The sequence below is a fragment of the Erythrolamprus reginae genome, chromosome 6, assembly GCF_031021105.1.
Source record: "Erythrolamprus reginae isolate rEryReg1 chromosome 6, rEryReg1.hap1, whole genome shotgun sequence".
In the NCBI taxonomy this organism is placed as follows: Eukaryota; Metazoa; Chordata; class Lepidosauria; order Squamata; family Dipsadidae; genus Erythrolamprus; species Erythrolamprus reginae.
The window spans coordinates 26740427-26884605 of NC_091955.1; the positions used below are offsets into that span (position 1 = coordinate 26740427).

The 144179-nt window shown below is 40.3% G+C and overlaps 1 protein-coding gene across 2 annotated transcripts; it reads left to right on the forward strand.

Moving 5' to 3' along the window:
* Positions 1–30768: 30768 nt before the first annotated feature.
* Positions 30769–116402, forward strand: POT1 (protection of telomeres 1). Of its 2 annotated transcripts, none has more exons than XM_070755424.1 (19): positions 30769–31100; positions 37111–37183; positions 37695–37786; positions 44717–44821; positions 48489–48539; positions 51160–51274; positions 58586–58716; positions 63059–63349; positions 65509–65664; positions 73862–74019; positions 77475–77554; positions 79652–79693; positions 80481–80637; positions 85895–86100; positions 90212–90347; positions 92870–92964; positions 101664–101755; positions 102772–102877; positions 116169–116402. In XM_070755424.1, the coding sequence occupies exons 1-19, from the start codon at positions 30978–30980 to the stop codon at positions 116273–116275; spliced, it is 2316 nt and encodes a 771-aa protein (XP_070611525.1). In that variant the 5' UTR covers positions 30769–30977; the 3' UTR covers positions 116276–116402. The 2 variants fall into 2 exon arrangements, with proteins under 2 accessions (XP_070611525.1, XP_070611526.1); XM_070755425.1 differs by having other exon boundaries at positions 30859–31100; positions 79655–79693.
* Positions 116403–144179: the final 27777 nt, after the last annotated feature.

Sequence of the window (144179 nt, forward strand, 5' to 3'; positions counted from 1 at the left end):
TTCGCCCGGACCTCAGCAGCGAGCAGACACCCACCCGCCCTCCCTATTTTGCAGTGTGCTATTGTGGGTCGCCCTAGGGGGCCGAATGGGAATTTTTAGCCAGGCCGTTTTTTCGCCCATTCCACACTGGGGAGATGGATGTGCAGTTAGGGGGTGCTTGCACCTGTTAGGCTAATTGGCTTACCTTTGGTCATTTGGGTAGGCAGGTTAGGGGCGGAAAACTGGGATGGTGGTTTAGCAACTGCGTGTTCTCCATTGGGCATCTTTGGGGATGATTGACAGGTTCTCTCCAAGCTTGTGATTTTGGCGACCTGAGCAGCTGGGGGGAACCTGTCTTTGGGTCCCGCCCATTTAATTCCCCTTTTAGGGGTTAGCCGGCGGGACCCCCCTCATGCAAGTTCATGGCAGGGTCTCAGGTGAGGGAGGGGTCCCTCACCTGGACTAGCATGGAGCTACGCCCATAAGTTGCCCAGGAAGTTTATCTGACATCATTTTCCGCCCCGGAAGCAATTGTTTGACCCTGCAGGTCCATTGTTTGGGTCATAGTTAGGTATGTTAAGTTATGCTAATTTAATTGAATAAATTATGCTAATTTATTATTAATAAAACTGACCCAGTTTAAATCCAGCTCTTGTGTCCGTGTCGTTACTCCCTCTCTTCTGCAATATAATAACAAATATGTTATATTTAGTCATCAAGGTAAAATAAAGAGTGTAAATAATGTGGAGTGAGAAAATGAAAGAAAAGACAAAAGGATAGAGAGGAGAATAGGGAAAGGGATGGAAAATAAAGAAAGAAGGGAGGGAGGGGTGTCTGCAATATAGCAGACACTTTAGAGTTGTACGACTTTATAGTGCAAAGGAGTGGTAGGTGTAAATAGGCATATACAGTACTGTATCTTGAGTGTAAAAAGAATTCATGAGTATATGTATCAATGAGTTTCAAATGCTATAGACGTTTTGACTGTTCAAAATAGACTAAAAATTTAAATTGCAGAACTTGATATCTATCTTCAAGTTATCATGATTGATACTGTTAGTAGCAAATTATTGAAATGCATTCATGTAGTGTCGTGTTGAAGAAGAGAGGTGTTGTGGGGGTTTTCTTCTTTGAAAAGGATTTTTTAATATCCAGAAGGCACCACTTCTCCCAGGCCTTGTAGCATTATTAGTTTAGTGGACCTGGGAAAATATCATACACAGAGTATATCTGGATTCAGCAAAACCTTCAAAAGTATCTTCATGATGCCATCCTTTTTCAGCACTAAAACGTAAGATACTGTACATGAAACTGTAGTTAGATTGGTTCCCAAATGACTCAATCACTAAATCGCACTAATCTCAGGGGATCCTAGAGCTCTGCCATCTATCCAGTGGTGGGCTCCTATGGGTACGGTCAGGTACGCAATACCGATAGCAAAATTTTGATATTTTTTTTTCTTTTTTAAAAATTAGATTTGTTTGCCGCCCCTCTCCGTAGACTCGGGGTGGCTAACAACAGTAAAAAACAGCATGTAACAAATCTAATGTTTAAAATAATTAAAGAACCCTTATTAAAACCAAACATACACACAAACATACCATGCATAAATTGTATAGGCCTAGGGGGGAAAGGGTAGTTCAGTTTCCCCAAGCCTGACAACAGAGGTGAGTTTTAAGGAGCTTACAAAAGGGAAGGAGGGTGGGGGCAATTCTGATCTCCGGGGGGAGCTGGTTCCAGAGGGTCGGGGCCGCCACAGAGAAGGGTCCCACCAGACAACATTTTTTAGTTGACGGGACCCGGGTTCTGGGTATGTTTTTCCTATCACTGTGAATGAGGTTGAACGTGTATAATTTTAGAAGAGCTGTGCGTGCATATGTGTACATACACTTTATATAGTAGATAATCAGGAGTGGGCTACTGCCCGGATGGGGGGGGAGCACCGTGGGATAGCGAAAATGGAGCTCCACCCCAGAACACCCAATTTGCACTGAAAGATGTTGAAACAAAATGCATAAGCCACACCCACAGTGTGGTAATGAACATTTTGATAGCCCATTACTGCATCTATCATATCAGCCCGCAGAGATTTATCTGGCCCCAACTTTGACATCCTTTAGGAAAGTCTAAAAACCTAGATTTTGAAACAAATCTGGCACCAGAGTGGGTTTTGATCTTGTCTGGTGAAGGATGATGTTTTATGGTATTTTTCTTCTCAATGCACTATATTTGTATAGTGCATATAACATGCTATGGATGCTTCATAAAATCTTCAGAGGTGGTGGTGCATAAATTTAAAATAACTGCTACTCAAAGTCTGCTTGTTAAAGGCACCATTTCAGCTAGTAGGGAAATATTGAGTGCCGTGTCACATGGCTGTGCGGATCTGTGCATATCAATATTTTTATTAACTGCCCAGATGAAGGATTCAGTGGATGTTTATCAAGTTTTCAAATGGCACAACACTAATAATAATTTAGATGACAGGATTTGTTTACAATCATGGGTTGTTGTTGTTTTTATTCATTCATCACCAAGATCAGGGGTAGGCAAAGATGGCTCTTCTATGACATGTGGACTTCAACTCCCAGAATTCCTGAGCTAGCATGATTGGCTCAGGAATTCTGGGAGTTGAAGTCCACAAGTCATAGAAGAGCCAACTTTGCCAATCCCTGACCTAGATGAATGTGATGGCGAACCTTTTTTGGTTCACGCGCCAAAAGAGTGTGTGGGTGTGATAGCATGCGTGCACATGCATGGGGGGAGAGGTGTGGGCATGCGTGCACATGCCCAAACCCCTCCCTCCATGCATGTGCACCCTTCCTGTGCTGTCCCCATGCACCCACACAATCCCCTCTCTCTGACGGATGTACACAAACCTCACTGAAGCCTGAGACATGAAAAAATTGGCCAAATGGGCAAACCAGAAGTTTGGAAAAACAGACTTCCGATTTGCAGTTTTTCACACTCCACAGTGCAAAAAACAGCAAAATGGGAAAACCAGAAGTTAGGAAAATGCACTTCTAGTTTGCCCATTGTACTGTTTTTTGCACTCCGGGGTTACAAGAATCTTCCCTGAACCCTCTGGAGTGCGAAAAACAGCACAACAGGCAAACTGGAAGTGCATTTTCCAAACTTACGGTTTGTCTGTTGGGTGGTTTTCTTGCACTCCGGGGCTTCATGGAAGCTTCCCTGAAGTGCCCAGAGGGCAGAACAGCCTTTCCCAAGGCCCAAAGTTAGTTGGCCAGCATGCACACATGCACAAGAGATAACATAGAGCAACATCTCACGTGCCCTCTGATATGGCTCCATGTTCCACCTGTGGCACACGTGCCATAGGTTCGCCATCACAGACCTAGACAGTTTCAGTAGAATGATGGCTATATTTAACATGGAAATATATTGAGGTTGGCTATCAGACCATAGAATGAGCTGCTTCATCCAACACCTGCAGGTTGGGTGGCCATTCATCAGCGACCCTAATCGAGCAGTGGTTGGACTACAGACCTGAAAGATCTCCTTCAGCTCCATTATTCTTCCATTTATATTCACTCCTTTACTATGTATAAGCCTGAATAGGCTTAAGCTTAAACTACATATTCAAAACATATTTTTCTAAGCAACTGCTCACCGTAATCACTCTTATTTATTTGTTGGAGATTACATATTCTCTTTCTGTTCCCAAGAATTTGCTAGCCCTTCTAGAAGATGCCTGACATGCTAAACACTCTGACAAACATTTTAGAAATGCATTATTCATGGACAAAAAACCTTATTTTATTTTCCTTGGATATTAGGAAACAACAGGCTTAAAATCTGTATGTGCACGCTACGTTTACGTTACTTCTCAAAGCAGATCTGTACATTTTATACTCCCCAGGCCACTTCTGGTCCTTTCTGGCCTGCAAGAGGTCAGTCAGAAATTAGAAATGACATGTATGTATGTACAGTGGTACCTCATCTTACGAATGCCTCTTCTAACGAACTTTTCAAGATACGAACCCGGTGTTTAAGATTTTTTTGCCTTTTCTTCCGAACTATTTTCACCTTACGAACCCAAGCAGCTGCTGCTGGGATGAAGGGGTTTCTTTTCCCCCCCTTTTTTGAAGAAAGAAAAGGGAGGGGCTGCTTGGAGTAGGAAACATTTTTCAGAGAACAAAGTGCTTGCAAAGGAACTGAAAGGGTGTCTTTTTAAGAAAGAAAAGGGAGGAGGGAGGGGCAGCTTGGGAGAGGAAAAATTTTGCAGAGAACAACGTGCTTGCAAAGGAACTGAAAGGGTGTCTTTTTAAGAAAGAAAAGGGAGGAGGGAGGGGCAGCTTGGGGGAGGAAAAATTTTGCAGATAACAACGTGCTTGCACAGGCACTGAAACCGTGTCTTTTGAAGAAAGAAAAGGGAGGGGCGCCCTCCTTGCCTTTCTTCCTTCCGCTCACCCTTTAGCATAGCCTTGCTTCTTCCACCCGCCCCATTTAGCTGCTCCTCCCTGCCCTCTGTTCGCCTCCCTTCTAAAGTTTGGGATTTTCCTGAAGGATTTGCACGCATTATTTGCTTTTACATTGATTCCTATGGGAAACATTGTTTCATCTTACGAACCTTTCACCTTACGAACTTCCTCCTGGAACCAATTAAGTTCGTATGATGAGGTACCACTGTATTTATGTGTGTATGTATGTATGTATGCATGTATGTGTGTTCCCTCCCATATTTGGGTATACCAGGGTGATTCGACAGGAAAAAAAATATGGCTCTTCCCTGGTACAAAGCTGAGTGGAGAAGATCCTGTGGTCTAGAGATTAAAGCTGCTGCCTTGCAAGGCAGACCCACAGGTTCAAATTCCGGTAAGGGTATATCTCACTGAAGAGAGCAAAACAGCTCAAAATAGATCTATGCTAGTCTCCCTTCCTTTTCATTATCAGCAAAAAATATGTTACTTACACACACACACACACACACACACACACACACACATGAGATGTCACTGAAAACTGCTTTAGGAAAAGAAACAAAGTGTCAATTATTATTTTTATACACCTTCTGCACTATAAATCTCACTGAGGACATAGGGAACTCCTAGGGAAAAGGAAATACATGTTCATACCTGTCAAAGAACCAGGCAGTCACCTAATATCTATAGTATGAAGAAAATAGCTCTTGATTACAATCTTTTGCATCTAAACTGAGAGTGATTCAAAAATTGCCATTAGTGACCAGATAAATTATTGTGCAGCATGACTGAAAACATTCCTGGAACCTTAAGCAATTATTTCCTCACTAAATGCAGGAGACCTTCTATATTAACCTTTTAGTTTATTCACACAATAAACTGTACTTTATGTTATTTGACAAACTACTTGACTTCTCAAAAGCTCAATTCAGAGGAACACATGATGAGGCAGATTATGGCTTCTAGATCATGATGACTGCAAAAATTCAGATTGGTGCTTGTCAACTTTTAAGATGTCAAGACTTCAACTCTCAGAACTGTTGAATGCGGGCTAGAGAATTTTGAGAATTGAAATCGACACAATTTAAAATCAACTGGTAAACACTGTTCTAGAAAATAGCAAAGAATTTGAGCATTTTGTAGGCTTGTTGTCATCTTGTAATCTGGATTTTTGCAGGCTGAATCTGTTAGAACTACCTATCCATTTCTGAAAGTATAATTATAATTAAAATTAAGCATTGCATGTTCCTTCATATGTGTATGCAAGCACACACACAAATACACAAGCTATAATAACCAAATGGCAAATATATGAGGTTATCAGTGCACTCTTTTATCAATCATAACTTCTCTGCTGCATGTTTGTCTATCTATCTGTCTCTCCCCCCCACACACACTTCCTTTCCTTTCTGTGTATGAGGTGGAGGGGAAGAGAAAGATTTATTTATTTTATTCTTTGTCCAATATACAATACATATGGAAGAGAATAGACATTAAGTAATATATATGACTATAGAAAGTAAAAAGAAGAGAAGTAGATGGGAGGGAGAGAGTATATATGACATAAGAGATAAGGAGAGAATATATATGATATATATATATAATAGATAGATAGATAGATAGATAGATAGATAGATAGATAGATAGATAGATAGATGATAGATAGATAGATAGATAGATAGATAGATAGATAGATAGATAGATAGATAGATAAGGAGAGAATATATATGACATATGAGATAAGGAAAGACAATTGGACAGGGGACGATAGGCACATCAGTGCACTTATATACGCCCCTTACTGGCCTCTTAGGAACCTGGAGAGGTCAATCGTGGAGAGTCTAAGGGAGAAGTGTTGGGGGTTGGGAGTTGACACTATTGAGTCCGGTAATGAGTTCCACGCTTCGACAACTCGATTGTTAAAGTCATATTTTTTACAGTCAAGTTTGGAGCGGTTAATATTAAGTTTGAATCTGTTGTGTGCTCTTGTGTTGTTGCGGTTGAAGCTGAAGTAGTCGTTGACCAGAAGGATGTTGCAGCATATGATCTTGTGGGCAATACTTAAATCGTGTTTTAGGTGCCGCAGTTCTAAGCTTTCAAGACCCAGGATAGATAGTCTATTTTCATAGGGTATTCTGTTTCGAGTGGAGGAGTGAAGGGCTCTTCTGGTGAAATATCTTTGGATATATGGTCCTGACTAGTGAATGAATGAAAGATGAATGAATGAATGAATTTTTGAGCAACCTAAATCCAGCAATTATTTATTAAATAGTTACAGAACAACAAACTTTTTATTCTTCATCCACCCCCTCCAAAAAAATACTGTGTATGTAATTAAAAGTAAGCCATTTTCTTATCTCTTCCACTTGTTTCATAGCTAGAGCTGATGTCGTTTTCTTCTCTTTGCTGGAGGATGTTTTAAATGTAATTAAGGACGATTTAATTAGTTTAAAATTGATTTAAAGGAAAATATTATCTTAGTCAGACTTCTAGGCTAGTTCCTATGTCTCACAAAGCCCACCAGCTGTTAACATTTCTTAGCTTTTCTGCCAGGTTTATAAAATATTAAACATTACTGTGGGGTTTCTGCTTCTTAAATGATCAATGTCCCTAATTCCTTACTGTTAATTTCTTTTTTGTTGACGTTATAAATAATCAAAATTTATGTTTTTTTGTTTCATTTTTAGCATGTGTGAATATTATATAAAGAGAGAGAGAGAGAAATGTTATAAAGTATCATTTGTTTTGCATTTTTAAACAAAGAAACCAAATTGCACTGCCTATACCAACATGCTATTTAGAATGTACATTGCTGAGATGGAATACATTTAACTTTACAATAAGGTTACATATGAAAAAACTGTACAATACACCTATCTCTGAACCATTAAATTAGCCACATTTTTCCCAAATCAAATTTAAAGTACAGTGGTACCTCGGTACTTGAACGCTTTGGTTCTCGTACATTTCGGATAACGAACAAAATTTTCGGCAAAATTTTGCTTCGGTATCTGAACAAAAATTCGGATATCGAACAGCCAGAGAAAATTTTGTTCATTATCCGAAATGTTACCGCCGGGGGCTGCTGCAATCCCAGCAGCTTCAGTGGGCTGAGGAGCTCTCTAAGAGCTCCAAGCTGCAGGAAGGGTGGGGGCTGCTGCAATCCCGGCAGCTTTGGGGGGCTCCTTTCTTCATTGCTTCCTCTTATTACCTGTAAGCAGCTGCAAAAACTTTCTCCTTCCCACCAGCGGCTTCCCTTCGAGTAGCAACAGCGCTGGGAATGTCATGTGATGAAGGGAAGCCGCCGGAGCCATCTCAGCAGTTGCCGCCGCTCCAGAAGCTTCCCTTCATTACGTGACGTTCCCGGCGCTGTTGCTACTCGAAGGGAAGCACCCACTGGGAAGGAGAAAGTTTTTGCAGCTGCTTACAGATAATAAGAGGAAGCAATGAAGAAAGGAGCCCCCCGAAGCTGCCGGGATTGCAGCAGCCCCCACCCTTCCTGCAGCTTGGAGCTCTTATAGAGCTCCTCAGCCCCCTGAAGCTGCTGGGATTGCAGCAGCCCCCACCCTTTCTGCAGCTTGGAGCACCAAATTTATTTATCCCATTGGAAATAAAGAAAATAGATTTAATTGGTTCCCAGCGAGTTAACAGGGGCTGGGAACCAATCAAATCCATTTCCATTATTTCCTATGGGATAAATAAATTCGGTACTCGACCAAATCGGTTCTCAACCACACTTCTGGAACGAATTGTGGTTGAGTACCGAGGTACCACTGTACTTCACAGCCTTAAAAGCTAATATGTCTCTCCCTTTTTGATTCCTGGTGATTATCTGGAAGAGTCACTGTTTGCGGCAGAGACCGGATAATTACCCAGACACCAGACTAGGTTTAAAATTGGGTCACTTTATTATTATTTAAATTGCATTAGACCTGCAGAGGTAAACCTAAAAAGGGGTGGAATCCGTATCATAACATTTCTAAGCAGCTATGGGCGAAGCTCCTTGCTGAGCAAGGGAAGGTACTATGGGCCTTCCCCTTGCTCTCCGCCATACCACCTGGCATGTGGGGAGGCTCAGCCCCAGTTCCCCATTCAGAGGCCCTGATGTAGGTGAGCCCCAAGGGCACCCCCTCTCCATCACTCAGGCCCCACATGCCTGAAGCTTCTGGCAAGGGGCACCTTCCAAAAGGTGCTCTAAAGGAGAACATGCAGCTGCTACTAGTATCCATTTCCGCCCCTACCTGCCTCCCCTGGTGTTCTACGCTTGGTCTTGGTGGACAAGGATCACCCACAATACTCATTGATCAAAGGGAATTAATTCAATGAAAAGCCAATAACCAAAAATGCTAAGTGAAACACCCCTTACCTGTCCCCTTGCTCAAATTCTGGTGTAGAGTAGGTGAGAAAACTGCTGTCATTAAGGTGACTAAGCCACAAAAAATTCCTAACCTAAGGTGACCCTTATCACACTGAAAAGTAGAGAGAGGGAGGGCGGGTTATTCATTGATGATCCCAAAAGGAAAGGGATCACAGCTCTGTTGGGGTGGCCTTTTATCTTCAGCCCTCCAGCTGAATGAATGCTGCAAGGCATTTCGGGAGCGGCATCTGCCCCTCCCATGTGGTCGGCCCCACTGCAAATACGGCCAACAGGTAAGCCTGCTGGCCTTCAAATTTCTTGGCTAGGTTTTTTTAGAAGTGGCTCATCTTTGGCATCTTCCTAAATCTGAGAGAAAGCTTGCTTCCCAAGGTACTCACCCAGCTGTATGTCTAAATTGAGACTAGAATTTGTAATACTTTGTTTTTTAGTCTAATAGCTACACCAAACTGGATATCTTAATATACCTTTAGAGCTTGATGATTTTAATACAGAATGATGTGGAAGTTTAATCTTAAAATTTTATTTTATTTTATTTCATTTCATTTCAATTCAATTTATTTTATTTTATTATTTTATTTTAAATTTATTTATTTATTTACTTACTTACTTACTTACTTACTTACTTACTTACTTACTTACTTACTTACTTACTTATTAGATGTGTATGCCGCCCCTCTCCGTAGACTCTTCCTGTAATGTGTTGTGCTTTTTCACTTTATAATAGGAAATCAATCTTATGGTACTAGTTAATTTATGCACAATCTTAGTTTAATGGCTCATCACCATGACATGGTGATGACCCCCATTCTTATCATGCTTACAGTACCTTTATCTTTGTATATAGCTTCAGTTCACTATTTTTGAAAAGGCTGTATAATTCTACAATAATAATGTAGCATTATTATATACACATTATGCAAAATTCATGTTGAGAGAAAGCATTCTTTCACTATCCTTGGTAGCTAGTTGGTAGGTGGTCAATAGTATGTACACAACCTAAACAACACAGTGAAGGAGGAACCATGCAAATTCCCATCAATAAGACTATCAAGCCATGTGGAAGAGTAGTTTTCAAATTTATATGTAATAATTTGGCAGGTCCTAGATTTAATTTAATTTAATTTAATTGATTGGTTGTTTTCAAGCAGGTTGTTGAAGACTAAACATTTAGAAAGGTCTTGTATTTGTATTTGCATTTGTATTTATTAGATTTCTATGCCGCCCCTCTCCGAAGACTCAGGGTGGCTAACAACAATATAAAAAGACCATGTAAACAAATCTAATATGAAACATGTATTAAGTTTGAACCAGTAAAGATATCATAATTGCCAAGGTAAATCTAAGTTAATGAGCACTCCTCAATAAGACTTCATTTGCATAACATGAAGTCATAGCCAACATATCCTCCAGTTAATTCTTAATGGAACAATCCTCTCTTACAAAATGATGAAGGTCTTAAATAATGAGGCACAGATGTTTGTCAAAATTCAAGAAGACTGAAGTAGTTGGAGAGTCTCCCAGTTTTGATCTTTGGGATGAAGGGATTTTTAAAAAATATCAGAATTATATCTCTATGCATGGCTTAAACATTAAGCAAAAGTAATTCATGCTTAAGGCACCAAAGAAGTGGGGTGGACAAAGTATTTTGTCCTATTATCATGCTTTTAACTATTTCACTGCCAACACTCAAATTTAGCTTTCAGCACTTATTCAATCTAAATGTTTTTGTCAGTTAAGCAATGAAAGGAGCACCATAATTTGTCTGTACTTAGTACATTAATTGGCCTTAATCTGGTTTCGTACATCTACTCTAAAGAAGCTAGTTGCAAGGTTTACAGAAACATCATGGTATATTTATTGTTTCCTGTACTAAATGGGTCTGATGATACCTGAATACATGTGATCTTTTTCCACTGGTGAAATTAACTTTTATCATGCAATGCCCTGAGTTTGCCAATAAGCAATAGGTGCATTGTTGCATTTGATGTTGCATGGTTTTTTTATGTTGTAAGTCGCCCCGAGTCCTCGGAAAGGGGTGGCATATAAATCCAAGATAGATGGATGGATGGATGGATAGATAGTTAGATAGTTAGATAGATAGATAGATAGATAGATAGATAGATAGATAGATAGATAGATAGGTAGGTAGGTAGGTAGGTAGGTAGGCAGGCAGGCAGGCAGGCAGGCAGGCAGGCAGGCAGGCAGGCAGGCAGGCAGGCAGGCAGGCAGGCAGGCAGGCAGGCAGGCAGGCAGGCAGAGTTAGTGGCTTTATAAACATCACCTCACACAGGTGATAGAAGAGTCCCAGTTATTTCATTATAAAGAACTTCACCCTTTATTATGTATATATTTGTTTGTGGAAATCTTGCAGAGCTTTCCATTAAAAACATTTACAATTCAGAAGATAATAAAAATCCAAAAATAAAAGGAATAATTATTAGTAAGGAATAGCCAAAAAGAAATGGAGGAAATGAAGGTTTTTTAAAAAAAAAATTAATAAATTTTACAAAGGAAAGGATTACTACAGGAGGCCTTGAATATAATCACTGTGTGACATTAGGTCACAGCAGTGAACAGTACCATGGCATCCCAGCAAAGTGAATGTAATCAATCTCTAACAGGATCAACCGAGCATTCTCTACAGAAGTTGAAGATCAGCCAGGCCTCTATGGAAGCAAGCAGCTCCTCAGATAACATGGCCTTTAGTTGTTTAGGGCCTAGAGCAATAATCTAAAAATGATTGCCACCTCACGCAGAGCTTGCAATGCAAGAAATGACAGATATGCTGTAAGAAGTCCTGGTAAATAACTTAATAGTAGCTGCACCAGCAGAATCATTTTCAGGCAAGCCCTTACATAAAGCATCTTACAGTAATCCAATGTAATTAATCTGAGTATCAAGGCAAAATATTTCAGAATGATCCCTGAATTACTCAGGAGGTTTAATGATTGAAATAAACAAGCAAGATTTAAGATAGTCATTTGGCTGCTTGCAATAATCCCAAGCCTCAATAATACAACCTACCCACACAGCCTCAAAAATCCAGTTTCTAGTTCTAGTAGTCACAAAACAACCTCGTACATGCCATTTCCAGGTGACATTTTTATAGCTTTTTTCTAGGCAAATGTTGTACAGTCAGAACATGAACACAGAGATCGGGGTTTGTTTGTTTTTTTTAAAAAAATCAACTTTATTACATTTCAATAAGATATAAAACACACAAAAAAGGAGAAGCATTTGGGCAGAAGAGGATAAATATGGAAAATAAGATAAATAGTATCAAGAAAAAACAAACACGGGAAGGGTTTCAGACTTTCTTCTGTTTAGGCTCAATGGTAGAGATGAATCCTAATGCTGACTATCTTTGTACTAATTTGTACATTTGTTGATATAACAACAACAATAACAACAAATTTGGAAGTGACCTTTGAGGTCTTCTAGTCTAACCCCCTGCTTAGGCAGGAAACCCTACACGACTTCAGGCAGATGGTTATCTAACATCTTCTTAAAAACCTCCAGTGTTGGAGCATTCACAACTTTTGGAAGCGTCTGTTCCACTTGTTCTAATGTCAGGAAATTTCTCCTTAGTTCTAAATTGCTTAGTTCTAAGTTTATCTATTAAAATTCTTATTGTTAATTTCATCAAAGAGTACCAATATTTATGGAACTTCCTTCAGTTTTACTCAGCCACGGGGTAGTTTGAGACTTTTTCCCTTGGCAAATTTTTTAAAAAGAGATAAAACTGTAAATTTTCAACCAGGGACCCTCTCTGAAATTCTGCAAAGCTGCATGAGATCAACTGTGTTTTTCTTTTGCCCTTCATCAAAATACCTTTTATATATCACAGCCTTGATTCATGTTCTTGTCCATCATATTAACTTGCTTGGTTTGTTCCTTAAAAGCAATTAAGATAGTTAATTATAATCTCTATCCAAAACCAAAATAAACTTCATGCACAATGTAAAAACATATTATGTTCTATTGATCTCAACAGGAGAGTTAAGGCCATGTTCAGCAGTACCTGGATTTCTTAAATTTGACTGGATTTCTGTGCTCTTCCACATTAGAACTATCATCCCCAGGAGTCTTTTTTTTTTTTTTGCATTTTTGATTGAAGGAAAAAATCTCTATATCAAAACTTAACTAGAACCTTAGTTATGAAAAGAATATAAACATGGTTTATAGTGATTCTATACCAAACAAGCAAATAAACTACCGGTATATCGTTTAGGCGGTTAAAATTGGAAGTCACTACTAATTTATTGCATTTTCATATTAGAATGTTTTTACTTTCCAAACAGTGCATATGTGGCACTGTTTTGATCTTCATTATGTTGGACACAGCAAAAATACATTTTAATTCTGAATCTGTTAAGGGATTAAAAAATTCATTCCTTCTAAATTGTTTTAATTGAATTTCCAGGATATGCATCATCCTGGAATATTTGTGCAATTACAAATTGTTTGAATAGATTCTTTTCCTTCCTTCCTTCCTTCCTCCTTCCTTCCTTCCTTCTACTAAGGGCTATTTTATTTTAGTGAAGAGTTTGAACATTTTTTTCATTGTTGAAACAGCTGAAGCTTTAGAATAGAACAGAATAGAATTTTATTGGCCAAGTGTGATTGGACACACAAGGAATTTGTCTTGGTGCATATGCTCTCAGCGTACATAAAATAAAATATACATTTGTTAAGAATCATGTGGTACAACACTTAATGATTGTCATAGGGGTCAAATAAGCAATGAAGAAACAATATTAATAAAAATCTTAGGATATAAGCAACAAGTTACAGTCATACAGTCAACATGGGAGGAAATGGGTGAAAGGAATGAGGAGAGAAAAACTAGTAGAATAGAAGTGCAGATTTAGTAGAAAGTCTGACAGTGTTGAGGGAATTATTTGTTTAGTAGAGTGATGGCATTCAGAAAAAAACTGTTCTTGTGTCTAGTTGTCTTGGTGTGCGGTGCTCTGTAGCGACGTTTTGAGGGTAGGAGTTGAAACCATTTGTTTCCAGGATATGAGGGGTCAGTAAATATTTTCCTCGCCCTCTTTTTGACTCATGCAGTATACAGGTCCTCAATGGAAGGCAGGTTGGCAGCAATTGATTTTTCTGCAGTTCTGATTATCCTTTGAAGTCTGTGTCGGTCCTGTTGGGTTGCAGCACCAAACCAGACAGTTATAGAGGTGCAGATGACAGACTCAATGATTCCTCTATAGAACTGTATCAGCAGCTCCTTGGGCAGTTTGAGCTTCCTGAGCTGGCGCAGAAGTATAAAAAGTATAAAAAGATATACATAAATATTTTAATAAGAAAAAATTACAAGATAATGCAGTTATTATACCCAAAGATAGATGTACACAAATGCTGGGCCATTGTTCATTTTAGCATAAGGCTATTGGGAAGACAAGATAAGATTAATTGAATCATTTGCAAGTTGACAATAGGATGACACAGCTAAACTAATTAGGCAAATACTGAGCAGCAACTAGAAGATAATTAGCAAGAGTATTAATTTAGCAAAGGAGAGATCTCATTTAAACACAGAAAGGGCAGCATATAGCTGGAAACACTTCTTTACGTTTTAAATGAATTATTCCTTACATTGCTGGTGGACTTGATCCCAGATCTAATGGACACTGTAACACATCCAAAATGCATTTGGCATGTTCATCCAACCAATATTAAGCATCTTCAGATTCCACTGATTCAATTAAAGATGTTGAAACACATGTCCAATTCCTGTTAAATTAAATAGGATTTGATAGTTCTTAACTGGATGATATATACTGGTAGGTTTTTTTAGGTAGACCTTTGCATGTGTTATGGATGTATAAAACAAAATGCTTTTGCAAACTGGCTATATTCCATGCATATAATACAAAACCAGTGTACCTGAAATACACAAAGAAAATTAAGACATAATAAACTAAAATGCAAGTTTGATTATCCGCTACCTGTGTCCAACATTTAATATAATCATTGTCATTTCATATGTAGAGTGATGTTCAACAAAATTACTCCAGTAGTTGTCCTACAAATATTGTCATACCGATTTATAGAGTGGCCATTCTCAAGAAATTACCACCCATAACATTCATCTATAATTTAACCCTGCTGTTCTGTTCGAAAAAAGTTCCTAATGTTATGTTCCCGGGTCACCCTGACCCGGACCGAAAACTCTTCATTTGCAGTACTTATGTTTGGTCTTTTTGAAAGCTTTTTTCACCTGGAAACATGTTTGAACATTTCTGCACACAATGGAATGAAAATTGAACTGAAAAAATTAATCCTTATTGGTTTATTTTGCACATAAATGTGCCTCCCCCCCCCGTTTTTGTGAAAGTTTTTTCAATTTATGGATAGTTTTGCTTGCAAAATCCATTCTATTTTACTAAAGTTGGTGTGGGATTGGTAGCTTGAACATTTCTGCACACAATGATATGAAAATTGAACTGAGAAAATTAATCCTTATTGGTTTATTTTGCTCATAAATGGGCCCCCATGCTTATACTCAAATAGGCTTATACTCGAGTAGGCTTATACTCGAGTATAAAATGATATGGTCTTATATTCAAAAATAAACCAATAAGAATCATTTTTTTTCAGTTCATTTCTATTTTTCTTATGTTTAGGATTGTTCAATTTAGTATATCAAAACTTTTGAGTTTATTGATAATTTTGCCTGCAAAATGCATTCTATTTTACTATTCTATTTTGGTGTGGGATTGGTAGCTTGAACCTTTCTGAACATAATGATATGAAAATTAAACTGAAAAAATGATCCTTATTGGTTTATTTTGCTCATAAATGGGCCCCCATGCTTATACTCAAATAGGCTTATACTCGAGTAGGCTTATACTCGAGTATAAAACAATAAACCAATAAGAGTCATTTTTTTCAGTTCATTTATATTTTTCTTATGTTCAGGATTGTTCAATTTAGTATATCAAACCTTTTGGGGGAAAATTCCTTAGGGATTTGTAGCCTTAAAAAATATAAATTGACACGAAATTCAAAAAGGATGGGGGGAGGGGCTTTTTGATCAAAATAAAAATATAAGTCTCAATTTTTCCAGTTCAATTTTCATATCATTATGTTCATAAATGTTCAAACTAGTTTTCCAGTGGAAAAAGTTTTCAAAAAGACCAAATTCAAGTACCTAAAAAAAATCATTTTGATCCGGGTCTATATGACCCGAACAGAGTAAATGTGACTTTTTTTTTGCCAAGAAAAAAATTTTTCCCCCACCCCCACAAATATTTTTTTGATGATCAGCATTGTTAAATTGAGTAAATGAATGCGTAAGATTTTAAAGAATATTTCGGATTTGGAGCATAAAAAAATAAAAAGTGAAAATTGTTGCAAGCAGCCAGGGGGGGGGAGGCCTTATTTCTGATGTTAAAAAAACAGTAAGAATCATTTTTTTCAGTTCCTTTATATTTTTCTTATATTCAGAAATGTTCAAGGTACCATTCCCACACCAACTCCAGTAAAATAGACTGCATTTTGCAAGCAAAACTATCCATAAATTGAAAAAACTTTCACAAAAACGGGGGGGGAGGCACATTTATGGGCAAAATAAACCAATAAGGATTAATTTTTTCAGTTCAATTTTCATTCCATTGTGTGAAGAAATGTTCAGACTACTTTCCAAGTGAAAAAAGCTTTCAAAAAGACCAAACATAAGCACTGCAAATGAAGAGTTTTCGGTCCGGGTCAGGGTGACCCGGGAACATAACATTAGGGAGTTTTTTTTTTCAGCAAGAAAGAAACCTCCCACCCCCCAAAAAAAATTCTCATAGAGAGAACCCCTGAAATGATGAAAAGTCATGAAATTTCAAGTTTCAGATATGCAGGGAAAATTTTTTACAGGGTCTCAAACCTTGATTTCGGGTCTCACAGACCCGAACAGAACAGCAGGGTTAAATCTGAACTAACTAGTTTATTCCATCACTAGTTATTGAACATTCACACAGTTTGGCTAAGCTTGCTAAGCTAAAAACTTACTGTTTATAGTTCAATATGTTGTAGGTTCACACCCATTCTTTTAGAACCTTGTTAAAATGTCATGTCATAACCAGATACTACCATGTAATATAGCCAATGTATTATCAACTTGGATTATTGCGGATGCCACAAAGTCCCTGTGGGGAACAGGGTCTTCAGAGGGACTTAGGGCAACCCAGACGCATGGGGTCACTCACAAATTCAAATCCTAGAAAGAAAACTTGGACACATTTCTCTCCAGGTGAAATGACACAGTTTTGGGTTGTGCACTTCCTTTTATTGGGGGGAATATGCAAATTGGGTAAGGTTATACGTATATGTCAAGTGGTATACAAACATCCAATAACATGACTCTAAGATATGACACAACTTCCGAGTCCTTCCTATCTACATATGGCACGTAACTAGTTTCTACTGAACAAATGTCTCTTATGGCCAATTACCTGGGACCCTTGTTGTGAATATGGTTATCTCCTGTTTACCACAAAGCAAGGTCTTTTATTGCTGCTTTCATCCTGTGTACCCCAGGATATGTAAATATGCATCCTTTTATCACACAGTTCTCATCCTGCTGACACATTCTTGTTATTCAAGGGGAGCTGCCATGAACTGCTTTATGGCCAGTCACTTCCTCAAGCAGAGTTCACCAGAAATGCAGACTTGTCCTTATGTGGTTTTTATGTTCAGTCCTATTCTGGCTAATGGAATAAAAGTGTGTAAGACAGTTATGTTAAAATTCCAGATATTAAATCCTATCCTAACATTATATGGCAGCCACAGATTATTCTAAGTATTTGTGTTGCTTTGCACTCAAATACATATAATATGTATTTGTGCACAGCCCTCCCTTTTTTACCTTCAAGAGGAATACCATATGAGCTAGCCGCAGCAAACAAAAAACTAAATCTTGTGGCACCTTAAAGACTAACCAGTTTATAATTGCAAATGTTTTCATGGCTCACAATGCACTACACCTGAAGAAGATGTGTGCATTGGTCCACAAAAGCTCACACTGGTAATATGGTTAAAGACCCATATGTTTTTCTGGTTGGTCCTTTAAGGAATTAAGCATGAATTATATGTATAAATCATCTGCAATGAATATTTTTCTATCAGGTACATTTAAATCCAATTTCAGCAGAGAAAATACAGATGAAAGTAGATTTTAAAAAATACGTATATCAAAGTTATGTATTTTCAAGGACTTTCTAGGCCGAAAGTTACTAGCTTACAAATATCAGATAAATCTCTCTCTCTCATTACTACTCAGGATGAACGGCATAAAACAGTATTTATTCACTTAACAAATAAATATCACTCACTCTCAACAGTTCTGCTTGGCTTAATGTCAGTGAATGTTTGAAACAGTGTATAGAGCAAACAACAATATAAGTATGCAACCTTTTAAAAACTAGCAGCATAAAGTTTTTAAAAATTCTACAAAGGCATCGGTAAAAATGTCAAGAAATAACTAACTTTTGTATAATTTAACATACATTTTAATTTTTTATTTAAATATAATAAAAATGATTATTCATATACTTTTCCTTTCTGATGCATTTATAAAATAATCAATTGTTCAGTTATTCACTCTAAACCAAAGCCATTAAAATTCATGATTCTCTTTAATGTTCCATAGGTAGTGGTAACATGAGAAATCAGCATAATATTTTAATTGTTGTTGATTTGGGGACATTATGCTTTCAAGAGGAAGGTCTACATTGACACTAAGTGGCATGGTTCACTCATTGCATTAAACTCTGATTTCATTAACCTACTTTATTGCATAAGACACAATTGGCTCTTTAAATGCCTAGTGAAACCATAAAATATAGTTTTATGTGGATATAAGCAGATGTGAAAAGACAAACTACTTCCAAGAAAGCTCTTATCCTCATTCTGCACTTTGGAGCATATTTAAAGAAGTCTTTTTTTCCTCTGAACCTACATTGTAGTCATATGGTCCTAGGAAAAGTCTAGGTGATTATTGTAATCATGTGACTGCAGAAATGTTGAGCATGGCCAGAATTTCAAGGACCAGTCATAAGAACCACTTGTTCAAGATCATAGAAACATAGAAGATTGACAACAGAAAAAGACTTCATGGTCCATCTAGTCTGTCCTTATACTATTTCCTATATTTTATCTTGGGATAGATATATGTTTATTCCAGGCATGTTTAAATTCAGTTACTGTGGATTTACCAACCGTGTCTGCTGGAAGTTCGTTCCAAGCATCTATACTCTTTCAGTAAAATAATATTTTCTCACGTTGCTTCTGATCTTTCACCCAACTAACCTCAGATTGTGCCCCCTTGTTCTTGTGTTCACTTTCCTATTGAAAACACTTCCCTCCTGAACCTTATTTAACCCTTTAACATATATAAAAGTTTCAATCATGTCCCCCCTTTCCCTTCTGTCCTCCAGACTATACAGATTGAGTTCATTAAGTCTTTCCTGATACGTTTTATGCTTAAGACCTTCCACCATTTTTGTAGCCCATCTTTGGACCCGTTCAATTTTATCAATATTTTTTTGTAGGTGTGGTCTCCAGAACTGTACACAGTATTCAAAATGTGGTATCACCAGCGCTCTATACAGCGGGATCACAGTCTCCCTCTTCCTGCTTGTTACACCTCTAACTATGCAGCCAAGTATTTCCCTACTGCCTGACCGCACTGTTCACCCATTTTGAGACATCACAGAAATCACTACCCCTAAATCCTTCTCTTCTGAAGTTTTTGCTAACACAGAACTGCCAATACAATACAGTCATCATAACTTTAAACCATAACGGTCCTTTGCCATTACCTGAGGACCACTTGTATCCCAATCTGCAGTTAAAAGAAATCAGAGAACCTGCTATGTACCAGTGTAGTAATAATTGTACATGTATGCAGACAAGATGGATAACTAAATGACTAGATAATATTTATATTGGCAAACAGTGAGTATACTGCATAGATCCTGTTAATAGTGGAAAAAGCTTGATATAGGGCAATGAGAGAGCGTTGTGTTTTTATAAACACACTATATTTTATCCACGTTATTTCATGAACATACTGTATTTTATTGATTGAACCTTTCAGAATGTGGCTATTTATATTTTGCTTCATATAATTACTGAATACCTAAAGGGTTTGTTTAGCAATAGCATTTAGACTTATATACCACTTCATAGTGCTTTTACAGCCCTCTCTAAGTGGTTTAGAGAATCAGCATATTGCCCCCAACAATCTGGGTTCTCATTTTACCCATCTCGGAAGGATGGAAGGCTGAGTCAACCTTGAGCCGGTGGTGAAATTTGAACTGCTGAACTACAGCTAGCAGTTAGCTGAAGTAGCCTGCAGTGCTGCATTCTAACCACTGCGCCACCTCGGCTCTACATACCATTTATTATACAAGATTGCAAACTAAGATGTAGTTGATTGTTATGTGATTTACTTATTTACTTAAATGAGCACATGATACCCAATCCTATCCTTATCTGCTGAGAAATAAAACTTTTGGAATTCGATGGAATAGGTTTCAGTGTGGAGACCTAGTTCTTTAAATACCATGTCTTTAGGCTCTTTTCCCATTTTCTCAAGGCTTCAGTAACTGCAGTGCTGTTTTACATAATCAATCTGACAAGACCCAATTTCGATTTAATGTCTAAAATATTTAAGTAGCCAAACTGCAGGACGTTTATTGCAATGTTAATGCTACACTTTTTTATTTTAGTTCCTTGTTTTTCTTACCTTCCTTTTGGTCCATTTTTGCATCAGTTTGAAATTTTTCTATAGGAAAGCATAATGAATATTGTGAATATTTGAATGCAAGTTTGGATTCTCTATATACAGTAATTATCTTTTTTTACCACTAAGATACATTTTACCACTAAGATATATTATTCCCTCAATATATGTATCTTTAAGGCTTGTATTCCAAAATGTTGAAAAGACAACTTAAATTGTAAAATGTGAAAAAAGAACTTTGTTTCACTATATATAGTTAGGTGGGAAATAAAAATTTGGTAAATTCCAAAATTTTACTATGCCACATTATTAAGTATTTTTAAGTTGAAGTATTTTATATGATTTTTGTCTTCAAAAAGGAAATTCCAGTTTTATAATTCTGCTTCTCTGCCATAGCCATTCATCTTAGAAAACACAGGTGGTTCTTGATTTTAATAGCAAAACAAGTCTAGCACGTCTCCTATTATTGTCCCCAATAGACTAACTTGTAATAATTTAAGTGTAAAAGGCCCATATTCCATATTATAAAATATTCCACAGGATAATTTCCATCATGCAAAAAAATTCTAGAGGATAACCAATACTTAATTAAAATAATCTTTGCAGTGGGCTTTTTTATCCCCCCATAATGGAATAAATAAAGGATTAATTTTTCTACTAGTCCTAGAATAATTCTTTCAATTTTGAATAAATCATTCCAATGCAGTTATGCAGGAGGAATTTGAGCTTGAATAAGTGGAGAAAGTCCATGGTCCTATAGGTCTGACCATCTGTGTTCTAGACCCATGCTAATGCCTTCCAGTGGATTTAAATCAGAGATGGGTTCCTACCAGTTCTAATCAGAGATGGGTTCCTACCAGTTCTAACCGGTTTTTTAGAACTGTTAATAAACTGGCGATGACATCACAAAGCAGTTCTGTTGGTACCAGTCCGTGCATGTCACCATCTTGTTTTGGGGTTCTGCGCATGCTAATTTTTGCTTTTGTGCATGTGCAGAAGCTGAGTTCTTGACACTGCGCATGTGTCTGGCCATGCGGTGCAGGAGGAAGCGAACTCGCAGTGAAGTAAATTAGAACCCACCCCTGATTTAAATGGTGGTAAATGGGTCTTAGGAAAAGTGGATGATTCTACCCTTCCTAACAAGTCAATGGATCAAACAGGACATTTTACATTTATACATCTAGTATCCATTTGACGGCAAGAGAAAGCAGTAAATTGTAGTTTCAAAATATTGTAGAAATATGAGATAATCTGGAGACCTTTCAGTTGAGTTTTAGGTTGGACATAGTATCAAGATGGCATTAGTTATGTTTTCTGGTGGGCTATGTGGAATCTTGATTGTAGAAGTACATTCCTCCTGACCCTCTTTGATCTTTCAGTAGCCTTCACAACCATCTACCATGATATGTTTGTTTCTGGACCAGCTCAGGTGATTTGACTTTTCTCAGTGGTTTTGGTGGGAGCAAAATATTTGCTTATTTTTTATAAGTGTACAGTGCCCAGAGTCATAAATTGTGAGGGGGAAGCTTTATACATTTAAAAAACAAACAAACACATTAAAAATATTATTTTCAGCTTGCATCTCGTGTCACCACTAATTATGAATCATTCTGTTATGCAGTCAGGATGGATAGCATGCCTGCTTGCATATTTGTGAACTACGTTATATAACATTCACACATTTGTTCAAATTGCTCAGAAACTAAAGAGCACTGAATTGGCTTTAGATTCTGCTTGTGGGCTTCCTGAAGGTAACTGCTTGGGTACTGAAAGAAAGAATGCTAGAGAAAATTACTTTGACCAAATTCAATAGTGCTTTTCTTACACCAAAAGTCAATAATATAAATGGGATATAAGAAAAGAAGCCTTCCTCATCAAAAGTCACATAAAGAAGTCAAAACTGTTCCTATAGAATAATAAACGTAATAAACAATAGGCAAGCATAATGTCTATTTTCCCACAAGTCTGAACTCTGGTAAGTATTCTTTGTAATTTTTCTAATTTTTTCCAATTTACACATCAATAAACATTTTTAACAGTACTATGTCATATGTTTCATACGGTTATTTCTATACATCTTTATTTCTCTGTTCTAACCAATTATACCACTTATTCCACACTTCATAAAATTCTGTTTCTTCGTTGCCTTTCATTGCTAATATGAGCTTATACATCTTTGCACATTCCAGTATCTTGTGTATAATCCTTTCATTGCTTGGTATGTTTTCAAGTTTACAACATTGAACATATACAATTCTTGCTGTGGTTACTATGTGTAAAATGATGTATTGGAATTGTCCCTTTATCTTTTGGTTAATTATTACTAATAAGAATAGTTCAGGTTTAAATTTTATTTGTTCTCCTATTATCTCCTGTAGCCATCTCCTTATATGGTCCCAATATTTCTTCGCTTTGGGGCATTGCAACCACATATGGTAAAAAGTTCCACCCTTACTTTTCCATTTCCAGAAATCTGGTTTCTTGTTTGTATACATTTTTGCCAAACTCACTGGCATTAAATGCCACCTATAAAGCATTTTATATCGGTTTTCTTTAAATGTGGTTGATAATGTCAATTTGCAATTCTTGTTCTATATTGTTTCCCATTCCTCTAAATTTACATTACAACCTGTATTTTATGCCCATGCAACCATCAAACCTTTCACAATTTCCTCTTTTATTCCTACTTCCAGTAAGTGTCTATATGCTTTTATTATAATTTTTTCTTCATTCCACATCATTATTACATCTAATTGTTGTGATATCCTTTGAAATTCCATATTCTTCCATATATTTTCTATATCTTGATTGTGTAGCCACCAATCTATGATCATACCCCCTTCTTTTAGTTCTTGATTTGATTTAAGATTCCCCTGGCCAACTAATAATTCTTTGTATCTTATCATCTTTTTAAAAATCTAATGTATTTGGACATATCATTGCCTCCATTGGCAAAACCCAATTTGGCAATTTTGTATAATATTTCTTTTTAACTTTTCCCTATGTCCATATTAATGCTTCTCTGGTAAGTATTCTATGCCAATTGCTTTATAAAAAAAACCTTGAGTCTAAATGATGCTTATGAATGAGTTATCTAAAATGAAAAACAGATTTTATTATCCAGGTGTCTATACATAAATGTGTGCACCTGCTTTTTTGATATGTGTCACTCGAGATCATAGAACAAACTGACATCAATATCAAAGCAGAAATTATTTTTCTCTTTTTCAAGGAGGGGGAAAGCTGTTCTATCTTCTCAATTTGTGTTTCAAGAATACTTTAAATAGAATGAAAATGTTTGCATATCAGACAGAGAGAGAGAGAGAGAGAGAGATAAAGCAATCAATCAATCATCATCAAATGTCTTTTATAGTCAGGGACAAGCAATGGATCTCTTGTTAGTTTCAAAATCTACATTACAGAATTTAAAAATATAATGATCTAAAAAACTAATAAACTTTCTGGAACAAAATTAATATGAGGCGTAACTTCTGTTCAACTAGGCCATTATTGTATTTGACTACTACAGGTATTCATTGTTCCTTGGCCTGAAACATTCCTCTTTGAAGAGCTAATTAGCTATGATCTCTGAAAGATTTGATGCCAGATCAATGCTTATTTTTCATTAAGAGCATACGTGTACTCTAAAGAATGGATACCTTCACTATTTAACATTTTCTGCCATGTACTCTTGCAGTGCTTCTCAAATAGCGGGGTGGGGCCCCGTGGGAAGGCGCAGAGTGATGTCGGGGGGGGGGGGTTGACCCCAGGGAATTTGGTAATGGGTTTTGCCACAGGGAATAGGGGTTTTTTGCACTGAACAATAGCACACAGCACAGAGCAGGAGATATGTACAGATAACAAACCCTTAAGAGACAATATAGAAAAATATTTAACAGGGATAAAAAGAAAGGAGGATAGAGATGGAGATAATGAGACAAACATAAGTCTCCTGAAAGCTAAGACAAGGAAATATGATAAAGCTTATGTAGCGTTTGGCTTCACTGTGACTACAGTGGGAGATGAGGAAAGACTAGTATGTTTATTGTGTCTAAAAATGTTGGCAATGGACAGCATGGAGTGAAATAAATTAAGACTTAAACACATTACACTTGCGTTTGTCACTTAAACACATTACACTTGCGTTTGTGAAAAAACTTGAGTTTTTTCAGTGAAAATGTGCCAAATATAGCAAACAATTGTCCCGGCAGAGAATGGCGGGGGTGGGTAGAGGAGTGAAATGTTTACTTCTTCCTGGGGGGAGGTGTAACAGAAAATAATTGAGAAGCACTGTCTTAGAGGAAGGAAGACAGTGAATAGGCTGAAGATATTCTGGAATGAAGTTGTCCCGAAGTTGCTTTTCCAAAAGGCAAATGAACATTTTTTTTCTTGAAGATGTTTCACTTCTCATCCAAGAAGCTTCTTCAATCCAAACTGAATAAACTTCCTGGATAAGAAGCAAAATATCTTCAAGGAAAAAATGAAGTCCAGTTACCTTTTGAAAAAAGCACCTTTAAGAAAACCATGACTTCGATGACTGGGAAAATCCATAGACACTCCCTACTAATTCTAACTAATAGAATCTTTTTTTAATATCAAAATCGTTTCAGTTATCTTTTATCAGTTATTCGTTATCTACGGAGAGAGGCGGCATACAAATCTAATAAATTATTATTATTATTATTATTATTATTATTATTATTATTATGTATAAAAATAAATGCAGTGGCAGTGGGCTTGTTTGACTATAGATACTTAGATAGATACAGTATATTCTATAGATATATTCTACTTTTCCAAATGTTAATTCTTCTAAAAATATGGATTGTGTTTATATATTAGGTGAGCACTTCATAATTTCCCACCATAGCCTAAATGTATTAATTCCTTTTCCGAAAGTTAAATACAACATTTTGATATATTCTATGTAGAAAATGTCATACTTTGCTCTATAAAACTTTGCAGTTAACTTCAACAATGAATCATTTGGTTTTGTGTCTTCAGTGTTCACTCTATTTCTAGCATAATTATACAAGATATAAATAAAGAGTTCTTAAAGCATAATCCTATGCTTATCTTCCCAGTTGGAAATCTTGTTTTGTTCAGTGATAACTGTAATAAATATGCTAACGCTTGTACCCATCATTGCCATTTTCATAATACAAGATTCAGAATCTCCATGCTGTTACAGAAAATATCATTTATAAAATTGAGATTCTGCAGAACACCTGTGGGAAATTTGTTGATAAAGATGAGTACTTTTCCTTGGGTGCCGAAAGAGCATGTGTGCGTCCTATTGTGCATGTGTGAGTGCCCACCTCCATAATTCAATGCCTGGGGATCCCCCACCTCCCAGGGGCCCTCTGGTGGCCATAAACAGCCTGTTTCCCAACTTCTGGTGGGCCCAGTATGCTCATGTTTCACCCTCCCCAAGTTCCAAATGCTTCCCTGGACCTGGGGGAGGGTAAAAATGCCCTCCTCCATCCTCCAGAGGCTCTCTGGAAGCCAAAAACCCCTCTGTGGAAGCCAAAAATCAATTGACCAGCACACACATGCAGGTTGGAGCTGAGCTAGGGCAATGGCCAGCAGATAAGGCTCCATGTGCCACCTATGGCACCCATGCCGTAGGTTCGCCATCACTGTCCTCGAACATCAAAAAAAGGGAACATTCTATTTACCAAGCAGTTTACTTAAAAAATTATTTAAACAAAGCATTTGAAAATTAAAAACCATGTCATTAATTGCTTAGAATTATGCCCTGCCATTTCAAGATAGCATATCTCTAGATGTTTTTGAGAATCTCCCAGAAGTTAAAGATGGCATCTTTGTCATACTTTACCATTCCAACAACAAACTATGAAATGGGCTGGACTGAGAGATAGTCACCCATATAATGGTGATATACTTCTCAGTCCATATAAAGATGCTCTGTGAGATATATCACCATGTAATATTGAATTGGGACTTTCTTGGTCCCAATTCAATATCAAAGCCCCTATGCCATAGTGATTTGATATCATTTCTGATGGCAACCCACAGATTTTCTGTTTTATCATACTTTTGGGTTAAGTGGAACTTATGTGGGAATAAATGTAAGACTTGGAATAATATACATTTTATATCCGAACACACACACATGACAAGAGAAAACTATTACAAACCTCTAATAAGGAACTTGTTGATAATGTTGAAATTCATAAAGTCCCAACTTTTGGTCAGAGTTTGCAGCTGTAGAGATCTTGTGTCCTCTTGTTTTTTCTGCTAGGGAAAAAAACACTTGGCATTAAGGATTGTTCTAAGGACTCCAGAAATTAATCCTTCAGAATATTCCATATTATGAACATTGTAATGCAAGAGCTAAGTCAAATTGATTGTGCATGTGTACCTACCTATATTTTTATTTTATTGAAGATTTTTATTTTATTGGCGTGAGTAACCAATTCTATCTCACAAGAAAGCAGGAGAAACAGGGATCTAGAAAAGTGATCCATACTAAAAATGTAAAGGACTGCAGAGGCATCTTAGCTAAACTATTTCTAGATTTACACCACTGCTTTCTTTTGCTAATCTGAGCATCGTTTTTACTTCCTGGAAAAAATAGCCCAGTTTTGAAATATTTCTAATTTCAAAATAAATCAGCTAATTGTAATACAATCTGGGGACCCAAATTATTCTTTGTTCTTCAAATATTGGCATCTATGTTTCATAATATCTTTTTAATATTAAGTCAGCCACCTGTAAGTTAATCAAGGATCAAAACCTCTCTAAGATTTTCTTATTGCCAAAGAACCAGAATTTCTTCCTTTCTCTACTCTATCCTAAGCATAGTTTCCATAATCCTTGTTTTGAAAATACTGGTTAAAGTATCTTTGCCTTTTTATATCAAATATATATTTCTTTTTACTTGGACATTCAGTTTTTTAAAAAGACATTTATCCAGTTCTACGAAGAAATTATTGGGTCTGTCATTTGCACCTCTGTAACTATCTGGTTTGGCACTGCAGCCAAACAAGATAGACAGAGACTTCAATGGGTAATTAAAACTGCAGGGAAAAAAATTGCTGCCAGCCTGCCTTCCATTGAGGACCTCTATACTGCAAAGCCAGAAAGAGGGATGTGAAAATATTTAGAGACCAGAAATGGGTTCCAACTTACTTCACCACCGGTTTGGTTCCTCCCGCACCACAGGGTCATGTTACATGGGCATGTGTATGCTTTTTTTCATGAACAGTGCCAAAAATCACCAACAAATTCCCAATTTTAAAAAAAAATATTTAAAAAATCAAACCAAAAACAAGATGTGGCACATGCGCAGTGCCAAAAACTCAGCTTCTGTGCATGTGCAGAAGAAAAAACAAGCAAAAATCCCTGCCCCATTTCCCCCCCATCCAAAAAAACAGATGGTGGTGTCCATGGACCAGCACCAACAGAAGCAGCTCTGTGATGTCACCAGTGGTTTGCTATCAATTCTATAGAACTGATGCGAACTGGGAGGAACTCTCCTCTGCTACCGATTCCTCACATCCTGGATATAAATTGTTTGAACATCTTCCCTCAAGACAATGCTATAGGGCAGTGGTCACCAACTGGTGATCCGTGAGCCACTGGTGATCCACAAGAAAGTTTTGGTGGTCCATAGAAAATTATTTGAATTTTTTTTAATGGCACTAAATCAAGGGTCTTCAAACTATAGCCATAATTTCTGATGAATGTCTCTTATGATGATTATGATCACGATTTATGACTTGTTGCTTGTATGTACATTGTACACCGATATCCATGTCAAGATAGTGGTGTATTTGTGTCAACCTTGTGCCCAAACTCCTCGAGCACAGAAGTCCATGTAGTTTTTTCTTCTTCTTTTTCAGAGTTAGTTTGCCCTTCCCTTCTTCTTCTTCTGGTGGAAAGTGTGCCAAATTCATCCAACTGGCTTTATACCTGAAGCAAGACTAGAACTCATAGTCTCCTTATTTACAGCCTGTTGCCTTAATCACTACACCAAACTGGCTTGTCCCTGTTTCCCTGCTTCTCTTTCAAGTAAAAACAAAACCTCAACTTTATATGACACTGCTTTTTGTCTGAAATGAGACTTAAAAATGTTTGTTGAAAGCCTGACGATCCCATTGCTTATGGAAAGATACACTGGCAAGAATAAGTGAGCCTATTTTTATAACATTTTGATGAACATCTTGGATTGGATCTAACTTGCCTTTTCCACTTGTTTTAGTGGGTGTAGTGTAACCATGAGTGCACTATCACTAAACAAACAGCCCATAAATAGCTGCCTTAAAAGCTGAAAGAAACCTTTGCTGGGTGCAGGGTTCCCTTAACTCTTATTACCCTAAATTGATTTGCTGCAATTAATAAAATATTAAGATAAAATGGTGGCCCAAAGTCAAGTGCTACTCTGAAATCAAGACACAATTTTAAATAATAAATTAAATTGAGATTCTTCTTAATGCTGAATAAATTATAACAAAGGTTTGTAACATTAAAACCTAATTCTAAAATCACTAATTATTTCTGCTACTTTTAATGGGATGTTTTTCTTCATCCTTTTATTACTCATGACATTCTTCTTTCTTTACCAATATCACCATCTACTGTTCATCATAGTAGTCGCATATGAAACTGAATTCAATTGCAAGAATTTTTGCTACCTAGCCTTATTGCCTGTTTTAAATAACATAAACTGAACAACATGAAATTTTAATTAATAACATAAACGTTGTTTATTTGATGTAATTTGATAAGAAGGTAATGTGATAATATCAGGATTAGTTGCAATATTCTCATTTGAAAAAAAACTATCTTGAACCTTATATAAATTATTTGGATGTACAGTATACATACATACATACATACATACATACATACATACATACACACACATACATACATACTTACAGTACATACACACACACACACACACACACATAATCTCTCTATCTCTATCTCTATATACATGTGATCGCAATGGGTTGAACATGACTTAGCAACTAACAAGAACAAGAATAGCCAGCTCTTTAAATGCCATCCACTTCAGGATTAACTTCTGGATCATTTCATAAAAGACTAAACCTCTAAATATATGAAATCCAGCCGGAGCAAACAGAGTTAAGAAATAGTAAAAATGTTAAAGCTGCTTTAATATCCAGAAATAAGGAAATTAATTAAGAACTTCAGGAACTGGAAAAATCCATGCAGGTGTTGCAGAGGTACAGATTAAGGGAAGTAATAGTGGCTGTAGGAACAGAGGTGGGTTCCTCCCAGTTCGGACTGATTTGCCCGAACTGGTAGTCACCAGTAGTGAACTGGTGATGTCACCATGACATCACTGAACTGGATTGGTAGGCACCAGTCCGTGGATGCCACCATCTCTTTTTTAAAAAAAAATATCAAATTTTTATTCTGATGTTTTTTAATTTTGTTTTTTCCCCCTGTACATGCGTAGAAGCCAAGTTTTTGGCCCTGCACAGGGGCAGCATACAAATCCAGTAAATGGATGGATGGATGGATGGATGGATGGATAGAAAGATAGATAGATAGATAGATAGATAGATAGAAAGATAGATAGATAGATAGATAGATAGATAGATAGATAGATAGATAGATAGATAGATAGATAGATAGTCCTGGTGTTCATTGTCCACCTACTTCTCACAAGTAAACTTCTGCTACCATCAGACACTAATAGTCCAATAAAGAATTAAAGACAGGGGAATAAAATGGACTTTGCAGCCTTTCTGAAAAAGCTAAATATGCACCTTGATGTAAAAAATTCCAATGGGAAAGCAAGAGTTAATGGCCAGAAATAAATTTTAACTAGTTTATGTATAAGGAACAGATGTTGCACCTGTAATGTATTAATATCTGTAATAATAATTAGGCTGTGATCCTCTAGTCTAGACATTTCTTCTGAGACAGAATATAAACCAGTGTTCCTCTGTTTTGCATAAACCATAGTTTATGTCAAACTATAGTTGGAATATTGTACCCACTTAGGAAAGATATAGATAACTTTAAACGTGTCGAGAAGAGCAACCAAAGAAGAAGATATAGACAAAGAAAGATATGAGAAATATGCAAGTTTAGAAGAAAACAGTGGTGAGATACAATAATTGCTGCGCTGAGAGGTTATAAATCTCTAGCATTGACAAGCGAAGCGAAGGAAGCCCGCGCTCTAAACGTTCTTCATTAGCTCGCACAATAGCGAAAAGAACGGATTACATCGTTCGCAGAACTTCACTTTGCCAAGAGCGCATGCGCATCTTTCCCGTTCTGTAATTTCCGGCTTACAAATGAAAGAGTGAGAATGGCTAGAACGGCTTGGTAGGAGAAAGGCAGAGGATTTCTCGGTCCTGGGAAGAACCGTTTCTTCCCGCCTCTTTTAGGCATCTTTCCCGCTAAATGTGGGTCCGGATCCAGCGCCATGCCTCTGGAAGTATTGAGTGGGTCCCTTAGGGTGGTAAAAAATCATCTGCCCAACCACCTACAGAAAATCGGTCTCGAGCATTTACAGCTGGGGCGCGATTATGCGAACCAATACATCCAGGTAAAAACAGTTCATGCATTTCAAATGCCAGCCTTGAAATACGGGGGGACTTAACGGGCTGCAGAAAAGTTGCCCTGCCTCTACTTTTTCGACATAAGACGTGCTCGAGGAGGATGGGGTATATTTAATGTTTAGTTTTTTTTTTAAAGGGTTTATTTAATCCAGTGTATCCCAATCTTCGCAACTTGAAAATGTATGGACTTCAACTCCCAGAATTACCCAGCTATCATTTGCTGGCTAGGGAATTCTGGGAGTTGAACTCCAGACATCTTCAAATTGCCAAGATTGGGAAACACTGATAATTGGGACGGATTCCCAAATAAATGGATGCAATTTGTCTTCCTAAAACAGCCCACTTGCTAGGGAGGATTGTCCTTTGAGCGTTGCCCCAGATGTCAGGCAGATAAATATATACTGTATTTGGAATTCCAAAGCTCTAAACATAATAGTAATAGAATAGATAGAATAGAATTCTTTATTGGCCAAGTGTGATTGGAAACACAATGAATTTGTGTTGGTGCATATGCTCTCAGTATAGATAAAATAAAAGATACATTTGTCAAAAATCACGGGGTACAACACTTAATGATTGTCCGGGTTCAAATAAGCAATGAGGAAACAATCAATATTAATAAATATCTGAAGGATACAAGCAACAAGTTACAGTTATACAGTCACAAGTGGGAGGAAATGGGTAATAGGAATGATGAGGAAAAACTAGTAGCAATAGTCGTGCAGAGCTAATACATAGTTTGACAGTGTTGAGGGAATTAGTTTAGCAGAGTGATGGTGTTTGGGAAAAAACCTTGTGTCTAGTTGTCTTGGTGTGCAGTGCTCTGTAGCGACATTTTGAGGATAATAGTAGTAGTAATAATAATAATAATGCATAGTGATCTCTTGCTGTGTTGTATTGTTAATATAATAATAATATTAATATTACAAAACAATAGCTACGGTATCTTTCTCAGAATTTATCATAGATAAACAAAAATCTAGTCTGAACATCTGACTAAATTTACATACAACTGTAGTATACAGTGGTACGTCTACTTAAGAACTTAATTTGTTCCGTGACCAGGTTCTTAAGTAGAAGCAATTTTTCCCATAGGAATCAATGTAAAAGCAAATAATGCGTGCAAACCCATTAGGAAAGAAATAAAAGCTTGGAATTTGGGTGGGAGGAGGAGGAAGAAGAATAGTAGGACAGTCGCTGCCGAAGGAAGAAGGTGAGGTGAGCGCCCACTTTTGCCTTTCCGCTCCCAGATGCTCCAGGAGACAACTTCGCACTGGGTGTATGGGAGGCAGCACGAGGGAGACACCACAGCAAAGTGGTTTATTCCCTCTCCAAGCGCCCAGAGAAAGGAAAACGTTCCGTTCGCTCTGGATTGCCAAATCCTCCTTAAGCGCCACTGAAAGGCTCCTCTGGAAACCCAGAAAAGCCCGAGATGGTCAGGGTTAAAGGGGGAATGGCAGGAAATTGGCCAGGCCTTCGTGCCGCTCTAAAATTTCCTGGGAAATTTTTCCAGGCTCGGGTTCTTAAGTAGAAAATGGTTCTTAGGTAGAGGCAAAAAAATCTTCAGCACCTGGTTCTTATCTAGAAAAGTCCTTAAGTAGAGGCGTTGTTAAGTAGAGGTATCACTGTACAGTGATCCCCCGGTTATTGCGTCCCCGACCATTGTGAACAGGGTAATTTGCGATTTTTCAACCCGGAAGTCAAAACACCATCTGCGCATGCGTGCCCTTTTTTTCTATGGGCACGCATGCGTAGATGGCACCCGGCAGATCAGCTGCTGGGCGGTTTCCCTGGGTCTTCCCCCTCTTGCTGGCGGGAGGGCGAGCAGCGGGCATCAGCAAGGAGTTTCCCCACCGCCCACGCAAACTCCTCGCTGCCGCCCGCCCTTCGCCCGCCCACGCCGTTCATTCTCGCCGCTTTCGAGCTGAGTCCTGAAGCGAATTCGCTTCAGGACTCAGCTCGAAAGCCGCGAGAGCGAGCGCGGACAAGCCGTTCGCTGGCGCTGGCTCTCGCCGCTTTCGAGCTGAGTCCTGAAGCGAATTCGCTTCAGGACTCAGCTCGAAAGCGGCGAGAGCGAGCGCGGACAAGCCGTTCGCTGGCGCTGGCTCTCGCCGCTTTTGAGCTGAGTCCTGAAGCGAATTCGCTTCAGGACTCAGCTCGAAAGCGGCGAGAGCGAGCGCGGACAAGCCGTTCGCTGGCGCTGGCTCTCGCCGCTTTCGAGCTGAGTCCTGAAGCGAATTCGCTTCAGGACTCAGCTGGAAAGCGGCGAGAGCGAGCGCGGACAAGCCGTTCGCTGGCGCTGGCTCTCGCCGCTTTCAAGCTGAGTCCTGAAGCGAATTCGCTTCAGGACTCAGCTCGAAAGCTGCGAGAGCGAGCGCCAGCGAACGGCTTGTCCGCCGCCTGCCCGCCCGCTAGCGAGGAGCCGAAGATTGGGGGCGGCGCGGCTGTTTTTAAACGTCGCCGCCGGCATGGGGGGCTTGCCAGCACCCCCCGGACCCCCAACCCGGGTTTGGGGGGCTGCTAGGAAGCCCCCCATGCCGGCGGCGACGTTTTAAAACAGCCGCGCCGCCCCCAATCTTCGGCTCCTCGCTAGCGCTACGGGAGTAAAAACACCATCTGCACATGTGCAGATGGTGTTTTTACTTCCGCAGCGCTACTTCGCGAAAACCCGCTCATTGCGGGGGGTCCTGGAACGGAACCCTCGCAACGAGCGGGGGATCACTGTATTACATTATATGCCACCTGATTTCCAGTATCTCTGGGTGGTCATACCCTTCCTCTCATGTAACTAGATAGCCTACCCCCTGTTGTAATAACCATTAGGTTAAATCTCTTGTATGATTTAGTCCTACAAACCTGAAGATTTCTTTACACGGTGTCTATCCTGCAGTGCTTCAGTTTAAATCTAATTATTTCTTTTCCTGATCTTGAATAATACCAATTCCTGTAGGGGGGCGGGCAAACCCAGACTATTTTACACAAGCAATTTAGTAATTCTAAATTGGATCTTTGACATACAAACAGGGATTTTTAAGTGAACCTTTTCCATATGGGAATCCATATGATCCATTCATGTCTTTTATTTTTTTTCTAAAGAGACAAGGCTGCCTGCTTAGGGCACAATCCTAGACAATTATACTCTATATAATATACAACTTTGTTTTATTGATACAAACGTACAGCTGGAGAAATCTTTAGTATATAAAGCTAACATTGCTGGAATAAAAACCTATCTAGTGAATTATTAGAATTTTTTTTTACTTTTCTTTTAAATAGTTTGTAAAGTCTCCTAGCCATTTTTTAAATTGGTTAAACCATATCAGAATTTCCCCCCCTTTGTATTCAATATAGAATGAATTCTATGTCTGTCAGCAATTTTCTATTGTGCCATAGTTATTCCAATATAAAGAGTAGGTGTGTTATGTTATATCCCCTATGCTTTGGAACATACGCTTTGTGATTTAAGGTACAATAATAGATTAAGCCTGTTGTTGACATTTTTATATACAGATTCCAATCTTAGAGATCTTTGCTTTTCCTTGATGTTGAACAAGTATTTCAGTTTCTGTTTACATACTACTTATGTTTATTCTGAGGAAAACCTGCAGAAAAATCATGCAATCAGACTTCATTGGTATTCATATATACAGCGTGCATGACATTAAGCCAAATATGATGTGTTTTTTATTGCTGATAATGGGTGAACTGAGAACTACAAAGTAAAAAGGAACATTAGGAAGAGCCACAGTTTTGTAAGAAAAATATTTTAACTCAATTTTGTCAGTTTTACAAAATGCTTTCAAAATGGCCAGCAACATAGTTCTATGTCTGCTCAGAAATAAGTTCCACTAAATTCACTGATGCCTATTACAAGGTTAGTGAAGTTAAGATTGTAGACTGAATTGTTGTCATCATCCCAATCATAACACTTATTGTCAACGGTTCACTGTTGGCTTTGAAAGGAAATGAAAATTATTTTATCTAATTGTATTGAGTTCCTCTGAAAGTTGCTTGTGGCAGAGAAGTGATGATGTTGTCTTGCCAGGTTGGAATTGCCTTATATTTATATCTTAATTCCTTTTTTTAAAAAAAAATATTTTTTATTATTTTCAAAAAAGGACAAACAAACACATACAACATCAAACATTTAAGGAGCTGCCATTGCTCCGCTTGTCGTAGAAGTCTAACTACCGTGTTTCCCCGATAGTAAGACCCCCCCGATTGTAAGACATATGGGGGGTTTCAGGGGGGTCGGCTTATATAAGCCATACCCCGAAAGTAAGACATATGTCTTACTTTCAGGGAAACACGGTACTAAAAGCGAGGGAGCAGTTCGCAGCGCCCTGGCGGCGGTTCCCTCCGCTTTGACGGCGCTGGTCCGCTCGCTCGTCCCCGCAACCGACCCGTTTCCCCGACGCGTCTGGAGGGGAGGAGCCGCTCTGCGCAGTTGGGCAGCCCCACCTGCCTGCCGGAAAGGAGGCGGGCGAAGGAGGGCGCAGCTCCGGCCGCCCGCTCGCTTCTACAACTTCGGACCAGCGCCGTCCTTCGCCTCGCATTTCCGGGTTGGCGAGCCTGGATTGTTTTTCCTGCGAGCGCTGGTCCCCGCTAAGCCTTCTGCGCCTGACTCTGCGAGGCGAGAGGGAAGAAGGAGAAACGCTTCTCCTTCTTCCCTCTCGCCTCGCAGAGTCAGGCGCAGAAGGCTTAGCGGGGACCAGCGCTCTCAGGAAAAACAATCCAGGCTCGCCAACCCGGAAATGCGAGGCGAAGGACGGCGCTGGTCCGAAGCCTCACTCGGCGAGGCGAGAGGGAAGAAGGAGAAGCGCTTCTCCTTCTTCCCTCTCGCCTCGCAGAGTCAGGCGCAGAAGGCTTAGCGGGGACCAGCGCTCGCAGGAAAAACAATCCAGGCTCGCCAACCCGGAAATGCGAGGCGAAGGACGGCGCTGGTCCGAAGTTGTAGAAGCGAGCCGAGCGGGCGGCCGGAGCTGCGCCCTCCTTCGCCCGCCTCCTTTCCGGCAGGCAGGTGGGGCTGCCCAACTGCGCAGAGCGGCTCCTCCCCTCCAGACGCGTGTCGGGGAAGCGGGTCGGTTGCGGGAACGAGCGAGCGGACCAGCGCCGTCAAAGCGGAGGGAACCGAGCAGATCAGCTGCTGGGCGGCCTCCCTGGGTCTTCCCGACTTCACCCTGTCAATTTGGTTAGTGGAGGCGGGAAACGGCAGGGGGGGGTATGTAAGACATACCCCGAAAGTAAGACCTAGTGGGGCTTTTGCGGGTAAAAAGATAGTAAGACACTGTCTTACTATCGGGGAAACACGGTAATACAGAATATAAAAAACCCTAACTGTTACCAGATCTATGCAGAAGTACCACACTTGTGAATTACATTCTTGTTGAATTTAATTCTATATTTTTAATATTAAACTTGTTAATTGAATTTCTTTGTATTTTAAAAAGTTATATACTTGTATATGTATATTTATATAAAAAGAGAAGTAAACAAATTATTAGTAATACAGAAAAAAGAAAAAAGAAACACTTCTAAGTTAGTTATAATATAAACTATTTCATTCTATCTTATAATTCTTCAAATAGTCATTTATTCTTATATATTTAATTTTTAATGCTATTTTTAAAATTCCACCAATCATATACTTTATCCCATACTGTATTTTATAAAATTCTGTTTCGGTTTGATTATTCAGACGTTTAGTCATGATGTCTAATTCTGCACATTCTATAATTTTTTTGAATACCTCAATATCTTTTGGTATCGTCTTTTCTTTCCATTTCTGTGCAAATACTATTCGTGCCGCCACCAATATATGTATTATTAAATAATAAATTTATCTTAATTCCTATGCCTCTATAAAATCCTCTGAATCTCTTTAGTATGCTAGAAATATTTCAAAGGGATGTGGGAGATAATATAGTTTGAAGTTCTGAATATGATTTATTTATACAGTTTTAAAATGCATTAATTAGGGTATTTTTTCTGTTTTAGGGATCATTTGTTACATCCTATCAATTGATTAATCTTGGAAATGAGAAACCTTTCTTCAAGATAGTACTTCAAGGTATTTCAGCATAATGAGTACAGTACTCTATTCTAATGATTATATTCTTGTTTAGGTTTATCAAACAAGGTGTGTATTCAACATGGATAATGCGGGTGAGATATACAGAATACAACAGCAGTGAATGATCACAGAATGAGTGCAAATTCTATTGTGCAGTGTAAATAATGTAAATATTGTTAGATATGATTTGAGAACAAAAGTTTTCCAAGGTATGAATCTTACTTTTTAGTATTTGTTCACCATGCCGACCAGTAAAGTGAAACAAGATGATCAAAATTTTGCTTGTAGAATGACTTGGGGGCAGTAAATTGTTTAATCATCCTTCCCTACCATATTAAAAATGTTCTGGGATCTACTGCACATAAAGAAGTGTTTTCTTCCTAACGGTCCAGGGTTTCCTTCTCACTTAATCTGGTATTCTTAGTTGTAATATTGGCACATGCGGGAGCAGGAGCTGTTCTTGTATTTAGACATATGCATATACTGAGTCTGATATTTATCTTTTCAGAATCAGAAAACTCATCTTCCAGGAATAGCAGCATTTATATTTTAATATTTGGGAAGCTGGCAGAAGATTGTGCCAAAGTTGTCCAACAAGGAGTAAGAAATTTTATTTTTCTTGTTTGTAATATTAATATGGATTGTACAGTGTTCCCTCGATTTTCGCGGGTTCGAACTTCGTGGATAGCCTATACCACGGTTTTTAAAAAAATATTAATTAAAAAATACTTTGCTGTTTTTTCCCTATACCACGGTTTTTCCCACCCAAGGACATCATATGTCATCGCCAAACTAATAATTTTTGCAAATAAATAACAAAAAAAATAATTATTGTTAATAAATAATTATGTTTATAAATATCAGGATCACTAAGTGTCTTATTCAATGGTGAGTACCAGTAATAATGGTGAGTAAATGGTTGTTAAGGGAATGGGAAATGGTAATTTAGGGGTTTAAAGTGTTAAGGGAAGGCTTGTGATAGCCAAAAATGGTGTATTTACTTCCGCATCTCTACTTCGTGGAAATTCGACTTTCGCGGGCAGTCTCGAAACGCATCCCCCGTGGAAATCGAGGGAACACTGTATATCTATTTTACCCAATTGGTACATGTGATGTTGCAGTACCAACCTATGTATCCTTATTTTAATTAATGCTCATTGTCATTTCCTATAGATTTCTTGCTGGTTTTCTTCTTTTTGCTTCATATCTTTTTAAAAAAATTGCATGGTACTGTAGTATGATGAATATTAACATTTTTTCTTACTCTTTCAATTGGCTTCTTAATGGTCTTACAACTATTTACATTTATGATTTTTGCAGATATGTTTTTTTAGACAGACCATTGTAATCCCGTACCATTCCTGTTTGCTCTAACTGAGCAGCTGGATGTCTTAAAATGAATATGTTAGATCTAATGAAGCTATTCTATTCCAAAATCAGAAAATATTCTTCTGTTACTTCTAAGACAAGATTTAAGGCTTTATGTCAACCTGAGCAACGGCATCATTATCTCAATATCCTGAAATTCAACCGTATGTTGCTTTAGTAGAACAGACAGTTGACAGAATAACTTCTATTGTTCAGGTGCATTTTTATAAAAGTTACAGGATCAATAAGGCCCTCATCGATTTCCTCATCTACTACCTAAGCGGATATGAAATTGTATGGAATTAGAAGTATACTATTGAAAAACCAGGATGTATAACAATTGTAATAAAAAGAATACAGTGGTACCTCTTGATACGAACCCCTCGTGATACGAACCCCTCGTGATAGGAACCCGGGGTTCAGAAATTTTTTGCCTCTTCTTACGAACTTTTTTTGGCTTACGAACCCACCGCAGATCGCAAAATGGCGCTCCGCTGGGCGCCGCTGCCTGGCTGTCACATTTTTAAAACTTTTCGGGTTCAGGAGGCCGCCGAGAAGCACCACCGCCCGGCTGTCACCTTCTGAAACAGCCGGGGGGCTTCTCGGTGTTCTCCCGAACGCCAAGAAGCCCCCTGGCTGTTTCAGAAGGTGACAGCCGGGCGGTGGCGCTTCTCGGCGGCCTCCCAAACCTGAACCCGAAAAGTTTGGGTTCAGGTTCGGGAGAACGCCGAGAAGCCCCACGGTTGTTTAAAAGGTGACAGCCGGGCGGTGGTGCCCAGCGGAGCGCTATTTTGCGATTTTTTTTTCTTTTTGCATGGATTAATTGCTTTTACATTGTTTCCTATGGGAAACAATGTTTCGTCTTACGAACATTTCCCCTTACGAACCTACTTCCGGAACCAATTAGGTTCGTAAGACGAGGTAGTACTGTATATAACTTTGTTAATGTATAACAAAGGTATAAAAAGGAAGAAGAGGGAGATTGTGATCCCGCTGTATAGAGCGCTGGTGAGACCACATTTGGAATACTGTGTTCAGTTCTGGAGACCTCACCTACAAAAAAGATATTGATAAAATTGAACGGGTCCAAAGACGGGCTACAAAAATGGTGGAAGGTCTTAAGCATAAAACTTATCAGAAAAGACTTCATGAACTCAATCTGTATAGTCTAGAGGACAGAAAGGAAAGGGGGGACATGATCAAAACATTTAAATATGTTAAAGGGTTAAATAAGGTTCAGGACAAAAGTGTTTTTAATAGGAAAGTGAACACAAGAACAAGGGGGCATGATCTGAGGTTATTTGGGGGAAAGATCAGTAAAACATGAGAAAATATACTTTGCCAACTCTAATTCAATCTATCTTCTATAAGTATCCCAGAATGTGTGAAAAAGATTAAAACTAACAAAAACCAAGTTGACATCAATAAAGCAGCTTAAGAAACAGCAGAGACAGATACTCATTTGGAAAAACATTGATAAATATAGAATGGAATGGAGTGCTAATACTAAGAAAGTATGAATAGAAAGTCACTAACCGTTTAATTAACAACAGCTATTCTGAAAGGCTGCAATAGCTGATTTTTAAAATCAGCTGTTGGTTATGACCTATAAAGCCCTTCATAGCATCGGACCAGAATATCTCTGGGACCGCCTTCTGCCGCACGAATCCCAGCGACCAGTTAGGTCCCACAGAGTTGGCCTTCTCCGGGTCCCGTCGACTAAACAATGTCGTTTGGCGGGGCCCAGGGGAAGAGTCTTCTCTGTGGTGGCCCCGACCCTCTGGAACCAACTCCCCCCAGAGATCAGAATTGCCCCCACCCTCCTCACCTTTCGTAAGCTTCTTAAAACCCACCTTTGTCGTCAGGCATGGGGGAACTGAGATATTCCCTTCCCCCTAGGCCTATACAATTTATGCATGGTATGTTTGCGTGTATGTTTGGGTTTTTTTTTAAAAAAATAAGGGTTTTTAAAATTATTTTAAATATTAGATTTGTTACATGTTGTTTCATTATTGTTGTTAGCCACCCTGAGTCTACGGAGAGGGGCGGCATACAAATCTAATAAATAAATAAATAAAGGTTGCACAGATTCATATGAATAGAAGGAATTGCAGACTCTTAAGAAAACTTGTCAAAAGCCATTAAGAGCTTTAAAACCTATAGCAAGAGTCCTGATTTTTTTAAAGAAAAAATGTGAGTGGCCAAGTCCATTGATAAAATAAAGAGATTAATGTGATCCTAGTAATGCGCCTGTTTTAAAATTGTAGCAGCTGCTTCTGCACTTGTTGACGTCTAGTAGCACTCATTGGCAATTCAACAGAGATCGTGTATGGATTTATGGTCAAATAGAATTTGCTTATAAATATCTTTTTTCTAATTGTTAAAAGTCCTCATTTTTTTCCAGGCCTACTTTAGCTTTGGAAACTGCAAAACAATTCTCTAAAATGATGTGTTCCTTCATCTTCCAAGCACTTCTTTTCAAAGAATCAATAGATCCCTGTTATTCATTTTGTTTAGTTTTTATTTATTTATTTAATTTGCTGCAGTACTCTTGAAGACTGTTTGTAACTTACCCATAATAATTTTTAAAACTTGCATGAAAGTTCTGTGGAACAGCTTTGCTTTTTTATTGCTTTCCTAAATTCCATCAGGAAGGTTACATCTGGACCTTTGGGGCAGGCTTTGTTAATAAGCACTATTAACCCTCCTTATCTATATTTAATTTCATATCCATTTACAGTGGATTCCACTTTTGGATTCAGAATTTCCACTAGTGCCTCTATAATAAAGGGGAAAATGATAAAAGTGAGTTGGACAGCAAATTGATAAAAAATCTCTACAAAACTTTATGCATTCCATATTTATAAAGAGAGCTGGTTTCGACAAGGCAGCAGGCTAGAAACCAGCACAAAACCAACTAGATGACCTTGGGTCATTTAATCTCCATAAGAACTAGGAAGAACTATCCTTGAAACACCTTGTCAAGAAAGCCTCTGAGATCACTACAGAAGTTGCCAGAAGCCAAGTCTGACTCAAAAGCACAAACACATTCACACACATACTGATACACACTTTTTTGTGTGTGTAACGCATAAATGATTTGCCAGTTCCTTTTCCTGGCTTGGGCCCATCTTGAGAAAATAAAATGTAATTGAATAATATTAAAATCAGTGGCACTTCAGATCGTCCAAAATGCAGCCGCAAAAGCGGTTTGGGGCCTTTCAAGACATGCCCATATCTCATCATCACTCTGCAGACTGCATTGGCTGCCGATTTGTTTCCGGACACAATTCAAAGTGTTAGTTATGACCTATAAAGCCCTGCATGGCATAGGACCAGACTATCTCCGAGACCGCCTTCTGCCGCACGAATCCCAGCAACCGGTGAGATCCCACAGAGTTGGTCTCCTTAGGGTCCCGTCGACCAAACAATGTCAGCTGGCGGGACCTGGAGAAGAGCCTTCTCTGTAGGGGCCCTGGCCCTCTGGAATCAGCTCCCCCTGGAGATTCACACTGCCCCTACCCTCCTTGCCTTCCAAAAGAGTCTAAAAACGCATCTTTATCGCCAGGCCTGGGGTTATTAGATCTTTCCCTTGACCAATGAATGTTTTTAGTGTGATTTATTGAATGAATGTTACTGAAATTTTTTTGAAGTTAGAATTTTTAAAGATTTTTTATGTATATTAATTGGATTAATTGTACTATTGTGTGTTTGTATATGCTTTGAGCCACCCCGAGTCCTCGGAAATGGGCGGCATACAAATCCAATTAAAATAAACTAAACTAAACAAGTCCATCACTTCCATTGGCATGTGCATATACAATTTGGTGAAAAGATATTTGCCCCTTTGTATTTTCTAAACATTTGCATTTCTTTTTCTTTGAAAGCTACCAGGGCTTTACGTTCTCTCAGTATTAGAAATCAGTCTGAATGAACGAATAGCAGCAAAGTGCAGTTCATTGGTTTTCATAAACAAAGTCATCTGCAAGCAATATAACATTGTGAAAATGGAATTGACCCTTTAAATTCAGCATCTGGTTGCACCAACTTTGGCTTCAAGAATTACAAAACACTTCTTTTCTCATCAGATTTAAATGGCAGAGGCACACAAAAAACCTGAAAGGGAGTAAATACTTTTTCACAGAATTGTTTCCAAGTCCATCAGACCTACAACCTCTTTTAATGTCAGACATCAAAAATGATTTATACTGTACTAGCACTGGAATAAGTTCTGTCACTACCCTGGAGATATTAGAACACATTTTTTTATTTTTCTGCCTCTGTGTTTGTATGTAGATACATAAGAGAATTTTTCAGAAATTTCTAGGTTATTTATTCTGACATGTGAATATGGTTTGGCTTGGATTGGCTTAATTTCATCACCACTGCAAGTATTATTGTATTATTTCTCCAGTGCAGCTTTCAGGTTATTGACATTTAAAATACTGTTTAGAAAGCATGTAATGGAAAGCTTCATTACAAAAGTCACTCTTCATAAAGTGACATTTTTGACTTTATAACTATTTGGCTTTGAGTTAATACCATCTAGGCTGAAAAATATATGTACAGCATATACTGTATTTGTATTTATATTAATATTCTGATTTTTAAAACATAATTTATTATGAATTAACTTTTTCAAAAAACATTTTTATTTATACTTTTTCTTTTTCAGGCATTCTATTAATCTTTTTATTATAAAATATTTTTCCAGAAATGTAATGTTTTTATAATCTTATTTAAGTGACCCATTACTTTCATACTTGCACATTTTGACATCTGATTTTTTTTAAGCTTAGTCTTGTTTTGCCTTACTTCATGATTGATTTAAATTGTTACTTTGCTTACCAAATATGTGAAATAAACATTTAAACTTTTTTCCTAATGAAATAATTATATGTATTTCTTGCTTAAAGTGGGTTTTGTTTTAAAATATATAATGCCTCTACTTACAAGCTATTCTAGATAAGAATTGGGTGTTCAAGATTTTTTTGCCTCTTCTCAAGAACCACTTATAAACCCAAGCCTCCGAAACTGTAACCGGAAAAGGCAGGGAGAAGCCTCTGTGGGGCCTTTCTAGGAATCTCCTGGGAGGAAACAGGGCTGGAAAAGGCGGGGAGAAGCCTCTGTGGAGCCTCTCTAGGAATCTCCTGGGAGGAAACAGGGCTGGAAAAGGCAGGGAGAAGCATCTGTGGAGCCTCTCTAGGAATATCTTGGGAGGAAACAGGGCCTCCACCCTCCCTGTGGTTTCCCCAATTGCACGTATTATTTGCTTTTACATTGATTCCAATGGGAAAATTGCTTCTTACAAACTTTTCTACTTAAGAACCTGGTCAGGGAATGAATTAGGTTTGTAAGTAGAAGTACCACTGTATAGATATCATTCAGGCTGATATTTGTATTTTACATCTCTGCTGTTGGGTTTTTCTGTTATCTAATTTTACCCGGTTACTACTACATCAAGATTTCTTAACCAACGATAATCTCCAAACCTTTATTCTATGCAATCCATTCGCCTTCATTTGTATTGGGTTTTTTGTTGTTGTTATTGCATTTATCTAAAGGCTTCCCTGTTTTTTAACATCATTTCCCTTTGTTTAATATTGTAATATATGGAGACACTATTCATCTTAAAGTGGGAAGTTAGGTTCTGTCTCATTTTATTCATTTTAGTGTTTTCAAAATTATAGCAATAGCACTAGTATTTAGACTGCTTCATAGCACTTTACAGCACTCTCTAAGCCAGAGCTGTCAAACTCCCAACCCAGGAGCCAGATGTGTCACATGCTGGCCAAGCCCATGCCTGGTTTATCAAAGGGGAAAACACTCCCGATACATCATGTGATGTCACCATGATGACTTTAGTTTGACACCCTTGCTCTAAGCGGTTTACAGAGGCATCATATTGTCTCCAACAATCTGAGTTCTCATTTTACCTTGAAAGGATGGGAGGCTGAGTCAAGCTTGAGCCGGTTAGGATTGAACTGGCAGTGAGCAGACTTTGCCTGCAATATACATTCTAACCACTGTGCCATTACATCTCTTATTATCAGCATCTCCTTATAATTTTTAAAAGGTAGGGATGAAAGATATGTAAATAGTATAATAGTGACAGATATAACAGCATGCTAATTGACTATATATTTTTTTTGTTTTCAATAGGATATCATCATGGTGACTGGATTCAGTTTGTCAATGTCCACGAATGATCCCAGTAGGCATACATGTCAGGTGGAAGTGTCTGAAGAAGCCGGCTCAACAATCTATGTACATTGAGCAAGTTTTTTTCCCCTTCATTCTTTCCATTTACATTCAATCCGTAGTTGACTTAGGCCAGACGTCTTCAAACTTGGCAATGTTAAGGCTTGTGAACTTCAACTCCCAGAATTCTCCAGCCAGCTATGCTGGGAGTTAAAGATGTTTCCAAATGTAAAATAAAGCACTTGGGGAAAAGGAATCCTCAATCTGAGTATTGTATTGGCAGTTCTGTGTTGGCAAATACTTCAGAAGAGAAGGATTTAGGGGTAGTGATTTCTGACAGTCTCAAAATGGGTGAACAGTGCAGTCAGGCGGTAGGGAAAGCAAGTAGGATGCTTGGCTGCACAGCTAGAGGTATAACAAGCAGGAAGAAGGAGATTATGATCCCGCTATATAGAATGCTGGTGAGACCACATTTGGAATACTGTGTTCAGTTCTGGAGACCTCACCTACAAAAAGATATTGACAAAATTGAACGGGTCCAAAGACGGGCTACAAGAATGGTGGAAGGTCTTAAGCATAAAACGTATCAGGAAAGACTTAATGAACTCAATCTGTATAGTCTGGAGGACAGAAGGAAAAGGGGGGACATGATCGAAACATTTAAATATGTTAAAGGGTTAAATAAGGTCCAGGAGGGAATTGTTTTTAATAGGAAAGTGAACAAAAGAACAAGGGGACACAATCTGAAGTTAGTTGGGGGAAAGATCAAAAGCAACATGAGAAAATATTATTTCACTGAAAGAGTAGTAGATCCTTGGAACAAACTTCCAGCAGACGTGGTAGATAAATCCACAGTAACTGAATTTAAACATGCCTGGGATAAACATATATCCATCCTAAGATAAAATACAGAAAATAGTATAAGGGCAGACTAGATGGACCAGGAGGTCTTTTTCTGCAGTCAGACTTCTATGTTTCTAAGATCACAAGTCTTAAAGTTGCCAAGTTAGGGATTCCTGACTTAGGCAGTGATTTTAAAAGATGATTTTGGCTATTAAAATTAATTAAAATCTAGAACTTTTACTGTGATACATAAACTTGTCCCTTTTGTACATTAGAAATTGCCAGATAGAAACTAGTTACGATGCTTAGCAGCATTTCAAAGTTACCTCTCTCTCTTATATTTTTCCTTTCTAGTAAATAGGAGCACTAATGGTCATTATCAATAGATAACACAAAAATGGAGAAAGAATAATTTTAATTTATACATTATGCTTGCTTTATATTGTTTTTATGATGGCTCCTGGGAGTTTTTGAAACAGAATGCAAATAAATATGGAGCTAAACAAAAAGTTAAAAATACTAAAACCAATATAAATTTTATAGTTGCTTTAAAAGGAGTATTACTGTATACTATTATACAGAGAAAGTTGTCTCTGATATAGATATCTTAGTTATAATATCAAATAATGCTATATTTCTGGATCTTTAAATTAAATATTTAAGTTATAAAAATCTGAATTTCTCATTGTCCATTATTGATGTAATTAAGTTTTAAAGCAATAGCACTTAGACTTATATACCACTTCACAGTGCCTTACAGCCCTCTCTAAGTGGTTTACAGAGGCGGCATATTGCCCTCAATAATTGGGGTCCTCATTTTACCCACCTCTGAAGAGTGGAAGGCTTTTAACCTTGAGCCTGGTGAGGTTTGAACTGCCAAATTGCAGGCAGCTGGCAGTCAGCAGAAGTAGCCTGCAGTGCTGCACTCTAATGACTGCGCCACTGTGGCTCAAAGGAGCTCACCATGGTTATAGGAGAAATAATATCCCTAGATAGGATCACAGTGAAGATGTTCCTAATTGGTAGAATACACCATATTTTTGGAGTATAAGACGCACCGGAGTATAAGACGCACCTTAGTTTTTGAGAAGAAAAGTAAGGAAAAGTATCTGCTTACCAGGTATTCATCTGGCTGGCGTCCTTAGTCTGATCAGCTTCAGCACATTACTTTCTCCCTTGGTTAAGGGCTTTAAAAAAAAACCTTTATTCTGAGACAATAACAATGAAAGAGCTTCCAAGCCAATAAGAGCTGGGAACATGTTTATGTTTATGTTTATTTAGATTTGTATGCCGCCCCTCTCCGCACACTCGGGGCGGCTCACAACAAAGTGAAAAAAACAATTTACAACAAATCTAAATTTCTACTAAAAACATTTTAAAAACCCCATTTTATAAACACACATACATACACACATACCATTCATAAATTGTATATGCCCGGGGGAGATGTCTCAGTTCCCCCATGCCTGACGACACAGGTGGGTCTTAAGGAGCCTACGAAAGGCAAGGAGAGTAGGGGCAGTTCTAATCTCCGGGGGGAGTTGGTTCCAGAGGGCCGGGGCCGCCACAGAGAAGGCTCTTCCCCTGGGGCCCGCCAACCGACATTGTTTAGTTGACGGGACCCGGAGAAGGCCCACTCTGTGGGACCTAATCGGTCGCTGGGAATCGTGCGGCAGCAGGCGGTCTCGGAGATATTCTGGTCCAGTGCCATGAAGGGCTTTAAAGGTCATAACCAACACTTTGAATTGTGACCGGAAGTTGATCGGCAACCAATGCAGACTGCGGAGTCTTTAGCACCTGGAAAGAAACAGTCAGAACAAGTAGAGCAATGGAAAAATATCCTGCAAAGACTTAGGGCTTGGGAAACCTTCTTAGCAGAAAATAACAGTGAAAGAGCTTGCAAGCCGGTAAGAGCTGGGAACATTGTTAGCATCTGGTTAGAGCTGGAGCAGGTAAAGCATTGGGAAAAAACCCCTACCAGGACAGGGTTTAGAAATCATTCCTCACCGAGAGTAACAATGAAAGAGCTTGTAAAAAGGTAATAGCTGGAAACATCATTAGCACTGGTTAGGGCTGGAAAGAAACATTTAGAGCAAGTTAGACCAATGGTAAAAAAACCTAAAACTTAGGGCTTGGAAAACATTCCTTACAGAGAGTAACAATGAAATAGCTTGGGAACATTAATAGCACCTGGTTAGGGCTGGAAATAAACATCTGGAGCAAGTAAAGCAATGAAAAAACAACCCTACAAAGACAGGGTTTGGAAAACATTATTCACAGAGAGAAACAATGAAATAGCTTGCAAGCCAGTAAAAGCTGGGGACATTGTTAGCACCTGGCTAGGGCTGGAAAGAAACTTCTTTGGAGCAAGTTAGAGTAATGGAAAAAATCCTGCAAAGATTTAGGGCTTGGAAAACATTCTTCACAGAGAGAAACAATGAAAGAGCCTGCAACGTAAGAGCTGGGAAGATCCTTAGTAGCTAGTTTGGGCTGGAAAAAAGGTACATTCAGAGTACAGTATAAGGCGCATCCTAATTATCAGCCTTTTTTAGGGAGGAAAAAAGGTGTGTCTTATACACCTAAAAATACGGTACTTAATGTTTTGTTTTCAAAATAGTAAATTGACAGGGAATCTATTGGCAAAATAATGGTTTGGTTTAGAGAATGAACAATGATGAAAAAGAAAATAACACCCTATTCATGAGATCATTTTCATTCTAACTTTCTATACCACCTGAAATAAATCTCCATTTCTGTTATAATACTGTACTCAATTTGGTGTTTAATCTTAATAAATGTTTAATGAAAATCTTGTTGAAATTTTGGCATGAAGAGTCTGGAAATTCTTTTTACGTTTTTTATAGTGCTTAGAATCATTTTATCCCCCCAGGTTTGTACTCGATCATTACAAAATGAGACTGAGGCAGAAACAGCATCCTTGGTAAGTTTGAATCAATTAAGTTTTGTGGGATGAATACAGTAATCCCTCACCTATCGCGGGAGTTACGTTCCAGACCTTGCCGCGATAGGTGAAATCCGCGATGGGGAATTTATCCTCCTTCCCACCAGCTCCGGATGCCTGGAGGCGAGCAACGGCCGGCTAACCTTTCCCCCCCCACTACTACTTACTCTGTTCTTTGCAGCAGTTCGGCCTAATGTTGTGTTTTTTGCCTTGCCCCGGCTGTAAAGTCCCTGGTGAGCTGCCCCGGCTGTTTCTTTTTTTCTCTCTCTCTCTTCCGCCCTCGAGCACTTCCTCTTCCGCCCTCGAGCCCAGTCTGGAAATCCCCGCCGCGTCGCGTTCCTTTCTTTGTTTTCCTTTCGGCACTGGCGAGGGGGATTGAACGAGGGGACGGGCCTCCGCCGGAGCTCAGTCCCCGCCCCGCTCATCATTTGGGAGTCCCGCTGGGGGATTCTAGCGCTTGTTTGTGTGGTAAAATCATTCAAATGAAGCTGACTTCAAAACCCGCGATGAAGTGAAGCCGTGGCAGGTGAAGCGCGATATAGCGAGGGACTACTGTATCTAAAAGCAAGTTTTCTCTATTTTGCATTAGATGTTAAGGTCTAAACCAGTGATGGCAAACCTTTTTTCCCTTGGGTGCCGAAAGAGCATGTGCATGCGCTATCACGCATGTACGTGTGCCAACAGCCGTAATTCAATGTCTGGGGAGGACCCAAACAGCTTCCCTCACCCCTCAGAGGCCCTTTGGAGGCTGGAAACGGCTTGTGTCACACTATCATTGGTTCACCAGTGACGGTGAACCTATGGCATGGGTGCCACAGGTGGCATGCGGAGCCATATCTGCTGACACGCAAGTCATTGCCCTAGCTCAGTTCCAATGTGCATGTGTGTGCCGGCCAGGTGATTTTTGGCACACACAGAGGCTCTGGGAGGGCATTTTTGGCTTCCAGAGAGCCTCCAGGGGATGAGGGAGGACAGTTTTACCCTCCCCTCCCTCCCTCCAGGGAAGCCTTTGAAGCATGGGGAGGGCGAAACATGAGCCTACTGGGCCCACCTGATATTGGGAAACAGGCCATTTGCGGCCTCCAGAGGGCTTCCGGAGGTAGTGGGGGAAGCTGTTTTGAATTATGGGTGTGGGCACTCACGCATGCGCGATAGAATTCACACATGCTCTTTCGGCACCCAAGGAAAAAAAGGTTCACCATCACTAGTCTAGACCAACCTTATTCAGACTGGATAGATGATGCAATATCCATCTCCCTCTGTTGAAAGAGTTTTGACTTAGATTATTAGTATTATTTATTGGATTTGTATGCTGCCCCTCTCCGCAGACTCGGAGCGGCTAACAACAGCAGTAAAACAGTACAACAAAATCCAAGATGACTTCTATGAACCCTCTTTCAATAAATCCTTCCATTCCCCACCATCCAGTCAGAACTGAAGAAGCTTTTTGGATGAGAAGCAAAAGATCTTCAAAGAAGAACTACAGTGATCCCTCGATTTTCGCGATCTCAATCTTCGCGAAACGCTATATCGAGATTTTTCCACCCGATGACGTCACTCCTTTCCTTTCTCAGCTTTCTTTCTCTCTCTCTTTCTCTATCTTGCTTCTTCCTCTCTCACACTCTCTTCCTCCCTCTCTCATCTCTTTCCTTCTCTCTCTTTCTCTATCTCTCCCCCTCTTGCTCTCGAGCGGCAAGCGAGCAGCCGGGCGGGCGGGCGAACGGGCAAGCGGGCAGGCGGGCGAACGGGCAAGCAGCAAGCGAGCAGCCGGGCGGGCGGGCGAACGGGCAAGCGGCAAGCGAGCAGCCGGGCGAATGGGCAAGCGGCAAGCGAGCAGCCGGGCGGGTGGGCGAATGGGCAAGCGGCAAGCGAGCAGCCGGGCGGGCAGGCGAACGGGCAAGTGAGCAGGCGGGCGGGCGAACGGGCAAGCGAGCAGCCGGGCGGGCGGGTGAACGGGCAAGCGAGCAGCCGGGCGGGCGAACGGGCAAGCGGCAAGCGAGCAGCCGGGCAGGCGAACGGGCAAGCGGCAAGCGATCTTGGGGTTTCCCCTTTGCCTGGGCGGCGGGAAGACCCAGGGAAGGTTCCTTCGGCCGCCCAGCAGCTGATCTGCTCCGCAGCGCGGCAGCAGCGAGGAGCCGAAGATGGGGTTTCCCCTTTGCCTGGGCAACGGGGAAACCCCATCTTCGGCTCCTCGCTGCTCGCCCACGCAAACTCCACCATCTGCGCATGTGCGGCCATGAAAAAAAGGCCGCGCATGCGCAGATGGTGTTTTTACTTCCGCAACCCTACATCGCGAAAAATCGATTATCGCGAGGGGTCTTGGAATGGAACCCTCGCGATACTCGAGGGATCACTGTAGTTGCTTCTTGAAAAAGCTCCTTTGGGACATCTACTTCTGTATTTAAAAAATAATAATCAAGTCCATTATGTAAATTTGCATGATGAAATCCACTACTTAGGAAAAAAATAGCTGACTATATGGGGAAAATCTCATAATAGTTTCTACTATTTTAAATCTTAATAAAGAAAATAGTTCAGTTACAGAATTTTTTACCACTTTGCCATAAATCGCTTTCTAATTTTTATTTTGTCTTGCCAGAAAGTTGCTCCCAAATACACATACACTCCTCTGAATCACCTTAAAAATGAAAGTATTGTCAACCTGTTTGGGGCTGTGAAATTCTTCAAGCCCCCATATTTAAGCAAAGGAACTGGTATGTATGGTTGAATATACACCTTGCTATTATAATATGTTAGAGTATATGCCTTTTTTAAGTAAATGTGTGTCCAAGTAGATTGTGGACTAGGGGCCAGTTTCAGATAAACTGCCATAGCTGATCAAGAAAATATGCAGTCATATTAGACCATTTTGTAGAAAGTTGTGGGAAAAGTGGTTGAATGATAGCAACAGAGGATCTTAGAGGAAATAGGTTGCTTGGATCCATTTCAATCTGGTTTCAGGCCAGGATACAGTGCAGAGGCAATATTGGTCACATATGCTCATGATGTTTGGTGGATCATGGTATATCCATCCTAGCGCCCCTTGTTCTATCAATGACTTTTCAATCCTGTTGATCATAATACCCTTCTGGACCAGCTGTGGGAACAGGAGTAGAGGACACTGCAGCAGTGGTTCTTCGCAGGTCAGTTCCAATTAATGATGACAGATGGAGAAAGATTGATTCATGGCTCCTTATGTGTGGAGTGCTTCTGGGTTTGATGATCTTCACTGCTAGATTTGCCATTTGGGGTGCAGTATGATTGGCATGCTGATATAGTCAGCTCTACATCGCCATCTCAAGCTGTGTAGATGAAGATATCTTTGTATTGACCAGTGTCTGGAGGTTTTTCAGATCTGGATAGAATAAAACAGACTGCTCAATGATAACAAGACTGTGTGCTTGCTTTGACTCCTAGTACCTACAGTTGATTTAATATGCAATAATGGGCAGCTCTCAATGTGCCCATGTGTTACAACTGCTATATAAGCTGCATTGATTGCCAGTGACTTCCAGATGCAATTCAGGTAGTTAGCTATTGCCTATAAGCCCTGTATGACAGAAAGGACTTCATACCTGAAATAATGCCAATCCTAGATGCGATCAACTTTGACTGCTCTGTAAAAGGCCAGATCCTGAAGATGAAACTCAAATACTTTGGCCACCTAATGAGAAGAAAGGATTCACTGGAGAAGAGCGTAATGCTGGGAAAGATTGAGAGCAAAAGAAGAAGGGAATGACAGAGAATGAGACGGGTGGATGGAGTCACTGAAGCAGTCAATGTGAGCTTCAATGGACTCCGGAGGATTGTAGAGGACAGGAAAGCCTAGAGCAGGGGTCCCCAACCGCCGGTCCGCGGACCAGTACCGGGCCGCAAGGCATGTTGCACCGGTCCGCGGAGTCAGCAGCTGCTGTGGAGCCGGCGAGTGCCAAGCTGTTTCCTGTCTCTTTCCCCTCACATTCACTTGGGACCGCCATTTGCCTCGGGTTGAGAAAACCTTTGCTTGCTTGCTTTCTTCCTTTCCTGTCTTTCTTCTCTCGTCGAAAGTGGTCTATTTCCTCCTTGCGAAGCCCTTGCAAAGCCCTCGCTCTGCCTGCAGCTCAAACGAAAAGGCTTTGGCATTGTGCAGCTCTTTTTTTGCTAGGCTCCCCCACCCTATTCCCGGGGTCCTGGGTGGGAGCGAAGCCAGGGGTGTGTGTGTGACCATGAAACCCCCACCACCAGCTCTGGTAATTTTCTTTTGGAAGGATTCCTTGCTGCAAGAAAATTACCAGACCTGGCAGTGGTGGGCGCTCCAAGCAGGCAGCGATCGCAAAGGAAGGTGACTGTGTCCATGGAGGCACCTCCCCCTGCTCTGGGATTCCTTGCTGCAATCCCAGCCGGAACGGGGGGGGGGGGTGTCCTCTGGAACTGCTGAAAGGCAAACGGCGGTCCCGAGTGAACAGGAGGGGAAAGAGACAGGAAACCGCCCCTCCTACCCTTCCTCCCTCTGTCACCTCAACTCCCCCGCAAAATTAAAAAGGGGGGGGGAGAGACAATGGAACGATAAGCTAAACCCCCTTTCCACCCCCACCGGGCCATAGAAAAATTGTCTTGCTGAAACTGGTCCCTGGTGGAAAAAAGGTTGGGGACCACTGGCCTAGAGGAACATTGTCCATGGGGTTGCAATGGGCCAGACATGACTTTGCAGCTAACAACAACAAAACCAATTATTTATTTCCTCAATACATTCTGGCAGAAAGGGTGTGCTCTAGGTCCCTTCCATTAAATGTTGTCATCTTATGGGACAAAGGAAGCGTGCCTTCTCTTTTGCGGGCCCTTACCATGGGGTAGTGTCCCCCCAGAGGTCAGGACAACAGCCTCTCTGCTATGACTCTAGAAAGATTTGAAAATTTGGTTTTAGTCCAAGGCCTGGGGTTGATGTTATTTGTTGAATGACGTCTGTTCTGTTTTACTATTAGAGCATTTTAGTTTGGCTGCCTAAGATTTAATACCTTTAGCTGCTTTTATGTCTTTTTTAGTTTTGTGCCCTGCTCAGTGTTCAATAATTTTAGTGGTTATTACATTTAAATAAATAAATAAATGAAATAAATTGTGATCTTGCAGAATGAGCAGGAATCTTGAAAAATTAAATTTAAAGAAAGGGGAAGTAGGCACTTTCATAGCAGTCAATGGTCCAGAATAAAACCTGAATGTGTCCAGATCTCTTTCACAATATTTGTCTTAATTCCCATTAATTTATTTTTCTTAAGTAGTTTTCTCTAATTTTATCTGTTCTTGTAATTGCTGAACTTTATTTTTATCTTATCAAAGATAAAAAAAATTATTTCCTTCTTCCTTCCTTCCTTCCTTCCTTCCTTCCTTCCTTTCTTTCTCTCTCTCCCTCCCTCCCTCCCTCGCTCCCTCCCTCTCTCTTTCTTTCTTTTGGGAACTCTGAAGTTTATCACTCAAGGCTTTCTAACAATACAGTAGAATGTTTTCTGAATTAAGTGGACACAGGCTATGGAGCAGGAAGGAAAGTTCAGCAGCTGTGTCTCTGCTGCTGAATTTGATTACTCTCATTTATCAATGCAGTGGCAAACTGCAGAAGAAATGAGAAAAAGTCAAGAAAGAAGCAATAAGGACACAGGAAAACAACAAACTTAAGAGTTACTCCTTCCAAAAAAGAACTTGTTGAATTAGGCGACCAAGTTGGCTGCAAACTCTTTACCCATTATGGAACTTGGTTTAATATAGTGTTTCTCAATTATTTTCTGTTACGCCCCTTGGCTCATCAGTGCGATTGGGTGTAATGTGTTTAAGTGACACCTTAATTTATTTGGCTTCATGATGTCTTCTGCCGACATTTTTAGACAAAGTAAACATACTGATCTTTCCCGTCTCCCACCGTAGTCACAGTGAAGCCAAGCACTATATATGCTTTGCCATATTTCCTCGTCTTAGCTTTCTCATTATCTCCATCTCTCTCCTGCTTATCTCATTATCTCTGTCTCCTTTCTTTTCATCCCTGTTAAATCTTTTTCATTGGTGTCTCTTAAGGGTTTGTTATTTGCACTTCATATCTCCTGTTCTGTGCTGTGTGCTATTGTTCGGTGCAAAAAATCCATACTCCCTGCAGCAAAAGAAAACCACATTCCCCAGGTTCACGTATGCCCCCTGGCATCACTCTGTGCCCCCCTTCCTGGTGGGGGCGCCCTACTGTTTGAAAAGCACTGGTTTAATAAGAGATGCAAATGTTTTGTTAGTGTAACACCTTTCCTATGCATTAATTTTGAAGGGATGCTGACTTGCATTTGTTTTCTTCGTAATTGTAACACTTATTAAGTGACCACCTTGGTGTGAGTGCCTTTGGAATGGGTAAAGAAAATATGCAATATTGAAGTAGCCAACTTTTTAAATTGCTAACCTATGTGTAATTTTATTTGAATTTGCTTCTGCATAAACAGAATCTAAAATTTGCAGAGTCTTTGTGCAATTATATTTTTCAAAGAATAATTACTTTAAAACAGGGATATGCAATTTTGACAACTTTAAGACTTGTGGACGTCAACTAGCTGAGGAATTGTGAGAGTTGAAGTCCATAAGCCCTAAAGTTGCCAAGGTTAGAGACCCCTGCTTTTAAACATCCCAAACTAAATTATACTCCCCCAAAAAACTGGAAATTTGGAAAGTCATGCAGAATTTACAAAAAAGCGTGATATTGTTGTGAGACTCCACAGATACTCAGTACAGTGGTAAGAACTTAATTCGTTCCGTGGCCAGGTTCTTAAGTAGAAAAATTCTTAAGTAGAAGCATTTTTTCCCATAGGAATCAATGTAAATGCAAATAATGCGTGTAAACCCATTAGGAAAGAAATAAAAACTCAGAATTTGGGTGGGAGGAGGAGGAGGAAGAAGAAGAGGAGAGTCATTGCGGAAGGGGGAAGGTGAGGTGAGGGGAATCAAAAAAATCCAAAACTTTAAGGCTTCAAAAAAAAAAGAGGCACTCTGAGGCAGCGAGGATGAGTATGTGTCTCCAATATGCCCGTTGTGAGGCTGCCTCCCATATACTGCCTCCCATACACTGGCCGCTGCTGCTGCTATCTGTTGCCTCTTTCTTCCCATGCTGAAGGGATCCCCTCTCCTCTCGCTCGCTTTGTAGCTGGCGCCTTTCCTTCGCTGTGACTCCTCGGCTGCCCAGAGCGAAGGAAGCGTTTCTTTTCTCTGGGCATTGGCAGAGGTTTATTCCCTGTCCAAGCGCCCAGAGAAAGAAAAATGCTTCGTTCGCCTCCTTAAGTGTCACCAAAAGGCTCCTCTGGCAGCCCAGATGGCCAGGATTAAAGGGGGAATGGCAGGAAACTGGCCGGGCGTTCGTGCCGCTCTCAAATTTCCTGGGAAATTTTTCTGGGCTCGGGTTCTTAAGTGGAAAGTGGTTCTTAAGTAGAGGCAAAAAAAATCTTGAACACCTGGTTCTTATCTAGAAAAGTTCTTAAGTAGAGGTACCACTGTATTTCTAACAAGGAAGATGAAGAATACACTGAAATGTTGTGATTGTTTCTCATTTAAATCTTCCCCTTTCTTTTCAGATTAGTCACAGTTAGGTTTATGTGTTTTGGAAAGGTTATTAGTTCCTTTTCAAACAATTTACAAACCCATTTTGGTTTACAAACGTTATTCAAATATGCCAATAAAGTGTAATTTGGCTAATTAAAATACACAGCAACTGTAACCATAATCATACTTAGCTTTGAAACTGTAAATGAAATGAACAGAAGTTGAAATAATTAAAATGTAATTAACAATGACTTTTGCCATTGCTCATGGCAAATGGACATTGCTTTAAAAGGAAATTGCTTAAATAAGGAAATTTGCAATGACAAAATATGAAACCTCAAAATAAAGATTCTATGTCGTAATTGCTTTTAAGCATAAGCATACACTCTTTAGTTTGAAAACATATTCTACATTTTACAATTACCGTATTTTTCGCTCTATAAGACGCACCTGCTGATAAGACGCACCTAGATTTTAGAGGAGGAAAATAGAAAAAAAATATTTTGAGCCAAAAAGGGGAGAGGAAGAGAGGAAGGAGTGAAAGAAGGGAGTGGGGGAGGAAAGAAAAGGAAAGCAAGAAATGGAGGGAGGGAAGGAAGGAAGGAAAGAAAGAAAGGGGGAAGGGACAGGAACAGAGGAAGGAAGCAAGGAAACTTATGAAAGGGGAGAGTAAGAGAGGAAGGACTGGAGGGAGGGAGGGAAGAAGGTAGGAAGGAGAAAGAAAAGAAGAAATAGAGGAAGAGAAGGTAAAAGAGAGAAAGAAAAAGAGCAAGAAAGAAAGCAAGAAAGAGAGAAAGAAAGAAAATGAAAGAGAAATAAAAATAGAGAGGGGGAATGAAAGAAATGGAAGGAGGGAAGGAAGGAGAGAAAGCAAGAGAAAGAAAGAAAGCAAGAGAAAGAAAAAAGAATGAAAGAGCAAGAGAGCAAGAGAGAAGAAGAAAGAAAGAAAGAAAGAAAGAAAGAAAGAAAGGCAACTTCAAAGAAAGGCTCACTGAGCATCTCTCACTCTCTCTCTCTTTCTATCCCTCTTTCTTTCTCTTCCTTTCTCTCTCTCCTCTTCCTTTATCTCCTCTCTCTCTCTCCCTCCCTCTCTTTCTCTCCCCCCTCTCTCCCCCTTTCCCTCTCTCTTTCTCTCTCTCCCTCTCTTGCTATCTCTCCCCCCTTTCCCTCTCTCTTTCTCTCCCACCTCTCCCCCCTTTCCCTCTCTCTTTCAGGAGAGGCGGGGCCGGCGAAGGTGATATTCAATGTCGGGGGCGCTCGGGCGGTTGCGCGCGCTCCCTATCTCCCTGCTAACCCACTCGGAATATTCAAAATAAGAAAAACCTTCGCCGGCAAAGGCTTTTCTTATTTTGAATATTCCGAGTGGGCTAGCAGGGAGATAGGGAGCGCGCGCAACCGCCCGTGCGCCCCCGACATTGAAGACCTCCGCTGAGAAAAACCTTTGCCGGCAAATGCGGCAGGCGGCGGGGGGAGAACGAGGAGCCGGTTCTGGCGGGCGCGGGGCTTGGCTGGCTGGCTGGCGGGGGGAGCGCCGCTGGTGGTGCGGAGGGAGACCCTCCTCTGGGAGGGAGGGGGCCAGGCAGCAGCTAGCCAGCCAGCCGGCGGGATGGCGCTTCCGTGTTCGCAGCCTCCCCCCCCCTCCCTGCCTGCATCTTCGCTCCATAAGACGGGGCTGATTTTTCTTCCTACTTTGGGAGGAAAAAAACTGCGTCTTATGGAGAGAAAAATACGGTATTCCACAGTTTCTCCTCCAAATACTCTTTTACCTTTAAAAAGAACTAATGTAAACTTTAATGTCAGTTTTGTTGTTATCTATATGCAGTAGGTATAATTCCCAGTGAATTTAATTAGACTTATTTACATATTTTATTTAATGCCGCTAAAGAAAAGGATAGTTATCTATTTGTGATTGGTCAAAAAATTAATACAGGTCTTCCTGTGGCTATTAACACCCTGCCATACAAATATTTTCAAGCAGCAATTTTGTCATGTCGGTACAGATTTACCATGCATTTGAGTATACTGAAAGCAATTTAATAACAACAACAACAACAACAACAATAATAATAATAATAATAATAATAATAATAATAATAATAATAAATTAGATTTATATGCTGCCCCTTGTATTATATTTTGGTTAGACGTGGTATAAAGGAAAATAAGCACATTCTCTATACCCTACCTTTAAGGTTATAAACCAAGATTGAGTGCTAGCAAAAGAAAATGATTTAAGGAAAAGTCTGCTACTAATTAACCAGATTTTGCTATTTATTATATGAACTTTTCAAATGTTGCTTTCATTCATTTGTATTGCCACTGTGAAAGATTGACAAGGAATTAGTAGTCATATGGAATCTTACAGTTTAGTACTTATATTCCTATGTACTCTATTTCATGTTTAGTACTCTATTTCAGAGACATGAAAAACAAATATTTCTTTGCATGATAAACAGTCTGTTCTTTTTCATTCTTTTTCTCAACATGTGCAGATTACTGTTCAATGGTGACCATTGTAGATCAGTCCAATACGAAGTTGGTGTGTTCATTGTTTAATCCAGTCAAAGATGCTCTTCCACAAATCTATAGAATTGGGGATATTGTTCGATTTCACAGAATAAAGGTAATTTTAATGCACTTCCCAGCCATGTTGTAAGAAAGCTGCACTATAGGCTGATCAAAGGAGCAAACAGAGCAGATACTTCTTGGCATTAATCTTTGAGAGAAAGAATTCTATCTTTCATGGAAAATGCATATTGGTCACTCTTATCCACTAAACTGGACTAGGAGGCTCCATGTGGCCTTTTGATGTCATGGGTGGGGGGCACAATAGACCCAAAAAATCCTGAATTTAATTTTAATTGAATTAAATTTGGATTAGTTTAATTATAGATAATATAATTATTTAGGAATGTTGCTTTCTACTACATTAACATCAAGAGAAAAATTTAGGCAATTCCTGACCTTTAATGGACTCTCACAAAGTCTTGAGTTCTCTGCCATAGCCATATTATTCTTGTAGATAAGCAGAAGTAAAACTTTCTTACAATACTTTGTGCATTTTATTTATTTATTTATTTATTATTTAGATTTGTATGCCGCCCCTTGTCTTATGATAAGGGTGAGTTTTTGTATGTGATCTGTCACCCTAATAGTAGGTGGATCTTCAATTCTGATCTATATTTCTGTTAGATATTTTACTTCTATGCTATAATATTTAAAGAAACACAAGCATTCACAAATATTACTTAGAGATACTATTTTACTACCTCTTCTTGGTCATTACTCTTCCTTATTTACTTTTGTTTGCTATTCTTTTAGCAGAATCTTAATTTCCTTGAACTTGTAATTCTCCTCCTCTCTCACTTTCAATATATTTCAATCTTGATGGTGCAGGGGATAATTTGGAGATAATTTTTCAACTTTGCCAAGTGAACTGGCTGTTAAGTACATTTTTCAGCTGAAAATTGTGAGTGTTTATTCAATGGGTTCGAATTAGGGAATACTCACAATATTAAGCAATATTAATATTTGGTATGCACCATATCAAAGCATGTTGGTTTGATTGCATAAATGTTGCAATACTGCAAAAAGGTATGGTAGATAAACATTTCTATATAGATAGAGATATATAGATGTCCATGCATTGGTAGGATTGTAAATAGGGGATAGTAAGTTATTATTAATAATCTGCAACAGTAAAATAAAATAATGTAGGTATTTCTAATAAGAATATATAAATATAATTTCAGTTTGAGAACACCATGGTTGCTTGAAACATAAGCAAACATTATATTTTCATCATGCATTCTGTCTTTTGGAATAAAAGTTTAGCTTATAGTTAATCATATTTAACTTTAACATTTAATTTAATACCTAAGCAAAAAATGCTGGGTTTTTTTCAAATGTTAAAATTAAAACCACTAAAGATATCCATGTTTATTTGAATGGATCTGCTACTACAGCTCACTTATTCCAAAATATAACTCAGTAGGGCAGGGGTAGGCAAAGTTGGCTCTTCTATGACTTGTGGATTTCAACTCCCAGAATTCCTGAGCTAATCATGCTAGCTCAGGAATTCTGGGAGTTGAAGTCAACATGTCATAGAAGAGCCAACTTTGTCTACCAATGCAGTAGGCTATCATTAAAGCCCATTCAAGAACAATCATATAACTGCGTCAGGAAGTTCTGCAAGAATTCGCTGAACCCCATACAGCTAATGATGGTAGTGATGATAAAAATGATAAAAACAATATAAATCATGCCATAAATCAATCTATGCAGATGCAGATACAAATATATAACCATTTATACATTCAATGTGTGTATGAATACCATGTTTTCCCCAAAATAAGACCTTGTCTTATATTTTTTTGAACCCTGAAATAAGCGCTTGGCCTTATTACTATGCACTCAAAATCCGATTGGGGTTATTTATTATCATGAGATGTCTTATTTTGGGGAAAATGCTACATTAAAACTGTTATGAGTCTTTTTTAAAATTCCCCAATCAATTATGGAAATAATCCAGTCCTCGACTTATCTTAACTGATCTTTTCCAAGCTAGATGGGTCCTTCTATCCCAGCTGACTATACTAAGGACATGTAGCCTATTGCAGCGTTTCCCAACCGGTGTGCCGCGGCACACCGGTGTGCCGCGAGACATGGCCAGGTGTGCCGCTAAGCTCCAGCTGGGCGGGGCGCTGCCGGTACTTCCTCTTGGGGCTCCCGCTCGGAGCTGTCCCCTGCCTCCTGCTCGATGCCGCGGTTTTCGGCGCTCTCCTGCTGGGCGCCAAAGAAGGAAGGCAGGAAGAAGGAGAGCTTTATTCTTCGCGCCTTTTCCCCGCCTTCCTTCTTTGGGACCCAGCAGGAGAGCGCCGAAAACCGCGGCATCGAGCAGGAGCCGGTTGACAGCTGCGAGCGGGAGCCCCAAGAGGAAGTACCGGCAGCGCCCCGCCCAGCTGGAGCTTCTCCTGCGTCGACGGCAAGTTTCCTTTGTGGCCCGGCGGGAGGGCACTGGCGATGGGAGCGGGGGGCGGGGGCGGCCGCAGTGGCCGCAGGCAGTCGTGGGGAGATGGCGGCGGCGAGAGGGAGCGCTCTCTCTCTCTCTCAGCTGACTGCAAGCGGGAGCCCTGACGGTGGCGGTTGGACGTGCTGCTAGACGTCGTACATGCTGGCGCTGCGGGCCTGGCATATACGGTGTCCAGCAGCACGTCCAGCTGCCGCCGTCAGGGCTCCCGCTTGCAGTCAGCTGAGAGAGAGAGAGAGAAAGAAAGAGAGACATATAAGAGAGGCAGAGAAAGAGACAGAGCAAGAAAGAGAGGCAGAGAAAGAGAGACATAGCAAGAGAGGCAGAGAGAGAGAGACAGAGCAAGAAAGAGAGGCAGAGAAAGAGACATAGCAAGAGAGGCAGAGAGAGAGAGAAAGAAAGAGAGACATAGCAAGAGAAAAAGAGAGACTTAGCAAGAGAGGCACAGAGAGAGAGAGAAAGAGAAAGAAAGAGAGACATAGCAAGAGAGACAGAGAGAGAGAAAGAGAGAAAGAGAAAGAAAGAGAGATAGCAAGAGAGGCAAAGAGAAAGAAAGAGACATATAGCAAGACAGTGAAAGAGAGAGAGCAAGAGAGAGAGAAAAGCAAGAAAGAGATAGCAAGAGAGACAGAGAGAGAGAGAGCAAAGGAGAGAGAAAGACATAGAGGAAGGGAAGGAGGGAGAGAGAAAGAGAGCAAAAAAGAGAGAAAGAAAGAAAGAGGGATGGAGAGAGAGAAAGAAGGGAAGGAAGGAAAAGAGAAAGAGGGAGAAATAGAGCGAAAGGGAGGAAGAGAGAGGGTTTTTTTGTCCAAACTTTTCTTTAGCCCTCCCCCCCCGCCCCGCCCCCCCCCCCTTTCAGTGTTCCCCGGGATTTTGAAAATATGAATAATGTGCCGCGGCTCAAAAAAGGTTGGGAAACACTGGCCTATTGCATCTGCTGACTAAAATATTGAACAAAATTGGAGTAGACTCAATAAAGAAAATAGGAAAATAAATAAAGATGCAGAGGTAGGAAAGATGAGACAAATATATTCTCTCATTGGAAGAAAATAACATTTGAAATGATGTTTGACAACACATTCTCGTTATAGCATATATTGGTGACCAGCTAAATAAAGAAAGTAGCAATTTCAAATATTGTACCGATTACAGAAGCTGATTTATTACACTGGAGACTAGTATTATTTTTATCTAGGAAGATTTATTACCAAAATTAGGAGTACCTAATTTTGAAACTGTTATTTCAGATGTTGATTATTCTTTTAGCAACCAACTGCAAATAAAAATGCTATAATCAGATGTTTATTAAAACGGAACAGCTGTTTACATGAAGCATCAACAGTGTTGGCTTACATTGTTTCTAGTTTAAACACTAAAATTCAACGTTTTTGCAATCTAATGTCTTCTTTCAGAAACAGGGAGGCAATTTGTTGTACTGTGTTAGTGTCTTTACTGCCACATTATTAGTTGTTTTATGTGTTTAATTCTAGAAGGCATCACACTATGTTTTCTGCAAATAAAATGGCCATGTGTCAGAGGTGCCAAACTCGTGGTGTCACTTGACGTATTGTTAATTTTTTCCCCCTTTGCTAAAATGTGTGGGCGTGGCCACCACGCGACACATCCGACCCATGGGCTGCGAGTTTGACACTCCTGCCATGTGTGCTCAGTTTATGTGTGGTGGATTTCAGATAATGATACCCAAACGTATAGAAAAATCAAGAACTTTCTTGATTCCATCAGTTGAATTTTTTTAAAAAAAATCAAATAAGCAAACATTCTGAAACCATAGTTAACCAATTATTAACTTTAATTTGATACTTTCTAAGCATTTGATTTTTTAAAAATTTCATAATTTTAATATTACAAGCCTATATAAAGCCTTGATGTTTTAGGAGGAACTTTAGATACATCATGTTTATTCTTATTCTTGTAGATCAAAGAATTTAATGACCAGATGCAAGGGACTACAAGCCCTGGATTTAGTTCACTTACATTTGATGGCAACATTGAAACTCCATTGATTCCCCGAACATCTAGTAAAACATTTTCATTTACGGATGAAGACAGAAAAACTGTAAAAGATTTGCGTATGTGGGTGGCAAGTAATCTTTTCAGTCTGCCTCCCATGAAAAAATTATCTGACATCCAACCATTCATGTTTTTTGAATTCACCGGCAAATTAATAGGAAAAGCTAAAGTGGATGGATCTTCTTATCTTCTCAAGGTCTGTTGTTATGATTATTCCCATCCTTATACTCGTTATGTTTTCATTCAACAAGAATTTCATACTAGCCATTAAGTAAGCTATAATTGAAAGTATGTTTTTCCCCTCTCAATTAAAACAATTTTTAAATCTTTTGTTAGAAATGCTGTGTTTTAAGTTTCCTGAACCTTTCAGAGACCACAAAAGTTTCATTCAAGCCAGTTAATAACTTGTGGTTTTCATTTATGATGTTTTAGCTCAATTTATGGTGGCATCTTTCCAAACTGACTTCATTATTTGATGGGCCTGACCGTCATTCAAATAATTAATGGTACTTTGGGAAGAAAATAGTTCTATTTACTTGTGAACAACCCTGCTTGAAGCTATATTTTTCCTATCCTGTTAAATCTTTTATGAATCTTTCAGTGTTTTCCAACTACAGATTTTGATTTTTTTTTCCCTTTATAATCCAGGGAAACTAAGATTACTTATTAAACATCAATATATTCAAATAAAAATATATATTTCCTGGGTTTGAACCCTCTTTGCTTCTTTCATACCATAATGCTTTTCAACTCGCCAATGAACTGTGGAGATGTAAGGGGAAAATGGAATGAGAAGAGCATTAGAGTGGGGAAACCATTAAGGTCACCACTGCAGATGTTAGAGAAAGAGATGGACTGTTCCCCTAACAAAAGGGCATCTCATAATTGGACAGTGTTATCACCCATGGGTGGGGAGAAAGCGAAGCTATTGTTTAACTAGATGTAATAAAAATTCACCAAGTAATTTCACAGGAGTCCAAGTAACAACAGCAAACAGTTTATTAAGATAAATTTAAGATCCTTGTGCAAAGATCCCCTTAAGGGATAGAGAATACGCTCTCTGAATCAAAAGGGGTAGTGACATTCATTATTCAGGTACTGGGTATTTATACAAACAGCATGTTTCCAGCTTTTTTCCCCATCTCCTCCCATTTCATCATCCAAACCCCTCCCTTGGCTTCCTTACAGTCTAGAATCTGACATCACCTTCGGCTATCTGCCCACGTGTTCTCAACATGTGCCTTCCCACACTCTTCTCCACAAAAACATATCCTGTTTATCGGAAAGTGAGGAATTACTGACAGGCAAAAAAATCATTTTTTTGCAAGATTACAGTTTTACAGAAGTTTACAAACGTTCCAATATAAAATGGTCATATGAAAAACATGGCTGCACTTATGCTCTTGTGCTATCTTCTTACAAGAATAAAACCTACTTTTCTCTTTATTGGTGTACCCAATACAGATTTACTTTTGGGAATTGAAATGTCCCAAGACTGTTTCCTAGTTTTAGGTTGATTAGTTTGACAGTTGATATTCTGCCTTGTTCTTTTAAATTATTCTTGAGGAAGATTGCAAAACAATGTTTTTTATAAGGAAGTACGGTCCTAAAGAAATTTAATAAAATGTATTTGAAGAAGAAGCTTAGGAAAATTATAGTCTTGACCACACCTTTAAGGCTTACATTTTCCATCCTTTATTGCAGTTTTTAATCCTTGCTCAAATATTATTGGTGCAATTTTTTTAAAATTCCCAAAAGAGTACAGTGATACCTTGTCTTACAAACTTAATTGGTTCCGGGATGAGGTTCTTAAGATGAAAAGTTTGTAAGATGAAACAATGTTTCCCATAGGAATCAATGGAAAAGCAATTAATGCGTGCAAACCCAAAATTCACCCCTTTTGCCAGCCGAAACGCCCGTTTTTGCGCTGCTGGGATTCCCCTGAGGCTCCCCTCCATGGGAAACCCCACCTCCGGACTGTGTTTTTGCGATGCTGCGATTTCACTGAGGCTCCCCTCGCTGAGAAACTCCACCTCCAGACTTCTGTTGCCAGTGAAGCATCTGTTTTTGCACTGCTGGGATTCCCCTGCAGCATCACAAAAATACGGAAGTCTGGAGGGGGGGTTCCCCATGGAGGGGAGCCTCAGGGAAATCCCAGCAGTGCAAAAATGGGTGCTTCGCTGGCAACGGAAGTCCGGAGGTGGGGCATCCCAGCGGCGGTGGTGGGTTTGTAAGGTGCAAATCGTTTGTAAGAAGAGGCAAAAAAATCTTAGACCTTGGGTTTGTATCTCGAAAAGTTTGTATGACGAGGCATTTGTAAGACGAGGTATCACTGTATTTTTTATTTCACTGCAGGTATGGGATGGCACAAGATGCCCTTTACCAACTTGGAATGTGCTTGTTAGAGAAGATGACCTAGAGGGAGATGAATATGTTATCCGTCAATTAAAATGCCTAACTGTGGACGTTGTAGCTTATGATAATCATGTGCATGTGGCAAAACTATTAAAGGTAAGGGAACTAACTCCTTGACTTTTTGTCTTCATGTTTTTTCTAGTTCTGTTTTAACTCTTCACGTTGTTGTTTTATACTAAAAGTGAGTCTAAGTGTATATTTATTTAAATTAAATTAATTGAATTTATGTAAATTGTGTAATTGCCATGATTAGTCCCAACAAACCAAATCTCCCAGGGTGGCACAAGTAAAGAAAATTCAATTAATTTATTATGAAAGAGTTTCTTAATTAAAGAAATATCTTTTGGAATATAACTATGAACATTTGGAAGGGAGATGAAGTCTTCAGTTTCTTTACTATTACTCAAATTTTAAAAAAACGGTTGTAGCTTTTCTTGTAAATTATACTATTTCATTGAGTTTTTTAGTTTTTTTTTAAAAAGAAGCACTTTTTTTAAAAAACGGACATCTATGAATTTGTGATGTATTAGTTTCTAATTTAATACTTCATTTTATGATTCATACAGCTTTTTGGGAGTTCTACAATGTAGAAAGAAAACATTTTAATCTTTATTCCTTATTAAAGACTGACATTTTGCTAGGAATGTTATTTTAATATAGGAATTATTACTAAGGTCAGCTCTTAAATAAGGATATAACTAATGGTATTGCATTATACAGTAATACCTCATGATACGAACTTAATTGGTGCAAGGAGGAGGTTCGTAAGACGAAAGGTTCGTAAGACGAAACATTGTTTCCCATAGGAAACAATGTAAAGTCAATTAATCCGTGCAACCAAAAAACCCCCGGCAGTTTGCTCTCCATGTGTCCCCAACCTTTCACGGAGGGTTTTCCACCTCTCCTCTTCCCAGTTTGCTCTCCATGTGTCCCCAACCTTTCAAGAGGTGGAAAACCCTCCGTGAAAGGTTGGGGACACATGGAGAGCAAACTGGGAAGAGGAGAGGTGGAAAACCCTCTGTGAAAGGTTGGGGACACATGGAGAGCAAACTGGGAAGAGGAGAGGTGGAAAACCCTCCGTGAAAGGTTGAGGACACATGGAGAGCAAACCGCTTTCGGAGACTGCTGGGGAGCTGCACGGCTGTTTTAAAAGGTGACAGCCGGGCTGGGGGGCTGAGCAACCTCCTGAAGCCAACCCGGAAGTTCGGGTTTGGCGTTCGTAACATGAAAAAAGTTCGTAAGAAGAGGCAAATTTTTTCTGAACCCCGGGTTCGTATCTCGAGTTGTTCGTAAGACGAGGGGTTCGTATCTTGAGGTACCACTGTAATTGTATTCTACTGTTAAGGTTTAGGGTACTACAGGTAATCATCACTTACTACCTATTGTTTAGCAATAATCAAAGTTGTGATGGACTTATCTTGAGATTACTTACAATTCTGATTCATAATTGCAATGGTGCTCCTCCCCCTACCCTACTATAACTCAAATTAAAAAAAACAGTTGTAGCTTTCTTGTAAATTATACTATTTCATTGAGTTTTTTAGTTTTTTTAAAAAAGTAGCACTTTTTTTAAAAAACAGACTTCTATGAATTTGTGATTTGTTCATAAATATTAGTTTCTAATTTAATATTTCATTTTATGATTCATACAGCTTTTTGGGAGTTCTGCAATGTAGAACGAAAACATTTTAATCTTTATTCCTTATTAAAGACTGACATTTTGCTAGAAATTTTATTTTAATATAGGAAATATTACTAAGTTCAGCTCTTAAATAAGAATATAACTAGTGGTATTGTATTATAATTGCACTCTACTGTTAAGGTTTAGGGTAGTACAGGTAATCATCACTTACTACCTATTGTTTAGCAATAATCAAAGTTGTGATGGACTTATCTTGAGATTACTTACAATTCTGATTCATAATTGCAATAGTGCTCCTCCCCTCCTTTACAATCACATGACCAAAACTTAGATGCTTATCAACATGGCTGCATTTACCACTGTTTGCAGCATCCCTGGATCACATGACTGTATTTTACAGAGTTAAAAAGCTTTTCTAACTTACCATTGTTGGTATGTCTCTAATGTAGCTGGAGAAAGTTGTATTTTCTTTTTGGCCTTCACATTCTCACTTGCATTGTTGAACATGATCCACACTGCAATGCAGTCATATACCAATTAATGCCAACCATGTCTCCGATTCCAACCTGCCATATGGAAAACGAGCTCCAGTTGTTTGGGAATTTACATTTGTAGGTTATTTTCACTAAATAACCCTTAAGTTAAACTGGGATTTGTTTTCTTCAGTGCCACTTTTTAAGGGGAAAAGATAATTGTCTTGCCCTTGTTCACTGAAGATAAATCAAAGTTAGGGCTCCTTATTTTCCATTCTGCCTTAATTTGCTTTGGATTCTTACTAATTAAAATGCAGCAAAACAGCTTGTTTTACCTATGGGAGGTAGGCTTCATCTTTTTTGCTGATACATTTTATGACAAAATAAAAAGCTAACCCTGAATACATTGATTCAGTTGTGCAAATGTATGGAAAGGGGTTGTGTTCTCACTGTGTAAAGTTCTGATGTTCAGGAGTCAGCATTTAGAAATTCATGCCAAGTGAAGCAGAGATAATGTTCTGACCAAGCTCCCCAAATCCAACAAAACTCCTGACATGAACTCAAAAGAGTCATTGCTCACAGTCACTCATGCCCTCATCACCTCGAGGTTCGACTACTGTAACGCTCTCTACATGGGGCTACCTTTGAAAAGTGTTCGGAAACTTCAGATCGTGCAGAATGCAGTTGCGAGAGCAATTATGGGCTTCTCTAAGTATGCGCCCATATTATTCCAACACTCTGCAGTCTGCATTGGTTGCCGATCAGTTTCCGGTCACAATTCAAAGTGTTGGTTATGACCTATAAGGCCCTTCATGGCACTTCATGCCACACGAATCCCAGCGACCGGTTCGGTCCCACAGAGTTGGCCTTTTTCGGGTCCCATCGACTAAACAATGTTGTCTGGCGGGACCCAGGGGAAGAGCCTTCTCTGTGGCGGCTCCGACCCTCTGGAACCAGCTCCCCCCTGAGATTAGGATTGCCCCCACCCTCCTTGCCTTTCGCAAACTCTTTAAAACCCACCTCTGCCGTCAGGCATGGGGGAACTGAAACATCTCCCCCTTGCCCATGTTGTTTTGGTGTTGGATTGATTGTGTGCTTGTTTTTTAATATTCTGGGGTTGTTTTTATGAATTTTTTAGCTTAAAATTGTAATTGGATTGGTGGGTATTGGATTTGTTACTATGTACTGTTTTGTCATTGTGGTGAGTCGCCCCGAGTCTGCGGAGAGGGGCGGCATATAAATCCAATAAATCTAATCTAATCTAATCTAATCAAAAGATTCCTTTATTAGGAGTGCCGGTGGCCCCAGCAAAAAGTTTCTCTCTCAGGCTGCAAAGGCCAGCCAGTCAGAAAATAAATAGTCTGCCACATCTATTCATCTCCGGCCCCTGCCTTTTATCTCCACTAGCATCAGTAGCTCTTCCTTCCCCAGGATCGGCCCGTGGCTTTTCACTGCTTTTCTCTTCTCTAGCTTCTGCGTAGCCACACTTCAGGCACTGGACCCAGCTGTTTCTCTTCTTCATCAACCACCTCCAGACCTGGGGCTGTTGACGGCCCAGGTTCTGCCTCTCTCTCTTTCCATCTGAGGGCTGACAGACGGCCCAGGCTCTGCCTCTCTCTCTCTCTCTCTCTCTCTCTGCCAACTCCGTTCCCTCTTCCCCCTAAGAGCTCTCAGGTTGCCTTGATGCTGACTTCCACGCCACCACTTCCTCCTCTGATTTGACTGATGGAGGGACTGGTAACCAACAGGTCATAAAAGATAGATACAAGTGGCTCTTGAATTATGATCACAGTTGCGACCAGCATTACCACTGCTAACCGAGTTGCTTGTGAAGTGAGTCACACACAATTTTACGACCTTGTTTGAGTTTCCTTGTTGGAAGCTGGCTGGGAAGTTCATAAATGGTGATCCCACAATATCAGGACTCTGCAACTATCAACAATACCTGATCTGAGCATACTGGGCTTTCATTACAGTCCCCTGAGTAGATGGTTACATATACAATAAATCTTTTGGTTCAGAAGTGGATTGGGAATTAACTAAATCATTTTTCAAACTATAGAAAAGTAAGTTGGTTTTCTGAACCTAATAATAATTCGGTGGGGAGGATGGAGAGTGAGAAGGATCATTTAGATAAATTGCTAATCAAATGCTATTTAAGATGAACTGCTATTTCAGCTTAACTTTATATTTATTTTTAACACTGGGAACCAGGAGATTATTCTAATGGATTGAAAGACTTAAATTTATGTACTTAACTAGATTTAGATCAAATTGTGCCATTCGTAGCACTAATTCTCTGAATTTAGAAAACACAAGTAATTATTTATTTATATGGTATGATGATGCTTTTAATGAACAATGAATTAGTGAATTCTATTTTCAAGGCTACTTAAGGTGATTAATATTATTATTTTTGCCACATTTATTTTACCAATACTGTGGCTGAGTTTTTGACTGTATGGTCTCAGTATCAATGGCAAATCTCAATACCTGATTCTGCTGCAAGTTGGTCACTATTTTCAGCACTGTTGTAACTTTGAACCGTCACTAAATGAATAGCTGCAAGTCAAGGAGTACCTGTAATAGGATTGCTTTACTGGCAAATGGAACAAGAAAGTGAAGACTGAGTAAAAATACTGACTGTGCAGGGGAATTAATTGAAGAAGTAGATGAACAAAGGCATTGATGCTAAAAAAATGAATGGGAACATATGCTTTTGTTCCAGGAACATTCTGAACGTGTTTGTCTTCCTACAAGGATTTTCTAATGCAGGAGTATTTTCTATTCATGTCTTTTGGGTTGCAGTTAAGCGGTTATGAATTTTTAAACATGGAAGTATTTCAATAACTAGTTTGTTCAGGCTTTTGCTTAGAATTTCCTGTTCACAAGCTTGAAAGGTAAATGTATGCAATGCTGCCACCCCCTGGAAAATACTGACAGTGCACTAGAACATTTTTCTATTAATTGTGGTTAAAGTGTGACTGTACGGCTGTAACTTGTTGCTTGTATCCTTAAGATTTCCATTAATATTGATTGTTTCCTGATTTCTTATTTGATCCCTATGGCAATAATTAAGTGGAGTTCTGGAGACCTCACCTACAAAAAGATATTGACAAAATTGAACGGGTCCAAAGATGGGCTACAAGAATGGTGGAAGGTCTTAAGCATAAAACGTATCAGGAAAGACTTAATGAACTCAATCTGTATAGTCTGGAGGACAGAAGGGAAAGGGGGGACATGATTGAAACATTTAGATATGTTAAAGGGTTAAATAAGGTTCAGGAGGGAAGTGTTTTTAATAGGAAAATGAACACAAGAACAAGGGGACACAATCTGAAGTTAGTTGGGGGAAAGATCAAAAGCAACGTGAGGAAATATTATTTCACTGAAAGAGTAGTAGATCCTTGGAACAAACTTCCAGCAGACGTGGTTGGTAAATCCACAGTAACTGAATTTAAACATGCCTGGGATAAACATATATCCATCCTATGATAGTATAAGGGCAGACTAGATGGACCATGAGGTCTTTTTCTGCCGTCAGTCTTCTATGTTTCCATGTGTGATTCTTGACAAATGTATATTTTCTTTTATGTACACTGAGAGCATATGCACCAAAGACAAATTCCAATCACATTTGGCTAATAAAGATTTCTATTTTATTCCATTCAATTCAATTCTATTCAGTTCTAAAGAATGGTCCATTTGTTTTATATTATCTCATTGCTGGGATTTAGTGCTGATTTTCTAAACGACACTCGTGTGTAGCAAATTATGCTCCATAACACCTGACACACCTCTGTTAAAGATTTTTCCCAAAACTGCAATCCATATTTACTCCTTATGTTGACTTGCTTATAAATTTAACTTGCTTTAAATTTACACTTTAAAAAGTGCAAAAACGACTGGTGCAAAAGTTTAGATACCCCTTTGGTCAATACTTCAATACCTGTTTTGCAGAAACAATAGTTTCCAACCATTCCTTACAGCCAGTTAACTGGGGGGGTTTTGAGCTTTTTTAAAAAAACGTTTTACTACCTCTTTTACCTCAAAAATATTCTTAGGTCATGCATTGTGCATCTAAGATCTTCCCATATAGTCTCAATATTATTCCAGTGGGAGGACCACAGCTTTCTACATGGGGATAACTTTGAAGAGTGTTCGGAAACTCCAGATCATGCAGAATGCAGCTGCGAGAGCAATCATGGGCTTTCCCAGGTATGCCCATGTTACACCAACACTCCACAGTCTGCATTGGTTGCCGATCAGTTTCCGGACACAATTCAAAGTGTTGGTTATGACCTATAAAGCCCTTCATGGCAACGGACCAGACTATCTCCGGGACCGCCTTCTGCCGCACGAATCCCACAGAGGTCCCACAGAGTTGGCCTTCTCCAGGTCCCATTGACGAAACAGTGTCGTCTGGCGGGACCCAGGGGAAGAGCCTTTTCTGTGGCGGCCCCAACCCTCTGGAATCAACTCCCCCTCAGAGATTAGGATTGTCCCCCACCCTCCTTGCCTTTCGCAAACTCCTTAAACACCTTTGTTGTCAGGTATGGGGAAATTGATTCCCCTGGGCTGTTTCCGTTTTATGTATGGTTTGCCTGAGATGTATGATTGTTTTTTATATTAAAAGTTTTAAATTGTTTTTTTAACTATTGGATTTGTACTGTTTTGCTGTTGTGAGCTGCCCTGAGCAGTGTTCCCTCCAATTTTTTGGGGGGGTGGGTGGAAAAGTATAGTGTCTGAGCGGCAGTCCCTTCGGGACTGGGCGGCACAGAAATATTAAATAAATAAACAAACAAACAAACAAACAAATAAAAAACCCCACCCTGTTTTGCCTCAGAGAATTTCAAAATAAAATACTGTACTGTGTGTCTATAACAGTGAGCTCATAATAGGGCAACTCTATCAATATCAAAATGCCACTTAAATAGTTGAGCTAGTTTCAAACTAGATTTTGATTTTCTTTCTCTCTTCCTTACTCCCATTCTTTTTCTTTCTCTTTTTCTTCCTCTCTTTTTTCTATCTGTTTCTCTCTCTTCCTCTCTTCCTCTCTCTCTACTTCCCTCTCACTCTTTCCCTCTCGGCTTCTGGGCAGGTTTGAAAAACTCTGAGTTGATGATGATTTTTAAGTGAGCGATTGCTCACTGCTCAGCTTAGAGGGAACTATGGCCCTGAGTCTTCGGAGAGGGGCGGCATACAAATCTAAATAATAATAATAATAATAATAATAATAATTATTATTATTATTATTATTATTATTATTATTATTATTATTATTATTATTATTTTAAAAAAGCTATTCCAAAATCATTTTCTTTCTTTCCTATACTTCATGGTTGATTCGAAGGTGTGGTATGTTTTGGATTGTTATGTTGCTGAAATATCCAACTTTCTTTCACCTTCAGTTTCTTTGTTGACAGAGAATTCCTGATATCCATCCATCAACTTACACCATTATATGTTTTTTTTAAAAATCCACTTTGCTTTCTTTATATTTGGAGTTGCATCAGATTCCAGTATTCTGCATGCCTAGTAACTCAATATGTCTTTAATTTTCTAGTATAGTTCTAGACAGGAAAGCTTACCTTTCTATCCAGATCTACATTCAGTAACCATTATTTTACCATTTAACACTTCTCCCTTAGACTCTCCACGATTGACCTCTCCAGGTTCCTAAGAGGCCAGTAAGGGGCATACATAAGTGCATTGGTGTGCCTATCGTCCCCTGTCCAATTGTCTTTCCTTATCTCATATGTCATATATATTCTCTCCTTATCTATCTATCTATCTATCTATCTATCTATCTATCTATCTATCTATCTATCTATCTCTCTGTATATATATATATATATATATATATATATATATATATATATATTATATGTATATATATGTATGTATATATATATATGTGTGTGTATATATATATATATATATATATCATATATATTCTCTCCCTCCCATCTACTTCTCTTCTTTTTACTTTCTATCGTCATATATATTACTTAATGTCTATTCTCTTCCATATGTATTGTATATTGGACAAAGAATAAATAAAAAAATAAAATAAATAAGTTAAAAATTACTATTGAATTACAAGAAAGTATACATTGTCATAATCTCATATTTTGTCGATAACAATAACCCAATTCTTTTTTCTATGTATTTTAAGGTTGGACAGTTCATTTCAATATACAACATGCATGTGAAACCCCACAGTTCTGAAAACGGGCGTGAGGTATTGCAGTTCCTTCTTCATGGAGGCACCGGGCATGGTCGTGGGATTGCTGTCCTGCCTGTAAACCATCCAGATGTCATAGAACTAAAGTCGTAAGTAAATAACATTTAAAGTTTTGAGAGAAAACCTGCCAGTTTGCTCAGCCTGTCATTTCCTATTATTGGAGCAGCCTTGATCAATTCAAGAATGGGGAAAAGGAATCCTCAATCTGAGTATTGCATTGGCAGTTCTGTGCTAGCAAAAACTTCAGAAGAGAAGGATTTAGGGGTAGTGATTTCTGACAGTCTCAAAATGGGTGAGCAGTGTGGTCGGGCGGTAGGAAAAGCAAGTAGGATGCTTGGCTGCATAGCTAGAGGTATAATAAGCAGGAAGAGGGAGATTGCGATCCCCTTATATAGAGCGCTGGTGAGACCACATTTGGAATACTGTGTTCAGTTCTGGAGACCTCACCTACAAAAAAAGATATTGACAAAATTGAACGGGTCCAAATACGGGCTACAAGAATGGTGGAAGGTCTTAAGCATAAAACGTATCAGGAAAGACTTAATGAACACAATCTGTATAGTCTGGAGGACAGAAGGAAAAGGGGGGACATGATAAAAACATTTAAATATGTTCAAGGGTTAAATAAGGTTCAGGAGGGAAGTGTTTTTAATAGGAAAGTGAACACAAGAACAAGGGGACACAATCTGAAGTTAGTTGGGGGAAAGATCAAAAGGAACGTGAGGAAATATTATTTTACTGAAAGAGTAGTAGATCCTTGGAACAAACTTCCAGCAGACGTGGTTGGTAAATCCACAGTGACTGAATTTAAACATGCCTGGGATAAACATATATCCATCCTAAGATAAAACACAGGAAATAGTATAAGGGCAGACTAGATGGACCATGAGGTCTTTTTCTACCGTCAGTCTTCTATGTTTCTAAGAATCATGGCTTATCATTTTAATTCCATCCCAAAAATCTTAACGTCCTCAAATTAACATCCCCAATTCTTTGACCAAAGATTAGAATTCTAAATGTTACTGCTATTTATGAACTCTGATGTGAATCTTCGGTGCCTGTGGTGGAATGTCTATATTCCCAGGAAAGGGAGTTAGGGTGTTCCAAAGGACAAGAGGCAGCATAGTTTAGATAGCTGGTGTGAGAGAAAGACGGTGAAAATGGTGGCTCTTTAATAGTTTCCAAAATACATGGTTTATGGTGCAAGTATTCTATTTTAGTTTGGGAAGATTTCTGTCTATAGGCAAGGGACAATAAAGAAACCCACTTTGAAGAATCTCAGCATGTCTTTTCTTGGGTTTTGGAGTTTGACAATATCTGTAAGCAAATCTCTACATCATGAATTGTTCGGGGAAATTTCCATATAACAAAATAATACTATTCAGATACTTCTTCAAGGATAAAGCTATTGTTTCAGATTTGTATGATTGTATAAAATACCTAGGCTCCTCTCCCTCTCTAGCCCCCTCACTTTGTGTGTGTGTGTGTGTGTGATGAACACACACACACAGTATAGACACACTTGTGTAGATTTGTAATTTGTTGATCTGAAACGGGTGGGGAACAGCGATTCTTTTTTTTTTTTATTCCTTAAAGTGAAATATTTTATTACGAAACCATAAATTACAATGACACATCTTCTAAGACAGTGTTTCCCAACCTTGGCAACCCAAAGACACCTGGACCTCAACTCCCAGAATTCCCCAGCCAGCGAATTGAAGTCCAGGCATCCCAAAGACACCAAGGTTGGGAAACACTGTTATTTAAAAAAAAAAAAAATAGTTTATTTATTTTTATTTATTATTTATTTATTATTTAGATTTGTATGCCGCCCCTCTCCGCGGACTCGGGGCGGCTCACAACAAGACACAACAAATCGTAACAAATCCAAATAAATTTAAATATTTTAAAAAGTTTAAAAAGAACCCCAATGTACTAACAAGCACACACACAAACATACCATGCATAAATTGTACATGCCCGGGGGAGGTGTTTCAGTTCCCCCATGCCTGATGGCAAAGGTGGGTTTTAAGGAGTTTACGGAAGGCAGGGAGAGTAGGGGCAGTTCTAATCTCTGGGGGGAGTTGGTTCCAGAGAGTCGGGGCCGCCACAGAGAAGGCTCTTCCCCTGGGGCCCGCCAACCGACATTGTTTAGTTGACGGGACCCGGCGAAGGCCCACTCTGTGGGACCTAATCGGTCGCTGGGATTCGTGCGGCAGGAGGCGGTCTCGGAGATATTCTGGTCCAGTGCCATGAAGGGCTTTAAAGGTCATAACCAACACTTTGAATTGTGACCGGAAATTGATCGGCAGCCAATGCAGACTGCGGAGCGATGGCGAAACATGGGCATACATAGGTAAGCCCATGACTGCTCTCGCAGCTGCATTCTGCACGATCTGAAGTTTCCGAACACTTTTCAAAGGTAGCCCCATGTAGAGAGCATTACAGTAGTCGAACCTCGAGGTGATGAGGGCATGAGTGACTGTGAGCAATGAGTCCCGGTCCAGATAGGGCCACAACTGGTGCACCAGGCGAACATGGGCAAACGTCCCCCTTATTGGTTTTTTGAAAAAAGAAAAGAGAGAAAATAGGGGGGGGGGGGAATAGGGATACAAAAAGTAAGGGGGATACAAAGATATATAACTTATCAATTTTTAAACATTCAACTGCATTTTCATGTTATACTTAATAGTTAACGTTTTATGGTTTTGTATCTAGATTTACTTAAAGATATCTTAGTATGGTTAAATAAAATAGGATGGGGTTTGGGTGAGGAAAGGGAAGGGGGTGGTACCTGCAGTGTAGCAGGCGTATGTAGTTTAACGACATATTGTTAAATTATAGTGTTATGTTATGGCAGTGGGTGAGTATATTAAGAATAGTTGTATGTTAAATTGTTAGTAATTTGTAGATAGTAGTAGAGAGACTTGAACTCAGGCAGAACATCTAACTTGTATTCGTTCTATGTTTTTGTTGTATTTGTTTTTCCTTTGGTGGGGAGTAAGGAATTTTTAGCTATTCTTTTATGACCCGTATTGTCATATTGTGGCTGCATGACACAGGAATTCTCGGAGATGAAGTTCACAAGGCATTAAAGAGCCATCTTTGCCCACCCTGTTATGGAAGGATATCCACAGTTCTCCATAGTATCGACTGGAGAGTCCAGGATGGGTTGTTCTGGTCTCGTAGATCTATTGGCTGAGTTGAATTCTAAAGACGTGCCTACCTGGTAACAGTCCCCAGTTTTTCAACTCAGTCTCAGCTCTGTGGACACTCCTATTTTAGCTCCAGAGAACTTCTGAGAAGAAATTAGTTTAAATAGTATCAAATCCTTAGTTTTAGTCAGAGATCTGTAAAAGGATTTTTAAGCGCTGCATCTCTCAGCTGTTTAGAAGTGTGGAAAATATGGCACAATCAATATCTGCTAATATTAAAGTGTTGTCATACTTATCATTAGGCAGTGGGATTAAATAAAATCGTAATTTCCTTTTTTAAAAGTCAGATAAACTTTATTTACATGAATTATATTTTTTTTCATTGTTAGATTTCTTGACAATATCGAACTTTTATTAAATGATAGTCCAGAAAGAGCTTCCCCGGAACCTGAAAATTCTTATAGTTTAGGTAAGTTTTTAAAAATAAAATATATCATTTTCATAGACTATAAGATCCACCTAGCTTTTGGGGAGGAAAAAAAGGGGGGGAAAATCTGTCTCTGCCTCCCAGCAGTTTGTCTCCTTGCAGCAAACAACATACAGCCTGGTCAGCTTCAGCACAGCCTGATTTAGCACAAGCAGCTGATTGGCCGTTGGATTGGCCTGGAATACCATTGGTCAGCTGTTCCAGGCTATGGGGATCACTACTGTCACCACCTCCTCACACCAGTCCTTTCCAGGCAGGGATAGTAATTACAGGATAGGATTGAAATTCAATTCAATTCAATTTATTAGATTTGTATGCCGACCCTCTCCGAAGACTCGTGGCGGCTCACAATAGTAATAAAACAATATTATAGCGAAACAAATCTAATATTAAAAGAAGCATATAAAACCCTATCCTATTAAAAAGCAAACAGCACATACATACCAAACATAAATATAAAAATATAAAAAGCCTGGGGGAAAAGGTGTCTCAACTCCCTCATGCCTGGCAGTATAGATGGGTCTTGAGCAATTTACGGAAGACAAAAAGGGTGGGGGCAGTTCTAATTTCCGGGGGGAGTTGATTCCAGAGGGCCGGGGCCGCCACAGAGAAGGCTCTTCCCCTGAGGCCCGCCAAATGACATTGTTTAGTCGACGGGACCTGGAGAAGGCCAACTCTGTGGGATCTTATCGGTTGCTGGGATTCGTGCGGTAGCAGGCGGTTCCTGTTCCTTCAAAGTTTTGCTGAGCAAAAGTCCTAGCCAGCTTGTCTAGCAATGTAAAAATTACTAGGAAATAAAATTCAATAACATCTGGAAGAATACAGATTCCTATTTTTATAATGTGGTTAAGTCCACCACTATTTCTTAATGCAGAATAAGATATAAGAAAAGCTAGAAGATTTTAGTAAAAACTGGGTACTGTACTGTAAATTTATTCACAGAGAACAGTATTTCATTTTGTAATGAATAGGTACATTAATATGAAGTAATGCATTCTAAATTTTTATTTAGCACTACTATCTTAAAAATAATTTAGAATTCCCACAATGTATGCAAAAATCTACATTGATAGAACTTTAAATTTAGAAAACTTATTTCACACTACATTTACAGGTAGACCTTGACTTACTTTTTGAAGTTTACAGTGGCGTTGGAAAAAGTGACCATTTTTCATACTTAAGTCTATTGCAGCATCCCTATAGTCACGTGATTTCCATTTGGATGTTTGACAACTGTTTCATATTTCTAACGTTTGCAGTATCCCAGGCCCATGTGATCCCCTTTTCCAACTTTCTTAATAGCAAATTCAATTGAGAAGCCAGATTCACTTAATAACCATGTTATTCGCTTAGCAAATGTGACAAGAAAAGTCATATAATAGGGCAAAACTCACTTAAGGAATGTTTCAATTAACAGCATACATTTTGGAACCAATTATGGTATAAATTGAGGACTATCTGTATATCCTCCGAAAATTGGAATAGGTAAATCTGCATGCACAAGAGGATTAATCAAATCTGAAAATGAAGCCCTGGTGTCGTTATTATATATGTGTTATAAATTAAAATTGAACTCTGCTATCTTAACCGCACTACATTTCCATCCCTGTATGTTATATTTCTTTTTCTTTTTGTTTATTATTTATTTATTAGATTTGTATGCCGCCCCTCTCCGTAGACTCGGGGCGGCTAACAACAATAGTGAAACAATATGAACAAATCTAATATTTAAGTTAATTTAAAAAACCCTTATTTAAGAAACCAATCATACACACAGACATACCATGCATAAATTTTATAAGCCTAAGGGGAGAGGATATCTCAATTCCCCCATGCCTGACGACAGAGGTGGGTTTTAAGGAGCTTACAAAAGGCAAGGAGGGTGGGGGCAGTCCTGATCTCTGGGGGGAGCTGGTTCGAGAGGGTCGGGGCCGCCACAGAGAAGGCTCTTCCCCTGGGTCCCACCAGACGGCATTGTTTAGTCGACGGGACCTGGATAAGGCCAACTCTGTGGGACCTAACTGGTCGCTGGGATAGAAAAAAAGAAAATAATTTTCCCGTTTCCTGTCTTCCCCCAAGTAGGACCCGATGTAGAAAGATGCCAGCAGTTGTCTGTTACAGGTAAGAATTTAACGTTAGGTATTCTGTGTCTTTTGGAATGAGAAGATAACTTCTTTTACAATAGGGCTTCCTGCCTAAAATGAATAGTTGGTTTAGGGATGTTTTAGAATAGCATGGGATGTATCAACTGGAACAACACAAATCACTGTGGGTAGTTTAATAAATACTATATTTATTTTATTATTTTATAAAATAATTATAAATTAAAAATAAATTTGACTAAACTAATTAATTTATAAGCAAACTGTAACAGGGCAGGAAATAGAGGGTTGGGGAGGAACGGAAGTATTTATTTATTTGCTTGGCTAAGAAAGCCTTTTGTCCTGGCCTGTAAAATTGTGAAACAAACCTAGTTATCCACCAGTTTTCAAAATTCTTGGATGCACTGATACTTTGCTTATACACATACACACATACATATATACATACTAAAACTCATGCATATTTTAAGAAAAAATATTTATTTAAATGTGGGGTACAGTATATCCATATATTAAAAGATGAGTGCAGAAATTAAATAGGTGGATTTATGAATAATCACTGGAAAAAAGTTTGTACACCTTCAATCCAAGATGTTGCTACTATACATGCATAGATGAACAGGACACATACACATATACATATACATATAAGTAATATATATAGTTTCAACTTAAACACTTGAAATACCAATTAATATAAATAAATGACAAATTGGGCAAAGGAGCTTAATGAATTACTGATGATGTTCATGCATGCATTTGTTCACTTTTGTCCAAATGCTTTTTATGTTTTTATTGTTTTATAGTATTAACAGATAACCAACACTTTGATACAACTACGCTGAATACTATCAGAATGAGCAGCATTCCTCAGAACTACCGCATCAGAGCTAGGCTGCTTAAATTTGAACCTAAGACACTCTATCAGTCTGTAAAACTTTATTGCCCTCAATGCAAATCATTGTAAGTATCCAAGTGCCAATGAATATTAGTACGGATATCTGATAAATTGCTGTAGCTGTTACAATTATTGCTTACAGGATAGCATAACATTATATATTTAAGCCCCTGCGATTTAAAATGTACAATAAATTGTACATTTTAATAAATTGTACAATAAATAAATCATTTATTTTGGTACTCAATGTTTGATTGTTAATATTGTTATTTTATTTATTAAAGATTCCAAACTGCCATAATCAAAGCTTTGCAGTAAAAACACTAAAAGTTAAAATTTGAATGAAATCATATCTTGTAAAGTCAAATACAGTGCAGAATGAAAATGCCATAGGTAGGCAAGGGTGAAATGTCATCGGGGAGTCGGTCGTCAAGGGAGCCTGAGTCTCTGCCCACCTGCCCAGATGCCAAAGTGTTCTGTGTACCCAGAGAGTAAAAGAACCCAAATGGCACCAGGTGGCCCAAATCAGCATGGCTTTACTGAAGGCAAATCATGTCAGACTAATCTCATTGATTTCTTTGACTATGTCACAAAGGTGTTGGATGAAGGTGGTGCCGTGGATATTGCCTGTCTGGACTTCAGCAAAGCCTTTGATACGGTTACACATAAAGAGCTGATAGATAAATTAGTGAAGATTGGACTTAGTCCCTGGATAGTTCAGTGGATTTGCAGATGGCTGAAGCGTAGACTTCAGAGAGTTATTGTTAATGGCGAGTATTCTGAGCAGAGACAGGTTACAAGCGGTGGGCCACAAGGGTCTGTTCTGGGTCCTATTCTTTTTAATATGTTTGTGAGTGACATAGGGGAAGGTTTGGTAGGGAAGGTTTGCCTATTTGCCAATGATTCTAAAGTGTGCAATAGGGTTGATATTCCTGGAGGCGTCTGTAATATGGTAAATGATTTAGCTTTACTAGATAAATGGTCAAAGCAATGGAAACTGCAGTTTAATGTTTCCAAATGTAAAATAATGCACTTGGGGAAAAGGAATCCTCAATCTGAGTATTGTATTGGCAGTTTTGTGTTAGCAAAAACTTCAGAAGAGAAGGATTTAGGGGTAGTGATTTCTGACAGTCTCAATGGGTGAGCAGTGTTGTCAGGTGGTAGGAAAAGTAAGTAGGATGCTTGGCTGCATATCTAGAGGTATAACAAGCAGGAAGAGGGAAATTGTGATCCCGCTATATAGAGCACTGGTGAGACCACATTTGGAATACTGTGTTCAGTTCTGGAGACCTCACCTACAAAAAGATATTGACAAAATTGAACGGGTCCAAAGACGGGCTACAAGAATGGTGGAAGGTCTTAAGCATAAAACATATCAGGAAAGACTTAATGAACTCAATCTGTATAGTCTGGAGGACAGAAGGAAAAGGGGGGACATGATCGAAACATTTAAATATGTCAAAGAGTTAAATAAGGTTCAGGAGGGAAGTATTTTTAATAGGAAAGTGAACACAAGAACAAGGGGACACAATCTGAAGTTAGTTGGGGGAAAGATCAAAAGCAACATGAGAAAATATTATTTTACTGAAAGAGTAGTAGATCCTTGGAACAAACTTCCAGCAGATGTGGTTGGTAAATCTACAGTAACTGAATTTAAACATGCCTGGGATAAACATATATCCATCCTAAGATAAAATACAAAAAATAGTATAAGGGCAGACTAGATGGATCATGAGGTTTTTTTCTGCCGTCAGTCTTCTATGTTTTTATGTTTCTAACTTTAGCTGCATTTGGCTGACCTAGTCTAACCTCAAAAGCTAAGAAGATTGCACCTGTTAATACCCAAATTTGATAATACCTAACAATACCAAGATTGCAGGCTAGATAAGAAGTAAGGGGTAGGGGAATCCAGGTTTTTCAAATTTTCTGCAAAAAAGCCTCTAAATACTACCATGTTTTCCCCAAAATAAGACCCTGTCTTATATAAACTACTCAAAAAATAAAGGGAACACTCAAAGAACAGTTCCTAGATCTGAATGAATGAAATATTCTAATTGAATACTTCGTTCTGTACAGAGTTGAATGTGTTGACATGTGAAATTGATTGTATTGCTTCCTAAGTGGACAGTTTGATTTCACAGAAGTTTGATTTACTTGGAATTATATTTAGTTGTTTAAGTGTTCTCTTTATTTTTTGAGAAGTGTATACAGTTGGATAAGGGCAGCGAAAATGGCCCTCCAGGGATCAGCTGTGCAATGGTCCTATCAGATACCAGGGAGTACTTTATGGGTATAAATAGTGTGAGGTTATTTTTTGCCCAGTACAAAGTGACCTATCCATTTGTATTAATATACTGTCGCAAACATTAAGCCAGGGGTCGACAAAGTTGTTCAGAATCTAGGAGCCAGCCAAAAAATTTAGGAGCCAGAATTTTTTTTAAGCAAACTTGGTTTTTTGCCGAGTCTCCACCTGACATCGCTTTCACCCCCTCCCCCCCGGCGCAGGCCTGGCTCCGCCGAGCCGGCTCTGCTGTACTCCCGTCGGGATCCGAGGGGAGACCGTTAGTCAGAAACCGAAACAGAGAAGAAGGAAAGGGAGACCGGGCCGGGGACGCGGGTGAGGGGGGGAGGGGGGAGGAGGGGTTACTGGTCGGAAGTCACCGCGCACGCGGCCGGAGGAGGAATGAACAAAACCTCACGCCGGGAGGGGAGGGGCTTCCGCTTCTCTCCGAAGGCGGGTGAGCGGCCAAGATCGGAGCGTCTGTGTGCGGTGGGGGGGAGTGAAGGGGTTCGAGTAGGAGGCGGAATGGAGGCAAGGGGGGGAGGGAGAGACGCACGCAAGCGCAGGGGACGCTGGGAAAGCAGCTCGCTCCGAGGTTGATGGGCGGAGCTACGGAAGCCAAGATGTACCATTTCTGGGCGTAAACACAAGGCGGGAAAAATATACTGTATACCAGTGATTTTCAACCTTTTTTGAGCCGCGGCACATTTTTTACATTTACAAAATCCTGGGGCACACCACCAACCAAAATGACACAAATCTAATAAATAAATAAATAATAAATAAATACATACATACATACATACATACATACATACATACATACATAAATAACCCCCTCATATATACAATCCCATGTAACATCCCCTTATAAATACAGTCAATCATCAATCATCCCTCCTGAAATTTATACCACTGTCTCATTTCTGGGTACTTCTCCTGTCTTTCCCCCTTTTCTCTCTCGTGTTTCTCATTTCTCTCTCTTCCTCCCTTTTTCCCTCATTCCTTCTCCCTCTCACTTCTCCTCTTTTTCCATCCCTGTCTCTCTCCCCCCCTTATGTGTGTGTATGTATACACACTCCAACCATTTCCAAAACCAGTTGAGGGCTGGGGTTTTTTTCTCTTTTATCCTTTTCAAAAACAGGTGTGGGCTGGGGGGGTTTTCTTATTATTTGGGTGCTTTTTACCATATGCTTCAAGAATCACCTCTCTCTCTCTTTTGTTTCACTCTCCTCTCATTCTCTGCCTCAATCATTTTCTCATTTCTCCTTTTTTCTCCCCTTTTTGTTCTCATTTCTCTCACTCTCCTTTCCTCTCCCTATCTGTCTTGCTTTCTCTCTCTCTTGCTATCTTTTTCTCTCTCTTGTTCTCTTATTTTCTCTCTCTCTCTTGTTCTTTCTCTCTCTCATGCTTTCTCTCTCTTGTTCTTTCTCTCTCTGTTGCTCTCTCTCTCTTATTTTCTCTCTCTCTCTCTCTTTCCTTTCTCTCATTCCCTCTTTCTCTCTATCCTTTCTATCTCTCACTCTTTCCTTCTCTCCCTCCCTTTCTCTCTCTTTCCATTCCCTCTTTCTCTCTATCCTTTCTATCTCTCACTCTTTCCTTCTCCCCCTCTCTTTCTCTCTCTTTCCTTTCTCTCATTCCCTTTCTCTCTATCCTTTCTATCTCTCACTTTTTCTTTCTCTCCCTCCCTTTCTCTCTCTTTCCTTTCTCTCATTCCATCTTTGTTTCCTGGGGCTGACTGCGCCTGCCCTGCACCCCCCACCACGGAGGGAAAGCATTTGGCATCGGCACCGCCAAACCCCCCCCCCCCCCACGAGCAGCAAAGCATCGGAGTCAAAAGGCAAAAAGCGCGCCCCGTCGCTTAGGCTTTTGCTGCTCCTGGAAGGGGGGGGGGATCGGCGCCCACCCCTCCAGAAGCAGCAAAAGCCTAAGACGCGGGGCGCGCCATTTGCCTTTCCGCGGAAGAGGAGAGGCAGCGGATAGGGCGGGCGGGGGCACCGCCAACCCCCCCCCCCCCCCCCGAGCAGCAAAGCATCGGAGTCAAAAGGCAAAAAGCGCGCCCCGTCGCTTAGGCTTTTGCTGCTCCTGGAAGGGGGGGGGATCGGCGCCCACCCCTCCAGAAGCAGCAAAAGCCTAAGCGGCGGGGCGCGCCCTTTGCCTTTCCGCGGAAGAGGAGAGGCAGCGGATCGGGCGGGCGGGGGCACCGCCAACCCCCCCCCCCCACGAGCAGCAAAGCATCGGAGTCAAAAGGCAGCTTCCGCGCGTTTCTTTCAGCGGAAGAGGAGGAGAGGGAGCGGATCGGGCGGGCGGGGGCTGCGCCTTCTACTGCCGGCGCCTCCCCGCCCCCGCCCCCCCCCCCAGGCAGGCAGGGGAATGGGGACTGCGCGCCCATGGAAAAGGGCACGCAGGGGGGGTATTTTGGGGTGCGCGGGTAGCGGCGGCGGCGGGCAATAGCCGGGGGGCGGCTTCTGCAAGTGGGAGCTCCAGGGCTGAAGCCTCAGCCCTGGAGCTCCCACTTGCAGGAGCCACCTCGTGAAAAACACTGCTGTATACATACAGTACAGCAGGCAACATTTTCTAGGCGCCAGACAACATTTTCTAGGCGCCACTGGCGACCAGGCGCCTGGGTTTGTCGATCCTTGCATTAAGCAATTGTGAACATTTTTCTGTTTTTAATCAACCTTGAATGTTTTATGGAGATTTAGTCTTCCTAGTTTTTGTTACATTTATTGTTTATTAATTTTGCGTAATATCTTGCTGCAAGGTGACACTGTAACACATCAAGGCCTTAAAATGTGCAGCCTCTCCAACATGCATGTGAAAATGTTGAATTATCTACGTTACAGGTTTTTGACCATATCTAATGATTTATCACTTTGTTGCTTGGATATACAATGAGATCTTACGCACCAGAAAGAAATGCCTTGTATATTTAATCACACTTGACCAATAAAGTATATTCTATTCTATTCATACTGTATTTATTGAAAAGTTACCTTAAGCACATTTCTGGGGTTCAATTCAGGCTGTAATTGTTTCAGGAAAGAAATCCCAGACGAGACTGAACTTGATTCAATTTTACGAGAAGCTTCAGTGATATGTTCAGATTCAAACTTGCAAAGCATCTCGTTCTGCAATTCTGTTGTGTGGCCGGCTGAAAATCAGGAACAGCGGCGGGTAGCTGTTCATTTTGCGTCACACAAAGAGCTACTTCAAGACCCAGAAGACACTTTAGTTTTCCTAGAAGGTTAGTTAATTAACTGTGTACATTTCATTGCTCTTTGTAATAATCTCTAATGCTAAAACATTTCCATATCAACTGTTTGCCTTATACAGTGATACCTCGTCTTACAAACACCTCGACATACAAACTTTTCGAGATACAAACCTGGGGTTTAAGATTTTTTTGCCTCTTCTTTCAAACTATTTTCACCTTACAAACCCACCGCTACCGCTGGGATGCACCACCTCCAGACTCCCGTTGCCAGCGAAGCACCTGTTTTTGCACTGCTGGGATTCCCCTGAGGCTCCCCTCTATGAGAAACACCACCTCTGGACTTCCGTGTTTTTGCGATGCTGCACAGGAATCCCAGCATGGGAATCCCAGCAGCGCAAAAACGGGCACTTCGCTGGCAACGGAAGTCCGCAGGTGGGGTTTCACAGCGAGGGGAACCTCAGTGAAATCGCAGCATCGCAAAAATACAGAGGTCCGGAAGTGGGGTTTCGAGGACTTTGGTGTTTTTGCGATGCTGCAATTTCACTGATGCTCCCTTCACTGGGAAACCCCACCTCCGGACTTCCGTTGCCAGCGAAGCGCTCGTTTTTTCGCTGTTGGGATTCCCCTGCAGCATCACAAAAATACGGAAGTCCAGAGGTGGGGTTTCCTATGGAGGGGAACCTCAGGGGAATCCCAGCAGCACAAAAACGGGCACTTCGGCTGGCAAAAGGGGTGAATTTTGGGCTTGCACGCATTAATCGCTTTTCCATTGATTCCTATGGGAAACATTGTTTCGTCTTACAAACTTTTCATCTTAAGAACCTCATCCCGGAACCAATTAAGTTTGTAAGACAAGGTATCACTGTATATCTCTAATAAGCCAACAAAATTGAGAGAATAATTGTTCTATACATTAGCAGTACATACACATGTTTTTAGTTCTTATTACATAAGCAGACAGGGTCCCACTTGTTTATTTCCTGTGTTGTTTTGGAATTATAAACTCATACAGATTCTTGAAAACATGGAAAATTAATATACCCGTTCTGTAAGCTTTTATGCTTAAGTCTTTGTGGTGCCTCTCTTTTTCTCATTTTTAAGAAAACCTCATTTTCAACTGTGTCCATAACTAATGATATATAGTAGATATAGCAAATTTCATCAGATGCAATGGACCACATTCTATACAGATGTATCCTCAAAATAACCAAGTCTGCAGATTAAATTTTGTCCATATTATTACAGCCATGAGAATGTATATAATTTTCATAATCTCATTATGCAAATAATATTTTGTATTTTGTTTGCATAATGATATTCTGCAAATTATATCAATAGTTGCATTTATGTATTTTCCTATTTATCAGATTTGGGAATCATAACCCTCTCCCCTACATTTAATGATCCATTAAAATTAGAATTCAGTGTATTTGAGATACTATCCTATACAGGTAGTCTTGTTTAGTGACTATAGTTGGGACCAACAACTTGTTTATTTACTAAATAAAACTGCAACTGTGCTTATGATCTTACTTCAGGTTTACTTTTGCTTTACACACCTGCAAGTCATAAACGAAAGGACTACCAGTTACTTTTTCATCACCGTCGTAACTGAGCAGTTGCTAAATGAAAACTAAAATAGGATAAAATAACAAGTAGATGCAAAAAAGAAAGAAAAAAAAGGGGGAAAAGAGAAATGGAAAAGTAAGAATGTGGCTATGGACAAAAGAAATAATATAGAAGTGACTTTCCACTTCACAGCAAGTATAAACAATTTTAGTAATTTATCACCTCTTAAAAAGCAAGAAATAATGTCATCTTCCCATGTTATCTATAAAGAAATTCATAAAGCATGGTCATTTCAGCTCTGGTGTCAACAAAAATCCATTAAAGTCCATTCCACTCTTATCATTTCAGAGACGATAGCATATCGGTTTTATTTTTGATGAAATAATCTGGCTTCATTTTTCTTTTACTTCTAACAATCTTAATATTTAATCCATTCAAATAACATCATAGAACTTGATTACTTTTTATTTTTCTTATAAGGTTTTTCAAAACTTTAATGAACCTCTTTAGCAAATCTAGTATAGGGAAATTATCCAGGTAACTTTTGATTTATTGTTGGTGTATTCCTTTTAATTATTAAGACATCAGGCTTTTTTGTTTTTGGATGTCCACATAACATCTTTTTACATGACATTCTTTTAGCCTGTCACATATAGACCCAGTTTCAACTCAGTCTCAATCTTACTAGATAGAATGTATTCCTCTTTCCTTACATCTTAGAGACAGTTTCTCCATAGAAGCTGAAGTTCTGTTGACTAAATTGTTTTGAGATCTGGTTTTTTTTGTTTTTTTAAAAGGTACATTCTTTAAAATTAGAATATTCTGAATTCTCTAGTTGTGTCTTCTGTAATTCTGCCTCTCACTGCGAGTCACCTTGTAGGGGAAATGGACAGCATAAACATTTAATAAATAAATTTAGTAAAATTGTAAAACAAAATTGCTCCTTTTTTCTTTTCTTTTTTTTCTTTTTTGTAATTTTTAGTTCCATCTAGTTTTCTTTGGCTTCCAATTTTCAAAATCTTATCTTACTATTTTTTCAGATGCAGTTATTTTTGACCTAACTCTTTAGGATAGAAAAAATAATCATAAAAAGAAGAAGAATTAGAACAAGGAAAATAAGGATATGAAGAAGAACTTGCAATAATAACAAAAATAATCAGAAATTTTAACAATATTTTCAATTATGCAGTATATATAACATATACGGTATGCTATATATATTGTATAACTGTATATTAAGCAGTATGTATGTGTGTATGTATACACACACACATACATACTGCTTAATATACAGTTATACAATATATATAGCATACCGTATATGTTATATACTGTATACTGCATATATACACACACACTGAACTATAATATATATGATACATATTATATAATTATATATAGTATAATGTCAGTTATGTGTGTGTGTAATTGAAATCTGCAATCAATCCGTCTTCCAGCTGATTAAAATGTGAGATGCAATGCCTTTCTTACTGCAAGCATACTTTTAATTTAAGCATCCTCTGGATGTCAGTATTTTCACAAAGATAAAATTGTACTCATACCTAAAGCAAAGGCCTTGTAATATATTTCATTTTATAGGAGCATATAAACCCTAACACTTCTGGAAGGAATTTAGGCACAGTCTACAGGATCACACCATCTCTGAGATATAGACGTGCTGGCTTGGTCTGACTTTTGAATATTTTTATTTTTATTTTTTTTAATCCTATTTGGCATTGCTTTCTCTGTAGTCTGGTCAGAATCTCCAGGATATAAATTGGAGGAAATAAACAAATGCAAATAAATATATTGATCATTAAAAGAAATGCAACTATCCAAGTAAAATGGTTATGCGTATGGCAGTGGAAGGAAATTTCCTGCTAAAATGTGTCATTCAACTTTTATGACAGCTTTTTAAATACCATATTTAACATTACAGAAGTGACTAACATTTGTGGGGAAATCAAGTATGTTGTAATATAAACAAGTTTGACATTATATATTGGAAGATAGACAGGGGAATATGCCCATTTGGATTCTGCTGGGATTTCTAATGCATCCAGCTGAACACACTCCAGCAATATTAATTATCTCCTCAACTTGTCAAGAAAATGGTATAATATAGCCATTACCAGTCTGTTCCCACAGTGGTCCATATTTCATAGACCTCTGTGGGAAATCATTTGGAATTTGGAGATTTAGAGTCAATTGCATGTAGCTCAGTTGTTATTTATTTGAATTCAATGTATGGGAATCTAAATTAATCCATAGCAGACGATAATAGGTGACGGTTGTGGTTAGGAACACTTTGTGTGATGCTGCTGAGTTTTTTTATTATTATTATTTTAAACATTGGAAAAAAAAATCTGAGTTGAATTCTAAACAGTCTGCCTTTAGTTTAACATTTGACAATTGGTGTAGCTATGAAATATTTGTATACCTCATCTTATATTAATCATGTGACATCTACATTTGTTTCCACAAGCCACAGATACAGATGCCCAGAGATGAATGTGGTAATACAGTGAATATAAAACTATTTAAATAATATTTTTTTAAAAAAAAATTATAGGAGGGACTCTAAATGAAATCTTGAAGTTCACAAGCAAATTTAAAGGAATTATACCAGTGACATCCAAAGAAGATTCACTTGCACTATTGGATCTTTCAGTTCCATATTTTTGGGAAGAAAGTATGCAGTATTATGGGTAAATTGAAACATAAGCATAAAGCAATATATGTATACATATTTATCTTTGTTCACTTAATTAAATTTTGATGGTTAACCTCTGATCTGCACGTATGAAATGTTTTAGAAGCTATATTATAAATAAATTGAGCAAATAATTAACTGTAACTAATAGCTCAGGCTACAAAGTTCAATTTAATTTATTCTATAGTTGAACAAAATGATTGTAGAAAATTATCTATTGGTCAATAATAGACAGTGACTTGTTGACACATAATAAAATGAACAAAAATGTAGCTGAAACTTTATGGATTATGTGTTTCTATTACAGTCCTATCATCCATTTCATGTTAGCTATAGAAAAGATTATATAATAAAATGGTAAAAGAGAATGATTTTCCCATTGGAGCTATAATGTTTCCAAGTGACTTAGTGTGATCAAATATAGTGGTCAAACCAATTTTACGTCCAATAGGTTTGTAGACTTTCAAAAGGAATTAACTATCCCAGTATCATTCACTGACAGTATCCCAAAACTAATGCAGTCTGCAAATGGATGGATGGACAGACAATTTTGCCTCTCCTAAATATGAATATCATAGATGGCTTTGCTTCGTTAAATCAAGAACATTTATTACAGTATTCTAGCAATCTATTATTCTTTGAAAACATGAGATAAGATTAGTCTGATTTTTTTTTTCATACTTCAAGTCACTGTTGGCTCCTGGCATCCACCTAAACTAGTCTCTGTAGTTTTCCTGCAAGGTTTTTTTTAGAAATCTTTTACTTGTTTTGGCCCTTTCGCACAGGCAAACCCCACAAAGGCTTAAAGGCTTTATTAAGGTATCACCAGCACTGAATAGTAATTCCCAGAACAGGAATCTGAGTGAGACGCAGTGAATCCAATTTCTCAAAGTCAGGAAAAAAACAAGTCCAGCAAAGACAACTCCATGGTCCAAAAATACAAATCCCACAAGCCAAAAGCCAATTCTAAGATCCACAAGACAGTCTCAAAACAGTCAAGGATTCCAAGGCTAGGTACATAGGGGCTGAGCAAACGTGATCCAAAATGGAAGAGTTGTTCTCAGCATCACTCTGATCCATGTGCAGCCTATGCAACTCCTTAGGAGAGATGAATATTTGCCAGCTGATGCAACTCTTTAGGAGAGATGAGACTGCTTCCTCCATTACATCTGTCTCCTTTCACTCCTGTCTGCCCTAAGATTTGGCAGAGGAGGCACTCCTTTGACCCTTCTGAAGTGGCTAGCCTTTCTCTGTTTCCAGGTAAGCCTCGTGGTACATCCCAGGCCTTGAGTTTGATGCTCCTGGTCTAAAGCATTCATGATCTCCCAGTTTCTAGTCTGGTATCTTAACCACCAAAGTGCAGTACCCAGGATTCCCGAAGAACAAATACTAACCAGGTCTGACCCTGTTTCTAACCTTCTAAAGCTTCTGAGATTAGATGAATTCGAGCAGTTTCAAAGTAGTATGGGCATTCTTAAGTTTTGCAAAGCACATACTTTAAATGTACACTTAAAAGGACCTCTCCCCCTCCCCGCCGCGCGTGTGTGTGTATGTGGTCTTTTTTATTGTTCCCTGTTTAAAATTATCAAAAAGATATTGACAAAATTGAACGGGTCCAAAGACGGGCTGCAAGAATGGTGGAAGGTCTTAAGCATAAAACGTATCAGGAAAGACTTAATGAACTCAATCTGTATAGTCTGGAGGACAGAAGGAAAAGGGGGGACATGGTCGGAACATTTAAATATGTCAAAGGGTTAAATAAGGTTCAGGAGGGAAGTGTTTTTAATAGGAAAATGAACACAAGAACAAGGGGACACAATCTGAAGTTAGTTGGGGGAAAGATCAAAAGCAACGTGAGAAAATATTATTTCACTGAAAGAGTAGTAGATCCTTGGAACAAACTTCCAGCAGACGTGGTTGGTAAATCCACAGTAACTGAATTTAAACATGCCTGGGATAAACATATATCCATCCTAAGATAAAACACAGGAAATAGTATAAGGGCAGACTAGATGGACCATGAGGTCTTTTTCTGCCGTCAGTCTTCTATGTTTCTAATACTGTAGTTTACGATTAAAAATTATAATTTAATTTAATAAATGTAAACAATGAATAAACTTCATTAACAGCATTCATAAAATGCAATACAAAAATTCAAAATAAAATCAGGAAAACAAACATTAAAGCAATAACAGAAAGTAAAAGTAATCATTAAAAAGTTTAAAAATCACAGCAGAATTGAGATATTAAAAGTCAGAAAGAATAAAAAGTAGAATAAAAGATTTTTAGGAACACCTCAATGTCCAATTCTCTGCATGTTCCTTTAGCTTGTATGCCAAATAATATATTTTGTGGGCAATGATTTATTAAAAATTCCCATTATTTTCTGGTGCTTTATTAAAAGAAAAACCTGTATTTAAAGCAGCAAGAAATTTCCTATCAATTAGCATGAGGATGAGACCAGCTGAATCTATGAGTTATGATTATTTTTAATTAATGTTTTGTTTCAAATGCTAGGTGCAAGCACTGTTCCGAACCTAAGAGTATGGAAAGTCTGGGTTGTCTTGCTTCACAGGAAAAGCCATCTTGGGAACACACTTCTATAGCACAAGGTTATGTAATATTGTTCTGCTATTCAATAATGTTCAGCAGTTTATGTGTAATGTAAAGTAGTAAAATTATTTCAGTGGCAAAAGAAATGCCTAAATCTGTTTTGCTTATAAGGTGATTTTTATAATAGATGCCACAGGATGGTTAAATTGTCGGGACTATATACAGTAGAACAGGGGTGTCAAAGTTGATTTCATTGCAAACTACATCAGGATTGAGTTTGATCTTGCTAGCCAGGGTGAGCATGACCGGGGTAAGGATGGCCAGCTTGCCGTCATTTGTGTCGGCGGCGTCTGTGGTGTCCCAAGCACTCTGCCAGTGAAAACGGCCTCCTGCCCTCCTCTTCCAGTGAAAACTGAGCTCTGTTTTTGCTGGTACAGGGCAGTAGGAAGCTGTCGTAGCTGAAAATCGAACATGGGAGGGCCCACCTAGTCCTCCCAGGCACCGTTTTTGCTGGCAGAGGCACTGCGGGCCAGTCTTTTGCAGTTTCTAGGGCAGACCTACAGGCCAGACCTACAGGCCAGATCTGGTCCCCGGGCCTTAAGTTTGAAACCCCTGCAGTAGAACATCCACAGGTAAAAAAGAAAGACAATAAATTAAGCTAAATTTAAAAGTATGCTATTAATAAAGCACTTTATGTATAGGACAGGAAATACAACCTCCACAATTTTATATCCTTGTGTTTATTCTGGTATTATTTAAATAAGGCATATGAACCAAAAGACTAGAAAGTAGATATAACCCAAAGCAGAGTTAGTAATTTGCAAATAATTACATCATTCCATCAAAATAATAGTTTTGTGGAAGCTTAGAGACTAAATCTATATACTTCAGGCTTTTTTGGCATTACATTCAAATGAGCAATACATTTTCTAGACTTTAAATATTTATCAACATATGTCACACTTTCTACTCTGAAAAGTTTTTTCATTCTTTTTTCTTTTTCATTTGTTTTATTTAACACATAATATTCAATTTCAATCAAAGAGTGTGTTGTCTGGGTGCAATTATTTTTAGGAAATTATAATCAAAATGTTTACAATAATATCCATCCCAATAATATTAATTATATAATACAGTGATCTCTCGATTATTGCGAGGGTTCCGTTCCAAGACCCCTCGCGATAATCGATTTTTCGCAATGTAGGGTTGCGGAAGTAAAAACACCATCTGCGCATGCGCGCACTTTTTTTCATGGCCGCGCATGCGCAGATGGTGGAGTTTGCGTGGGCAGCGGGGAAGACCCAGGGAAGGTTCCTTCGGCCGCCAAGCAGCTGATCTGCTCGGCAGCGCAGCAGCAGCGAGCAGACGAAGATCGGGGTTTCCCCTTTGCGTGGGCGGCGGGGAAACCCCGATCTTCGTCTGCTCGCTGCTGCTGCGGCCGCCCAGCAGATCAGCTGCTGCTGCGGCCGCCCAGCAGATCAGCTGCTGGGCGGCCGAAGGAACCTTCCCTGGGTCTTCCTCGCTGATGCCCCCGCTCGCCCGCCCGCCACCCGCCAGCAAGAGGGGGAGAGATAGAGAAAGAGAGAGAAGGAAAGAAAGAGATGAGAGAGGGAGGAAGAGAGTGTGAGAGAGGAAGAAGCAAGATAGAGAAAGAGAGAGAGAGAAAGAAAGATGAGAAAGGAAGGAAGAGAGTGACGTCATCGGGTGGAAAAATCGCGATATAGCGTTTCGCGAAGATCGAGATCGCGAAACTCGAGGGATCACTGTAATGATAATATCTTACTTGTCTACTTTAACAAATCTCCTTTATGACATTATTCCTTTTTATATCCCCATATTTCTAACTTCTGTTTTTATTATCTAACCATTGGTAAAGTAAGTGAGAAGAAATATTCACTTCCTTCTTTTTCCTTATTTGTAAGCTTTAATCTGTCTATTTCTGCACATTCTATTTATTATTATTATTATTATTATTATTATTATTATTATTATTATTATTATTATGTCAGTACAACACAGCAAACGAGATCACTATGCTGGATTTTGTATTTCATCACCAGTCGTGCGCTTCCCAAGCACCTAGGACTGCGTGATGTAGCGGCGGATTATGTTTGCGGATCCCAGTAAAGCGGCCTTTTGCAATTGACAGATGGAGATTTTGTCAGTTCCAATGGTTTTCAAATGTCCGCTGCGATCCTTTGGTACTGCGCCCAGTGTGCCAAGTACCACTGGGACCACTTTCACGGGCTTATGCCAGAGTCGTTGCAGCTCGATTTTTAGATCTTCGTATTTCACTAATTTCTCTAGCTGCTTCTCCTCAATTCTGCTGTCTCCTAGGATTGCGATGTCGATGATCCATACTTTCTTTTTCTCCACGATCGCAATGTCTGGTGTGTTATGCTTCAGAATTCGGTCAGTCTGAAGTCGGAAGTCCCACAGTAGTTTTGCTTGCTCATTTTCGACCACTTTTTCGGGCTTATTATTATTATTATTATTATTATTATTATTATTTATTTATTTATTATTTATTTATTACTTGGATTTGTATGCCGCCCCTCTCCGAAGACTCGGGGCGGCTCACAACATGTAAAAACAAATCATAAGTAATCAAACAATTTAAAATTTTAAAGATTTAAAAACCCCATATACTAACAGACACACACACAAGCATACCATATATAAATTAAACGTGCCCAGGGGGAGATGTTTCAATTCCCCCATGCCTGACGGCAAAGGTGGGTTTTAAGAAGTTTACGGAAGGCAGGAAGAGTAGGGGCAGTTCTAATCTCCGGGGGGAGTTGGTTCCAGAGGGCCGGTGCCGCCACAGAGAAGGCTCTTCCCCTGGGGCCCGCCAACCGACATTGCTTAGTTGACGGGACCCGGAGAAGGCCCACTCTGTGGGACCTAATTGGTCGCTGGGATTCGTGCGGCAGGAGGCGGTCTCGGAGATATTCTGGTCCAGTGCCATGAAGGGCTTTAAAGGTCATAACCAACACTTTGAATTGTGACCGGAAACTGATCGGCAGCCAATGCAGACTGCGGAGTGATGGAGAAACGTGGGCATACCTAGGTAAGCCCATGACTGCTCTCGCAGCTGCATTTTGCACGATCTGAAGTTTCCGAACACTTTTCAAAGGTAGCCCCATGTAGAGAGCATTACAGTAGTCGAACCTCGAGGTGATGAGGGCATGAGTGACTGTGAGCAATGAGTCCCGGTCCAGATAGGGCCGCAACTGGTGCACCAGGCGAACCTGGGCAAACGCCCCCCACGCCACAGCTGAGAGATGTTGTTCTAATGTGAGCTGTGGATCGAGGAGGACGCCCAAGTTGCGGACCCTCTCTGAGGGGGTCAATAATTCCCCCCCCCCAGGGTAATGGACGGACAGATGGAGTTGTCCTTGGGAGGCAAAACCCACAGCCACTCCGTCTTATCCGGGTTGAGCTTGAGTCTGTTGACACCCATCCAGGCCCCAACAGCCTCCAGGCACCGGCACATTACTTCCACCGCTTCGTTGACTGGGCATGGGGTGGAGATGTAAAGCTGGGTATCATCCGCATATTGATGATACCTCACCCCATGTCCTTGGATGATCTCGCCCAGCGGTTTCATGTAGATGTTAAATAGCAGGGGGGAGAGCACCGACCCCTGAGGCACCCCACAAGGGAGAGACCTAGGAGTCGACCTCTGTCCCCCCACTAACACCGACTGCGACCGGCCAGAGAGGTAGGAGGAGAACCACTGAAGAACAGTGCCTCCCACTCCCAACCCCTCCAGCCGGCACAGAAGGATACCATGGTCGATGGTATCGAAAGCCGCTGAGAGGTCAAGGAGCACCAGGACAGAGGATAAAACCCTGTCCCGGGCCCGCCAGAGATCATCCATCAACGCGACCAAAGCAGTTTCCGTGCTGTAACCGGGCCTGAAACCCGACTGCTGGGGACCTAGATAATCGGCTTCTTCCAAGGACCGCTGGAGTTGGAGTGCCACCACCTTCTCAACAACCTTCCCCATAAAGGGAAGGTTGGAGACTGGACGGTAGTTATTAAGCACAGCTGGGTCCAGGGAGGGCTTCTTGAGGAGGGGGCGCACAAGCGCTTCTTTATAGAGTGATGGAAAAACTCCCCTCCCCAAGGAAGCGTTGGTAATCTCCTGGGCCCAGCTCCGTGTCACCTCCCTGCTGGCCGAAACCAACCAGGAGGGACACGGATCCAGTAAACAGGTGGCGGAACTCACAGCTCCAATGGCCTTGTCCACTTCATCAGGTGTCACCAGATCAAACTCTTCCCAGACAGGTGGACAAGTACGTGCCCCAGTCGTACTTATTATTATTATTATTATTATTATTATTATTATTATTATTATACTCTCATCTGTAGGGATCTCTTTGCTTTTCCATTGTTGTGCAAATACAATTCTGGCTGCAGTTAATACATGTAAAATCAATTACATATTTTTTTCTTTATTATATTGATGATGGGAATATTTTAAATCTCAAATAATGGAATTATAGATGCAGAAGTGACTACACAAAATACTTGCCTTTCTAGATACCTTGACAAATGTAAGCTTTAACCAACAAAACAACCCTTTTGCTTTTGCCACTTGCAGACATTTTGTTTTGTATTAATGATTTGCATTTGTTATCTTTTCTGCTATCGTTTATAATGTTAGCATAGGCAATAAAAATTAAATTAGAAATATCATCAAAGATGTGTAAGAAAGGGTTTAAATGCAATTATTTATTATCTGGGAAATGTCAGAAATTAATTTTGCCATAGAAGTAGAATTTTTTCTTTCTCTCGTTTTGTTCCACAATTTACAATTAGACTGCCATGGTTGACCCACAACTGACATGCAGCGCTAAACATTCTATTATTTCACTGATAATTGCAACAAATTAGAAAACATTGAAGTGTGTGACTTTTTCACCGTCCAAAATCAAGGTTACAATAACTTTGAGGGACAGGAGGAAGAACCACAATTAAGACAGTGGTCAGATAAGAGAAATGTGAGTCCAAAGCTGGAATGTCTTTTGAGAAAGAATCTCAGTCTTGATTTTCCCTAGTTCTTTTAAATGTAAGGGCAAGAAGGGGAGAAGACATTCAGATTTTCAAAAATCTGTTATTTCAACATTATAATGAAGTAGTATTAGCATTCATTACTTTTTGTTCCCTGGTTTGGACTTTCTCAAAAGGGTTGATAGGAGGAGGAAGTATCTAAGATATCCTACACCCATTCCCATTCATAAAATCACACCAAAATGGTCAGAAATCATTTCTTCAAGAAGTGGATTTAGGCTGGTTTACACACAATTCAAGCAGGGAAAACAAATCACTCTCATTCCCATTGTTATTTTTGAACCCAAAAGAAAACATTGCACAAAAAAGACTTTGCCATTTTTAGTGACATGATCATGTCCCCAGATGGCTTCTTGCATCCTTCGGAAAAGTTGAGAGACTGAATCATAGCTCCAGCTCTTCAAATGTTGCTTATTTTGATATATGAGGGTTACTATTGGTTCAGCCAAAAGTGTAATGAGAAGTACTCTGAACATAGCAATTTATTGTAATAGAAATTTTCCTTTAATATATATATCCAGTCTAATCTTTAGACCAGTAAGAAAAGTTGTGAGAAACATAAACAAATGATAGATATTCCAAAATTAATATAGTAAAACAACCTTCCGTATACTGGGCTCCCCGTGTGCTTGATTTCAATTCCTGTAGCCCACCATTGGTTTAAAATTGAATAAATCTGGAGAGCATCGATAAGAAAAGCTGTCCTAAAACAAACATTATTTTAAAAAATAGCCAATATACTGATGATCACTTAGAAGGATACTTTTCTGACTTCTGCCACTCCAAAATGCTTGAAATTCAACTGCAATCTGTTCACTGAATCCTGCATTAGGAATTGGTTATACAAATTAAATAAATAAATAACCTTGTTGGTTGGTTTGTTTAGTGGGGTATGTCCTGCAAGGATTTTCTGCAGGAAGCTGTTCTCTTTTTGAAGAATCTGTAGGTAGGCCAGGGTTGAGAAACATTGATCTATAGTGTTTTCCCATTGTCCTGATTAGGAATAATTCTGGGTAATTAAAATAATTCTACCACAATGGAAACGTGGTTTAATATGGGCTGTTGGTCTGAGCTCTGATCTTGGCAATTTGGTTGCAAACGTTTGAATGGTGACGAAAATATTCAAAGCACACTGACGATGTCTCCTTGAATGGTGACGAAATATTTTCACCAAAATTACCAAGTATGAGCTCAACCTAATTACTGTTAGCATTCCACTGGGCTAAGAGCCAATAATAGAAATACCAAACTTTAAACAGAGCATATGTGGCAGTGATGCTTTGTTCAGACAATAACACAGACCACTATTTTATAGGTATTATTTACAAGGTATACAATATCATTAATATTACACACTAACCATAATACAATTCATAATAAATAATACTCATAGTTCCATGCCATTTAGCACATAGCAATACCATTTAGCACACAGTAACTACATATAACAATATTCAGCACAAAACAATATAGTATAATATTAGCACCAGCAAGTACATTAGACCAATTATTTATTTGTTTGTTTGTTTATTAGATTTGTATGCCGCCCCTCTCCACAGACTCACATAGCCCACAGCAATATAGTATATTCCCTTATTAGCACATAGAAAGTACATATACCATTTAAAACACAGCAATATAATATATTCTCTTATTAGCACACAGCAATATAGGGTTGGGATTGGGAGGCACTGTTCTTCAGTGGTTCTCCTCATACCTCTCTGGTCGGTCGCAGTCGGTGTTAGTAGGGGATCAGAGGTCGACCTCTAGGTCTCTCCCTTGTGGGGTGCCTCAGGGGTCGGTCCTCTCCCCCCTGCTATTTAATATCTACATGAAACTGCTAGGTGAGATCATCCAAGGGCATGGGGTGAGGTATCATCAATACGCCGATGATACCCAGTTATACATCTCCACCCCATGTCCAGCCAACGAAGCAGTGGAAGTGATGGGCCGGTGCCTGGAGGATGTTAGGGCCTGGATGAGTGTCAACAAGCTCAAACTCAACCCAGACAAGATGGAGCGGCTGTGGATCTTACCTCCCAAGGACAACTCCATCTGTCCATCCATTACCCTGGGGGGAGAATCACTGGCCCCCTCAGAGAGGGTTCGCAACTTGGGCGTCCTCCTCGATCCACAGCTGACATTAGAGAAACATCTTTCAGCTGTGGCGAGGGGGACGTTTGCCCAGGTTTGCCTTGTGCACCAGTTGCGACCCTACTTGGACCGGGAGTCACTGCTCACAGTCACTCATGCCCTCATCACCTCGAGGCTTGACTACTGTAACGCTCTCTACATGGGGCTACCTTTGAAAAATGTTCGGAAACTTCAGATCGTGCAGAATGCAGCTGCGAGAGCAGTCATGGGCTTTCCCAAATATGCCCATGTTACACCAACACTCCGCAGTCTGCATTGGTTGCCGATCAGTTTCCGGTCACAATTCAAAGTGTTGGTTATGACCTATAAAGCCCTTCATGGCACCGGACCAGATTACCTCAGGGACCGCCTTCTGCTGCATAAATCCCAGCGACCAGTTAGGTCCCACAGAGTGGATCTTCTCCGGGTCCCGTCAACTAAGCAATGTCGCCTGGCGGGACCCAGGGGAAGAGCCTTCTCTGTGGCGGCCCCAGCCCTCTGGAACCAACTCCCCCCAGAGATTAGAATGGCCCCCACCCTCCTTGCCTTTCGTAAACAACTTAAAACCCACCTCTGCCACCAGGCATGGGGGAATTGAGATCCTCTTTCCCCCTAGGCCTTTACAATTCTATGCATGGTATGTATGTATGTATGTATGTATGTTTGGTTTTTATATTAATTGATTTTTAATCATCAATACCAAATTACTATTGTACACTGTTTTATTGTCGCTGTTAGCCGCCCCGAGGCTCTGGAGAGGGGCGGCATACAAATCCAATAAATAAATAAATAAATATTCTCTTATTAGCACACAACTGTATTAGCACATAGCTATATCTTAGTAAACATCAATAACTTAGCACACAGCAATATAACATCAATACTAACCAGCATATATACACCAACAACCAACAATACAAGGCAAGGCAACAGAACAACACAATGCAACAAAAGCAACAGAGAGCAGCACATCTGTCTCCCTTTTATGCATAATTGCTGCCTAGCTCTTAAAGTAACACCATCCAAACATGAATTGCTGGCTAGCTTACATATTGAAAAACCCAATCAGTGCAGTAGGTAGTACTGACAATTACCAACCTGAGCTATTTATGTTCAAATACATTCAAGGTTTAATATACCCAAATGAAACTACTGAAGTGTTTCTTTAACCTTACATTAAATTTATACTTTGTGAACTGCCTTCTAATAACTAAATGCTTTTGAGGATCTTTCACTAAGGTATTGATCATCTTTGGCCAAGGAGTTACAAATGAATGAGTCAGCTCTGTTTCAGTGGCATATGGAAATATTTAAGTATGTTAGGTTGTATTTTAGTCACCTAGTATGTGTGTGTGCATGTTTGTGACCACAAGAGCATTACAGCTGAGATCTCCTTCAGCTTTTCTATAAGAGATTTCAACCAATAGCCCTTGGCTTCATGAGACTTTTTAAAAAAAAATAGATTTAATTACTAAATGCTACTATTATTAAGCTCTTCTTGCCTTGAGTCGTTTTTAAATACAGTTTTTGGTCTACTTCTGCTTAGCGTTAGGAATTGTACCTCTCGAGTACATCTTCGTGATGAAGTTTACATTGGATGATGGAACGGGAACATTGGATGCATATCTCATGGACAGTGTAAGAGAATAGATTATTGGTCTTTTGATTTAATTAAATCAAATCTAAACTCATATTTGATCACAACTATTTTTGTAACCAAGTGAAGATGGCAAGGACTATAGTAATTAAAAACACATACTCGATTCCATGTACAGTTGATTGAAAAATAAGCATATCCAAGTGCCTTTGTAAATACAGAAAGAAGAATCCCTGCACTGAAATTGGTTTCAACCTGTTTATTTATTTTACAATCCTCCTGAAATATCTTTCTGGGGTTGGGTTTTTTTTAATGTATCCTTAATTCATTGGGACACTTTTTTAAAATAAACAATTTATTTAATAAAAGCTTTTAGAATAGAATACAATAGAATACTTTATTGACCAAGTGCGATTAGACACACAATGAATTTGTCTCTGGTGCAAAAGCTCCCAGTGTACATACAAACAACCAGGTAATATAATCATAAGATAATAACAGGAGAAGGTAGTAGAAAAAAATGAGATGGATGTCAGTAATACAGCCATACTGTATTCTATTACCAATATAGCCATGGATAAATATCCTTAGATATAAGACAATACTGTGGTAATTAGGTGTTCAGTAAGGGCACAAGGGAAACAACTAACTTTGTGTCTAGTTTTTTTGAGATGCAGTGCTTTCTAGCAGCATCCTGATGGGAGAAGTTGAAACAGTTTGTATCTAGGATGTGAGGTGCCAGTGGATATTTTCTCAGCCCTCTTCCTGACTTGTGCAGTAGACAGGTTCTTGTGCACCTTCCTGACTTGTGCAGTAGACAGGTTCTCAATGGAAGGCAGGTTGGTTGCAATTGTTTTTTGTGCTGTCCTATATATCCGTTGAAGTCTGTACCAGTCCTATTTGCGTGTTTTACCAAACAGCAACCAAACAGGACAAAACAAAATAAAAAGCTTTTATTTAAAATATAAAATTAACTTGTATTATATGGTCATCGGAATATTTGGAAGAAAAACAGACCGCTTAATAATGTCAACATTGTTTTTATTCTTTCTTCCAGAAAAAATTCTTCAAAATTCCAGCTTCTAAAGTTTTAACCAGTAATATATTGCAAGGGAATATGGAGATCATTATGAGTAGACTTTGCCCTGCAGACAGAACCCCAGGTAAGAATTTATATTGATGAAATTATGCAGATATTCTTTCATTATGCACCTTATTTTATTCACATAGAGGTGAAGCTCAAAAAATTAGAATATCATGCAAAAGTTCATTTATTTCAGTAATGCAACTTAAAAAGTGAAACACAATATATGAAACTCATTACAGTACATGCAAGACAAGATAGTTCAAGTCATAATTTGTCATAATTGTGATGAAAACCCCAAATCTACTATCTCAGAAAATTAGAATATTACATGCAATTAATAAAACAAGGATTTTACACGGAACAATATCGGACCTCTGAAAAGTATAAGCATGCATATATACCCAGTAGTTGATTTGGGCCCCTTTTACAGCAATTACTGTCTCACTGCAGTGTGGAATGGAAGTTATCAGCCTGTGGCACTGCTGAGGTGTTATGGAAGACCAGGAATCTTCAGTAACGGCCTTCAGCTCTTCTGCATTGTTCGGTCTCATGTCTCTCATCTTTCTCTTGGCAATGCCCTAAAGATTCTCTATGGGGTTCAGGTCAGGCAGGTTTGCTGGCCAATCAAGCACAGTAATTCCACAGTCATTGAACCAGGTTTTGGTCTTTTGGCAGTGTGGGCTGGTGCCAAGTCCTTCTGGAAAATGAAGTCAGCATCCCCATAAAGCTCGTCTGCGGAAAGAAGCATGAAGTGCTCCAAAATCTTCTGGTAGACTGCTATATTGGCCCTGTACTTAAGCACAGTGGACCAACACCAGAAAATGGCATAGCTCCCCAAATCAACATAGCCTGTGGAAACATTTGCATCTCATTTGGAAACCAAGGACCCAGGGTATAGAGGAAGAATGGAGAGGCACACACTGAAAGATGCTTGAAGTCCAGTGTGAAGTTTCTACAGTATGAGATGGTGGATTTGGGGGTTTCCTGAGCTGTAGCCATAATCATCACAATTATGACAATTATGAACTTTTGCATGATATTCTAATCTTTCGAGTTTCACCTGTATCTGTTGTCCCATCTTTATACTGCAATTTGTCCTAATCCTAAAGATGGGAAAATAAATTAATTTATATATTTTCTAACTGCATAATAAATCCCTTTGGTTACGTTCTGTAAAGACAGCTATTTATATTAGATTCTTCTAATGTTAAACATTTCATTAAGGATAATTCACCTGTAGGCTCATACCTAATCATTAGGTTATTATAGTTAGTTGCCATGAGGATATATAATTAAGGTCTTTCTGATTAACATCCCAAAAGGGTTCTGGTTACCAATATAGGCTTAATAACAACAACAACAACAACAGAGTTGGAAGGGACCTTGGACGTCTTCTAGTCCAACCCCCTGCTCAGGAAAGGAAACCCTACTCTACTTCAGGCGGATTGTTATCCAACATCTTCTTAAAAATTTCCAGTGTTGGAGCATTCACAACTTCTGGAGGCAAGCTGTTCCACTGATTTGTTCTAACTCTCAGGAAATTTCTCCTTAGTTCTAAGTTACTTCTCTCCTTGTTTAGTTTTCACCCATTGCTTCTTGTACTACCGTCAGGTGCTTTGGATAATAGTTTGACTCCTTCTTCTTTGTGTTAACTCCTGAGATATTGAGACACTGTTATCATGTCTTTCTTTTCATTAAACTAGCCATGCCCAGTTCCTGCAACCGTTTGTCATATGTTTTAGCCTCCAGTCCCCTACTCATCTTTGTCGCTCTTCTCTGCACTTTTTCTAGAGTCTCAACATCCTTTTTGCATTGTGGCGATCAAAACTGAATGCAGTATTCCAAGTGTGGCCTTACCAAGGCCTTATAAAGTGGTATCAGCGCTTCTCATGATCTTGATTCTATCCCTCTGTAATTTGAATGGGCTTCTAGATATCTACTAGAACTGCAAAAGAGGAATGAAAGGTGTAGGTTGAAGGATAAAGAAGGAACGTGTTGAACTCTCTCCCATTGTCTATCCTTTTTAATATGGCAGAGCTGACATATTTAATTAAGCAGTGCCATTTATCGGGATCTTGGAAGTGTGCCTTCTCTGTTGCAGTGCCCTGTGGAAGGAGGTTTCCCCTAAAATCCAAATAGATCCACTCTGCTATTTTGAAGGATCTTGAAGGTCTAGTTCATTGCCTAAGCAGTTGGCAAAGATGGCTATACCTTCCTTTTAAGTTAGGTTGTTTTCTTTCTTTTTTTCTACCTGGTTTATTATTCTGCTATGTCTACCTTTTTTTTTGTTTCTGCTTGTGTTTAAATCATTTGTAAATTAAAGTCAGGCAACATATAAATTTCGCCATCATCATCATCCTCACAAAATACAAAGACTTCCACATAGAAGTAGAATAACTAGCAAAAAGAAAAAATCAAAGATAGTACCAATAGTAATAAGAGTCTTGGTGCCATCCCAAAACATATGGAGCACCACATGAGTACCACTTAGCATTAACAAAATCACCATCAATCAATTGCAAAAGGCAGCTTTACTTAGAATAGCTTCCATTCTAAGACATTACCTTCATTATTATTAAACAATAACACCTGTCTATTCCAGATTATTGGGAAAGATTCAATAGCTGGACAAAAGGACCAAATCCATTTTGAATTTTTGATTGATTATATAACCATTACTCATAATACAGTAGTCCCTCACCTATCGCTGGTGTTACGTTCCAGACCTGGCTGCGATAGGTGAAATCCGCGATGGGGAATTTATCGACTGATAGTACTTATTTAAGTATTTATATTGTAATTGTTTGGTAAGTTTTCATTGTTTTAAGTGTTTATAAGCCCTTCCCACACAGTATTTATTTTAGATACAGTATTTAAATACAGTATTTACAATTTTAGATTTTTATTTTTATTTTTTGAAAAACCTGCCGATCGAGTTCGGCAGGCTGTTTAAATCTGCCGATCGATTTCCTCAGAAACCCGCGATGAAGTGAAGCCGCAGTAGGTGAAGCGCGGTATAGCGAGGGACTACTGTATCTTGATTATTACTAGTTGCAGGAGACGAAATAGCCAAAAATAGTAGAGTTCTAATGGAACTCCATTGCAATAGAGAGACATAAAGTGAATAGGGAAAAATGTCATTTATGAAATAAGAAAGCAGGGGGAAATTAGAATAAAATAACCCAGCACCAAATATCTTGGAATCATATTCTTAGATATTATTTCTGAGCAAGGAAAACAACGGTAGTAGCGGTTAGAATTCTCCACTGTAGAATTCTCTAGAGCAGTGATGGCGAACCTATGACACGCGTGTCAGCACTGACACGCGTAGCCATTTTAGGTGACACGCGGGAGAGCAGAGCGCAGGCTCGCCCACACGCTGCCTTTGGCAGCACAAGCATACCTGTCCGGCCAGGGGAAGAATCGCCCCGGCCGGACGTCAGTTTCAGCTGGGGCGGCCCGAGAACACCGCCTCCCAGCTGGGCGCGCGCATGCCTGTCCGGCCGGGGGAAGAATCGCCCCGGCCGGATGTCAGTTTCAGCTGGGGGGCGCGTGAGAACACCGCCTCCTAGCTGGGCGCGTCTGCACAGAGCGCAGGCTCGCCGACACGCTGCCTTTGGCAGCACAGGCATGCCTGTCCGGCCGGGGGAAGAATCGCCCCGGCCGGACTTCAGTTTCAGCTGGGGGGGGCCCGAGAACACCGCCTCCCAGCTGGGCGCGCGCATGCCTGTTCGGCCGGGGGAAGAATCGCCCCGGCCGGACGTTTCAGCTGGTGGGAGGGTGGCGGCAGTGGGCAGTACCCGTGGGGAGGCGCCAGGGTGGTCAGCTGTGAGGCGGAGCTCCGGAACAGAGGCACCGACGCCGGGGGCTGGACATGCTGGAATTGCGTGCCTGGCACTTACCTGCTGGCTGGGCTGGGACGGAGGCTCCAGCCCCACGTCCATGCCCAGCGCAACGCCAGCATGTACGGCGTCTAGCAACATGTCTAGCCGCCGCCGTCGGTGCCTCGGTTCCGGAGCTCTGCCTCACAGCTGATCACCCTGCTGCCGCTGCTGAGAGAAAAAGAGAAGGAGAGAGGGGGGAGAGAAAGAGATAGCAAGAGCGGGACAGAGAAAGAGAGAGTGGGGATAGCAACAGAGGGAGAGAGAGAAAGAGAGAGGGGGGGAGAGAGAGAGAAAGAAAGATAGCAAGAGAGGGAGAGAGGGAGAGGGGGTTAGCAAGAGAGGGAGAGAGAGAAAGAGAGAGGGGGAGAGAGAGAGAAAGAGAGAGGGAGAGGGGAGGAGAGAAAGAGAAAGAAAGAGATTGCAAGAGAGGGAGAGAGAAAGAGAGGGAGAGGGGGGAGAGAAAGAGATAGCAAGAGAGGGAGAGAGGGGGTTAGCAAGAGAGGGAGAGAGAAAGAGAGAGTGGGGATAGCAACAGAGGGAGAGAGAGAAAGAAAGATAGCAAGAGAGGGAGAGAGGGAGAGGGGGTTAGCAAGAGAGGGAGAGAGAGAAAGAGAGAGAGGGGGTTAACAAGAGAGGGAGAGAGAAAGAGAGAGTGGGGATAGCAACAGAGGGAGAGAGAGAAAGAAAGATAGCAAGAGAGGGAGAGAGGGAGTTAGCAAGAGAGGGAGAGAGAGAAAGAGAGAGGGGGAGAGAGAGAGAGAAAGAGAGAGGGAGAGGGGAGGAGAGAAAGAGAAAGAAAGATTGCAAGAGAGGGAGAGAGAAAGAGAGGGAGAGGGGGGAGAGAAAGAGATAGCAAGAGAGGGGGTTAGCAAGAGAGGGAGAGAGAGAAAGAGAGAGGGGGGATAGCAACAGAGGGAGAGAGAGAAAGAGAGAGGGAGAGAGGGGGGAAAGAAAGAGAGAAAGAGATAGCAAGAGAGGGAGAGAGAGAAAGAGAGAGGGAGAGAGGGGGGAAAGAAAGAGAGAAAGAGATAGCAAGAGAGGGAGAGAGAGAAAAAGAGAGGGAGAGGGGGGAGAGAAAGAGAGAGAAAGAGATAGCAGGAGAGAGAGAAAGAGATAGTAAGAGAAGGAGAGAGTGGGGGAGAGAAAGAGAGAAAGCAAAAAAAAGAGAGAAAGAGAGATAGCAAGAGAGAAAGAGGGAGAGGGGGAGAGAGAAAGAGAGAAAGACAGCAAGAGAGAGAGAGAAAGCAAGAGAGAGAGAGAAAGAGGGGGGAAGGAGGGTGAGGGAAAGACACTGAGGGAGGGAAGGAGGGAGAGAGAAGGAGGGCAAAAAAGGGAGGAAGGAAGGGAGAAACAGAGAGATGGATAGAGAGGGGGAAAGAAAGAGGAAGGAAGGGAGAGAGAATGAGGGAGAGAGAGAAATAGAGCGAAAGGGAGGAAGAGAGATATTTTTTGACCAAACTTCCCCCCCCCCCCCCCGCTCAATGTTCCCCAGGATTTTGTAAATTTGAATAATGTGCCGCGGCTCAAAAAAGGTTGGGAAACACTGATTTAAACTATAAATATCACAAAATTATGTTTTTTTCTCAAGGTGACACACCACCCGAGTTATGCTTGGTTTTTTGGCGAATTTTGACACACCAAGCTCAAAAGGTTGCCCATCACTGCTCTAGAGTAACGGAAGCACAAAGGGATCCATACAAAGAACAGATTTTTTCCTATCTTTAACAAGAAGAACAAGGAGTCAGTGAAACCTTGTTTCTATAGTAGGGAGATACTGTTCCTAATTTCTGAACAGTGAAAACACAAACTTTTATTATGAAAGCAGTTCTTCAGATAGTCCAGCAAAAATCTCTAGCCAAGATGTTGAATTGCATCTAAAAGGTACAGTGGTACCTCTACTTAAGAACTTAATTTGGTCCATGACCAGGTTCTTAAGTAGAAACGTTCTACTTTACGTAGAAGCAATTTTTCCCATAGGAATCAATGTAAAAGCAAATAATGCATGCAAACCCATTAGGAAAAAAATAAAAGCTCGGAATTTGGATGGGAGGTGGAGGAGGAAGAAGAGGAGGAGGTAAGGAAGAAGGTGAGGTAAGGGGAATTTTAAAAAATCCAAAACTTTAAGGGTTAAAAATAAAAGAGGGACTCTGAGACAGCAAGGAGGAGCACACGCCTCCCATACGCCCTGCGCGAGGCTGCCTCCCATACACTGGCTGCTGCTACCTGCTGCCTCTTCCTTCCCATGCTGAAGGGCTCCCGTCTCTTCTTGCTCACTTGCTTTGTAGCCAGCGCCTTTCCTTTGCTGTAGTGATTCCTCGGCTGCCCAGAGTGAAGGGAGCGTTTCTTTTCTCTGGGTAGAGGTTTATTCCCTGTCCAAGCGCCCAGAGAAAGGAAAATGCTTTGTTCGCTCTGGACTGCCAAAGCCTCCTTAAGCGCCACCAAAATGCTCCTCTGGCAGTTCGAGATGGCCGGGATTAAAGGGGGAATGGCAGGAAACTGGCCGGGCTCAGGTTCTTAAGTAGAAAATGGTTCTTAAGTAGAGGCATTCTTAAGTAGAGGTACCACTGTAGTTAGATAGATAGATAGATAGATAGATAGATAGATAGATAGATAGATAGATAGATAGATAGATAGATAGATAGATAGATAGATAGATAGATAGATAGATAGTTCTGAGTTCGGGTTTTGCCCCGTGTAATGTTTTGAGTGTCTATGCGACGTTTCGGTGAAATCACATTCACCATCATCAGGCTGAAGTTTTGAGCTTCGTGCTGTTGTAAATATGGAATGTTTGCAACTGTCATTTGTTCCTTATATATAGTTTTGAGGGTGGAGATTTGGTTTGAATGTAGCAAATAGATTGGGTGACTATGTTTTAGTGATTTGATTGGTTGGTGGAATCACAATTGCTTGAAGGATTGACATGGTGATGATTATGATATGTTTTTTTGTTTAAGGCTGGTTTCCAAATCTCTGGTAGGCGGGACGTATCATCTCTTTTATTCATGCAGAGGGGGTGTTTTTCTATCTATATTGCTTCCATAGTAATTCTTCTGTATAAATTTTCTGTTTTGGAAAGTAATTTAGTTTTTTCAAAGTCAATTTCGTGCCCTATTTTTTTAATGTGCTGGACAAGGGAGGAAGTCTTTTCTTCTTTTTTAACTGCATTCTTATGTTCTGCAATGTGTGCGCTCACTCTTCAATTGGTTTGTCCAATGTATGTGGCTGCAAATGTTTTGCAAGGGATTTCATAGATTCCTTGGTGTTCTAGTTGGATTTTATCTTTTGGGTTTTTTAGGATGTTTGATATTTTTTGGTTAGTGACAAATGAAGTTTTGATATTATGTTTGTGTAGGATTTTACTAATTTTGTCTGTGGTGCCCTTGATGTAAGGGAGGAGGGTGGTACCATTATCCTGTTCTTGGTCTTGATTTTTGGGGGGTGTCTCTTTTTTGATTAGGTTTGTAATAGTTTTCCTTTCGAATCCATTAGAAATTAATACATCTTTGAGTTTGTTCAATTCAGTTTTTAAGTGCTCATTTTCAGATAGGCGTTTGGTTCTGGTGATGAGAGTTTTGGCTACTGAGGTGATCTGTGCTGGGTGGTGGTGGGAGTGTGCATTTAAATAACGGTTGGAATGGGTTTTCTTTTTGTAGATGGTGTGTCCTAGGGTGCCATTGGGTTTTTTATAGATTAGTACATCCAGAAAGGGAAGTTGATCATTGGTTTCTGTTTCCATAGTAAATTGTATTTTGAGGTGTAGGCTATTGAGATGTGTGAGGAAATTGTATGTTATATATGTGTGTGTGTGTGTGTGTGTGTGTGTGTGTGTTTGTAGATTTTCACGGGTACAGGTATGACGGTCTTGGTATATTCGGGTTTCTTCCCATGTAGGATTTGGAAATTTCTGGCGACGTTTCGATGAGGTCCCGCTCGTCATCTTCAGGCTGGTGTTTCTGTCCTTGTTCTAGGGCGAACACAGCGAGACCTGAGCTGCCTTCCTTCTATAAATACTGGTGGCTGGGTGTGGTTTGATGGCTCAGCAATTGCCTGCTGTGTAGAAACTTTCTGATGAGTCAGTGGGGATGTTTTTCTATCTCGATGGCTTCCATGATTATTCATGGCTTCCATGATTATTCATCCCCAAAATATGAACAAGCGGGATGATACCTCCCGCCTACCAGACATCTGGAAACCAGCCCTCAAACGTACCCCAGCCATAGAAACTGAAACCAGACTCAGAACACACATTGCAAAACAATCAAGTGGCCTGCAAGCTCCAACTACTCAGGATATCACGCCTAATCCACAACCATTAACTAATCAGCATACCTCAGCTACATCAACGACCCCAATTGTTACCCCACTGACTCACCAGGAAGTTTCTACACAGCAGGCAATTGCTGAGCCATCAAACCACACCCAGCCACCAGTATTTATAGAAGGAATGCAGCTCAGGTCTCACTGTGTTCGCCCTAGAACAAGGACAGAAACACCAGCCTGAAGATGACGAGTGGGACCTCGTCGAAACGTCGCCAGAAATTTCCAAATCCTACATGGGAAGAAACCCGAATATTCCAAGACCGTCATACCTGTACCCGTGAAAATCTATGAAAATATATGTGTGTGTGTGTGTGTGTGTGTGTGTGTGCAGGTATTACCTGTCAAATAATTGGAGTGAATAAAAGAAGAGAGAAAATGTTTGTTAGGTCATTTTCGGTATTCCGGCAATGTTTTGCCTTGAATAAGAGAAGCTATTACAGCATGTCACAAAACTGCTGCTATCAAGTATAACAAAGAAAAGCCTATTAACATATTTTGGAATCATAAGTATTAACATGAAAGCCAGCATAGAGAGCTGCCAATTTCCTGTTTCTATAGGTAGAAAGATGCAATATAAATGTGATTACTTCCAAGCTAATTTTTTAAAAAAGCTAAGTAGGATGTCGACCAGGTTGCCAATTCTTTTCACAAACCAAGGTCAGAAACCAGTTGCTATGAACCTAAGCAATTAGATTCATCCATTATAGTCTAAAAATAAATTCACTCAGTGACCTTTGTTAGAGAATTGCAGATCAAAAATACATCAGTGATTTGCCTTGAGATGTATTGAAGCATTGAGGTTTACTGAAAAGTTCTGTCTGAAATATTTTGCTATTTAGTAAACTTTCTTTGACAGGAAATCAAGACTTAACTTTTCTCTTTTTTTATTGCAGCAAAACATTTGCCAAAGCTATGTTTTTATGTTGGTTATTTTGTTTTGAGTGTATATTCTGGTGGGAGTGGGTGGGTTACATTCTCCCATTCAATTGTATAAAATCTATGGGGACTGCTTGTACAAGTCTCTGCAGGGTTTTTTTGGCAATGTTTTTTTAGAAGTGGAAAAACCTACCTTGGGACGAGAGACAGTGATTGGCCCATGGTCACCCAATTGGCTTTGTACCTAAGGTTATACTGCCTACAGTAGATCTCACAATCTTCGGGTTTCTAGCCTGATACCTTAACCACTACACCAAGCTAGCCCTCAAACATTTATTTATTCATTCATTCATTCATTCATTCATTCATTCATTCATTCATTCATTCGTTCAAATTTTATGCCGCCCTTCTCCTTAGACTCAGGGCGGCTTACAACATGTTAGCAATAGCACTTTTTAACAGAGCCAGCATATTGCCCCCACAATCCGTGTCCTCATTTTACCCACCTCGGAAGGATGGAAGGCTGAGTCAACCTTGAGCCGGTGATGAGATCTGAACCGCTGACCTTCAGATCTACAGTCAGCGTCAGTGGCCTGCAGTACAGCACTCTACCTGCTGTGCCACCCCGGCTCAATGCTATGCAAGATCATCCTGAAAAGAAAAAAAACCCCACCACTAATCATTTGAATGCTAAAAATGTAACGGGTGCATGATTGGAAGAACTGAAGGTCCAGCTTAAGAACAGGTCATCATGAAGAAAATCTGTGTGGTTGCGAAGTGCCTAAAAATCTGTGGGGCAGATCAAGCAACTGAGCAAGAAAGAATTGCCTTCAAAGATACACAATATTTTTGAGACAGAAATTGCATTGTCACTCTGTTCTTGGAAAAGATAATGGAGTCCTTCTTTTCCACCTTCACCACTTCCCCCAAAATATTATTAGGGCAGTTTAGGGACTGTTCTTTGCAGCCCGTGTTCACAGATATTTGAGATCTATCCTTTAAATTTGTCATTTCATAACTTAAAAGGTAGGTATATGAGATTATTTACCACCCCAGTTCACTATGTATCATTGACCTGTAGCCATGATGGTGAACCTATGCTGCGCATGCTGCAACCTATGGCACACGGAGCCATATCGGAGGTCACGCAAGATGTTGCTCTATGTCAGTTCCAGCACACATTTGTATGCTGGCCAGATAATCTTCGGCCTTGAGGAAGGTTGTTTCACCCTCTAGATCCTTCAGGGAAGCATCCTGAAGCTCCAGAGTGCAAAAAAACCCTCACCATGTGCAAAACGGAAGTTCAGAATAATGGAGGTCTGGTCTGCCCATTGTTCTGGTTTTTGCACTCGGAGGGCTCAGGGAAGCTTCCTAAAAACCCGGAGTGCAAAAAACAGCTCAACGGATAAACCGAAGCTTTTGAAAATGCACTTCTGGTTTGCCTGTTGTGCTGTTTTTCACACTTTGGGACTTCAGGAAGTTTCCCCGAGTCTTCCCGAGTGCAAAAAAAAAAAGCACAATGGGCAAACCAAAAGTCGTTTTTTCCAAACTTCCAGTTGCCCGTTTGTTTGTTTGTCACCACCATCCTAGGCTTAATTGAGGCCTGTGCATATGCGTGGAGACTGGGGGGATTGTGCACATGTACAGGGGCAGCACGGGGGGGAATGCATGTGGGAGGGTGAGGAAAGGGGTTTGGGCAAGTGCACGCATTATAGCACGCAAGCGCGCACACGCAAACACAGACACACACACACTTTTGGCATGCAAACCAAAAAAGGTTCACCATCACTAACCTATAGTCTGAGAAGGACTGGTAGAGATGACAATGAAATGTAGATGGCAAACCGACAGGCTTAATTTCATAAAACTAATTGGTGAAAAGAGCTGCTATACTTGAAAATAAGATGAAGACATGGCAGATTAAGCCTAATTGGATAGAAGAGGCCTTTGGGACAGTTTTGATTTCTAGTAAAGTTGATGAATCTTAAAGAGTGAATATATAGAAAAGTATAACTTTGCAAGAGAAGATCCATGTTGCATTGGAGAAAAGGAGTACAGTGATCCCTCGATTTTCGCGGGTTCAAACTTTGCGAAACGGCTATACCACGGTTTTTCAAAATATATTAATTAAAAAATACTCCACGATTTTTTTTCTATACCACGATTTTTCCCACCCGATGACGTCATACGTCATCACCAAGAGTCACTTCTCTCTCTCTTTCTCGTTCTTTCCTGTCATTCTCTGCTTCAATCATTTTCTCATTTCTCTTTTTTTCTCCCCTTTTTTCTATCATTTCTCTCTCTACCTTCCACTCTCCCCCCTCTTGCTTGCTCTCTCTCTCTCTCTCTCTTTCTCACTCTCTCTCTCCCTCTCTGTGAGAACGCCTGCCCCGCCTCTCCTGCAGCCCCCTCGCTGATAGCTGGGACGAAAGCGCTCTCAGCTAAGGGACTGTGAGAGGGGCAGGGCCAGCATTCTCAAAGCGCTCAGAGCGGCTAGTGGCCGAATGAGGAGGATGAGAAGCCGTAGCCGCCAGCGCTGCTGCAGGAGGACCCGTGTCCCAAGAAAGCCGGTGAGAGGGGCGGATCGGGTGGGCGGGGGGTAGTGGCAAGGGGGGCGGAGGCGCTGGGGGGACAGGGGCGGCCGACATTAAAAACAATCTTTGCCGGCCTCCACACTTTCATTGCTCCCCGCCCCCAACTTCAAACCCGGCTCCTTGCGCGGCCTTGGAAAAGGGTGCGTGGGGGTAGTTTTTGGCTGTCCATAGCCAAAAATAGTGTTTTTACTTCCGCATCTCTACTTTGCGGAAATTTGACTTTCGCGGGCAGTCTGGGAACGCAACCCCCGCGAAAATCGAGGGATCACTGTATTCTCCAGAATGGTGGAGTCCTATTCTTTTTTATATGACACTTCCATTATGTTTGGGGTAAGAACTACATTGCATTGTGAGATGTTAACCATATCAGACAAAATCACATGTAAATGATTTACTGTCCCTTCAAACAAAGTCACAGATGGTGTAAGTTGTTTTTTCTAATCTTTATAAATGCTTTTCTTCCCATAAGCCTCACAAAAAGATTTATAAACCTAAATGCAATCTGTGCGTTTCCAGCAGGATTAGTCTTGTTTGCTGCAAAAGTAGTTTATGTTCCTCACTATATATTTTGTGTTTGTGAATTAAAGATGTGTGATGCTTTTGAGGGAGAAGCTAGCTTCTGCATAATTTTGTGTTGTATCAACAAATTATTTCTGTAGGAGCAAGGACTACAATTGAATTCATGAGATGAAACGGATTGCTAAGAAATAGATTTTCCTCTTAAGAAGTACAAATATCTGATACAATCACAACTGCCTTTTGAGATACAGTGATCCCCCGAGTATCGTGAGGGTTACGTTCCAAGACCCCTCGCGATACTCGATTTTTCGCAATGTAGTGGTGCGGAAGTAAAAACACCATCTGCGCATGCGCGCCCCTTTTTCCATGGCCGCACATGCGCAGATGGTGTTTTTACTTCCGCACCTGGGAAGACCCAGCAGCTGAGGAGCCGCCTGCCTGCCCGCTTGTCCGCCGCTTTTCCGCTTGGCCGCCGCTTGTCCAGCCGCCGCTTGTCCGCCCGCCGCTTTTCTTGTCCGGCCGCCGCTTGTCCGGCCGCCGCTTGTCCGCCGCTCTGGGAGTTGAAGACCCAGGGAAGGTTCCTTCGGCCGCCCAGCAGCTGATCTGCTCGGCAGCGCAGTAGCAGCGAGGAGCCGAAGATGGGGTTTCCCCGTTGCCCACGCAAAGGAGAAACCCCATCTTCGGCTCCTCGCTGCTACTGCGCTGCCGAGCAGATCAGCTGCTGGGCGGCCGAAGGAACCTTCCCTGGGTGCCGCCTGCCGCTCGAGAGCAAGAGGGGGAGAGATAGAGAAAGAGAGAGAAGGAAAGAAAGAGATGAGAGAGGGAGGAAGAGAGTGTGAGAGAGGAAGAAGCAAGATAGAGAAAGAGAGAGAGAGAAAGATGAGAAAGGAAGGGAGTGACGTCATCTGGTGGAAAAATCGCGATATAGCATTTCGCAAAGATCGAGATCGCGAAACTCAGGGGATCACTGTATATGAATTTTATGCTGAATTTTGGGGGGGGGGCTAATTATTTTTTTACATTTATTTCACAAAGTGACACTCCAGTGAAGCAGTTTCACCATTACATTAATGTTTCCAGCCCTGTAAAATCTATTTTGAAACAGGCCATACTGATAAAGTGCAATATTTAAAAAAGAATCCCTCTCATTTCATTTGCCTTTCATTTATAGATGGCTTCCCGTGGCTTGAATGCTTCATCAAATCTTATTATGTCCAAGATGGAACAGAAAAGCGAATTTTCTATCGAATTTTTGATACTACAATAGCTGAAGTTTGAGATCTAACTGCTGAGATGATTCAAAGGTTATAATTTTTAAAACTTCACTTGAATAAATAAGCAGACTGGGTTTTTTTTATAATGTACTTTTCTATGATATGCTTAAATAAAGAACTGTTTAAGAGTATGTTTAGATGTGGTGTATTCTGTTTTTCTCTACAGAAAACCCATCCCTGTTCATTGAAATTTCTTTGTCTTTTTTTCGGGATAATTTAATGAACATTAAGTTACTATACTACTGCTACATCCAAATTCTTAATCTCTATAACCAGCTGAATCCTGAATGTTTCACAGTCCTTTAAACTATTTTTTTCTTGTGTGAGGTATAAGCACAACTGATCTATAGGTAGTTCTCAATTATGCTAATTTGGACTGGAAGCTCCAACATGGTCACAAGTTAAAACACTGTGTGACCACATCACTTAGCAATGGCAGTTTTGGCAGCCTCAGTTGCCATTGTTAAGTGAGGACATCACAATAATTAGCAATAGCACTTAGAATTATATACCACTTTGTAGAGCTTGAGAGCCTTTTCTAAGCGGTTTACAGAATCAGCATATTGGCTCCAACAATCTGGGTTCCCATTTTGCTGACCTAGGAAGGATGGAAGACTGAGTCAACCTTGAGTCGGTCAAGTTCGAATTGCTGGCAGTGGGCAGAATTAGCCTGCAATACTGCATTCTAACCACTGCACCACTGCGGCTGATTAAGTGAAAGTGACTTTCAACTTTCTGCCAGGGCCCTATTGACTTTGCTTCTCAGAAGTCAGCAAGGAAGGTCACAAATCACCATCATGTGACCGTAGGGACACTGCAATAGCAGTAAGTATAAAGAACCAGTCATGGCTACCATGACTGTCATTCAGTGCCAAAGTAATGGTCATTAAACCAGGACCATCTATATTTGATTCATAAGCTATTCTGAGCCCAGCTTAATTGCTGTCATGCCAGAGGATTTCGATGTAAGAACTAGGAAGCACAGATTTAAGTCCATTAAAGCAAACAATTGTTAAAAGAGAGGTGCAGCTTTTGTATGCAAGGGTTCACCACCAATACTACATGGTTTCCATATAATTACTGTAATTATTTCAATGCAGTAGCTCCATTTACAATTTAATTTGAGTGTTTAAAATACAGTTAGCTTTATATTTTATTATTCCAAAACAATAGAGCAATCTCTTTTATGCAGAAAGAAGGTGGGGGGGGGGACCCAGGAGCTAAAGCTGCAATGCCCACTTCACTAGAATGCTCCTGATTGTGCATATAAAACACATGCATTAAAGTAATAGTATTTGAATCAAAGATGTGATACAGGCATACATTAGGGGATGATTAAATTACACACCCCCCCCCCAACAAATCCTTTCATTAAGTGATGCATGTGGTTACGTTTTTAATGCATTTCCTAAGAGATTGCATGTAATCTAAACAGCTAAATTTGGTCTTAGGTTACATTTCTACTAATCCACTTTCCTCTTATGTATAATCTGGTTTAGTTACTAGTTTAAAATATTAAGATTTTTCAGTCTGATTCTGAAAATTGAAACAAATTACTGCTGGTTGCGTTTTTATTGTCTTCCAGTGTTGTTATCTCTCTCTGTGTGTGTTGAATTTATATCAAAATAGGTATAATTGTGCGTGCTGTAGAACATGGAAGAATATACTGTATATGTAAATCTTTTTTCACCCCTATAATGTGTGTCTTCCACCAAATACCTGGGAGGTTTCTGCACAGAGCTACTCCTAGCACAGTATTCCTTTGGACAGACTGTCAGCTCTGGCCTGTCAGGGCTGTCATTTGGCATGGGGAGATGGCCGCTGGTCGGTGCCTACAGCCATGGGGATGTATTTTGTCATTTATGAGGGCAAAATGTCATCAGAATCTCTCAACTGAAGAGCGAATATAATTATTTTCTAAAACTGACCAGATTATCATCTTGCAAAGAGCATGTGCCTCTGACAGTAATTTGGAAGCCTGGTATTATTAGCTACGTGGTTTTTTTAAAAAATTGACATTTTTGAAATATTAAAATACTCAGCGAGTTTAATATTCATATCAGGCCTTGGTTACTATGCAGCGCTGCCACAGCCAAACATTTCTGCTTATTTCAGTGGGATTTAATATTTGCCTACGATTGAATTAATTGACAGATACAGATTGCCTTGCATTACCTATTGATTACTCCTAATGCTCCTAAATATAGTTATGTTCATCATTTTTGTAAGTCGAAGAAAATGCTGTGGAGAGAGCTTTATAGGAAGTCCACGAAGCAGTTAGAATTTCAATGTAAAGAGGTTTTCTGATGTATGATAAGGTGTATAGTATGGTAAGTATAGGATTTACAATGCAGAAGTTAGAGATGTGATGACTGTACATTCAGTCAACTTTTAAAAAATCTATTGTTTTTATTTCCATATACAGTGAAACCGCGTCTTACAAACCCCTCGTCATACAAATGGGGGGGGGGAATCTGAAACCCGCGCATCCAGGGGGCGAGCCCAGCATAGCCAACAGGCAGCTTCTGGTGTCATTGCAAAGGAGAGTCAGTCAGCCTCTCTCTCTCTCACACACACACACACACTCTCCCCTCTCTCTTTCCCTTCCTCTGTTTCTCTTTCCGATGGGCAGGAGGGGCGAAGAGGACAGAGTGGTTTCTCCTGGATGGGGCTGTTTAGGATTAGAAGGAGGAGAAGCAGCGGCCGGATTAGGACTCCGGATCATTACTTCAATTGGGCGCCACTTCTTTGTCCGGGGAGAAAAAGGGGAGCATGTCTCCACGGGCTCCAGAGGAGGAGAAGGAAGGGGGCATCTTGTCAAGGGAGCCTTGCCTGAAGCTGAAGCGCCGGGATTCTCCTTTGCCGTCACCGAAAATTTCTCCCCCCCCTCCACACATAATGCTTGCACGCATTATTTGCTTTTCCATTGATTCCTATGGGATACATTGTTTCATCTTACGAACTTTTCACCTTACGAACCTCGTCCTGGAACCAATTAAGTTCGTAAGATGAGGTATTACTGTATTTGTAATCTAAATTTTTACCACTTATTTTTAATTTCTTGCCAAAACAAGTGGCTGCTCAGCACAGGTTTTAAAATGGTTGGCAGCTTTTATTTCAGGCCACTGGTTAGTCATTAGAATATTTTGGGCTATGCAGTAAGATAGATTCAAAGGCCAAGAAGAACTGTAGAACACCTGCTGAACTCTCCCAGAGCATCTGTTTTCCACTAATAGACTTCAGTCACTATATCAATAACTTTTACTACTCTTTTTCGTAATTTAATTAAAATGATTCTGCTCATGCTAATGGTTATAAATAATACCATTTGAATATAAATTTGTAAGTAATCAGAGATTTAGTACACACAGGAACACAATCATATTAAGGAGAAACATCATACAATGCAAGTCTTTTGAAAGATGCTGATTATTAAAACAATTAAAACTTGAAATTTCAATATACCATTCAATCAAATGTATTATTTCCATTGGGAAAATTTTACTTATAAAGTTCTAACAATTTACACTAATAATTTATGAGTTTTTTATTTTTAAAAATGTAATAATAAAGATTTAATAATACACTGACTAAACATTAAATGTGAAAAGGAAAGAAAAAAACAAACAATTTGGAAGCAAATATAAGTATAGTTAATATAGTAAAATAAAAATAAAGTTTTAAACATTCACATACAGTATTTATACACTACAATATACTTGTGTAATGCTGCCAACCCCACTTGGTAGAACAGTTCAAAAGATCAACTCCTGAAGTCATCAACAGACTCAAGCTCAACCCGGATAAGACGGAGTGGCTGTGGGTTTTGCCTCCCAAGGACAATCCCATCTGTCCGTCCATTACCCTGGGGGGGGAATTATTGACCCCCTCAGAGAGGGTCCGCAACTTGGGCGTCCTCCTCGATCCACAGCTCACATTAGAAAAACATCTCTCAGCTGTGGCGAGGGGGGCGTTTGCCCAGGTTCGCCTGGTGCACCAGTTGCGGCCCTATCTGGACGGGGACTCATTGCTCACAGTCACTCATGCCCTCATCACCTCGAGGTTCGACTACTGTAATGCTCTCTACATGGGGCTACCTTTGAAAAGTGTTCGGAAACTTCAGATCGTGCAGAATGCAGCTGCGAGAGCAGTCATGGGCTTACCTAGGTATGCCCATGTTTCACCATCACTCCGCAGTCTGCATTGGCTGCCGATCAGTTTCTGGTCACAATTCAAAGTGTTGGTTATGACCTTTAAAGCCCTTCATGGCATTGGACCAGAATATCTCCGAGACCGCCTCCTGCCGCACGAATCCCAGCGACCGATTAGGTCCCACAGAGTGGGCCTTCTCCGGGTCCTGTCAACTAAACAATGTCGGTTGGCGGGCCCCAGGGGAAGAGCCTTCTCTGTGGCGGCACCGGCCCTCTGGAACCAACTCCCCCCGGAGATTAGAACTGCCCCTACTCTTCCTGCCTTCCGTAAACTCCTTAAAACCCACCTTTGCTGTCAGGCATGGGGGAACTGAAACATCTTCCCCTGGGCATGTTTAATTTATATATGGTATGCTTGTGTCTATGTCTGTTAGTATATGGGGTCTTTTTAAATCTTTAACATTTAAAATTTAGTTTATTTATGATTTGTTTCCACGTGTTGTGAGCCGCCCCGAGTCTTCGGAGAGGGGCGGCATACAAATCTAAGTAATAAATAAATAAATAAATACACAAAGAGGAGAAAGTTAACCTTTTCTCCAAAACAAGGCAAGACCAGAAGCAATTGATGGAAACTGAAGAAAGAAGCAACATAGAACTATGGAGAAATTTCTTAACAATTTCTCAACAATAAGAACAATCAACCAGTGGAACAACTTGCCTTCAGAAGTTGTGGGTGCATCAGCAGATTTTTAAGAAGGAACTGGACAACATTTGTCTAAAATATTTGTCTATAGCAGGGGTGGGCAATTAATTTTGCCATGAAAAATTGGGATGATTTTAGAGGGCTGGATTAATATAATTAATTCAGTTCTAACCAATACTGTATATTATTGGGTAGAACTGAGTTAATTATATTATAATTATAAATTATAATTATATATTATATATATATTATATATGTCACATTTTTTTTGCTGAATATTGGGAATTACCGTATATACTCGAGTATAAGCCGAGTTTTTTAGCTCCAAAAATGGGCTGAAAAACAGCCTCGGCTTATATTCGGGTCATTGACAAAGTCACCACACGAGGGCGCCATTGCTTGAGCCAGAGCGAGGAGGCACCAGCTTTTGTCCCCTCTGGCACGCCGTAGTTCCTCTCCCTGCCTCAAGCAAAGAAGGCAGCCATTTGCAATGGTGAGTCGGATTAAAAAGGCCCCCTGCTGTCAGATTCTCCTCCCCCTCCTTTGAAAGGATTTAAACTGTTTAAAAAATGGTATTTTGTGGTAGTTGCTGTCCTTGCTTGGATAGGATCTAATAATGTGTTATGAGGCAGAGCTAGACAGGAATTCTTTTTGTATCTGTCTATCTTTCTATCTATCTATTTTTCTATCTATCTATTTTTCTATCTATCTATCTATCTATCTGTATCTATTTCTTTCTATCTATCTATCTATTTTTCTATCTGTCTGTCTATCTTTATATCTATCTGTCTATCTATCTGTCTATCTATCTATCATCTATCTATCTGTATCTATTTCTATCTATCTATTTTTCTATCTAACTATTTTTCTTTCTATCTATCTATCTATTTCTATCTATCTATCTATCTATTTTTCTGTCTGTCTGTCTGTCTGTCTGTCTGTCTATATTTCTATCTATATCTATCTATCTATCTATCTATCTATCTATCTATCTATCTATCTATCTATCTATCTATTTGGTTTTCTATGCTGATAACCTCACAGCAGCTAATGCTGAAGCTCTTCTTTGGATACACTTATTTGTTTGTTTGTTTGTTTGTTTGTTTGTTTATTTAATTGGATTTGTATGCAATCCCTCTCCAAGGACTCAGGGTGGCTCACAGCATATATAAAAACAGAACAATAATGTAAATCCAATTAATGATGAGAAGGAATCCAGTTTTGAAGGATTTTAACTCTTAGGTTTTAGCTTTGTTCCTGATCGAGCTACTTTTTTTACTTTTTAATTTATTGTTAATATTGTTAATTTGTTTACCCTCTTTTAAATTTACAGAGCTAGTTTACTGGTTTTCTTTAAAATAAATATTCTAAAACATGTCTCAATTAATGTAATTTTATTGTTTTCCATTTTTATAAGTTACCAGTAGCCACTGCATTTTCTAACCTCGGCTTATACTCGGGTCAATACGTTTTCCCAGTTTTTGTGGCAAAAATTGGTGCCTCGGCTTATACTCGGGTCGGCTTATACTCGAGTATATACGGTATTTTATGTATTCAACAGAATGTACTTTTGCTCCACAACCAGAATACAGGTATTAGGAGATAGAGTTTGAAAACGCTCCTCAGTAACTCACTGAAACTTATAAATATCAAATATAAAACAACAAACATGGCAAATATAAAGAAATAAGTAGAAAACAGTGGAAACAACAGCAACACGATGGTGTCCCTTCTATGAACACCCAATAAATTATTAAGTAAGATAAAATTCATTCTACAAAGCTAAAGTCAGTTGCCTTCTTTATTATTTTTCACTCCCATTTTCCTTAGCCTGAAGCAAAGGATTAGCCTCCGGTTGCCACCCATTTACTGCCACAGAATATTGGAAACCTCATATCAGCCTTACAATATCCCTAGGAAATGGAAGTTTTGTGTATACATGTGTGTGTGCTATTTTTTTCCTATTATATCTGAAAACCTGTCTTCAAACCATTAAATCTCAGTAAACTTTTCTACTGAGCACAGGGAACACCAATATATCACAAATGTTAAGTGTTTCTAAGCCAGAAATATTCATTTATTCTCTATTCCTCCCAAGACGCCCTACATTATATGCAAACACATATCTATGTAGAAATTTATTTATTTATTTATTACAGATTTCTATGCCGCCCCTCTCCACAGACTCGGGGCGGCTAACAACAATAAAAAGACAATGTAAACAAATCTAATATTAAAAATAATCTTAAAAACCCCAATTTAAAGAACCAATCATACATACAAACATACCATGTATGAATTCTATAAGCCTAGGGGGAAGGGAAAATTTCAATTCCCCCATGCCTGACGACAGGTGGGTTTTGAGGAGCTTACGAAAGGCAAGGAGGGTGGGGGCAACTCTGATATCCGGGGGGAGTTGGTTCCAGAGGCCGCCACAGAAAAGGCTCTTCCCCTGGGTCCCACCAGACAACATTGTTTAGTCCAGTGGTCCCCAACGTTTTTTCCACCAGGGACCAGTTTCAGCAAGACAATTTTTCTATGGCCCAGTGGGGGCGGAAAGGGGCGTGGTTGGGGGCGGGATTAAGCATGGGGGTGCTGGTCCTCCCCACCCCTCTTTCCCGCCATCGTCCTGTGGCCGGCAGAACCTGCCTCCCAAGCCCTCTTGCCCAGCGGGAGCTAAGCGCTGGAGAGAGGGGGTCAGGCTGGCCCTCCTGCCTCCCCCCAGCCAAAAACGCAAAAGCGCCCCGCGGCAGAAGCCAAAAGAGGCTTGAGCCTCTCGGTCCTTCCCGCCCCTCTGTCCCATCCATCGTCCTGTGGCTGGCAGAACCTGCCTCCTGAGGCCTCTTGCCCGGCGGGAGGCGAAGTGCTGGAGGGAGGGGATGGCGGCATGAGGGCCGGCAGCTGCTGACTCCACGGACCGGTGCAACATGCCCCGCGGCCCGGTACTGGTCCGCGGCCCGGTGGTTGGGGACCCCTGGTTTAGTCGACGGGATCCGGAGAAGGCCAACTCTGTGGAACCTAACTGGTCACTGGGATTCGTGCGGCAGTAGGCGGTCCCGGAAAAATAATTTGATCTAAGGTTAAAAACTGAATACATTTCCAGAGTGAGGAAATAATGGTATAACCTTGTGCAACAAGGTGCTTACAGGTAGCCATGCCATTTTCAACTTTATTTCATTCACAAAAATAAATTTGACAGCAAAAGCATTATATTGGTCCTTTACAAAGAAGGCTCTGATGTCCTAGTTGTGCAAACATCTTGCAGAGAAGCCTGAATGACGCTTCATATGTTGCAAAACCACAGCACTGCCTGTGTCCAGAACAAGAAGGCCTAATGGGTTTTACTTTAAATATTTTACCATGCAGGCACTGAAGGCATTCCAAAACACTTTTGTTAATGTTGCAAGTTATCCTGACTAAAAAGACGTGGAGAGCTACATTTGAGAATTTTAGAGTGTTTGATTCACCAGGAAATACTTTATCACTTTGTCTAGGATAAAGTTAGTCTGTAAACTAGATAAAGTTTGTCTCTAAAAGTTAGAGAAGGAAAGAGAGAAAACTATACAGTGACCCCTTGTTTATTGCGGGGGTTAGGTTCCAGGACCACCCATGATACACGAAAATCCACGAAGTACAATTTTCTTTTCCCCCCCTTGCCCTCCCCTTACCTCTTTCTCTGCCTCCGTCTCTTTCTCTTGGGGAATCCTCGCGAGGGGCTCCCGGAGGCTCTGCTCCACACCCAGCAGCAAAGCGTCGCTTTGGCAGGGACAAGGCAGGCACACCGCTGAATTAGTCCCAGCCCCCCCCCCTCCCACCACTGCCAGGAACGGCTAACTCAGCTGCAAGTCTTTAAAGCAGCCTACCCTCCATATGTTACTGCTCGAGTTAGAGGAGAAGGTCCAACTCGGGTAAAACCGCTGCCACCCGCTCTCACTACTGTGTCTTTCAGCAACCTGCAATGTACTGAAGCTGTGAAAGGTGAACCGCGAAGTGGTGAGGGATCACTAATTGAAGACAAATTCTACTGTTTTTAAGTATATTGACCAGAATTTGTTCCTAAAGCTGAGTCTCACAGAATTAAGCAAAACCCCAGCAAGGAAATATATGTTTCTGGTCAGCATGTTTTGTAATTAACTGATGAACATTATGGAGTACTACTTTTTCAACCACACAGGGGATAAACAAAATAAATATTATTTAGAAGCATGAACTATTTTTAAAAAGTTTGAATTTTAATATTAAATTGTAAAAAAAAAAAAATAACTGGAAGAAAATTGTAAATCCACAAATATTGCAGTAATAGAATATCTTGAATTTTTTAAAAAATCTAAAAGTAAATATTGCACTCTGGACAGAACATAAGAGTTCTCAACATTCTTCGAATTACAAGATGATTCTAAAGAAAAGGAAATCTACTTCAAATGGTTCACATCTTCAATATCAATATCAATCCTGTGTGATGTCTAAGCATTGGAAAAGTTTTATGTTAGGAAAAATCAGGGTCAGCTGGGAGAGTGATTATAGATCTATCTAATTCTAAAGCAAGTAATTTCTTATACAGAAAGGGAGGGGGGAGAGGGAGAATTCATGAAGTCAAAGGCTGGGTGTCCCAAACAAAGGCTAGATGTCTGAGCTCTCCTAGTTTTCCTAATTTTCCAGTGGCAGTTTGGGAAATGTTAGAATTTCTGACTTCAAAATATTCTGACTACAAATATTTGTGAATCTTGCCTGCCTGCTTTACTTATTGTTTTCCCCTTCTTTTCTGAAACTTGCCAAGTGTAAACATCATTTTAGCCCATCATTTGTCATGTCACAAGTTCAAAGTATGTAAACTTTGTTTGCACATCAATGACATCATTAGCCATTATTTGGTAGAGGACTGTAGACTGCAGGTTGCAGTCCAGGATGCCCTTAACAAACATGTTCAGTTCCACAATTCAAAGCTACCTTCTTTCTCTCGCTCTTTCTCAGCATCCAGCTCTTACAGCCATATATTACTAGCCCATGCTTCAGTACAAAACTAGGCGATGGGACTTGATAAATTGACACGTAAAGCTTGAAAATTGATGGGTAGTTAAAAAAAAGGGACTGTATTATGTCATTAGACATGGTAAGCTAAGTTTCTGTTACAGGTGACATTATTTGCATAGCATAGACTTTAAATTCTTTCCTCAGATGAATTGTTCAGGACTTCCCTGTAAACGACATTCCTGGTTTTGCTGTCTGGCTGGAGGAGAATCAGGCTGTCAGGTGAACTGACTCTGGTACATGCCACATAAAACTGGCCATAGGAAAAACAGGCAGCTTCCCTTTTGTTTTCCTAATCCCATCTATAAATCTTTTCCTGAGTTTTTTGCCTCTTTCCCCTTTAACTGATATTACAGTAGAAAGAACAGATTTGTCTGAACTGAGGAGAAAAATAAGAGGGGAAAAATCTGTCTCTGCTTACCATCATCCATTGGTATTCATCTGGCTAGCGTCCTGTTAGTGTGTAAGAGAGTTGAGGGGTGTTTGGAACCCCAAACAGTATTTGCTGGGTGAACAAGGAGACAGGAAGGAATTGGGGGTGGCTGGTCTCAACTGTTCTGTAGTAAAGCTGCTTACTACTGTGGAAGCAAAAGCGAAACTGAAACTCCTCTGTGTTTTGCATTTGGATCAGATTTCTTTTCAGGTGGGGAGGGGGAGTAGAACTCTAGCATCAGAACTTGTTAATAATAATATAAGAAATACTCAAGCTCTGGTGGTCATTTCAAAAAATCGTTTCTCAGTGAGCACCTAGAAGCCAAGAGAAACATACATGGCAAATTTCAAGTTTGTGGGCTTTAGGTTCTGGAGATTTCATAACTAATGCGTGAGTGATTTTCACTTTTATATATATAGATTTAAAAAAAACATTGGATCCTTATTAACTTTGAATTATTCTTATCCTTCATGACCTCTTCTAAGCTTGTCATTTTTTTTCTTTTTCAATCATGTCCAATTATTTATGAATCCTTGACAAGTCTTCAGTTTTCTCGGCAGCATTTTCAGAATTGCCAGCTTTGTAGATATGAAAGAAACTGGCTCAAGGTCACCTAGGGGACTTTGGGTTCAATGCAGGGCTAGTACTCATGGTCTCACTTTTTCCAGTCTGATGCCTTAGCCTTACATCAAACTAGCAGTCTTGGTTATTATCCTAAAATTAATGTCTTTTTTTACTTTTTCAGAACATGGTACAAATTTGTTCCTGGGTCCTAGAAAAGAAACTGCTGTCTTCTGTTCTTTTCTGTCAGCTACCTGTTCAGTAACACATCAACATTGCTTTTTAATCTTAATTAGCATTAACATTTCTATTTTTATCTTTCATAATAAACTTTTGTCAATATCTCTTACTTCTCGCTAACAAAGTGATGGTTTTTCCCCCCCTGCCTCAGACGTTTAACATTAAAACATCCAACAACTTTGATTCCAACAATCATGCCTCCCAGTTTTGTCATTTTTATATTTGCTATATAATTTAAAGATATGAAAATAATAGTACTCTCTCTCCTTTTGTTATTTAAAAATCCTCTTTTCCTACAAATTTAGTTCTTACTGTAGCTTTTCTTTTACTATTAACAATTCTCAGAATGAGGGCTTCTGGAAATTCTATTTGGTTTAATATGTTTCACATTCTTCCAAGACAACAACTGTTGGTGAATCGAGAAGGGAAAATGAATGATGTACAATTTTTGAGACTGGGTGGGGTTTTTTCCCTGTAACATCTGGTGGAAGAGGATTTTTGTTTTTCCTTTAAATATCAGGGCAGAAAAACATCTAGTATGCAGAGGATAATCTGGATGTCAGATTAGGGAGCAAATAAAATATTTGGTCTGCAACAGAAATGGCTTTTCTGTAGAGTTGGCTCTCAAAATGCCAGCTAATTTGCTGTTAGCAACCATGCTGTGATAACATTTTAAAATGCAAATGTTTAGCCTATCCCTGGATTCTTAAATCATTTTATTTATGTTTTTCATAGGTATTTTGGAAAATAGTTAATTAGCTTTATACTCAACTCTCAACCCCCCCCCCCAAAAAAAAGAACAAGGAGGGTTACAATTTTTGAAAGTGGGTATTCTACATATATCTATTCCAGTTACAGTATTTTGAAAATGGACAGGGATTCTCCATGGCTGCTATATTGTATCATATTCTCAACATTTCCAAATATGCTTAGAAAGTCTGGGAATCCCTGCAATACTAGATCCTTTATGCCCCAAAGAGATTAGTAGCCCAAGAACCTGTTCTGTCCAGCAAACAATCTGCTGACCAAATGCAGGCTCAAGGGTGGCGATATCACCCAAGTGGATATGTTTCTCTACCCATTCTTGCATATTACTCAGTTGTATATGGAGATACTGAACCATTTGCAGATTTTTTTTTGAAAAAGCAAGATCAAGTTCAAGATCAAAATCAAGACTGATTGTTTTGGGAATTAAAAAGAAAAGCTAGGAAGGCAATGTAAGTAAGTGTCTTTATTCATCCAGAGGGCATTGGAAGTATTATCAGCCAGCAGCAGGGACAGAGGTGATATTCAGGCAGTTTGGACCAGTTCAGGCAAACAGATGGGCCCACCCCGGTCGGTCGGCCCAGCACTATGCCATCCTATGTAGGCACTTGAGGAAGGTGTGCAACCAAAACAATTGCAGTGAAGACGGAATGATACAAAGACAAGAATTATGGGTTATAAGGGTCACTTTATTAATTTGTCTTAATAAAAACAAATACCTGCAGAGGTGAAGCCAGAGGGGTGGAAATTTCCCTTTCAATAAGTCTTCGAGTCTTCGGAGAGAGGCGACATACAAATCTTATAAACTATAACTAGTTCATCGCAACTAATGGGCGAAAGCTCCTTGCAGGGCAGTGGGATGGTCCCACCGTTCCCTTGCCCCTTTGCCACGCCACATTTGGCGTGTGGGAAGGCTCACCCCTAGTCCCTGGGAGGCCCTGGCCAGCGAACCTCGAAGGCATCCCCCCTCTATTACTTAGGTGGAATCTTCCCAGAATTTGCCCAAATGGTGCCCATAAGGAGATCACACAGTTGCTGCTAATGCCCCTTTCCCACCCCTACCCGCCAAAGTGACCAAATGACAAAAGCCAATTATAAACAGAATTCAACTGTTAAAGAAAAGCGCACCCAGTAACCATTCCGATCCCCTTTTCACAGTGCAGAACAGGCAAAAAAAACGGTTCTGCCATAATGAGGCCACACCGCAAAAAATTCCTACTCTGCCCCATGTGCAACCACTTTAATCACCCTGAAAAAAGAGGAAGGGTGGGCGGGTGTGCTTGCTCCTTGGCTGCCAGGAAAAGGAAGAAGCAGCAAGCGGGGTGGCCTTAAAAGCCCCTCGCTGGCCCCGTCTTTTCCAGTGGCCCTTAGGCGCACATTCATGCTAGGCCTTGTGGGTGATCTCGCGAATTCTTGCAAGATCGGCCACTTCCTATAGCGAGCCGCCTGAACATGGTGGCCACCATGCTTTTCTTCCTCACCACAAAAGCCACCAGAGGTAAGTTTTGCCGGCAGGCAAATGTGTACACACGCATGCTCACATTTGTGAACTGGTAGGGAAAATAAATGAACACCACCTCTGAGTCCAGATTCATCAAGTCCACATCAGAGGAGACAAATTGTGATTGTTTTATAAAGGGATGAATTTTCAGAACATGAGAAAAGCACTGTGACTTTAATGGAGGGGGTTCAATGCAGCTTTTTGTAAAATCAAACTGCACATGTGTTGTGGCTAGCTCTGGCCCTGCTCCTGCCCCAAGGACTGTGGATGTGGGGGAGACATCCATATGCTGCAGGCCTGTTTTGCCCCCGGTGGAATCTGCTGATGAAGGCTCCTCTGACCAAGAAGACATGAGTGACAGGGAGGAGGAGAGTGTGGCAGACAGCTCAGAAGGAGATCAATTATCTCTCTCCTCCTTGGATTCAGAACAAGAGTTAATGATACAGCCAGGCATGCGGAGAGCGATGCATAGGCAACAACAACTGAGAGATTATTAGCAAAGAAAATGAGGCCACCTGTGGTTTGGGTGGGGCTGTGGTAATTAGTGAGGCTGCTATAAATAGCAGCCTGTGGGTTTGGCCATTGTGGAGGATTATCTGATCGTTGTGTTTCGTGAGTGCTTTACTGACTTTGACCTTTTGTGTGCTGATTTTTCCCCGCTTTGAAACTAAACCAGAGCAAAGTGTGTTTCACTTTGTGAAAGAAGAAGGACTGTGAATTGCCTCACAGCTGCAAGCTAAGTATCACAGAACTGATAAGGGACTTGTACAAATTACCAGTTTGTTTGGAGATGAGTGCTCTTTGCTATACCAAAAGAGGGCTTGGTTTAAGTGCATTTTCATTATAAAGAACATTGTTTTGAATTTTCAAACGTGTGTTTGTCTGAAATTGTATCTCTGCATTTTTGGGAGGATTCTACCAGAGAGCTCGACAGAACAACATGGGAGACCTGTAGGCAGAAAAGGAATATCAACAAATAGGAATGTTGAACAATTTATCTTTATGGTTGCAGTTCCAAGATACAACTATATATTTTAAAAAGAGAGAGAGGAAAGGGGATGAAAAGAAGAACAAAACTCCGCAGTAAAATGAAAAACAAACAGCTTTCAAAAAGGCGTCAGTTAAAACAGTGCTAAAATGTCACCTTGTAACAGATTACTTGCAGGCAGGAAATGAGAACACAATATTCTGTGTAGTCTGTAGGGAGGAAGGGAGGGAATTGAAGACAGCTGGAGATGAATAATCTACATCTTGGAAATCTGCTACCAAATAGATTTGACATGAGATGAATTGACGTGTGCAGGCATCATGTAAGGATTGAAACAAAAGACTATAAAAATTGAAATATGCTGTGTTTTCTATACCACACTACGTATAGCCACACTTCCCAATCTGGTTTCAGGTTCTGTGGCACTTCAGTTCTCATAATTCCCAGCCAGCATTATTTTTAGAGTGCTTGTTGGCCTGATTTCTTAGCTCTTCAAACCCCACACACACAATTTTTTTCCCCCTTAGCTTTTGCAGTTCCAGAGATACTGGGAAAGATGTGGGCTGTATTTCGATCGCTGGTTCAATAAGCAGACCTGCTCTGGTTGTTAAGCGTACTGGATCAAAAGCTATCTGAACATTTCAAATTCTTGCTACCTGCACACACACTCACGCCCTCATTAAAATGTAGCAGAGGAACATTTGTAAGAAATGTAAAAGGTTTTTGGTGTGCATGCAAATGCATTAACTTGGAGCTCCTTTCAGTAATGGAAAATGAGTTTTCTAGGGCAGGTTCTTGTATGGAGGAGCTGCAATATACTGTATTTTTCGGTGTATAAGATGGACCTAGATTTTAGAGAAAGAAAAAAAAGAAAGAAAAACATTCTGAACCAAATGGTATAGTATTATATTGTTTAATAAAATACCAGAATACGTTTTACAACCATATATACTTTTTAAAATCACGTGTACTTTTTAAAACCATGTACATTTTTTACAAACTTCAAACTTGACAGCTTCAAGACTTGTGCACTTTAACTCCCAGAATTCCTCCACCAGTCATGCTAACTCAGAAATGGGAATTGAAGTCCACAAGCCTTAATCTTGCCAGGTTTGAAGACCCTTGCACTCCAAATCCAAAATTCCATATTTGTATGTGTGAAAGAAAGGTGATAAATATGATAAATATGATATGTTCAACAGTAGATCTGGCTGTTTATTTCCTTCCAATCAACTGTGGGATTTTCTCCTACACATTTTTTTTTAAAGATAACTATGTGTACCACACATTTATTTACAAATATATAATACAGGATCATATTTTAAATACAAATTATCCTAAATGAAAGCTATAAACATGAGAATTAGCACGAGGGAAGTGAAGCTTCTGCTTGCTGGTGGGAAGTAGCATATTGGTGCTGCTTAATTGCTTAAAAGGTGGACGGATGGGGAGAATCGGGGTCAATGCTTTACACAGAGCCATTGTGACCTAAGCAAAGTCCGGCCCTTGCCATAGCCGCTCGTTCGAACCAAGGCCGCCACCCAACATGGTGCCAGTGCGGATGACAGATCTGACCCTTCAGGGCCTGTTTGCTGACCTCCTCAGCCTCACAATTCAGCAGTGGTGGCCTGGGGCGTAGATATGACATTGTCAGTGCTACTGCTCATCAAAGGGAAGCCACCCGAACTGCCTCAGCTGTTGCCACTGCTGCGCTGCCTCCACCAGGACTGGTTAATTAGGGCGGCGCACCTGCCTTGTCCCTGCCAGCCGCGTTGAAAGCAACGCTTTGCTGCTGGTGCTACATGCGGCACCCCGCCCATCCCCATGGCTGAGCTGCCGGCCTCCCACTGAGGGCTGCCAGGCAGCTTCGTCAGCACCCAATTTTTAAAGGACTTTTTTGCGGTAAAAAGGTGCGTCTTATACACCGAAAAATACAGTAACCAGGAAGTGGATAGTAGGGATAACATGCAGATCAGTAGTGGGTTGCTACTGGAATGGTATAGGACATCACACCGCTAGCAAAAAAATTGAGTTGCATGCGCAGCTTCGGATGTCTTGCGTGCGCCTGCGTGCATTCCCTCATGAGATTTTGCTTCTTGTGCATGTACAGAAGCAAAAACATACTGGGAAGCAGGTCCATGCACGCAAGACACCTGGAGTTGCGCGCACAGTGCAGAAGCAAAAAAATCACTGAAATCTCTTGTACGTGCACGTCCCCTCATTGTGCATGTCCCCTTGTTTCTGGAGGACATGTGCACATGCACATAAGACACATGAAGCTGCATGTCCAGTCTCTTCTTAAAACCCCCCAGTGATGAAGCACCCACAATTTCTGAAGGCCAGCAGCAATTAACCAGTGGCTAATTGTTCTCATTGTTGCTCCTGGAATTAGTTTCCATCCATTGTTTCTTGTCTTCTGGCGCTTTGGAAAATAAGTTGACCCGCTCATCTTTGTAGGGGGCCCACAAATATTGGAACATGCTATCACATCACCCCAGTCCTTCTTTTCTCTAGGCTAGCCATACCCAAATCCTGCAAGCGTTCTTCAGTTCTTCTTTGACTGAGCAAATGAATTGAAAGGGCCCACAGGTTGGGCACACCATTGTCTTGTCTGATTACCAATAAAATTAGCTTAAATGAATACATTAAATCTGTGTGAAATATTTAGCAAATATTATTTATTTGCTTATTTACACATAAGGAAAATTACCATTCTAAAGATCTTTCATCAATTGGGTTCCTATAGATACTGCAAAATGTAAAGTGGTCTATAGAGATTACCATCTTTGTATCTTTGTTTTGCACAAGACCAAATAAGATTTGATCGATGGAATTTGTGAGCTGGCAACTGTATTTGTCTGAAAAAGAATTAAACAATAAATTTTAAAATTGGTTTAAAATTAGCAGCAGCAGGAGTAGTAATTATTATTTCTGACGTGCTAAAAACTACATAGGAAAAATGAGCATAATAAGGAAAATACATATCCATAATTTTAAAAACCCATTTTTATAGAGCTTTGTATACGTAGTCATTCAAAAGTAGATGGATCTAGTTTTCATAAACATCCTCCTCCCCATTTTCTGTTTTGTGCTAAATCACCAATATTCTGAGTATTTGAGGAGACTTCTGCATGTGTTGGTATAGTAAACTTTTATTGTTGTAGGCATTTCCAGTTTTGTGCTCCAAACCAGTTGCAGAAAAAGCCATGCAGTTGAAGTGCTCTTTCTTTTTCTGTTGGTTGACTTATTTCCTGCACCAGGGGCTGATACTAGGAAAGCATCGGAATTATATTGGAGACAGTTATGTCTGGCCGAACACACACCAGTGGTCATGTACTATCTCTTTGTCAGAGCAGATTAGGTGTGATCAGAGTGTGGATCTGTTTGCAAGAACAACAGTTTACACTAAGTTTGCCATTCAGATTGTCCGAGACTTGGCTCCATGTGGATAGAGACTCATGTTACCAAGGATTAATTTGTACTTTGGAGTTGGACTGATGTCAAGAGATGTCCAACATGGTCTATTCTACCCAAGGCTTGTTCTTTGCCCTTCTGACTTTTCCATGAAATCAAATAAATTACGATTAGCTATATCTGTACATTATTACTAAGTAGCCTTCATAGAGATTGTCTAAGAAGGCTACTAGTAATAAGAACCTGTTAAGATATTCATGAACTGTGAGACCCAATGGTAACAAGGTCAGCCAATGAATAGGCATAACAACTGAGTCAGCCAATGGGAGCTAACCACTTCTGAGTTTATGCAGAGAATCAAAACTGGAACTTAAGCTAAAGGCTGGATGTGGCCCAGTATTCTTTGCTCTCTGCTGCTCCTCTCTGCTGAAATGAAACTAAATCTCCTGCTTGTGTTTACTTGAAGAAATAATCTGCTAATGGTATTGTAAATTCATCTGTTTTTATGTTTATAAAGTAGTTATTGAATCCAGCTGAATCAATCACCTGTGCATGCTCCTGGTTTTGATATTGTAATAAACTTTAATAGGACCTTCTTGTGGCCTGACCATTACTGGTTCTTCTACCTAACCACCTGGTTTTAACCTGCCTCATTTTCTCTGGTCAAAACTGAACAGAATTAGGTGTGATAATGAAGAGATGCCTCTGCCCTGCATTAGTGGTGATGGAAAGTTTGCCATTATTGAAACTGTGGTTCCGATATGCAAACCTTTACACATATTGTACAAGATTGCTCATGACACGCGTTCTCTGGTTCCCTAGATAATCTGCATGAAGTAATGCCGGAAATGACGTGGATAGCTGAATTGGATTTTCAGTTATGAGACCATTGCCACACCCACTTAGAAATTTGACATAATTATTTTATTTATTATTTATTTATTTAGATTTATAAGCTGCCCATCTCCTGACGGACTCTGTGCGGCATACAACAATAAAACAACATACATTAATTAAAACCTCAATATTAAAAAAAACATTCATCCATCTATCATTTATCACTACTGACCGGAGCAGAGTGTTGTTGCTCAATGGCCCCAGGCCTGCTGGCAAAGCCATGTTTTTAAAGCCTTTCGGAAGGACAGGAAGGTGGAGAGTGGTGCGAATCTCTGTGGGGAGATGGTTCCGGAGGACTAGAGCCACCACAGAGAAGGCCCATCCCTCCTGGACTGAGTATATATGTTTCTCTTCTCTCATGTTCTGATGCTATGATAAGTAATAATAAACATAGTGGTTTGCCCTTTAGAACCTTTCATGAATATTGTTGTGGTTAGCTCTGGCCCAGCTCCTGCCCCAAGGTGGATGTGGGGGAAACATCAACATGTCATAGGCCTGTTTTGCTGCCGACAGAGTCAGATGGTGAATTGTACTCTGCAGAAGGAAGTGACGGTGAGATGGAAGAGGGGGGCTTAGAAGACAGCCCAGGAAGAAGTCAATGATTTTTATCTTCCTTATATTCGGATGAGGAAATAATGATATACCCACGCATGTGTAGAGGTATGCATAGGAGTGAACAGCTTCAAAAGTATTATAAGAGATAATTGAGTCCAGTTGTGGTTGGGTGGGGTTCAAGTAATTAAGGCTGCTATTAAATTGGCAGTGTGCTGGCCTTGCAGTGTGGAGATTATCTGATCGTGCTGGTTTGGACCGTGACTTGCTGTTTCAGGACTCTGTTTGTTGATTTTTCAAGACTTTGAAACCAAGGCAGAGCAAGCGTGTGTGTTTCAACTCGTGGAAGAAGGAGGGCTGTGACGTTTCTTCACAGCTGTTAGCTAACTACTTAAGGACTGTTTAAGGGGTTTTTCCAGCCTACAAGTTTGTTTTGGGAAGAGTGCTCTTTGCAATACAAAAAGGGTGATTTGTTTCTTTTGAATTTTGTGATAAAAAACATTGTTTTTGAATTTTCAAGTGTGTGTGTGTGTGTGTGTGTCTGAATTTTTTACCCTTGAATTTTCGGGAGGCTCATACCATAGAGCTTGGCTGAACAAATATGAACAAGTCTCAATTTTCCTTTCTGCTGCAAGGTGCCCTTGAGGAAGCAGATTAACTGGGCTTTCTCCAGTCACAATACAAGCCTAGAAATGGCATTGGAACTGCTGTGATCATCATAATAGACTGAGGCGGATATAGAAATGTATGAACTGAAAGTCCTGATTTGCCCCACTCCTTAGTAGCAGTGTTGGCATTGCCAAATTTGGATAATGAAACATCTGCAAGAAAACAACCAAGGGCAGGGGGCATCAAGCATACCCCCATTTCAACCCTAAGCTACAAGTATTCTCCCTTATTGCTATAGCAACTCTATTTGTTTTAATTTAAACTAAGCCCCACAACTGGATTTTGCATAGTATGCCAGAGGCCACACTGTGCAAAACTAGATAGAGCCAAGAAAAAAAGAGGCAAGGCCAGGAAATTCAATTTGATACAAAGTTAAATTTAATTAAAATGTAATTAATTAAGTACAAGAGGGTGACATCATATGATGGAAACCGAAGACCTGGGGACTGAGATTCTGTACCCATCATTTAGAATCTGTGTGAACCCCCTCTAGTAGCTAAAGTATAAGTCATGATTGAGCATGTTGTGCTAACTCAGCCAAATTCAACAAGCTGTGGTTATAACTCTAGTACAAATGTAATTGAATAGGAAGTAGATGTATATCTCTCTGTGGGATGTACTCTGCAATTGTGAATCACTACCGACTGCTGATCAGTAGCTCCAATTCTGTCATAGCAGCAAGAAACCATCCATGCATAGCAACCAGTTGGCCCAGAGGTACATTTCCTTTCACTGACAGAGATAGGACCCAGCCCAAAAGGTTGAACATCACATCGGAGGTGCAGCTATATCGGCAAACTGACAATATAAAGCTTGTTAGATGCTGGACTGGGAGACATACACTTCTCTAATCTACTTGTGAACCTCTATGGGCGGTTGAAGGAAGAGAAGCCTCACAAGGGTAAGCTCATTATGCTCATTACCTCTTTTCACAGCAGCTGAGCAGAGGCTATATTGGATGTGTTTCTGTCTCCAGGTTTCCCTCGCTGGCCTTTCTTATGCAAACACCAAGTTTGTTTGTGTGAAGGAAGTGTGAGCTACTCAGAGAAGAAAAAACAAAACAAAACCCCGACTTGCTGAATGGTACCTATTTCATCACCTCCAGCATAGTAGATTCAAATCACTATTCACAAGAGGTAACCAAGGGCTACATATTACAATGTAATATGATGGCAGAATGCAGTCAGTTTTCGTCATTGATCCTTTCCCTCTAACAACAGTTCAGGGATTCTGCTGTAGGCAAGCCATGCATTTGCTCTATAGTCAAAAGCATTGTCCTGATGAGAGGAAACGAAATGGTGCTTCTGGATCATCTGATGGCAGCTGTGAACTATTGTTTTAGGGAGGCTCAACATCTGGAACCTTCCTGTAGAGAGATATTGGGAAGAGCTACCCAGTACCTTGTTGGCAAAAGAAAAGCAAAATTGTGATTGTATGTAAGCGCATTCATATTTAAATCACTGAGCTGCATTTTCAAATTGGAGTAAGAGTATAATAAAAGCCCTTGAGATGGGGATTTCAATATATTCAACAAACCCTCTCTGGCTTCCCTAAGAAGCAATGTTCAGTTCTGAAAAACTTTTAGACCTATTTAGAAACAAGTCTGTTTAACTCAATTGAATTTATTTTGAAATAAAAATGGATACGTACAGGTTTCTTTGTGTAACTGGAAAGCATTAGAATAAATCTAAGAAAAGGGATTATAAAGAACTGATGGAACGTTATAAAAAGTTCTTTCCCTTAAAAAAAAAAAGGAATGATGCTGCAAAGAAGACAAAACAGTAGGTAAAATAATAATTCCCAAACCTATTACTTTTTCATTGGCTTCATTCTTTGTAAGATATTCTTGTTTGTTATATTAAAAAAGCGACAGGAAACACCCAAGAGCCACTTAAATTGGAAGAAAAGGGAGATGAAACAATTACAATTAACCAACTGTTAAATTCCCACACTACACTGAATCATAAAGTAACCAAACAGGCTAGGGTTTACACAATATGCTAAACTCAAAAACAAAAACCTGTCATGCCGTGTCAGAAAGACAGTTTAGAACTGATAAAGATATATTAAAGGAGCGACCTGCAACCATGAAGGTATTTATGAACAAAATAAACTTAATTTTCCCAGAGCCAGCTATGGCAGAGAGACTGGTTTGGTGCACAAAAGGAATACCCAGGACTTAGTGTACCTTGATCTCAATAAAGCATGAGTCAAGAGTTCTCATAATATTGTGATCCAGAAGAATCAATGTTGGATTTGCAACTTGAACACATTCTTCTCATATATACTCATAAAGAGGGCAGCATGGTGGTTCAGCAGTTAAGGCACTGGGCTTGTCAACTGCCCAGATTCGAGACTCAAGCACTATGGGAAAAGGTGAGCTCCTGCTCACCTAACCATTTGAAAGTATGCAAATACAAGTAGATAAATAGGAACCACTGTAGTGGAAAGCTAATAGTGCTCCACGATGTCATGCTGGTCACATGAACACGAAAATGTCTTTTGGCAATGCTAGCTCAATGGCCTTGAAACAGAATGATAACTCATCCATTACATTAAGAAACAAAGACCATGCTTAGCATATTCATTGACCAAATGCAGCCAATAAGTTTATTCTAGAACAATCTGGAACTGAATACACTCATTGAAGAACGTAACAATGTGACTACAAGGGGTCTGGATGAGGCAATAGTCTATCTGGAAATGGAACGTGATTCATATGAGTTAAGATTTCAAAATATCACAGAGGAAAAAGACGACGATTTGGGTGCAAAGATAACAGATGGACGCACAAGAAATAATTAAAGAAATTGATGAAATTTATAGTTAAAGAAATTGACAAACTTTGCTCGCAGACACAACCTCCCTAGGGAGGTCCATATAAAATTTGCTAAAAAGATAATTAGAGATGAGATCCTTAAATGGACAAGGAATCAAAGTTTAATGTTTAAAGGCAAGGAAATTATAATTTTAAAGCAAGTCCCGAAAAGAGTTCAGGAATGTAGGAGGGACTATCACTTCTTAACAAGAAAATTGATAAAGGAAAACGTAACGTTCCACTGGCTCATTCCTGAGGTTTAATGCTTACATGGCAAGGAACAAAAATTAAAATCGAAAGTCTAGAACAACCTAAAGAGTTTTACAAAGAAAGAGTAGAACAAACAAGCAAGGACAGTAAAGGAAGTAAGGAAGAACTAGAGGTGCCTAGCCAGGAGGAGGGGGACACCACGGAAGAAAAGCAAAAGGAAACAGAGAAGAAATAACAACAACCACAACAAGAATTAATACAAAGTCATAGATTCAGAGAACACAAAGACACCAAGATATATTATAAATAGATATGTTGGGAGGCACAAAAATAATTTACATCCATCAATGTAAATGGATTAAATAATCCTAAAAAAAGAAATCAGATATTTACAAAACTCAGGAAACAAGGAGCCAAAGTGATTATTTTGCAAGAAGTGCATATTAAAAAGTTCAATAAAAAATTGTTACGCAACTCAAAGTTAGGTAGAATGTATACCTGTTTAGCTGGCCAAAACAAAAGAGGACTAGCTACATACATAGATGAAACCATAGATTCCAAACAATTGTACAGTGATCAGGATGATAGGATTCTAATAGTTCAGCTGGAGATGGACTATAAACCCCTCGTCATCATATCTAATTATGCATCTAATGAAAATCAAAAAGATGACTCCTGAGTCCTGACACTTCAAAGCCTATCTTCCCAGCACGTAGTCACCGCGGCTATGGTGACCGAGGTCATTTCACCCACTGCCAGTCGAGGTAACAAATCTAGCTGTCGTGGGGCATGCCAGCTCCCAAAATGGCAGGGAGATTCAGGGCTGATTCCAGGGGGTTCCGGGCCGATATGTCAGGAATCGGCACCTCCAAACAGCAGGGATTTGGCATCCCCCCACGAGCATGAAGGAGAAGCCATGGTGCTGATCACGCCCCTCTCCTTGTGAGAATTCTATTGGCATTATGACTTCATCAATCTAGGGTCGAAAGTCACCAACTGCCAGTTGTCACTCAGGAGAGCAAAGATGTTTTCCAAGAAGGGATGCTCTAATGAACTTCTCAATGTTTTTCCTTGTTTGGGAGGTGGAAGGTTTGTCTATGAGGAGGCAAACCGGCTGCCCAGGAAAGCGTTGCGTTTCAAAAGCGCGCCACTTTCCTGGGTGCAGGGCTTGACATCAGCTCAAAGCCCTGCAGAGTGCTGCTGCCGCCTCCCCCTTCCATCCCAGGGCAGGCCGAGCCCCCTGCCTTGCCCCCCCCCTCCCGCCTCCCACCATCCAAGGCCCCTTTGTCTCCACCGGCTCCGCTCCCTGCGCCCGCCCATTCCGGCCACCAACCTCCAGCCGGGAGCTGCAAGCCAGAAGCAGCAGCAACAGCGGCGCCGCCGCTGGGGGACGGAGCACCCACCACTGAGGAGGTGGAGGAGGAAGTGCAAAATGCCGTGGTGGTGGGCAGGGGCCCCTCCACCACCCTCCTCTCTGCGCGGCCTTTGAAAAGCGTGCACCAGGCTTAATTTTTTAATGTGCTACAGCGCATGGCGCACCTTACAGGGAACATTGCTCCTGATCCTCTAAGCATCCTTCCTCATGTTCTGTCTGGGTGCCCCCAGACTTCAACACCAACTGAAAAAAGCAGCCAGACACGCTGGTAAAAGCAAAGGCACTTTATAGTTGGAAAAACAAACACAGAGAAAAACCTGTTCTTCCCAACAGACAGGCTATGAGGCTTCACAGCAGAGTCATGACGGCCAGACAATACAGCAGACTTCTTGCTGGCACACACACCACTGTAGAGAATAAGACCCACGTCTTTCCCCCCAAGGTTTCAGCCTTCAGGGCCACAAGCCAGAGTCAGAAACGCCAAAGATCACAGCCAGGTCCCAGGACTCCCAAAGATAATACTCCACAATACAGGAAGGGTGGGTCTGCCTTTTCAGCCTTTCTGGGGAGAACCACACCCAAACCCAGCTGTTGTCTATTTAGGGCTGGAAATACCTGGCTAATTGTCCCCTTCGTTGTGCTGCTCTTCTCTGCCTGAGATCGATGATGGCTTGTGCATTTTCACCCAAGGACTCCAGGCTGCTTGCTGGGGAGAGCTCCACCCCGGGGGACTCAGGCTGTTCTCCCTCTCCCTCGGCCTGATATTCCTCCTCCCCGTCTGCCTGGGCCTCCTCCTCCTCCTCCTGTTCCTCCTCCTCCCCCTCTGAGCATGGAGCCGGCAGAGGTTCAGCCGTTCCCTGAGGAGCCTCAGACGGAATCACAACACCTCATAAAGCTTCTGAATCCACATTAACTTTCTACAAGTTATCATGCTTCCATGAGAAGCTTCTGAGAAACAGAAACAGGCCAGCAAGTTCTTCTACATTGTTTGGAGAACGAAAACAATCGTTTTGCCAACAGAAAGATCAAAATTACTATTGAAATAGAACTCCACAAAGTGGAACAGCATGGTGAGTACACTTTGGGTTGGAAATAAAAATACACTTTGAACATTTTTCCTTGACTTGTTTTCCTAACGCACCTGTGTTATTTTCTTTATTTCATTATTTTTAAAAATCCGTATTTGTTTGGTTTTCAATGTATGAATAAAAGTACAATATAAGTTAGTGTTTTGTACACAATTCCTTATTGGATCCATGTAGGTCAGCTTCTCTCCATCAAAACTGGTGATAACTGAACAGAAGTTTTAAACACTCAGGAAAAATAAACCCATGGATTCATTGAGAATCCAGGATGATGATAAATGATACCTAGGGAATGGTTTATAAGTATTTACCCCAAAAGAACAAACATTTGTTTATCTGTTTGTTTTAAAAGTTTTCAATAGTATATCTATTCCCCCCCCCCAAAAAAAAATAAGATCATAATAAACATAAAGAATGCTTTAGGTTCATTATTAACCCTCTTATACTAACACTTCTTACAGTGCTAGACAAAACAGTACCGAACTGGGAGGAACCCACCCCTGACTCAGCACCATCTTAGAGTAGCTTGGCATGTAGAGTAACTAAGCAGATAGAAGAGAGGGCCCAGCAGTTGATACAAACACACACACACACACACACACACACAAACCACATACACCACAGAGAGGGTGAGAAAAAAGAGAGAGCGCTTGCAACACAACTGATTTTGACTGGAAGTTGACCAAAAGCTGCACTGGTGAGCCTTGCTTAGTCAAAGAGCTTAATGGCTGCATAGAAAGAACATTGGCTTCTGTACCAAAAGATGAGAAAGAGGGAGCTTGAGGTATTTGTTAGTAGGTTCCTAGAGATATTTGGCTGCCAACAATGTACGCAGAAAAAATGGAGCATGTCTGCAGATTGTTGGACCAGTGTGTGCATGTGTTTGTGTGTGTGTGTGTATTTGGCCTCCCAGGTAAGGCAGACAGAAAAGATGACTAAATGTGCTAATTCCATTCAAAGGAACAGGAGGTTTCCCCCTCTCACCCACCTGGGTTTCTTTCTCTGGCACAGTGTGTGGGACACAGCCTTGTGCCAGGTGTATGGGAGGCATGTGCACCTCCTCGCCACTTCAGAGTCCCTCTTTTTTTTTAAGCCTTAAAGTTCACCTTCACCTTCTTCCTTCAGCAGCAACTGTCCTCCTCCTCTTCCTCCTTCTCCCAACCAAATTCCAAGCTTTTATTTCTTTCCTAATGGGTTTGCAGGTATTATTTGCTTTTACATTGATTCCCATGGGAAAAAATGCTTCTACTTACAAACTTTTATACGTGGTCCCCGAACGAATTAAGTTCTTAAGTAGAGGTACCACTGTACTTCTTTCACACACACACACATACGCACACACCCGCCCCATGAACTCATTCTAGCCAGTAAACGTCCATCGGAGACTACGACAGGTGCGGTTTACTTAAGGCCCGGGAATTCCCTCTACGTCGAGGTGAGCCTCCCGCATCACTTTTCCAGTCTTTGCCTTAATTAGCCTAAGAGCTTCTCGACGACGCTCCAAAGATGCGAACGAGCGAGCGAGCGCACGCGCGCGCAAATTAGCTTCCCGAGGAAATTCGCCTCGCTGCATTTCGGATCGAACAATGACGTCCCGAGGCGGGCTCGAATTTACGCGAGCACGGCTCTTCTATTATCCAGAGTGGGTGGGTACAAAACATCAACAAGAACGGAAGGAAGGTCCCGCTTTTGTCTTGGGAGCCAAGAGAGGCGAGAAGCGACGAGGTTCCAGCAGCCCGGCCCACCCCGCCCACCGCCTCCTGCTTCCATTCTGGAGCCGCTTTCACAGAGAGAAGAAGCGCCCGACTGCCCGAAGCCTGGGGAAGCGCGGCGCGTGCGCATTCGAAGACTTTCCAACCTCTTCCCTCCCTCCCTTCCCTACCTTTTACTCCCGAGCGCAACTGGAGGGTGGCGTGAAAGCTTAAGCGGAGGAGCGGCAGCCGCCAGGGGAAGCCGTTTGCCCGCCTCTGGAGCTCGAGGCAGAGAGAAAGAGAGAGGGGGGAAAAGGGGGAAGTCGACCGGGATTTCCAGCCGGCCGCGGCAGAACGGCAGTCGCTGCCCGGTGTCTCCCCACACCCGTCCCCCGCGCGAGGCTGCCTCAGAAGCTGCCCATTGCCAAGCGCAGGTAGGGCGGAAGGAGCAACACGTTGGCGGCTCTCTAGCGGCGCTGCTCCCAACCGGCCCCGCCAGCAACTTTGTGGGCTCCCCTTTGGGCTGGGGACGCACCGTTCCCCTTGAAGCGAAGAGGGAGCCCCCTTTTTCTTTTCCCTCTCGGGTGGGAGCGGGACTGCTGGCGATCCACCCCGCCCCAGCCACTTAAAGGACCAGCCTCCCTCGGTTCTGCACAAGGACGAGCCCTTCCCTCGGGCTTCACCTGCCTCCGGGAAAGTGCCCAGGAAAGCTCCGTTTGCGCCTCCGGGCGAGGGGGCGATCGTCCGCCCTCGCCCCCCAAGGATCGTAGCTCGCCCGCCGGCGAGCGGCTAGAAGGGGAGGACGGTGAAGCGGGGCAGCCCGAGGC

Bases quoted from the DNA above. Each gene is read 5' to 3' on its own strand.
- POT1 (XM_070755424.1), top strand. From the start codon at position 30,978: ATGCCTCTGGAAGTATTGAGTGGGTCCCTTAGGGTGGTAAAAAATCAT. The intron at 37,184-37,694 runs GTATTTCAGCAT...TTATCTTTTCAG, and splicing joins CTTCAAGATAGTACTTCAAG to AATCAGAAAACTCATCTTCC. The intron at 37,787-44,716 runs GTAAGAAATTTT...TGTTTTCAATAG, and splicing joins CCAAAGTTGTCCAACAAGGA to GATATCATCATGGTGACTGG.